At 52.0% G+C, this 132258-nt stretch overlaps 1 protein-coding gene across 2 annotated transcripts; it reads left to right on the top strand.

Moving 5' to 3' along the window:
• Nucleotides 1–60818: 60818 nt before the first annotated feature.
• LOC115652952 (class I histocompatibility antigen, F10 alpha chain-like) lies at nt 60819–109314 on the top strand. 2 transcript variants are annotated; one of them, XM_030565613.1, is made up of 8 exons: nt 60819–60958; nt 84275–84538; nt 98703–98978; nt 99626–99901; nt 102210–102311; nt 102673–102705; nt 108181–108222; nt 109025–109314. In XM_030565613.1, exons 1-8 carry the CDS (start codon nt 60859–60861, stop codon nt 109027–109029), a joined length of 1098 nt encoding a protein of 365 aa, XP_030421473.1. In that variant the 5' UTR covers nt 60819–60858; the 3' UTR covers nt 109030–109314. The 2 variants fall into 2 exon arrangements, with proteins under 2 accessions (XP_030421473.1, XP_030421472.1); XM_030565612.1 differs by lacking the exons at nt 60819–60958; nt 108181–108222 and adding an exon at nt 80079–80190.
• The last annotated feature ends 22944 nt before the right edge of the window (nt 109315–132258 follow it).

Here is a 132258-nt window from a genome sequence, read left to right as displayed (position 1 = left end):
TCTGTTGGTCAGGTTGCCATTCAAGAGGATCGGGATGGACCTGGTGAGAATCATGGAGAAGGCAACGACTGACTATGGATACATACTGGCGATACAGGATTATGTCATCCGATACCCTGAAGCCATACCTCTCCGGTTGACGACTGCTGCCCACATCGCACCCAGGTTGCTGAAGGTGCTTGAGAAGATGCTTAAAGAGATGCTGATGGAGCAGGGGACCAATAGTGACAGAACCATGTGCCCCTTTAAAAATAAAAAAATACGAAAGACGTCTTTCACTTGAGCGGAGTTACCTTGTTTCCTTCCTGTTTATATTTATTACCACACGGGGAGGGTTCTTACGCTGAAAGTGAAGGATGCTGTGTTTCAAGTTAAGGAGTTGGCATAGACTCTTCAGCATTTATGGGATATTTTGCCAGTAGTTTATCTTGTAGATAAGCCCAAATTCAGTACATCAGTGAAAACTGTACTTTCTATTATTTGGATTCCCTATAGATCTTTTGTAAGTGTTTTGCTTTCATTTGTAAATGGTGTTTTTTACTGGATCCGCTATTTAAATTAAACAAAAATTCTTGTTTTGAGAGTAAGATAGCCGAGGTTCAAATCCCAGAGAAGCCCTTCCAAAGTGAGTCTTTACCAATGGCTGGCAGGGCGAGCCTGAACAGCAACATTGGCCACCCTTGGGAAACGTGGCTTGAGGTGATGACCCGTGAAGTCAGTTGCAGTGCCACCAGGTTGACCCATTAGGATGTCCCCCAAATGTAGCCCAGTGCAGATCATGCTCCCGAGCACAATTGATAGAGGAAGCACAAGTTGAGCTGTAACAGAGGGTGGGGAGAGTTTTTTCTGAGCACCCCATTGAAGAGAAGAGACTTAATATTTGGCCTCAGGAGGGTGAGGTTGAGGTCCCTAGACCATATCCACCCACCAGGCAGAGGCAGACTCCCCTCCCACTACCAAAGAAGCAAATGGAGCATCCAGAAAGGAGCAATAGAAGCTGGGGGTGCCTGGGCCTGCTCTGACCTGCTCTGGGGATGCCTGGACCTGCACCCTGTTCAGCCAGAAAGGAGAACTCTTGAAGCTTTCCTGGAGTTGTCTTTTACACATTCTTCCCCTAATTGGCATGGGATCAAAGTATCCCTCCCTGGGAAGCAAAAACACAGGCATGGAATTCTACCTATCAGTAGCCATCTGTGCACACATACACAGATTGTTTCCTATTTTATTGTGGCACTGTGGAAGCTCCATTTATAAATGGTTAAATTTTACAGTTAGATTTGTCTGTTGTATTTTAGACAACAAAAAATAATAAAATAAATAAAATCAGGGGCCTGACAATGGCAGGAATAGCAAAACCTGGCTTTTTGGTTTAAGGGTACGATATTCCCTTCAGATGTGACCTGTTCTGGGTTCAACTGCCCTACAAGCCCTCCCCAAGGTGAAGTTTGCTGCTCTACCTTCAAATTCCTGGGCTCATTTTGCCTCTGTTTGTGGCTTTGTTCCTTTGTTTTTGGAAATTTCTGAGGAATGCTGGTTTTCTTATAGTTCTAAGAGGGCACAAGAGATCATGGATTCCAATTTTATCTAAGCCTTTGTCAAGGCTGGCTTTGCTGCTGTCCCTTTCAGGTTTTTTTCCCTATGTTTTTCTCCAACATCCTGTAGACCAGGCGTGAGCAAACTTTTTGGCCTAAGAGCCACATCAGGGTTGCAGAACAGTATGGAGGGCCGAGTAGGGAAGGCTGTGCCGCCCCAAACAGCCTGGCCTCCACCCCCTACCCGCCCCCTCCCATTTCCCATCCCCTGACTGCCCCCCTCAGAATCCCAACCCATCCAACCCCCCTGCTCCTTGTCCCCTGACTGCCCCCCCCTGGGATCCCCTGCCCCTTATCCAACCCTCCTCCACTCCCTGTCCCCTGACTACCCCAACCCCTATCTGCATCGTCGCCACCTGACAGGCCCCCAGGACTCTCATGCTTATCCAATCACCCCCTGCTCCCTGTCCCTGACTGCTCCCTGGGACTCCCTGCCCCTTATCCAAGCTCCCCTGCTCCTTGTCCCCTGCCCACCCCCTCCCAGGACCCCCTGCCCCTCCAGGACTTGACCTCCTATCCAACCCCTCTTGTTCCTTGTCCCCTGACTGCCCACCCTCGTGACCCCACACCTTATCCAATCACCCCTGCTCCCTGTCCCCTGTCCCCCCCCCCCAGAACCTCCACCCCATCCATCTACACCCTGTCCCTTGACTGCCTCCCAGGACCTCCTGCCCCTTATCCAACCCCCCCTTCTCCCCACTCCCTGCCCTCTTACCATGCTGCTCAGAGCAGCAGGACTGGTTTATTGGAAAGTCTGGGAGGTGGGCAGATGCAAGCCGTGCTGCCCATGCAGTGGCGTGGCTGCAAGGGAGGGGGGATAGCCGGAGAGGGGCCAGGGGCTAAACTCCCTGGTCTGGAGCTCAAGGGCCGGGCAGGACAGTTGGCCCATGGGCCGTAGCTTGCCCACCTCTGCTTTAGAGTGAGAGCTGCATTAGGGTCTCAGTTCATTGGTCTAGGAGTATGACTCTCACTTGGCACATGAGAGACGGTGGGGAAGACTTTGGAAACATGAAGTCAGGTGCAGTATTTTTTCATTCTATGCCTAGCTCTGCCCTGCCTGTTGCGGAGTTTGTTTGTTTGTTTGGTTTGTTTCTTTTCTTTTTGACAAAGTTTTGAGAAATTATGTTCACTTTTGCTATATCTCATGATCCTTGTGTTTGTATTCTTCATGGAATTGAGCCATCACTGCCAGTGCCTCCTTTTTTATCATTGAGTACTTGGTCTCTCATAGGAATAATGTCTGACTCAGATATAGGATGGGATGTTCTTCACTATCCAGTGCCTGGGATGACACTGTCCTGAGACCCACCTTGGAGGCATCCATTTGGTAGATAGTTGGTTTCATGAAGTCCAGGTGGAATAGGACTGATCCCTGGCTTAGTCACTCCTTTAAGGTCTGAAAGATCTTTTCACATTCTTCCATTATACCCTCTGAGGTCAGGAGCCCATCTTGAGGTCTATTTAAGGGGCGGCTCTTGTTGCAAACTCAAGTACAAAGGGCCTGTAACAGTCTGAGGAATTATCTCACTCGTGAAATGCCAGGAGGGGCATTTCAAATGGGAAAGCTCCTACATGGATTTTAGTTATGGCCAAGTGTGGATGGCAATCCCCTGGGCTCTGAAGCGAGGCCTAGCCAAACTCCTGGTCCTAGTGTGAGTCAATGGTACGCCAATGATGGGCTTCATGTTGACTCCAGCTGCAGTCAGATGATCATTTGGGCCAACCTCCATACCTATCATGGGCCTCCCATCTACCTCCAGTGCATTCATTATGATGTATGAACTTACCTGGCTACCAGGCTGTGGCTGGAGGTAGGGGTCTGCGAGGAGATGTGCTGGGTCAGCTTAGCAGTGGCTCTATCATATCCAAAAATATTGGGGCAAGACTGGAGGTGGTTCTACAAGGCTGGAGTAACAGTCACGCTGCCAGAACCAACCCAGAACCAAATCAGAGGGGGCAACTAGGCCAGAAGGGGCCAGAGGACCTGGGTGAATGCCCTTCAAGACAGGTGGAGATCTTGGTCTTGTGCCCCACAGAGGTGGAAGTATCGGATGAGACTGGCCATGATTGGCTGAAGGACAATGGAGATTTCATAAGGGAATAATAGGAGGACCAGACTTTAAGTCACACCTGGGAATAAGTGGTTGACCCTGAGGAGAAGAGAGAGGGAGAACAGTGGGTACTGCAGAGCCTCATTCTGAGATCCACAATGAGTGTCTCTACAGCATAACCAGGGACCTCCAAACACAGAAGGTGTTGCGACAACTGCTGGTTCCTTTGAGGTTCTGGTGCAGCTTACTATGGTTAGCCTAGTCAGTGCCCTGGGCCAGACACCTGAGGCAGGAGAAAACACTCCAACGAGTGGTCCTCAGGTTCTTCTGGCCTGGCATTCATAGGGAGGTATAGGACTTCTGCGCCTTCTGCCCTGAATGCCAGCTTCACTGATCCCCCTAATGGTTGTCGGGGTGCCATTTGAGTGGATTGGAGTCAACTTGGTGGAATCTTAGAGAAAAGCACACTGGGATTCCATCATATCCTAATGGTTGTGGACTATGCAATGTGATGCCCGAAGTCTGTCCCATTATGGACCACCAATGCACTTACCATAGTGGCAGAACCTATGAAAATCTTTACTAGGGTTGGAATCCCGAAGGAGATCTTCACCAACAGAGGATCCAACTTTTCATCTTAACTAATGAGGAAATGAGCCAGTTATTGGGGATATGGGACCTCAAAACATCTGTTTACCATCCACAGACTGAAGGCCTCATGGAATAATTTAATGGTACCCTGAAGGCGATGCTAAGTAAGTTAGACACTGACCAATGGACTTGTAAAAATCATTACCCACAGTGCTGTTTGCAGTAAGGGAAGTGCCCCAGGCCTCTACGGGGTTCTCCCCCTTCAAACTTATTTATGAGAGACAGGGCCAGAGTATCCTGGACCTCCTTCAGGAGACATGGGAGGAACAAGAGCCCCAAGACATGGGCACAATGCCCTATATCATACAGCTCTGGGAGTGCTCAAGATCCTTGGAGATTTTGCCAAGGAAAAACTTATGTGAGCCCAACAAAACCAGGCATGTTTATTGAATCCGGGAGCCCACCTATGAATGTTTGAACCAGGGGATTGAGTTCTGCTGTTATTACTATCAGCTGAGTCAACGCTATTCGCAAGGTGGCAAGGACCCTTTGAGATGGTTCAGAGAGTGGAACCCATGGATTACAAGATACAATGGCAATAGAGCCAAACATTCTACGTCAACCTCCTAAAAGCCTAGAAAGCCCCAGAGATCTTGTTGATAGCTCCATGCCTCTCTGAACCAGAACTGGGGTCTCAAGCAGTGGTCCCACCAGGTCCAACTCCAATAGCAGTAGGACAGGACCTCAACCTGGAACCAGAGCAGCTGAATCAGCTGGCCCAGACATTTCAAGCAGTACCAGGAAGGAGGGGCCTCATCTACCACTTATAGCCACCCAGGGGAGAGAATTTAGGGAAATTGCTCCAGCATGACTACCTCAGCTACCTGTGCCCCAAACAGTACCCACAAGATGTTAACTACTGTGAGGGTGTTTCCACCTTGACTGGCTACCGCTCACAAATACCTGATGTGTGAGGAAAACCCCCAACCAGGTTCCAGTCCCACCCTCAGGCCCCATCAACCTCTCAGGGTTGAGCCAGCACCAGCAGTAGTCCCAGAGGTGTTGAGTGACTGCCGGCGATTGGCTCCACGGGGATCTCTCCCTCTACAGAACTGCTGGTAAAACATCTCAGGGTTGATGCCTGTGGGGTCCACCTTCACCTCTGTGTAGCCCATCGCATCAGGGGGGTAGAGCTGCCTGTTCTGGGCCAGTCAAATACAGGGACACTGAGGCAGCCCAGTGGGCCACAGTGGCTACCTGCTTGAAGGTGATCAGAAAGGTGTCACAATTGCCACAGGGCCCAATGTTTGCCAGGCACACAAGCATTGCCAAAACTGGGTTGTCACCTCCTGGCCTAGTTGCAGTGGCATTGGATATTCCGGGTCAGCTATAAAATAACCACCATTCACTAGATTAGATACTCTTGTTGCATCTGATGTTGGACTGCCAGCTCACAGATTAGCTGCTTGTGCTGTTTGTCTTCCTGGGCCAACTGCTGCTGCTGGGCAGCCATTTGCTCCAGCAGCTGTGCCTGTTGCTGTTGGGTTGCCTGTTGCTCTTGGCTTCCCAGCATCCACTTCAGAGCTTCTCCACGTCCATGGTGACTGTGTAGCCTAGTCACACTCACTCTCTCTCTCGAAGGACTGAGTGGCTGCCCTAATTCTCCAACATGTGTCAGGAGGCCAGCGCAGGTCTGAGGTGCGGCTTCATTTCAGAGCCTCAACTGCCCATTTCACCTCTTAACTGCGGGGCTGTAGCAGCAGGTGGCGGGACTTTAAGATGGCACCTCCTCTGGTGAGAGTAAGTGGGGACAGTCCAAGGGGCTGCTCTCTCACTGGTGGCAGCAGCATCAAGTGGCCAAAATCCAAAGGGACCACCACTCTCCGGCAGCAGCAGTGCCTGATGGGCCATATCGATATGGGGCAGCCCTGCTCTCTGGTGGCAGAAGCACATATCGGTCTGTGCAGCAGTGGCTAGAGTTTAAAGAGCTGCCCTCCCATGTGGCAACAGTGATTAAGGGCAAACACAGGGAGGATAGGGGAACTAGGATGCACCCTGCGCCACCGCTTTCTGACCCAGGGCCCTATGACAACCAAATACTGTAGCACAGGGTTCCAGTCGCAGAATGCCCAAATACATCGCTGGGTCACTTCCTACCATTAGTCCTGACTCTGGTAGCTCCGTGGCCAGTAGTGGCCAGTCGGTCTCCGCAATCGACTGGGCTCCGTGGCATAGCTCTTTGGAAATCCAGTTTAGCTCTTTGGAGATCCACGAGCTTCTAAAAAGAAACTGCAACACACATCACTCTAAGACAGAGCCAGCCTTGACTGAAGCAAAATACTTCTTTATATATGCTCCCTTCTTTAGGAGCATGCCAAAAAAGAGTGCAGGGGTGTGGCCTCTTGGTCAAAAACCAGGGGATAAACTATTGAATTGCCAGTGTGGGATTGATACACCAATAACAAGATAAGAATCTCATTTTGAGTGCAAAAGCATGAGTTCAAATCCTGGACAAACCCCACCTGTGGCTTTTATTTCAACTGTAGTTTCAATTTGAGAGCTGTTTTTTCCTATAGCTGCCTGTTCTTTCTGCCATAATTCTGAGGCGTGCAAATTGCCTCCATTGTAGGCGTGGTTTGTTGGTCTAAGACTAGGATTCTTCCTAAGGGAGCGAGTGGTCATGCGTTCATATCACGGACAAGCTCTGGCTGTGTGTTCTGTTTCTGCTGTACCTTAAACGTCAAGGCTCGTTTTTCGTGGTGGTGTAGGTGGTATTTTCATTTGGCTCGTATTTTCTTGAGCTCATTCTGAGGAATGATGATTGGAGGGCAGCTTTCACATTGGGCTTATTTGTCCAGAAACGGGGTTCTTTCTTCAGGTGTGAGAGGTTGTGAGTTTGACTCCCAGCCAAGCCATGCCCCTGGCAGTGTTTATTGCTGGCCTTGTTGTGGCTGTTTCTTGGTTTAGGGGAACTCCGGACTAGTGGAGTGAGTGTTTCATTAGAGTCTCGGTTTGGTTCATTGGTCTAGGTGTATGAATCTCACTTATTACGTGAGAGAGCATGGGGAAGATCTTGGAAAGGTGAAGTCAGGCGCAGTACTTCTTCATTGTATGGCTAGGTCTGTGTGTTGTTCTGGGGGGTGGGGCGGTTCTTTTCTTTTCTTTTGGGGGTGGAGTTGCTTCTATTCTCTTCTTTTGTTTTTGCTCAAATTGCAAGAAACAATGTTTGCTTTTGCTCCGAAGCTTGGTTTGTTGAGTTTAGAAGTCTGAGTGTCGCTTAGGGTGCGAGAGGTTCCGGGGTCAAATGCCAAGAGAAGCCCGGGCAAAAGGGTGCCTCTGCAGCTGTCTGTCTCTTTCTTTTCCCTGTTTTGGCCTGTGTTTTTTCCCCACACTCTGTGGTATGAGAGCCTCTTGGGCTCTCAGTTTGGTTTGTTGCTCTAGGGCTGTGATTGCCGCCCCCCTTTGGGTGGGCTGGAGAGTGGAGACAACCTTGTCAACAAGGACAAGTGCAGAGTTCAGCAAGGACAAGTGCAGAGTCCTGCACTTAGGATGGAAGAATCCCATTCACTGTTACAGACTAGGGACCGAATGGCTGGGCAGCAGTTCTGCAGAAAAGGACCTAGGGGTTACAGTGGACGAGAAGCTGGATATGAGTCAACAATGTGCCCTTGTTGCCAAGAAGGCTAATGGCATTTTGACCTGTATAAGTAGGAGCGTTGCCAGCAGATCGAGGGATGTGATCATTCCCCTCTATTCGACATGGGTGAGGCCTCATCTGGAGTACTGTGTCCAGTTTTGGGACCCACAATACAAGAAGGATGCGGAAAAATTGGAAAGAGTCTAGCGGAGGGCAACAAAAATGACTAGGGGGCTGGAGCACATGACTTATGAGGAGAGGCTGAGGGAACTGAGATTGTTTAGTCTGCAGAAGAGAAGGATGAGAGGAGGATTTGATAGCTGCTTTCAACTACCTGAAGGGGGGTTCCAAAGAGGATGGATCTAGACTGTTCTCAGTGGAAGCAGATGACAGAACAAGGAGTAATGGTCTCAAGTTGCAGTGGGGGAGGTCTAGGTTGGATATTAGGAAACACTGTTTCACTAGGAAGGTGGTGAAGCACTGGAATGGGTTACCTAGGGAAGTGGTGGAATCTCCTTCCTTAGAGGTTTTTAAGGTCAGGTTCGACAAAGCCCTGGCTAGGATGATTTAGTTGGGAATTGGTCTTGCTTTGAGCAGGGGGTTGGACTAGATGACCTCCTGAAGTCCCTTCCAACCCTTATATTCTGTGATTCTATGATTCTAAGTCAGGCACTGTAGTTTTCAATTTTCTGGATACAGCCACCTGTTTTTTTCTGCCGCTATTCTGAGACATTCAAATTGCCTCCCTCCCTTGCATGGGTGGCTTATTGGTCTAAGAGCAGGATTGTCGCTTAAGGTGTGAATGGTCCTACATTCAAATTGCAGATGAGCTCTGGCTGTGTGTTTCATTTCTCCTGTACCTTGAATTTGGGGGCTCGTTTTTCCCCTTGGTGGTGGTGGTGGTGGTGATGTTTTCAGTTGGTTAGTGTTTCCTTGGGTTCATATAAACATATAAGCATAGAAACCCTGGCGGAAATCAAGGGCGGGGAAGTGACCCTGTGTGCTCCCTCACACATCACCTCTGCACACACACACATGCACCCCATACACCCCAGGTCCTTTGTTTTCAGATTTTATTTTGTTTAAATTTTCCTGGTAATGTATCAGTGTTTATTACAAAAAATTAAAAAATGGATGAAAACCAGTGCTGAATATTAACTTCCCAGTTATCTGGGTCAATATCAGGATGACACCTGGGGAACAGGAGGACACAAAAAAGCAACAAAGAGGGAAACCTCTGAGTACTGAAAGTCAAAGGATGTTAATGTTGTGGTTTGTATCAGGAACTGTATTTTAATGGTCTGCACATGGGTGTGTGTGTGTTTGTATCTTCCTCCCCACTGCCTTACGCTAACAGACAGCCTTGCACTTACACTAATTTATTAATAACATAAACACATCGACCGACTGTCACAGGTCAGATTTACTTACCACAATCAGTGTTTCTGTGTACCTGAGTGAGCCAAAATTGGGGTGAAAACCAGTAAACACCTAATAACGGCTTCTGTAAAACTCGGGAACTTTTCAGTAAAAAGTCAGTTAAAAAAGAAGGGCTTTACCCACACCACATGCACACCCCAACGTACACACACACACACACACACACACACTCTCACATGCACACAAGCAGACTTCACACACACTCATGTGCATACTTCCAACCCCTCCCCACATACTCACATGCAGACATCACATGCACACACCCCACATGCTCATCACACAACACAGACATGCACACAGGCCACAAACACTCCTAGTTCTGCAGTAAGCGCTCCTACCAGCCTCAGAGTATTTGCCCATGGAGGCGAGGACAGCTCTTTAGGGAGAATGAACCAGCTTTCAGAGGTGCAGGCTGAGAGATCATCCTTCCTGATTCCACCTCGGCTCCACACAGTATGAGTTACTGACAGATCCCAGCTCGTCCCTCACTCAGAATGGGGTTGAGGGCAGGGTGAGATGGCTGGGAGTGGGAGGTCTCTGTTAGTCCCCACTGAATAACCCTGTCCTCCCCCAAGCAAGGAAACAAGTCACTGCATAACTCAAGCTCTTTGCTGTTGTTACCCCTCCTACCTTGGTCAAGCTGAGGCTGCGACGTGGCCAATTTGCAGCATGATGACTTGGTCGCTTTTAGCCATAAGCCATAGTGGTTTCTGGCACTTCACTGGTTTGCTGACATCTCCCTGTACACTGTGGCTTTAGGGCACCACAGCCTGGCCATGCTGGTCACAGACATCATTGACAAAGAAGGGGCCCTTCACTGTTCCATGATTGCCCAGCTGGGTGATGTTAAGATCGTGCACGAGAGGTCAGGCCCTCCTTGGAGTGGGCAGCACAGGCTGTGAGCGCTGAGTATATCAAGGAAAAGACCCAGCAGTTCTGGGGCACAAGGAGGACTCTAAAGTCATTACTAGGTCGTGGATGCAGCTGCACAACGAGATGGGTGGTGAGTGTCTGAGAGCTATTGTTACTAATGGGCACGAGAGAGCTGCCCGCTCAGAATCACACCCATCGGGGATCGGGGCCTCGCTGTGCTAGGTGCTGCCCAAAGCAGAACTAGATGGGAAATGGAGTTTTCTCCCACACAAATCACATGCCCAGAAGTGGTTTTGTTGCAGGGAGGCAACAGTTGGGGTTTGTTTGCCCGGTGTGCATATCCCCAATGACCACACCGGAGTGGAGAAGCAAGTATCTTTATTTGAGTCAAATAAGGTGCAAGGAGATATAAAATCTCAGATCATACACGAATCACTATCCTTTTCCCCACCGTATATACCCCACTTGTTTACAAAGAGGCTCACAGGTGCCACAATTCATCATTTACAATTCATTAAGTACCGGATCCTTTAATTAAACTATATCCTTTACCCACACTACAGAGCCCCCCCTTTGCTCGATTACATTTTATACCATAAACAAAAGAAAATGATAAATGATTATATGTATTCATGCTAGTTTTAAAGGAACATATTGATTAATCTAAGGGTAATTCGAGGGCGATGGCAGGCCTGAGAATGTAAACTTTTAACCCCATGCCATATTGCCAGTTACCTGGAGCCCTGCACCCCCCAGCAGTTTCATTCCTAATTGGAGGGAAAGTCAGAAATGGGAGGTTTCCATGGGGAAAAAATATTCCAGAAATTTCATCTCGGGAGAATCCCAGGCAGGGAGCTGGGCAGCCCTGGGAGCTTCCCTTTTGATTTCCCCAACAGAAAATCAATTTGAAATTTTCCCACACAAAATAACAACTTTGTGGAAACAGCTTTTTCCAAGGCTAACGGAATGTCAGGAACCATTAGGAAAGGGATAGAAAATAAAACAGAAAATATCATAATGCCCCTATATAAATCTATGGTGCACCCTCACCTTGAATACCGCATGCAGATCTGGTCACTACATCTCAGAAAGGATAGAGTGGAACTGGAAAAGTTTCAGCCCCTCTGACCCTGCGCACCTACCCACCCACCACACCCATTTCCCAGTTCTCAGTGCACGGTCTGAGCTCTCTCCCTCCCCTGCACTCAGCAGGTTCACATGAGCTGTGCTCTGAGCAGCTAGGCCCATGTGGACCTGAGGTTCCAGTTCACCTACAACAGGAGGGATTTCATCAGCTTTGATGTCCAGATGAGGACGTGGGTTTCTGACACGCAGCCGCCCGTCCCCCAGAAGCAACGTGGGGAGACGGCCGGCAAAACCTGGATTCAGCACTGAGACATTCTGTACCTTAGGGGTGCTCCTGTAACCCTCATATTCGTTATTTTTGTATGATCATTGTGACGTTGCACCACATAATCCTTTATGGAAATATGCTTACGAATGTAAATATGACATAACTGGAATATGCTTTATGCTACATATGCCAGGTAACACATCTCTGCAAAGGTTATGATCTACTGAATATATTCATCCTATTTGTATGCATCATTTTTGTATTCAAAGTTATGAATATTGGCTGTGTACTTGTTTGATTTTAAGTAGTCTTAGTAAGGCATTTGGGCAGCTTCTTTAGAAAGGAATTTGCAAGTTAAGTGCCCAATCAAGAAACACTTAACGGACAATGGATCTTGGAAGGCTCCAATCCACATAAGAAGTCTACCTGAGGACATTCAAGACAGCATGTGAACCATGGCTGCTACCTGTAAGTTCTGAGTCATGCATGGACATGTAACTTACCCATGTGACTCCAAAACTCCATCTTGTAGCTGGGACTCTACACAGGGTAGGGAGGGAGAGGTGTCCACCCACAAGAGAAAGTCTATTTAAACCCCTAGGAGACCCCTCCATTTTGTCTTCAGCTGGCTCAAGAGATAGCCTCTCCACTCCCAAGGATACCTGAAAGAAACTGGAACAAAGGACAGTAACCATGGGGGTGTGAGTGATTCCTGGACCCAGACTAGAAAGAGGCTAGTCTGTAAAAGAGGCTTATTGGAACATCGCTGAGGGTGAGATTTTATCTGTATTCAGTTTCTTACCGCATTAGGCATAGGCTTGCATGTTTTATTTTATTTTGCTTGGTAATTCACTTTGTTCTGTCTGTTATTACTTGGAACCACTTAAATCCTACCTTCTGTATTTAATAAAATCATTTTTTACTTATCAATTAACCCACAGTGTGTATTAATACCTGGGAGGGAGGGGCAAATGGCTGTGCATATCTCTCTATCAGTGTTATAGAGGGTGAACAATTAATGAATTTACCCTGTATAAGCTTTATACAGGGTAAAACGTATTTATTTGGAGGTTTCGACCCCACTGGGAGCTGGGCATCTGAGTGTTGGAGACAGGAACACTTCTGAAGCTGTTTACAGTTAAGCCTGCAGGTTGTGTGGGATGTGATTCAGATCTGGGTCTGTGTCTGTAGCTGGCAAGTGTGTCTGGCACAACCAGGTAGGTGCTTGAGTCCCAAGCTGGCAGGGAAAGCAGGGGCAGAAGTCATCTTGGCACATCTGTTGGCATTCCCAAGGGGTTTTCTGTGATCCAACCTGTCACAATCATGATCTTACATATAAAGCATGCCTTGTAAGGTATCAGGGGAAAGGTTATGATCTTCTGAAAGTCAATTCCCTATCTGTATATTTATATCATTAATGCATATGAAGTTATGAGAATGTGCTGTATGATTGTCACTAAAATATGCTGTGGGTTTGGGAGGTGCCCCAGATACTGGCTCTGCAGAGACAATGACAAGGGAGGTAAACAACACTCAGGTGGATGCTGTTGAACAGACATCACCAGCCATTGTCCAGCAAGGGAGCTACAATGCAATGACTCACCTGCATGACAGAAGTTGCTCAATCTTGGCTAGAGACTCAGCAAGGCCCCCAGACATGCCTGGACTTGTGCTTCCCAAGCACATCAGTCTGAGGGTATACAACAGAAACTGTGGCCACATGTGGGGCCTTTCTCCTGCAAGCCACAAGAACACTGAGAAGACTTGAGAATCCAACTGAGGGAACTGGCCCATGGACTGCAATATCCAGTGGGGTGAGAAAAACTGCTTACTCTAGATGTTGCCCAGTCTAATAGGGTTGAGAGTTTAGACTGCGTGGTTATATTTTCTCTTCTGGTAACAACTCTGACTTTTGCCTATCACTTAATACCACTTAAAATCTATTTTTATAGACAATAAACTTGTTTGTTTATCTTTACCAGTGAGTTTGCCTGAAGTGTTTGGTAAATTTGTTCAGGGGTTTTACAAAGGCTGGTGCATGTCTACTTTCCATTGACTAAGTGATGAATCAGTTACTACATTCAATGGTCTAGCGCTGAGGTACAGTGCTGGGAGCCAGGGGGAGAGGGGATTTGGCTGGTGCCTTACTTGAAGAGATTCATGAGTGGCTCTGGACGCATTTATGCAACCTAGCAGCTGGGGGTGGGGCTCCATGTGCGGTTGTGCTGAGTGATAACAGTGCCTGGAGGGCGTTGCTGTTGGTCACTAGAAAGGTGTAGTGAGAGAAAGCCCAGGCTGGAGAGAGTTCAGGGGGCACAGCAGTCCCACAGTCCCAGGCTGCACCCTGGGGATCCCATCACAAGTATGTCCAGTGGATCTTGCAGTACGAGTGCCTGGAGAACCTGTGGCAACTGTTGCCGTGGGGAAGGGCAGTGGTTGAGCGGCAGTGTGACTGTGAGTGAGCAGCGGGGATCTCTCATGGGCTGGGGCGACGGGGTAGAGACTTCACTCCAGTGGAACTTGGGCATGTCCCAAAGGGGCTGTATGGCCTAGTGCAGCACTTCTCAACCTTTCTGACACTAGGGACCGGCCTGCTGCCTTCCTGAACTGTCAGGGACCACTGGAGGGAACAAACTGAACAATGGTTCATGGGAATTTCTTGTTCAGCAATAATTGAATGGATACAGTGATGGCAAATGCAAGTACAGAAAACCTTAACATTTTAAATATTCATATTCTGTGTCAGGGAAATCTCAGGGACCGGCAAGGAGGCTGTTGTTGCCGGCAGATAACTGCCTGAGGCCAAGCAATAGCGAGGGGGTCCGTCACCTGGTGTGCCGCGCCAATAAACACACCAGGGTGGAGAAGCAAACCAAGTTTATTTGAGATCTCAAAGCGGTGCAGGGAGATTGACTCAGATCAAGCACACCTAAAACAAGCAGTCTGTTCCTTTATATCCATGAGAACTTTTCTCACTGACTAGCAATCCCCCGTTTCCCCTCCCTCCTCCTCCTCCTTCCTCCCCCTGTAGCAATTACGTAAGCGCAGGTGCATTAAGTAATCTTGGCCGCGGCAACTCGTTAGTAAGTTTTCCTTCTGCAAGTTATCTTGTCCTTCTGCTAAAGGTGCACAGGCCTCGTTATTTCTGCTTTAGACCAGTTAGAACTGTTGCAACTGATAACGGCTGTTACACTTGGCCTTTTAGGTCGATTAAAGTTCAAACATGGAGGGACTCTTGTCTGCTGAGGCCTAAAAGCAGGAAGGCTCCATACTCTTGTGGCCTTCCACCCTCCCGAGTTACGTAGGGTTATGCTTAGTGACACCAACACTGTCATGGACCAGCCACAGACCAGTCATTGAGAAACACTGCCCTGTGGATAGTGCACTGGTCTGGGACTCAGGACATCTAGGTTCTATTCCCAGCTCTGCCACTGACCTGCTAGATGACTTTGGCCCTGTGCCTCAGTTTCCCCATCTGATAATGACACCCACCTCATTTATAAAGTGTTTTGAATCAATTGATTAAATAAACTAGACGGCGCTATGGGTTGTTATTGTGCAGACAGATTATTAGCCAGTTCTGGCTGCCTGGGCGTCTCCATTCTGAAGGGCCTTTCCCATTGGCTTCCAACAGCCTCAGGCTTCCCTTTTCAGGCTGAAACATTCCAGGCGTGTGCTGAGAGTTGATTAATTTTGGCAAGTTTGGGCTAGAAAAGGTCCAGCCATTTGTGTGTGTGAAGGAGACGGGAAAAGCCAAGGCAGGGGAGGGGAAGGCATGTTGTCATTATACAAAGAAAAAACTTGTGTTGAGCTTCTGGTGCCCAGGACTGGCACCTCCGCAGTCAAGGGCAGAGACATGGACTAGGACAGGGACTCAGGGCTGTGTGACAAAGGCATTTAAGCACCAGAAGATGCAGAGGGGCCAGCTGGGATTTCTGAATGGAGGCACCTGACTCCCTATGAAATCAGTGGGATTAGGCACCAAAGGGCATTTGGAAATCTGGCCTTTAGCTCCCTAAATAGCACGTGTGTGTTTGGACGGCCCAGTGACAACCTGCCTGGGTGTAGCTGTGTTATAGTGTGGGACAGCGCTCAGCGAAGGAGACCCGTGCCCAGACTTATGCTGATAACTACCCAGGTCAGCTCCACTGATGGGAGCAGTATGAGTGACTCTGCAGAGGGGATTTACACCAGATTAACCAGCTCCCCTTACACATCAGTGTAAATGGGTGCAGACCAGTCTCACACACAAGAGTACTCAGCATACTGCATGGCCTCTATCTCATGTTACATTGTCCCACTTCCTGGCATGTAGCTCATGTTCTGCGTCTCCCCCCAGTACTCCCCATGATCTCCATTTCCTGCAGAACCTCCCCCCGCCCCCCCAACAACCCCCACACTCTCCTGCCACACCGGGGTCTTTTACCCACATCCCATTCATGTCTCTTGGATGCAGGATGGAGAAGACATCCTGCTGGAGAAGGACTCCAGTGGGATCCTGTCCAATGGCAATAGCACCTACTGCACACAGTCATCCCTGGAGATGTCCCCGCAGCAGGAGGGTGCAGCTCAGCAGCCTGCCAGAGCCTGCACTTCCAGAAGGAAGGTCAATATCCCTTCCCATTGTCAGTGTGAACTCTTCTTGCTCTAGGTATTTGTGTGACCGACAGAAATGGCTGATCCATCAGTGAATCTCATTAAGTTCCTGAATATGGTCCATTCTTGTGGCAGTGAGTTCCACAGGCTGATGACATTATGAGGGAAGGGCTAGGTTGCTGTATTTGCTGCCAACCTGCATGTCTGGCAGTGCCTGGCAGACTGCCTGTCCTCTGCACCCATCCTGGCTCAGCCTTTACCCTCCCCTGGAGGCAGGGTCTCTGCAGAGGCCCTTGGGGAGCAGGTCATGGCAAAGGCCTGTGGCTACCCCAGGAGGATGCCCCAGAGGCTGCTCCCCTCAGTGACCTGGGCCCTTCTCCATCCCGCAGCCCCTGGGAAGAAGGGCCCCTCATCCCTTGGGATCCTGACTGCCATCATCTTGGCCATGTGCCTGTGCTCTGGCAGGTGCCTGTGGAGGAGAAAAATCAGCAGGTAAGAGCCAGTCCCCACAGAGCCGGGATGTGGGGAGGTCTGGGGGCTGCAGTGGCCCAACCCGCTCAAGGGGCGGGATGGGTCCTCCCACTGGCCCCCCCCCAAGGAGAGGAGAGGCAGGGCCGATCACCCTAACCTTGCCCTGCTGGGGGCAGAGTGGGCTCTGTCATTGGCTGGGTGCTGTGTGTCCTGCTGTAGGAGGGGGCACACTGGGATGGGACTGGCCTGGGCAAGGAGGAGTCAGAGTTGTGTGGAGCACTGAGGGGAATTGAGGTCACTGCGGGGGAGGGATTATCCTGCTCCCCTGCCCTGACCCTCATTCTCTGCTTGTGTTTCAGGCCCCTACCCTCTGGCAGCCAGTGAATAAATCCCGGGTACAGGGCCCAGACATCCCAGTGCACCACGAGTGGGCACAGGGTCTCCATAAGGGGAGAAAGGAGCCCAGCAGTGACTGGTGATGGGGGCCCATAGCTCGTTACTCTGTCTGTGGGAATCTGCAAGGTTGTGCCCAGCCATTGCCCTTCCCCAGCTGCCTGGGATTCTGTAACAGACGCGCTGCCTTCGCCCAAACCCAGGAAACCCCAAGGGGCCAGAACAGCATCCAAAAGTCACCCCTGAGAGCAGAGCTCAGCCAGCATCCCAGAATGCACTGGGGTCCCCAGAGTCATGCTATGGGGCAAGACTGCAGGCTGGTACCTGGGGATCCGGGAGGGTTGTTATGCTCTCGCCTGGAGGTTCTGTGCAAATAACAGTTTGGGGTCCATCAGAGGGCACAGTGGGAGAAGCCCAGAGCTGAATTCCCATTCCCCTTCTCTAGCTGGGATCCCCCACAGCTAAAGCCGCCTCTCAACAATTTTCTTCTTGCTCCACAGCATAGATGGGAGAAGATTCTGCCTCTAGCTCTTCATCGGGGCAGATACCTGGAGTGTAGGACCCTGGAGCTAGGGGCAGAGAGACCCTGCTGACCCAGCAATCTCTGTCCACTGACTCCCTTCTGCTATGGGGAGATTCTGTTGTATTACAGGGTTTCTTTCTCTCCAGCAGCTTATTCATTCCACTGGGAATTTGCCTCATCTTTTCTCCAAAGGGTCTGACACAATCAAGTCTCCTGCTGTGGAATTCTATACCTTGAGGAATATGGAGGTTATAGGGTGTTTCATTGCATCTGCATAGAATTGTGATATTGTATATAAAGCATGCCCATGTGAGGTATCAGGGAAAAGGTTATGATTGGCTGAAAGTGATGGTGCTATCTAAATATGTATAGCTTTAGTGCATATGAAGTTATGAGGTAGTCTTATGTAGTTGTCACTAAAATACGCTGTGGATATGGGAGGCGCCCAGATACTGGCTCTGCAGCGATAACGACAAGAGAAGTAACCAACACCCAGGTGGGTGCTGAACAGACATCACCAGCCAATGTCCAGCAAGAGAGTTACAATTCATGAGACCACAGCAGGGGAATTGCTCAGCCTGGCCTGGAGACTCGCAAGGCCCCCAGAAATGCCTGGACCTGTGCTCCCCAAGCACAGGGCTCTGAGGTAAGGTGACCAGACAGCAAGTATGAAAAATCAAGACAATAGGAGCCTATATAAGAAAAAGCAGCAAATATCAGGACTGTCCCTATAAATTCAGGACATCTGGTCACCCTAGTCTGAGGGTATAAAACAGACACAGACATAGTGGCCACACGCTGGACATTTCTCCTTCACTCACCTGCACTGCAAGCAACAAATATGGTGAAGACTTGAGACTCCAACTGAGGGGACTGGCCCAGATTTCAGGGGTGAAATCTGTATACTATGGACTGCAGGATCCGGTGGGGTGAGAAAAACTGCTTACTCTAGATGTTGCCCAGTCTAATAGGGTTGACAGTTTAGACTGTGTGGTTATATTTTCTTTCGGTAACTAAGTCTGACTTTTTGCCTATCACTTAATACCACTTAAAACCTACCGTAACAGAGCGCTCTGCTGATTGTGCCACAAATCAGCCAGAGACCGCTTAGTGTGCAAGCACCAGTGCCCTTTTATTCCTAGTGTCAGTCCCCACCACTGTTTATATAGTCCATGCCACCTACTTCACCGGGGGACAGCTAGTTTCTTCAGCTGGCAGGGACCTACAACCACACAGGCTCCACCCTTTCCTGTTCTCCCTCTGCTTCCTGCCTGCCAGCTTTATACAGCCTCCTGGCTAATAAGGCCTGCAGGTGTTTCTGCTCAAGCCCTTAGGCAAGCCACACCCAGCCAGCACCAATTAATACCCCTAACTGGAGCTAGGCTAACAGGGGCCTGGCCAGGATCTCCTGGTCAGCACCTTGTTAAATGCCTCCCCCCTTAAGAAGCGCAAGGTCTGGCCGACCTCAGCCCCTTTTGCCCTCTTGCCGGGGTGGGCCCTCCTGGGGAAAGCTCCCGGGGAAAGCTCCCCGGCCACCTCGGCTGGTCTGTTCTCCATCCCTTCCCTCAGATGTACACTCTTCAGGGAGTGGCTACCCCTATAGCTCTGCCTCTGCCTGCTGGTCATCACACCAGTCACACCTTAGCAGGCATCCCATCCCCTGTTCCTCCTGTACCTCTGGTAGGGGGGTCAGAATTTGTCCCAGCATCTGGGGGAACCTTCCACACTTCAGTTTCCCTCACACTACCCCATGGGTTCAGGGTCTTGTCCACAGGGAGCACTGTTATGGGGTGCTACCCTTGGCCCATCCCTTCTTTTGAAGGGCTCAGGCTGGCCAGCTCCCCCATATGCCCTTCCCCCAGGTCCACCCTCTCTGGGCTCTGTTTTCTAGGAATCTCTTTGCTATTGACGGGACTTTGCCCATCCTCCCACCTGGGGCCCTCGGGCTTGGGATATCCACACACTCCCTCGGGGTACGCCACCACTTCCTTTTAGGCAGCAGGCCCCAGTCCCTGCATAACACCACCGGGTCTGGTAGACCCTCCAGCACCCCCACCCACTTCCATCTGAAGCAGCCCTTCACTTCCAGCGGTACCTGGGCCACTGGGCAGGACTTCTTGTCCCCATGGATGCACCCAAGGACGATCCTTGCCCCCACGACCTGCCAGTGCAGTTTCACCAACACCCTCTGTATGAGCATATAGCCTGATGCCGTGTCTACCAGGCCCGTTTGGGGTTTTCTCCCAACCTTCATGAGGATGGTGGACAGGTTCAGCCCCCATTTTTGCCCTACCACTTGAGCCCATCCACAAAATTCCACCCACCTACACTCCATATCCGGGCAATCCCGTTTTGTGTGTCCCCGTCTCCCACACTGCCAACATGTTAGCTGGGTGGGCCTTTCGGGTGTTCTTCGGGGCCCCCCCTTTTCCTGGCCTCTTCCAGAAAAAGGTTTGGTCTCTTCCCCGGCTCCCTGTCCTTCTGGGGCTGGTCCTCAGCCTCTATGTACTCCTCCGTCAATCTGACGGCTGCCTTGACTGTGCCAGGCTGGGGACACGTCACCCAGATGTGTATGGTCTCAGGTTCTGCAGTAATTGTTCAAGGACCAAGGTATCCATGATTTCCCCCATGGTATGTGCCTCAGGCCTGAGTCAGCACGTGGCCCAGTCCATCAGCCTCTGGGTATATGCCTGGGGCCACACTGCTGCCATCCACTGGGCCATCTGTTGGTACTGCTCAGCTGACAGGCCCAGTCAGTCCATAATGGCTGCTTTTATTGCCTCATAACTCCAGGCCTGTTCCTTGCTCAACACCATATAGGCTACTTGAGCCTCATCTGTCAAAGTACAGAGCCAGTCGGAGAGCCCACATTGTCCTCTCCCACCCGGCACTACCTGCTTGAAGGTCCCAGGAAAGGCATCTGGATCATCCGCCAGGCTCGTTTTACAAAGTCCCCAGCCCAGCGCCGTCCCATATAATTATAGAATATCAGGGCTGGAAGGGACCTCAGGAGGTCATCTAGTCTAACCCACTGCTCAAAGCAGGACCAATCCCCAGACAGATTTTTACCCCAGTTCCCTAAATGGCCCCCTCAAGGATTGAACTCACAACTCTGTGTTTAGCAGGCCAATGCTCAAACCACAGAGCTATCCCTCCCATCCAACAGGACTCTCCACACATTGCTGGAGTTGCCCCTGTACACTGGTCTGCTCTGGGATAAATTCCTGCAGGATCTGCTGCTGTTCTGCCTGCCAGGCTAGGAAGGCCTGTCTCGACTGCTGGAAGTTTTGCAGGACCTGCTATGTCTGTTCCTGCTGCTTTACCAGCCACTGCAAGGTCTCTTCCAAATCCAGGTCACCAACCACATTTGCTGGCTTCTGATCCCAGACAAGCCCCAAAAAGCAACAGAGCACTTCACTGCTTGTGCCACAGATCAGCTGGAGACCACTTTGTGTGCAAGCACCAGTGGCCTTTTAGTCCTAGTGTCAGTCCCCACCACCATTTATATAGTCCATGCCACCCAGCAACCTGGGGGACACTAACTTCTTCAGCCAGCAGGGAACTTACAGCCAGCCCACTCCCTTGCTTCCTGCCTGCCAGCTTTATATAGCCTCCTGGTTAATAAGGCCCACAGGTGTTTCTCCTCAAGCCCTTAGGTGAGCCACACCCAGCCAGCACCAATTAATACCCCTTAATTGGAGCTAGGCTAACAGGGGCCTGGCCAGGATCTCCTGGCCAGCACCCTGTTACACCTACCTTTTGTAATCAGTGAACTTGTTTAACTTTACCAATGGGTTTGCCTGAAGTGAATGATAAATTGCTCAGGTATGGAAGGCTGGTGTATACCCACTTTGCACTGATGAAGTGGTGACCCAATTAATAAATCAGTGAGGTACAGTGCTGGGTGCTGGGGGGATTTGGTTCTCGTGCCTTTTTCAGTGTGATTCATGCTCTGGGAGCATTCACGCAGTCTAGCTGGGTGTGGGGTCTCCACATGCTGTTGTGCTGAGTGATAACAGCACCTGGAGGGGTTGCTGCTGGTCACTACTGAGGCATTGTGAGAAACAGCCCAGGAGAGAGTTCAGGGGGCACAGTGGACCCACCGTCCCAGGCTGCACCCTGGGGATCCTGTCACAACTCTCTCTGCCAGTGTCAGAAACAGGGAAGTTTCTTTTTTCCAGTCACAGGAGTTGGCACAGAATCAGACCAGCAGGCAAAGACCAGGGCAATGGGGTATTGTGGGATCCCACCCCCGTGTGTGAGGCGTATGGCACCATGGGACAGTCATTGAATATATTTGGCTGTGTTAAACTCAGTGGGAAGCGGGTGTTTAAATCCCTTGGGCTCCTATGAAAATCCCAGCCTGTGGGCCTGAGGTCAGTTGTACTTGGCTCATGTTCTCAACTGTGTCTGTGCAACCGGAAGGACTAGACATTGACGTCTTTGCTAAATGCCAGCTCAGCATCTGATGTAATAACCTGACTACAGGTGCCAGGCCCTAGGCACCACCCTATAGCATCTGCACCACAGTCCAGCCCTGTGCAGGGTCAGAGCTTGAGTGGAAGAAGAGCCAGGTGCAAAGAGAGAGAGAAGAATCTGCTTGTGTCATGAGGATAAAAACAGGGTTATTGCAGACAAGGCCCTGCAGAGCACGTGATAGGCAGAGTGGAAGTGCTGACAGGCCAGTTGGGGTGCTATGGACCTGGGGGGAAGGGGGCTGTTTCCCTGGCACTCCCATCCCTCGCCCCAGAGCTGTAATACTGACAACCAAATCATTCACAACTCTGGGTAGGAATCTCCAGTGAAAATCCTGCAGTGGGCGAAGGTCACAGCCTGGGTCACAGCTTCTGCATGTCTAGCGCTGCCTCCATCCAGAGATCTGGGTACAGTCGGTACTGGGGGGGTCCCAGCCCTGGAGGGAGAGGGAAAGTGCATTATCCCCATTGCACAGCAGGGGAGGGGACCTGGCTGTATGGTCACACAGTGACTCAGCAGCAAACCTGGGGATCAAACCCAGGAGTCCTGGCTCCCAGACCCTCAGCTCTAACCCACAAACCCCACCCTGTAGCTGCTGATACAAATCATGATCACAAATCTCCCCCCACCCTCCCATGGGACTGTTCCCATCTCAGTAGCTGCTTTCTGGCAGTGCTGCAGCCTGCTTTGTATCTCCCAGACTGTTTCTGGCCTGCCCGCCTTACCCAGGGAGGGAATGATGTCTCTGGCCAGACTCTCCGGCAAGAGGGGTAGGGAGTCTTGTGTCCCTGATCCCTGCCCAGCCATTGCATGGGGCCTGGTTCACCCACCATCACCCTGCTGTTGGCCAGCGTAGAATAGTGGGAAATGCTGACCCCATGGTGGGGCTGACTGGGGGGTGTTGATGTCTGGTACCACTGGCAGTACAAGGTGCCTGGCAGGCGGAACTCAGGCCTGTGGGGATAGAGAGCCACTGGCCTAGCTGCCCCTGGTATTCCTCACTGGCAGGGCCTGCCCTAGGGTGGGACAACATGGGGTGGAGGAGGCTGCCCCAGCAGCATGTCAGTGCTAAGCAGGAACATTCCCCCTTGGATCGCTAGACTCAGCCAGATGGGAACTGATGTCTGGGCTCAGACCCCAGGCTCCCCTCAGCCCAGCCCTGCATGACACCCTTTCAATTATCGGTCTTCCCAAATCCTTGTGTATTGCTCGCCCTTAATAATGTCTCTCCCTCTCCACAGCCCCCTCCAGGCTGACAGGGCTGCCATCTGTCTGAAAATGTAACGCAGGGGCAGTAACAGGATTCTCTGTGGTGAAGCTACTGGCCTGGGGCTCAGAACACCTTGGTTCAGTTCCTGGCTCTGTCTCCAACTCAGTGTGCAACTTTAGACAAGTCACTGAGCCACTTTTGTGCCTCAGTTTTCCCATTTGTACAATGGGGATAAGAATCCTTCCCCTGTCTATTTAGAATGTAAACTCGCTGGGGAAGAAAGCGTCCCTATGTGCATACAGCACACAGCTCATGGGGCCCTGATCTCAGAGGGAGTCTGTGCTGCAACAGGCACAATGCAGCTTTGATCTTGCTCAGGGTCTGTACAGTATGTGGCGCAATGGGACCTTGATTGCAGTCAGGGTCTGTGCAGCGCCCGGCACAACAGGTCCCCAGTCAGGGGCTCCAGGTGCTATTGTAAGACAAATAATAATGCCACAGGCAGTGAGCAGCTTTGTGGAGATTTAAAAGGTGCCTGGGAGCCCTGTGAAGCTCCAGGTTTGAGACAATGTCCCGGCGCTTCCCTCCCTCAGAGATGCCCCATTACAGGCGCTACTCAGATCTCCTGTTGGCTGGGCTCAGGCACTCCCAGGCTGCAGCCTGTCAGTGGTGGCTGGAGCTGCCAGTGCCTGGGGCAGGCGGCCAGTGGGTGGCAGTTGCTGGGTTGAGTGTTTTTCTCACAGAAGCAGGAATAGTTGAGCACTGTCCATGGTGCACAGATACCTTGATGTAAGGAAGGACATGAATGGACAGGGACGCAGGGGCTCATGGGAATAAAGGCCTGGCCTGTCAGGAACCACATGACTCTTAAATATGGAACAAGTCTTGTCAGTCGCCAACCTGCCAGTTGTTATTGCCATAAAAGGGGAAACTCTGTTAACCCCGGATGGGCTGAGTGTTACTGATGGTGAAAGGAAAAGGATCTGACACTGAGATCTGAGGGGAGATTGAGGATTGTGGGGCATGAACCACCCAGAGATCCCCCATCTCAGGCAAAGACTCAGGGCAACAGTTTTCCTTCTAAACCTAGGGAAATGGGCTGGGGTTTAAAACCATGGAAGGCCCCACATCTGAGGGGATTTTCTGTCTGTATTGGTGCATTAAAGGGGAAAGGGAAACTCCTGAGGGGATTTTAGCTCTAGAGCAGCCAGCTCCAAGACATTCCCAGATCCTGGGAAGGCCCCTGCCCCAGCTGGCTGGGCCATCAAGGGGAGTCAGGGCCCTGTCGCTTCTTTCGGGAGAACCAGCCCAGCTCAGCCAGCTGTCAGTACTTAAATCCAGGCTCAACCAAGGGTTTCAATGGACGTTAGGAGAATAAATCCCTTTGTGGAGCTGGGCCTGACTGCCTGAGTGGCAGCTAATTGGCTAATGAGCCCTGGCCCTGAGAAAAGGCTCCCAGTGCTCAGGTAGGAGCAAACAGGCCAGGGGGCAGAGCAGGGGAGTTCCAGGGGAAAGAGCTGAGGGGGATCTCCCAGCCAGCTGCAGGAGCTGCGTGTTACTGGGAGAGGTGCTGCAGTGGGTGCTGAGGGCCTGGTTCCAGGGAAGGTGGCTGTGCCTGGCCATGGGACTGACATACTCACATGCAGTCTGCCCCCCTGCAAAGGGGCTGGGTGAAGGGCTGCCTTGGGTCTGTTGAACTTTCCTTTATCTAATCAGACTTTGGAAGAGGGAACTGTCCAATGCATAAAGGCCTTGGTTAGCTTACTGATGACTCGGTAGGGCAGGGGGCACTTGCAGAGTTGTATCTGGGTGCTAGGGGTGTGCAGATGGCATGTGCCACTTATACCCTCCAAAAATCAGAACACTGATTCACAAATAATGAGACTTTGAACAACAGGGGGGAGTTTGTTTGCATTCTGGGTTTTGAGCCTCAGGCAATCACATTATCAAGATTCTTCCTCAGCTATGAGGGCTAGAAATTTACGTGTTTTTTTTTCCAAGCTGAAATTCTCACATCATCCCATGACTCCAGGAGCTGGGACTCTTAGGAAAATGCCAAATTTTGTGAGATTTGCTATACAATAGCCAGAGTTGGCAACACTGGATCTATATTTGAGAATTAGAGCTGGTCTAAAGAGTCTTTGCATCAATTTAACTAGGTGGGGGTTTTAAACTCATCTAGTTAAATCGATGTACCACCCTTTAAGGTGGGCCCAGGTATGTCAGTATGAAAGGGTTTCTGTTGGCATAGCTTGTTCTGACAAATGTACCAACTCAGCTGTGTTACTATAACTGCGCCCACACTAGGGGAGGCACCAATTAACTTTATAGGTTCAGAAACCCAGTTTTAAATTGGTGCCAAAACTGTGAGTAGAGCAGCCCTTACAGGACAAAAGGGCACAATGTGAGCGGAGGTTAGGTTGGAGGACTGGATAGGGGAAGGTACCTGGGAGAATCCTAGTCTAAATCCACAACCCCTGCAATACACCCTGTTCTGCTCACACATGTGCATCTCCCCTCGAACACACACGAACTCACACACACACACGAAAGCAGAGTCAGAATGAGCTCTCCCTTCCATCTGGTGGTGAGCTGTGGAAAAGGACTTCAGGGGCTGATCTTGTTCGCATGGGCCCACGCACCCTGCCTAGCATGAAGGGACTGCTGCCCAAATGGTCACTTTGGCTGCTGTGGGATCCCCAGTCTCTTTGTTATTGGGGCAGGAGTAATAAATGGTTGTTATCCTGGTTGTGTGAATCAAGGACAGCAGAACTGTACTTGGCCTTTTCTGACTGAGCCAGGCAAGGGACATGGGTGCCAAAGCCCCATGAATTGAGAGAGGCTGGTGACAGGTATTTGTACCTGTTGATGTTGCGCCCCTCCCCCGGTCCTGAACACCACTTTGGTCTTTCCTTTCTCTGTGTTTAATAACAGAGCTATTAGGCTCAAGTAAGAGTCTTGTTACATGCAGCAGAGCTGGCATCACTGATATGTGGGTCTGAGCATTAGACCTACTTTGGGCCAGGAGTTCTGATGCAAGAAGATTATCCCGTGTGCGCCAGCAGTGAGGCTCCCCCACTAACAGCTGAAATCACTGAGAGCTGTGTTAAGTGTGTGTGTGGTTGGGGGGTGAAGGCATCTTGGTGAATAGCTAGTGGAGAGGCATGGCCAACTCAGAGAGGTGTGGCCAGCGGGATGGTTGGTGCTGAGGACTGGAGCCCTGAAGAGAGGTGTGGCAATTGGCTGTGGGGGGCAGGGCCCAAGCAGTGGAGCGTGTAAGGTGTCTCCATACCTTCCTCCACCCAGGTTGGGAAGTGAACTCTGCTGATGGACTTCTGAACTCTGGGGCTCCACTGACCAAGGACAGCAAGTGTAAGTGGGGTGACTTCTGGGTTGCTGGACTTAAGAACCCAAAGGACAAGGACACAGCACAACCTGCTTGAGAGTGAGTCATCTGGCTCATGATTTATGTTTATGAACCTTGTTTGTGGTGTTTCCCCAACATAATGCTGCGTTGTTTCCCTCCTTCATCAAAAAGTTTTTCTACACTCAGACTCTGTGCTTGCGAGAGGGAAGGCGCTGAGGGGCAGTGTATAATTGTCCCAGGTCACTGGGTGGGGGCTTGAGTTGGTTTTGATTTGTGTTATTGAAAAGGAACCCTTAGATACTGAACCCGACCCTTATTGCTGCCAACTCTTATGGGCAGAAGGGTTAAACACACAAGCATGGCCCCTCCATTATTTGCTGGGCAGTGCTCCAGCAGCAGGTGACTTCACAACATGCATTGATTTGTGCTTGAAGATTGCTGCACAGTTCTGGGGGTGTCAGATAATAGCTGTAGGGTGGCTTTACAGGATCATCACACTGTCTGGGGGTGGAGAAGGTAAATCCCTTTATTTCCCAGTAATCAGAGGTTCAGTACAATTGATTATAACTTGTATCCTATACCGGCAAACAGTTAAATCCAGACTAGGTTAATATACAGACGTACTCAGATAACACACTGTCTACCGCACTGCAGACTAGATTATATTCAAACCCAGCTAATCTGCATCTGTGCAGGGTAAAGATATCACAGACCAGCTAATCCTAATCAGAGTTCACTCTGGGATGGCTAATCCCCATTAAATTAGGGAAGAGAGACACAGCTGTGGTTATTGTGGCTCATATTATGCTATACATATAAAATATCATTCTCTGCTGCAGTGGCTAATACCAGTTTAAACAGTGGCATTAAACCCCAGCAGGGTGTGTGTGTAAATGCACTAATGCTGCATGTCTCAGGTGCAGCGTGGAATTGATAAATTCAAAGAAACATGCAGGGTTGGTCACTTTGCAAATTCCTTTAGGGACAGGCATGACCAGCAGTTTAGCCCCAGCTGCCTGCATGTGACCCGCTCTGTGCCAGGCTGCCATGTGAGATCTTTGGCTGGGCTACAGGGGGTGCCCAGCTCTGACAGCTAACACACTCCACTGTTTAATTCCAGCCCCAGTGAGTCAGATGCTGCCGCTTCTGAGAAATCATGTGAGGAGGGAGAAATGTTCCCATCCTCGTCTAAGGAGGGTAATGCTACCTCAACACAACCTCGCCCTGAGGTTAGCTCCTGTTGGGGACGGGGCTGGGATCCAGGGTTGAGAGGGAGAGAAAATCCCCTGATTGTGTGACCCAGCCTAGGACCCCTCTGTCCCATGAGTGGTGCTGGGAAGCTGACCATGGAATGGGGACAGGAGCACTAATGTTTTCAGTGTGGTCCCAGGATCATTAACGGCACACAGAGGAGAAACCCACCCTAGCCAGGCATGGGGAAGCCAAGAGCAAAGACAGAGACTGAGCTGGGGAGGTTCAGTTCGGTGTCCAGGCTAAAGTTACCCATAACCACAGAGTGATCCCCTGGAGGGTGGAGGACGGTATCCCCCAGTCCAGAGACAGACATGTTCTCCCAACTGCATTGAAGGGTAGGGGGATCTGAGCCCAGACCTATAGAGAAATGCCCAAGAGAATGAGCCAATGAGAGAAACTAGAATGAAATCCCCCCTGGCCCTGGCTCAGCCTGTATCTTTGCTCCTGGATTCCCGGTTCAGCCCTGCAGACAGCCTGCTGAAAAAGGGTCAGCTGTTTAAATGGCTGCTGGGCAGATGCTGGACTCAGGCAGTGCTTTCACCTCACAGCAGCCTGGGGGGATGACTTGGGGCTGTGAGCATCAGGGTGACACACTGGAACTGCAGGGGGGAATCCCAGCTTTTTCCCCCTTGGACTGGACTCCCAGCAGGTCATGGTGTGCTTGTGTGTGTAGCTTGGGCAGTGGGCCTTCAACCCCAAGGCCTTTCAGACCTCCTGGGGCACTTTCCATAAGAGCAGGAGTTTGCCCCATAAGCCTTGACGGAGCTTTCCCCTGTGTGTGGCTGATGTGCTCTTCCTCAGAGGTGGCTGCATATTCTGGGGGCTGTGCATAGTCAATAAGGCACTTAGGGGTTAAAGGGACTATAGAAAGGGCAGGAAAGCAATGAACCTCTGTGTAGGGAGCAGTCACCCTGCTAATAGAGAGCTGGGAATACAGGTCACCTCCTCCCTGGCTCCGTGCTTTGCCGCTAGGGCCCTGGTGCTCTCAGGGGCTCTCTGTGATCACAGCCCCCACCCTGGCGTGGCTCAGAGGCAGATGAGGAGCCCGCGTTCCCAGCTTATAACTGTCAATTACTGGCCTGGCTGGGTGAACCTAGGACCATCCTGAATCCACTGCCCCCTCTTGCCTAAGTCTCGGCCCAGGGAGGGTTTTTCCCACTCCACATTCCCAAAGAAGCAGGGAAAGGGAGAAGAGATCCCTGAGGGCGGAGGGTGCACCTTGGAGAGCGGGTGTGACGGGTGTGACGATGCTGTAGAAGTGCCAGGAGTTACTGTGGTCTCACTCACTGCAAAGGGAGAGGGGCAGGAAGTGCTGAAGTTCCTCCTGCAACAGACAAGTTCCCAGCAGTCAGGGCTGGCTCTAGGCTCTCCCCCCGGCATCTGCACCCCCTGCCTCCCCAGCTCTGGGCCTCCCCCTCCCCACACCCCTTTCGGGGGTGCAGGGAAGGGGGACCTGGCTGTCGGGGGGCAGCCAGGCCAGGAGTGTGTGGGGAGGGGGGAGCTGGGTATTGGGGGGCAGCCGGGTCAGGGGACTCGTGAGGGGGGAGCTGGGTGTTGGGGGGGAGCTGGGCCGGGGGTGAGTGGGGAGCTGGGTGTTGGGGGCAGCCAGGCCGGAAGGGGTGCAGGGAGGGGGAGCTGGATATGGGGGGCGGCTGGGCCAGGGGGATGCAGGGAGCTGGGTGTCGGGGGCAGTTCTGGGCTCTGCGTTCAGAAGTGTCGAGATAACCACAACATGCTCCCCCCAGCACTGAGCGGTCACTGACATCGAACACTGATGTTGCTATAGTGATGGGAGAGGTGGGTCCTGGCCCCCTTGTGCCAGGAACTGCCAGGGGCCCTGCTGGGACAATGTGTGTAGGGGGCACTGACCCAAAATGTAACCCCTTCATCTAATGCCAACCACTCCCAGCCAGAGGGTGCGGCACCACTAGACCAGCACCTATGGGTGCTGCACACACTGACAAGCCCGTCACAACCCTGTGAGGCTCCCAGGCTGCAGGGAAATCCCTGGTTCTAGGCCAGGGGTAGCCAACCTACGACACACCTGCCAAAGGCGGCATGTGAGCTGATTTTGAGTGGCATTCACACTGCCAGGGTCCTGGCCACCAGTCCGGGGGGCTCTGCATTTTAATTTAATTTTAAATGAAACTTCTTAAACATTTTAAAAACCTTATTTACTTTACATACAACAATAGTTCAGTTATATGTTATAGACTTACAGGAAACCTTCTAAAAACATTAAAATGTATTACCAGCATGCGAAACCTTAAATCAGAGTGAATAAATGAAGACTCGGCACAGCACTTCTGAAAGGTTGCCGATCCCTGATCTAGGCACTGTCCAGGCTATTTTATTCCCAGCCTCTCAGGGCAAGGTGAGGATTTCAAAGACGATTCCTGTTCGCAGAGCTCTGGATGATGGTTAGTGAGAAGGAGTAAATTACCTTCCCCACCCCAGATAGACCAGGGTTAAATGAAGGGAAAAAGGTTCTTGGATCTCTGATCTTTAATGGCTCCCAGAAGGTTCTTCACGCTGGGTTTCACCCCAGTGCCTGGAACTCCTGAGTGTGGCTTGTCCTTGGCTACATACAGCTGGGCTCTGTCAGCACCAGTCCAGTCACCCCAGGGTCAGTGATGGGACATGTCTGTAATGGAGACAAGTCTAATTAGAGGTGTCTGCTTAGGGAGGGGATGTGTCCAGTCTCTGGCTGTGCATCCAGGGCAAGGGGAGAGGTTAGAGCCCCAGGATCTTTGCATTGATCAGGTCTCAGTTTGGGTGCAGTTCCAGTTGCAGAGTGTGGAACAACTGCTGTGTTTGTGCTGTTGGGATCTCCTGTGACTGCTGGATAAAGTGCTTCAGGTGTCAGTAAGGTGGGGAGGGGCAGGCACAGGCACATCCTGCTTTTTCTAGCATGGACTTGAATCTTCCATGGCCCCAATCTTGGCCCAGAGTTCTCCCTGCAGCAGCAGCAGCTCAGACCCCAGGGAGCTCAGCAGCCCTTATCTAGCTGGGTGAGGCTGTGGGTTGGCCTAGGGGAGTTGTGTGAAATGGCCTCAGGCACATTGTTGCCCTCCCATCACCTAAGTAGCAGGCTTGGTTTGACATAAACAGGGTTAGGCCCTGTCATAGGTTTCACCCCCACTTTGAACTTTAGGGTACAGATGTGGAGACCTGCCTGAGAACCTCTAAGGTTAATTACCAGCTTAGATCAGTATGCTGGCACCACTCAAATCATTTAAAACAGCTGTTTGAGTCATTTGGGAAACTCTGTCTTCCCCCTTCCCCCCAAATCTCTCCCTCCCAAGTACTGTAACCCTTCCCCGGGTAACCTTCAGAGACTTCCCCACCAATTTCCTGCTGAACACTGATCCAAACCCCTTGGATCTCAAAACAAGGAAAAAATCACTCAGGTTCTTAAAAAGAAGGCTTTTAATTAAAGAAAAGGGGTAAAAGAAATACCTCTGGGAGAGACTAGCATAAAAGCTACTCACAGACAACAGATTCCAAACACAGAGGATGTTCCCCTGGGCAAAACCTTAGTTACACAAAAGAAGCGGCAATCTGATTATCCCTCTAATGCACAAGACAAGTCACAAAATAAACACAAACTAATTTATTCCTTCTTTAATACTCACACCCTGTTTGGTTCCTGGGTCTTCTCACTCCAGCACAAACCTGAAACTAACGCTGAGACAAAGAAAACTTCCCTCCTTCCTTTTGAAACATCTTGTTCCCCCATTGGTTCCTCTGGTCAGGTGTCAGCTAGGCTAGGTCAACTTCTTAACCCTTTACAGGTAACAGAGGCATTAACCCTTAACTGTCTGTTTATGACAGGCCCAGTGCAGCCTGCCCCTGTGGGGCTGAGTCGGGCCAGGGACAAAAACAGGGAAGGTGGTGATGGGGGGTGTCAGGTTATCCCTGCAGCAACGAGACAGGAGGCCCTCATCTCAGGGGTCACTCCCAGTCCCGGTGTAACTCCAGTGGTGCAGAGCTTTGGCCTGGGACCTGCAGGACTGTGTGCGTGTGGACAGAGGTGGATGTTGATGCTGATCAGAGAAGGTCTGGGCCAAGCTCACATTCTCACTGGTTGGTTTGGCTTTTTTAATGTGTTACATCCAGCACCAGCTCCCGTCCATGCCTGGCTGGGCCTTTGTTGAAAGAAAAATCCTCTGTGCTCATTATATTACAGGTGACCTGAGAAGGGGGAAATAGGGTGTCCATTTCTGTTGCTTCCTAAGGGATTGCAAAGACCTGAAAAGGTTTTTTCCCCTCCTTGTTTTATTCTCATCTCTGTTTTACACAATTTGAAACCATCATAGTGAAGGGCTTGTCTACACTGGCAGTTCACAGCACAGTAACTTGCTGGCTCAGGGGTGTGAAAAATCACCCCCCAGAGTGCAGCAAGTTTCAGCGCTGTAAAGTGCCAATGTAGCCAGGCTCCCAGCGCTTGGAGCTACTCCCTTCGTCAGCCTGGTTTACCAGGAGCGCTGGGAGAGCTCTCTACCCCAGTGCTCGCGGGTATCCACACTGTCAGGTCAAAGCACGGCCGTGGGAGCGCTCCTACTGTCTAGTGTAGACTTAGCCTAAATCGCCGCTTGGGCTACGTCTCCACCGCTCACCTGACAGCTACAAGGCACTCAGTGTAGCCGCTCTTTCTCGGCAGGAGAGAGAGACATGCTGACAAAATAAAACCTCCCCCAGCGAGGGGTGATAGTTGTGTCAACAAAGCGCTGTCCGCACCAACACTTTGCATTGGTAACACTTTTGTTGGTCAGGGTGTTTTTTTCACACTTCTGTGTGTCAAAAATGTTACCAACTAAAGTGCAGTGTGGACATAGCCTTAGTGTGGACACAGTTATCCTCAAGGCTTAAATTGCCATCGAGTATTTCCTGGAATCCTCCATGGTTTCCCCCTTCTGTCCGTCTTCCCCGCCCCCATCCACCCATTCAGCAGCAGCAGGTTGGAGTCAAGATCTGAAAATATTTACCTGTGCTCCGCTTTGGACAGCTCCGGCTGAATTTAAGCCCTGGTTATACTCATACAGATTGTTCCCCTTCATTTACAGCAATAAGCTACGCTGGTGTAGCTGGTGTGGCTGTACCGATAGAACTGCACTCGCACTAGGGGGTTATTTAACTATTTTGGTAAAAACAAACAAACAAGAAAACTTAAATAGTTAAAAGCAGAATAAAAACCGGGTAGAGGTGGCATCAGCATAGGGTTGCCAACCTTCCAGGATTGTCCTGGAGTCTCTAGGAATTAAAGATTATGTCATGTGATGAAACATCCAAGAATACGTCCAACCAAAACTGGCAATTAGAATGATGTAATTGGTTCGGTGCAGGGACTGTGACTTGCTGTGTCTGTACAACACCCAGTACAATGGAGCCCCAGCATGATTAAAGCTAGAATGTGCTACCAAGACATGAAATAATAATTCCTTCCCCTCTCATTTTCTCGGGTTACACGTCCGCCTCTCAAGTTCTCCAACTGGCCATAGAGTCTTTCACGAAAAACAGAGCCAACAAGACGGATGTCTCATGGGAAGAGCAAACCAATTTAAAAAGCAAAGCTCCCTGCCCTGCTCTCGTCATCTTCATTATTTATTATTGTTTTATGGCAGCACCCAGGCGCCTCAGTCCTGGTCCTGGACCCCCGTGTGTCAGGTGCTGTACAGGTGCAAAACAAAATAAGGTCCCATCTGCGTATAAGACAGGCGACAACAGATGGATACAGACAGATGGGGATTATAAGGAGACAGCACTGGCCAGAATGACAGGCTGTGGTCAGAGCACCAATGGCCTAATGGTTAGCCAAGTTTTTAGGCACCCTGGCAAATTAGGGCATTGAGGAGGGTTTTGGAGCATGAGGTAGTTTTGCAGAGCACTTGACTGCAGATCAAGAGGTCCCTGGTTCAAATCCAGGTGCTCTCTTAAAAGCTTGGGGGGAAGGATAGCTCAGTGGTTTGAGCATTGGCCTGCTAAACACTGGGTTGTGAGTTTACTCCTTGAGGGGGGCATTTAGGGAACTGGGGTTAAAATCTGTCTGGGTATTGGTCCTGCTTTGAGCAGGGGGTTGGACTAGATGGTCTCCTGAGGTCCCTTCCAACCCTGATATTCTATGAGTCTATATTTACCAGCAGCTCCTCCCAGGCATGAGGGGCAAGATAGGACAAAAAGGGGCTTTTTGGAAAACATAAAAAGTAGGTGATGGAGGCTAGGATCATGTGCAGAGTCGACATTTTGGTAGCAAATGAGAGTTGACAGGTCAGGTGGGGTTAGGCTTGAAGGGCCTCACAGCTGAAATCAGGCAGTTTATATTTGATGCAGTGGAGAAGGAGGAGCCAGTGGAGGGAGGCAAAGAGAGAGGTGACATGGTCAGATCAATGGGCTGGGAAATGATCTTTTCAGCATCTTCCGAATGACTAAATCTAAGCAGGATGAGCCTGTGTTTGTCAAGGTGTGACGTTATTGATATAATCTGGGACCATATAGAACAGGGCTGCCACCGAGGTCCTGTGTTGGAACCAAATCTTATGTAAAGGGGTCATATAAGGTGTCTAAGACCAGGTTATGGGTTGCTGGTTATGATTATGCTATATGTATGTATCATTTTGTAACTGAAGTTATGAGTATTGGCTCTATACTGTCTGTATTTCAAATTTGTGCTGTGCTTCTGGGTGACATCCCAGACAAGTTGGTGTTAGCTCTGCCTGGCTTGCTTGATGGCCCATTAAGGACCATCAGTGATACAAGTGACCCATTGAGAGAAGGCAGATAATGCCTTGTAACTCAGCAAAGTATGTAGGAACTTGCCCATGTGACTCCAGACTCCATTTTGCTATAATTTTCCACAGTAAGGACAAAGAGGTGTTCTTACACTTGGAAAAGACTATATAAGGCTGATGCCTCATCTCCATCTTGTCTTCAGTCCTGCTTCTTACCTCTGGAGGGACCTTGCTACACACTGAAGCTCTGAACAAAGGACTGAATGACCCATCCCAGTGGAGGATGTTCCAGAGACTTGATTTGAACCTGCAGTTTGTTCTATCACTGCTACAAGGCTGAACTAAGAACTTTGCCATTACTGTATGTAATTGATTCCATCTAACCAATTCTAACTCTCATCTATATTTTTTTCCTTTTATGAATAAACCTTTAGATTTTAGATTCTAAAGGATTGGCATCAGCGTGATTTGTGGGTAAAATCTGATTTGTATATTGACCTGGGTCTGGGGCTTGATTCTTTGGGATCAAGGGAACCGTTTTCTTTTCTTAGGGTGTTGGTTTTCATAACGATTCATCCCCAGGACGAGTGGCACTGGTGGTGATACTGGGAAACTGGAGTGTCTAAGGGAATTGCCTGTCTGACTTGTGGTTAGCCAGTGGAATGAGACCAAAGTCCTCTCTGTCAGGATTGTTTGGTTTGCCTTAGAGGTGGAAAAACCCCAGCCTTGGGCTGTAACTGCCCTGTTTGAGCAATTGGTCCTGAATTTTCACCTCAGTTGGGTCCCGCCAGAACAGCATCGTCACAGAAGGCCAGAGAAGAGGATGTTGCAGCAGTCAAGACACGAGATGCTGAGAGCGTGGAGCAGAGTTTTAGCGTTGGGGTGGACAGGAAAGGCCACATCTTAGAGAGGTTCTGCAGAAAGAGCCAGCAAGATTTAGACAAAACCTGGATGTGAGGCCCTGGGGAGAGGTCCGAGTCAAAGATGGTGCCCAGGTTATGGACCTGAGTGACAGGCAGGATGGTGGCATTATCCACAGTGACTGACAAAGGAGGTAGCAGGGAGGTCTTGGGGGGAAGACTGGGAACTCTGTTTTAACCACACAGGGCTCGAGCTGATGATGAGACGGCCACAAGGAGACATCAGAGAGACAGGCCAAGATTGTCGTTTGGGCAGAAAGAGACAAGTCTGGAGTAGATAGGTAGATCTGTGAGTCATCAGCACAGAGATGCTGGTTGAATTTGTGTTTGCAGATGACTTTGCCCAGAGATAAGGTGTAGAGGGAGAAGAGAAAGGGACCAAAGACAGAGCCCTCGTGGGGACAGAACCCCACTGAGGGCTGGAGGGGGAATGAGGAAGATCCTCTGATGGACATGGTGAAGGAGTGATTAGAGAGGTCAGAGGGGACAGAGTTAAGGAAGCCAAGGAGGACAAGATTTTAAGAAAAGTGGTGAATGGTGTCAGGTGGCTGGCAAGCCAACGAGGGTGAGGATGGAGCGCTGAGTCTGAGTGCTAGCTAGGAAAAGGCATTGCAGACTTTGGCAGGAGCAATTTCTGTGGAGCACAAGGTGTGGAAGTCAGTGTAGGTAGGGTCTAGGATGGAACCGGAGGACAGGAACTCCAGGCAGTGATTGCAGAGGCACATTCAATGAGCTGAGAGATGAAATGGAGAAAGGGCGGTAGCTGGGGAGGCAAATGGAGTCAAAGGTCTTTCTGATGGAAGACTCTAAAATGTGTTTGTGTTGTGAGGGGGAAAGAGCCAGAGGAGAGTGAGAGGTTAAAGAGAAGAATGAGGGAGGGAGGAGAGTGAGTGTGAGGGAGATCAGGAGATGGGGTGGGGTGAGTGGAGGGCTTAGGAGGAGAGCAGATGAGAAATGTCTGCATCTGTGAAGGAGAGGGAGGTGGGAATTGAAGGAGGGGAAGGAAAGGCAGGGGGGAGAGGGGGGGGGAAAGGTCACGTTTCATTGTCAGGAATCCACCTGACCAACTGGTGCAGTCACACAGCTCTAACCCCCTTAGGGCCACACTCTCTCGCTTGGCTTCAACATCTCCTGGGACAGAACTTCAGAGCCTTCAGCACCCCCACTTCCTGCTATGAGTTCCCCTCAGTGGCTCCACTGGAACCAGACACCTGGGCAGACCTGCACCCCCAAAGGGGACAATATGCTCCCAACTTCCAGACTCTGGGGTGACTCTCAGCCAGCACTGAACAAAAAGGAGGGTTTACTGGGTGTCTGGAACACAGTGTAGAAAATCTTTAATTAACACAGAGAATGGAAAGTTACAGCAAAGACCTGGGTCAGTCCAGAACTGTAGATAAATGCAAAGTAATGCACATTGGAAAACATTGTCCCAGCTATACATATAAAATGATGGGTCTAAATTAGCTGTTATCACTCAAGAGAGATCTTGGAGTCATTGTGGATAGTTCTCTGAAAACACCCACTCAGTGTGCAGTTTCAGAGGGGTAGACGTGTTAATTTGTTTCAGCAAAAACAAAAAGTAGTCCTGTAGCACCTTAAAGACTAACAAATTTATTTGGGCATAAGCTTTCATCAGCTGGAACCCACTTCGTCAGATGCATACACAAAAGCTTATGCTCAAATAAATGCATTAGTCTTTAGGGTGCCACAGGATTCTTCATTTTTTCAATGCACAGTGGCCATCAAACAAGCTGACAGAATGTTGGGAATCATTAGGAAAGAGATTGATAATAAGACAGAAAATATTATATTGCCTCTATATAAATCCATGGTACGCCCACATCTTGAATACTGCATGCGACGTGGTCATTCCACTGGAAAAAGGATATACTGGAATTGGAAAAGGTACAGAAAAGGGGAACAAAAATGATTAGGGGTATGGAATGGCTTCTGAATGAGGAGAGATTAATAAGACTGGAACTTTTCAACTTGGAAAAGAGCCGACTAAGGGGGATATGATGAAAGTCTATAAAATCAAGACTAAGGTTATGGTATTTTTTCACAGAGGTCACAGAAGTCATGGAATCTGTGACTTCCAGCAAAATCCATGACTTCAGCCCGCAGTGGCCGGAAGCTGTGTGGTCCTCCGCCACCTGTAGCACCCAGGAGTAGTGAGGAGACCTCCATGGGCTGTGGAGGAAGCAACCGCTCCCAGTTGCCGTGGGCGGCAGGGGGACCCCGGAGCTCTGAGTGGCCCATAGTTACCTAGCCCCTGCAGGTGGTGTGTGGGTCACGCAGCTGAGCTCCCCATTTTGTCATGGATATTTTTAGTAAAAGTCAGGGATAGATCACAGGCTTCTGTGAGCTTTTCTTTGTTGCCAGTGACCTGTCCAGGATTTCTACTAAAAATATCCATGACAAAATCATAGTCTTAATCATGACCAGTATGGAGAAAGTGAATACCGAAGTGTTATTTACCCCTTCACGTAACACAAGATCTGTGGGTCACCCAAGGAAATTAATAGACAGAAGGTCTAAAACAAACAAAAGTAAGTATTTCTGCACACAATGCACAGTCAACCTGTGGAACTCCTTGCCAGAGGATGTTGTGAAGGCCAAGACAATAACAGGGTTCAGAAAAGAACTAGCTAAGTTCATGGAGGCTATTAGTCAGGATGAGCAGGGATGGCATCCCTAGCCTCTGTTTGCCAGAAACTGGGAATGGGCGACAGGGAATGGATCACTTGATGATTCCCTGTTCCATTTATTCCCTGTGGGGCACCTAGCATTGGCCATTGTCGGCAGACAGGACACTGGGCTAGATGGACCTTTTATCTGACCCAGTAAGTCCGTTCTTATGTTATGTTCTTATGACACTGTCCAAAATGGGACTGTCATGCTGTTCCCTCCCCAAACACCCAGATTTCTGCTACCAGTTCCACTTGTAGCTGCCTCTGCGGCTCTTCGAGGGACCCCTCGCCTCTCATGTGTGGTCATTTCCTGGGCAGAATGGCAGAGGAATGAAAGCCAGAAGTTCCCATCAGATCCGGCTAGTCTGACCTCCTGGTCACCCAGGTGAGAGAATTGCACCCAGCAATTCCTGCACGGAGAGGTTTCTTCCTCCCAGCTACAACAGTGACACTGTGAGACCCTATAGCTAGAACAGGGCTCTGAGACGTCCTGTCTCAATTCCCAGACACCGATTAATGGGGAATCTCAATATCAACGACCCCAAGTGTTCAGACATCACAAGTCAGGCCCCAAAAATTCTGAGTTGGCTGAGATGTCATGAGCATTTTGGGAATAATATTGGAGCTTATTTTTATTTGCCCTCTGCTTTGAGCCTTTAGGGGACACATTTCCAGGGTTTTCCCTGCTCCTAGAAGGACTAGAAGTTACTGCTGTAAGAAAAGAGATCTGAGACTCTCCTCTAATCCCATGAATCTAGGAACTGGGGATTTAATAAAACCACCTGCTGTCATGAGATGCACAGTAAAGTCACAGGAGCAGGCAGTGTTGCATTCACCCCAGTCCTGGGGAGAAGCTGCTCACTGGTAAGCCTCCTTCATTGTTCATGTTGTCTTATTTCCAGAGTGAGTTTATTGAAGTCAGATTCCTCTTCACTCCACAGGAGGAGGGTCTGACATCGACTTGGGCTGGAGAGTTAGTTAGATAATCAGCCCTTGCAACATGCAGAGACTCCAGGGCTTCCTTACTCTTGGCAGCAGAACCCCAGCACGTGTCCCTGGTTGGAGCCCCCGGGTCAGGCAGGTTCCCCTGCACACTATCGATGGATGTGTCCAGAGCCGTTCTTCCTGCTCAGTCCTTGATGTGAGGGCTGTAGCCACCTGGCCAGGCCCCCGATTGTGCTGTCTGACTTAACTCAGTGATGATCCACAAGCGTTCAGTGCCTGGCACTGCTGAACTGTCCCAGGCAGGGGAGGTCTCTCTGATGTAATTTCTCTGCCCTTCCTGACGGGACTGGCGAGTGAAAATTCCTGATTCCCCCATGTCAGTGATACTGGCCTGTCACATTGTTCAGAACCCAGGAATGTCCCCGGTCCCACCCCAATCCCTCCTGGCTCCCAGCACTGAGACAGCAGCAATGAGAACTAATTCCCATCCTGCCCTGGACACCTGGGTTCCTGGTGGCCCTGCCCCAGGACTAAGGGACAGGGCGGAGGGTTGCCAGATGTCTGCCCCCCAGCCCGCCCCCTCTGTAGCTACTTTAACCCTCTCCTGACTAGTCTCACCCATTGGTCCCCGGCTGCTGAGGCCATGCAACCTGACCTGCTCACACGGACACCAGCCTCCCCAGTGCTGAGAGAGGGGCTCTGCTTGCCCGCCCCTAAGCCTGCACGGGGAGCTGCTGTTCTGTCCCAAGTGCCCCCTCCTAGCCCCTTCCCCCCATTTACCCCCTCCTCGCAGTCCTGGAGCTGCCTGCTCGCCAGAGACCGTCCTGAGTCCTGCATTTTGGCCACCAACAGTGTTCCCCGCTCCAGCTGTGTCTGCCCCCAACACGCACATGGGGGAATCTGGGATCTGAGACCCCATCAGTGCCCCCACCCTGCTCATCCCTGTGGAGTGCAGTATGGAGGAGAAGAGGGGTGGGTGGGGAGGCCTGACTCACTCCACTCCTCTTGGGTGCCTGGCTTGGGATCTCTGTGTGCTCTGTGACCAGCTGCCCTGCATCTCTCAAGAGTCTCAGTGATTCTCTCGTTACTCCATCCCTTTTCCCTGCAGTTGTTTTCTCACTTTTTGAGTTTAGTTGATTGGTATGAATAGTTAGTTGGACTTTTCTAGCAGAGATTCTTCTGCTCCTGGAACTGGGCATGCCTCGGTCTCCGGGCTTGAAATGCAGTGCTTCCTGTGGCAAGCCCGTGCCTTTGAGTGACCTGCACTCCAGCTGTCTAAAGTGCTTGGGTGAGACTCCTATTGTTGATCTCTGTCAGCTCTGCCACCAGTTCAGTGCACATATGAAACAGGACAGGGAGGCCAGGCTGAAGTCCCTCCTGATGGAAGTGGCGCTCAGACCTTCTTCAGAGCCGAGCCAGTCAGACTTGGCACCGTGTACCTCAATGTTGGTATGAAGAATTGCTGCAGAGAGAGTCCATACGGGACTCCCGGCACCGTTCCCCATGCCCGGGGCCAAGAAGGAAACCTAAGAAGCAGCTGTCTGAGAGGTTCCCCATCTCTAAGAATGGACAATCATGAGGAGTGCAGGGGAGTGCGACCTGTGTCTGGCCACTCCTCTGCCCCTGCTCCGCAGGCAATACTGTCGACTCCACCCTGTTCACAGGCTCTATTGAGTCCAATACCCGACCAACCGCTAGCACCAGAGGGGCAGTGAGGCGCCAGCAGGGTTAAGGTACCATCCATTCCTGAGAGGTTTGTGGTGGCCAGGGACTTGCTGGTGTGTTCACCACCACTATTGCTGGCAGTACAACGGTTGGTGCCAGCAGTGTGGACAAGCAGAAGGGAGCATGATGCCCCAAGCTCCTGTTTTGTACCAGTCCCTTACTCTCTACTTATGTCGAAGCAGCTTCCCCACCTCGGCACCGATCCCTGGATCCTCAGCACCATCCCTTGGAGCTGACAGGCGCCACACACCCCTCGTTCCCACAAGATGACTCATCATCCAAGTTGAAGTTTGAATCTTGCACCCAGCCGAGGGACTGGTACCAGTATCCCACCAATCAGCCCTATGCAATGGTGCATCCTGGGGTGGGGATTCCTCCAAGCACCTGGCCCAGTGGGCAATGGCCCATGCAGATGCAATGGCCTTTTTGGAACTCCTGGAGTTTTCCTCCACTGCCTGGCCTCCCGCCTATACACTCCTACTCAGTGGTGTCTGAGAGGATTCCTCTGTCACATCAAACAGCACCCAACCCTGGCTACGATACTGAGCCAGGTATCGACTTTCAGAACCTGGAGCTATGGGATCCGGTTGGTGCAGAAGGAGAGGAGGAAGGTCCCATGCTGGTGCAGGCTGTCCCTTCCTCCTCTCCAGAAGAGGCAGGGATGGGTGTTTTGCTGCCCCAGGACAATTCAAGACTCACCAGGAGTTATGGAAGAAGGTGGCCTTGAACTTAGGGCTGAAAGTGGAGGTAGTTAAAAAATCCTCCAGCAGCCTGGTCAACATCTGGGCTGCAGTGGGCCCGTCGAAGGTAGCTCTGCCTCTCAATGACGCCATCATGGGTCCAGTTAAAACCTGTGGCAAACCCCTTCCTCACTGCCCTCCACATCAAAGGCTGATAGGAAATACTGTGTCTTCACCAAAGGGTAGGAGAACTTATACTCCCATCCCTTTCCCGGATCCTTGGTGGCCTCAGGATTCAGTGAGAGGGAAAGACCAGGGAAAGACCAGGGTTGTGAGACCCAAGGCAAAAGACTCAAAAAAGCAAGACAATTTTTGTAGGAAAACGTATTCTGCCAATGGACTATAGCTCCAGTCAACAGGCACTGCTGGGCAGATATGACTTTCACTCCATGTTGAAATGTAAAGACTCGCTTCCCCAGGAGTCCAGGCAGGAGATTGTTGCTCTGGTGGAAGGGACGGTGGTGGCCAAGGCTTCCTTACAAGCCACCCTTGACACAGCGGATGAGGTGGCCGGGGCTATGGTGTCACCAGTGGCCACACAAAGGGGCTCCTGGCTTCAGTCCTCTGGCCCACAGACAGATTCAGCAGTCTATTCAAGACCTTCCGTTTGAAAGGACTTCACTCTTTTCAGAGCAAACAGATGCCAAACTGCACAGCCTGAAGGACTCCAGAGTCACCAGTCCCAGGTGCTCTGCTGCCATTCTGGAGTTCTGGACGTTGGCCCTGCTCAGCCCACTGCCAGCCCTGGGTCCCAGCCACCAGTCCCGGGGGCTCTGCTGCCAGCTTGAGGTCCTACCAACAGCCCCCTGCCAACCAGGGTCCCGTCCACCTGCCTCGCTTAGCCCACTGCCAGTCCCAGACTCTGGTTCTAGGAACTCTGCTGTCACCTTGGGGTCCTGGCCGCTGGTCCGGGGCTCTGCTCCTGGCCTCACCCTGCGGCTCTGCAGCCGTCCACAACTGTGGACCACTGGCCCCAGCCTGTGGCAGTGAGGGGTTCAGACAGGGACAAGAGGGGCCACAGCTCAGCACCCCACCTTAAAAATTGTTCCAGCGCCACTGTACTGGGATATTTTTAAGCCTCGATTTGCTGCTTACATCACTATCATGTCACGTGGAACAGCACGCTGTGTTTGACATTGCGTATGTCGTCTGTCATGATTTTTTTTCCACTGTAAGTTATGGGGTACTGTAGCAGGATGGTCCCCTGCTCCTGCCCTGAAGGGCTTAAAACAGCCCAGGAGAGGGCTGGGGGTGGGGCTGGGGCAAGAAGCCTGGGCTGATTGGGGAAAGTAGGCTCAGCTGTGTGTGAGCCAGAAGGCCAGTCTCCCTCTGCCTGTAGAAGGGCCTGTCTGCAGGGAGCTGGACACAGGGTACCTGAGTGGAGCAGGGCTGAGGAAAGGCAGAGGAGCTGGGGAGCTCCAGCCTGGACAGCCTCAGGCTGCAGCCTAGCAGAAGGCCAAGAGGTACTGGGGGTTGCAGAGGGCAGCCCAAGAGTAGGCCAACGCAGCAGGTCCAAACCCAACCTTGCCAGTGATAAGTGGCTGATACTGCAGTCTGCCCCAGGGCATGGGGCTAGACAATGACTGGCAGTAGCCATCTACTGAGGCGAGGTGGGGATAGTGGATGGGGTTTCCCTGGGGAGAGGGAGACTCTGAGAGAAAGGGGTTACTGCTCGGGGCAGCACTCCAGGTAAAAAGGGCACTGGGTCCAAGGGGGGACATGGGAGCCAGAGGACAGGTGGATCACTGGCCTACAGAGCGTGCTCCGGAGCTGGAAGAGCTAATTCCCAGAACAGACCAGCAGAAGGTGCCGCAGGAGTGAGTCCGCACGTCTACAGGTACCTTTGACAAAGTGGCAGCTCCTAAGAAAGCAAAGTTAGATGTCCATTCATTTCAGCCTTCCTGGACAGATATGTAAGCAGAGTCAGGATAAGCTCTACCCTGACATCTGGTGGAAAGAATTTCAGAGAGTGTATTTGCATAGGCACGCCTGCCCCATCCCAGGCTGCCGAGCTGTGGGACTGCTTGGTGACAAATGACTCACCCTCAGTTGGGTGGTACTTGCTAGACAAGGGACATGGGTTCCAAAACCCAGAGAATTGAGAGAGGCTGGGGACAGGTATCTGTGTCTGGTGGGGCAGTTTCCTTGTGGAGCCAGAAGCACCAGTTCTAGCCCCTCCTCTCTCCACTGTGGAATGTCAGAGTTGATTTTTTTATTCCCTTAAGAATCTAAATGCAGGTTACTGAGCTGAACTCACTTTGGGCTAATGGTGCACTAGCACTGGGGCTCCCCCACTAAGAGCTGAGATCACTGAGAGTTGAAATCACTAAAGAGCTGAAATTACTGAGCTGAGAGCACTGAGTACTGTGCTAACTAGTGGGGAGCCTGAAGCTATACTGTGGAACAGAGCGGCTGGCGGAGTGGAGCAGTTGTGGGGACGGCTGGAGTGGGTCACGGGACAGCTGGTGGCAGCGGAGCGGCTAGCAGAGGGGAGTAGCTGTGGGATGGGTGGAGCGGCCCACAGAGTGAGCGGAGCCGAGCAGTTTGCACAGAGAACTGGAGCAGCTCATGGAGCAGAGCAGCTGGTGGAGCGGAGCAGTTTCTGAGGACGGCTGGAGGAGCAGCGTGGTGTGGCTGGTAAAGCGGAGCAGTTCGTGGAGAAGGCGGAAGCAGGACAGTTGGCCCCGGACCATGTAAGGTGCCTCTTTCTACCCAGGCTGGGGGGAGGGACCTCTACAGATAAACTCTCGAACTCTGGGGTGGCATTGACCAGAGACTTTTGGTTTGTTGGACTTTGGGGTGATTGGACTTAGAACCCTAAGGGGAAAAAGGACAATGCCAAACGTACTTGGAGGTGGGTTTTTGTTTATGATTTGTGTTATAACCCTGTTTGTGGTGTTTCTCCAATGGGATGTCACATTGATGCCTTCCTTTATTAAAAAGATTTTGCTACACTCAGACTCCGTGCTTGCGAGAGGGGAAGTATTGCCTCCTAGAGGCACCCAGGGGGGTGTGGTATGTGAGTGTCCCAGGTCACTGGGTGGGGGCTCGAGTCGGTTATGCATTGTGTTACTGAAACGGAACCCCTGGATACTGAACCCGGCCCTTGTTGCTGCCAACTCAGAGGAGCAGAAGGGTTACAGATACATTTGGATTTATTCAAAAGAAGGACTGTGCTGTTTGTGCTTTCTGTTGTGAAAGTGTTGTTTGTTGCACATCAAGTGTTCGACATTTTCAAACAAAGCATGAGAAAACCTCTCTTGACAAAGCAGACAAGACTGACTCAATCAAAAAGGCAGTAGCAGGATATGAGAAGCAAAGCAGTGTTTTTAAATGCTCAAGTGTACGTAAAAATCAAGCCACAGAAGGAAGTTACAAAATTGCACAGTGCATTGCCAAAAAAAAGAGTCATTTACAGATGGGGAATATATAAAAGAAGTTTTTCTAAGCAGTTTGGCGGTTTTGTTCAATGATTTGCCAAATAAAGATGTGTATCTAGAATAAAAGAACTGCCCATCTCTGCCAGAACAGTTGAGAGACGCGTAAGCGAAATGGCAGAAAACATTAAGGAAAAGCAGACGATTGCATTAAAAGACACAGCAGTGTTTAGCGTTGCAGTTGATGTGAGCGTGGATATAAACAACGTTCCATGTTTGGCAGTTTTTATAAGATATTTTGCTTCTGATGAAATCCGAGAAGAACTTTGTTGCCTAAACCCCTGCATAGCACAACAAAGGGGGAAGATATACTGGAAAGTTTTGTAAACCATTTTGAAGAACAAGGAGTTGAAATCAGAAAAATATTTTGCATGACAACAGATGGTGCTCCTGCCGTGGTCGGAAAACAGAAGGGATGTAAAGTTACTTGAAGATCAGATTGGCCGCCAGACAGTCAAATTTCACCGTATCATCCATTAAGAAAACCTGTGTGCTAAAATTTCTAATTCAGAGCTTAATAATGTGATGAATACAGTGGTGCAAATTGTGAATGACCTTATTGCTTGATCTGCTTTGACTCACAGACAGTTTCAAGCACTGCTAGACAAGATGGACAGTGCCTATAATGACATTCCACTTCACATCAACATGTGGTGCCTAAATTGTTCCAAGGTTTTGGTGAGCTTTGTACACTGTTTTGATGCAGTCAAGGCCTTTTTATCCGAAAAGGGACAAAACTACCCCAAACTGGATGATGACAAATGGCTATGTAAGCTCATGTTTCTAACTGACATCACCACTCACTTAAATTAACTCAACTTCTGTCTCCAGGGTGCAGGGCAAACGGTGAAGGAAATGCGCCTGTGTCTGTCAGGGGTATTGACTTGCCTATGGAGGAAGCTACCTCAGTCTCCAAGCAGTTGTCTGTGAACAGCCCTATGTACTGGGACAAGGGAAATGAGATCACAAGCTGTGTGTCTGGTGAAGCAGAAGGTGTCTCCAGCTTCTCTGTGTCTGCGGAGCAGACAGAAGGTGCCTTTCAGCCTGTGATGGTTGAGAATAGTGCAGTTGTTTCAGAGTTGGTTGTAAATACAGCTAAAGCCAAGGAAGGGAATGGTCCTAAGTTTGTGTCTGGTGGGAAGAATGGCCCTGTAACTAGGTTGCATCGAGTTAGTGTCATAGCAAAATCCCAGAGACCAGACAATTCTGGTGCTTGTAGTTTGCCTGTTGCTAATGTGTGGTTGGAAAAGGGTGTAGCAGCTCTGTCTAATCAGGGTAATACCCTAGCCAGGGCACAAGGAGAGCAAAAAGGTGATTTAATTGTAAGTGTTACCTACTGACAGTCTGACAACTTGTAGCAAGAAGGAAAAGATTCCTGAACTTAAGTATCAGAGGGGTAGCCGTGTTAGTCTGGATCTGCAAAAGCAGCAAAGAGTCCTGTGGCACCTTATAGACTAACAGACGTTTTGGAGCATGAGCTTTCGTGGGTGAATACCCACTTCGTCAGATGCATGTAGTGGAAATTTCCAGGGGCAGGTATATATATGCAGGCAAGCTAGAGGGAGGATGAGGCCCTGTGCTAGCAGTTGAGGTGTGAAAACCAAGGAGGAGAAACTGGTTCTGTAATTGGCAAGCCATTCACAGTCTTTGTTTAATCCTGAGCTGATAGTGTCAAATTTGCAGATGAACTGAAGCTCAGCAGTTTCTCTTTGAAGTCTGGTCCTGAAGTTTTTTTGCTGCAGGATGGCCACCTTAAGGTCTGCTACAGTGTGGCCAGGGAGTTTGAAGTGTTCTCCTACAGGTTTTTGTATATTGCCATTCCTAATATCTGATTTGTGTCCATTTATCCTTTTCCGTAGCGACTGTCCAGTTTGGCCGATGTACATAGCAGAGGGGCATTGCTGGCATATGATGGCGTATATTACATTGGTGGACGTGCAGGTGAATGAACCGGTGATGGTGTGGCTGATCTGGTTAGGTCCTGTGATGGTGTCACTGGTGTAGATATGTGGGCAGAGTTGGCATCGAGGTTTGTTGCATGGATTGGTTCCTGAGCTAGAGTTACTATGGTGCGGTGTGCAGTTACTGGTGAACTTGTTCATGGCCAAGGAAAGAAAAATGCTTCTAATCTGTTATCTAGAAAGTCTATAAGTTTGCCTGAAAGGGAGTTGTGTAAAAATCTGCCTGGTGGGCCAAAGGTGATTCTGAATGTAAATGAGACCCAGAAAGAGTCTGTGGTTGCTCAGGAAAGTGTTCCTTTAGAGCAAGCCCTAGATGAAGAGGATGAGGGCAGAATTTCTGAGAGGCGTGAATTGCTGCTTAGAAAAGCTCCTGGGGAAAGAAATCCTCATGGTAGCCTGTGCAAGCAATTTACTGCAACTGAAGGGTATGAAAGTGATTTAATCAAGGAAGTTTCAGTTCCTAACAGCCAGAAATTTTCTATTGTAAATGAATCCACTGACTTTCCTTTTGAAAGATCCAGCGTGGGTAGCTTTAAAAAGGTCTTAAATGGAGTAAAAGCTGTTAAGAAAATTAAGCAGCCCTATAACCGCGTGGCTGTGTGTGGCTAGATTGTTGGGAAGACAATGGTGTTGGGACAGGAATGTCTCCATGCTGATTCTGTGAGTAAGCAGTCTGTGCTTCAGGATCTAAGAACAGATTTGGTTACTGGTGTTTCGGAGCTAAACGGTTTTATGTATAAACGCTTGAGGATGCAGGGAAGAGCAAACAAACTCTCACCCTCAAACCCTTTGGATTTGTGTGATATCTCTGTAAGACAGAGTCCAACATTGGAATTGGTGGCAGCTAAGAAGTTAAAAGCTGGTGTTTGTGTTAATGCAAGCTACCTGGCTGGCAGGGAGAAGAAAGAGTTGCTAATAGCTGTTAGCACAGAGAGCCCACCCCATCAGTCAGTGAATTTGGTTAAGCAAGAGAAATCAGGGTTTAATCCTGCAGAACAAGGAGAAAAGAGAAAACTAAATTTTGCAAAGAGAAGCCAAAAGTTAACCCTAAAATTCCCAAACTCCAATGGTATTAATCCAAAGGTGTGGCATAACAAACATGATTGTAGATGGACACTTGCAATGAATTTGTTGTTATTGCTAACGGTGATTTTGGTAACTAATGTGTTGCTATTACCAAGAACTGTAAGAATGTACAATGTGCCCAATCCTTTGGAAAGTCCCTTGAACGTGTTGAAAGCAGTACATGAGAACACACTTTATGTTAAAAGGCCTTGTTATACTAATATTTCACAGTTAATGCCTGTAAACAGTATTGAAACTTTTCACAGGGAAAAGACAATCCAGACCTAATGTGCACTAGGAAAGGGGAAACTGAGGCACACTACCATATTGATTGCATGGCTAAATGCCAAGATTCCTCCACTGTGAACAACATTAATATCTATGTTGATTTAATGTTAATTGGGTTTCAAACATTTGCCAGAGCTTGTATAGATAAAATAGCTAATTTCTTTAGCTCTTGGCAGGATAAGACATACAGGAATCCTGCTGCAAGAGCAGATCCAATCCACTGTTGTTCAAACTAAGTTTTACCTTGAGTTTGTAAAAAGATTCAATCATGTTATTGAACATGACTTTGATAAACCATTTCTGTTATACACTGATATGGCTTCTAACCCAACACTAGCTGTAGTGAGACAGACCCAAGAATGGGGAGTTCTTGGGATGCAGTCAGTGATGTCTGTGTCATCCCTTCCTGCATCAATTTTGCCCTGGGGGTGTGACGTTATTGATATAAACTGGGACCATATAGAACATGGGTTGCAACCAAGTTCCTATAGTGGCACCAAATCGTATGTAAAGGGGGTCATATAAGGTGTCTAAGACCAGGTTATGAGTTGCTGGTTATGATTATGCTGTCTGTATATCTGTATCATTTTGTAGTTGAAGTTATAAGTATTGGCTCTATACTGTCTGTATTTCAAATTGGTGCTGCAGTTCTGGGAAACACCCCAGACAAGTTGGTGTTAGCTCTGCTTAGCCTGCTTGATGGCCCATTAAGGACCATCAGCTACACAATTGACCCATTGAAAGAAGGCAGATATGCCTTGTAACTCAGCAAAGTATGCAGGGACTTGCCCATGCGACTCCAAACTCCATTTTGCTGTAATTTTCCACAGTAAGAAAAAAGAAGTGTTCTTACACCTGGAAGTGCCTATATAAGGCTGATGCCTCATCTCCATCTTGTCTTCAATCCTGCTTCCTACCTCTGGAGGGACTTTGCTACAAGCTGAAGCTCTGCACAAGGAACTGATGACCATCCCAGCGGGGGATGTTCCAGAGACTGATTTGAACCTGCAGTTTATTCCATCACTGCTACAAGCTTGAACTAAGAACTTTGCCATCACCTTATGTAATTGATTCCATTTAACCAATTCTAACTCTCATCTTTATTTTTTTCCCTTTATGACTGAACCTTTAGATTTTAGATTCTAAAGGATTGGCAACAGCATGATTTGTGGGTAAGATCTGATGTGTATATTGACCTGGGTCTGGGGCTTGGTTCTTTGGGATTGAGAGAACCTTTTTCTTTTACTGGGGTGTTGGTTTTCATAACCATTCATCCCCAGGACGAGTGGCACTGGTGGTAATACTGGGAGACTGGAGTGTCTAAGAAAATTGCTTGTGTGACTTGTGGTTAGCCAGTGGGGTAAAACCGAAGTCCTTTTTGTCTGGCTGGTTTGGTTTGCCTTAGAGGTGGAAAAACCCCAGCCTAGGGCTGTAACTGCCCTGTTTAAGCAATTGGTCCTGAATTGGCACTCTCAGTTGGGTCTCGCCAGAACCACATCGTCACAGCAGTCAAGGCCTTTTTATCCGAAAAGGGACAAAACTACCCCAAATTGGATGATGACAAATGGCTGTGTAAGCTTATGTTTCTAACTGACATCACCACTCACCTAAATTAAATCAACTTCTGTCTCCAGGGTGCAGGGCAAACAGTTCTGGATTTTTATGAAGCCTGGAAAGCATTTGTTATAAAACTAGCAGTTTTTTCCAGGGATATTCAAACTTCTACTTTTCTGCTACTTCCTCAACACATAAAAGAGCTATGGACACGTTGCACTGTCAATGTCGATGAGATTGGAAAGTACATGCAAGAGCTGGAATCAGAATTTTCTGACAGATTTCAAGATTTCCAGCGATTAGGCCCAATGCTTTCTTTTCTAATTAAACCTGAAAAGTTCATTGAAAGCGACTTGGATTTGTCTGTATTTCAGTGGATGGGTGTTGAAGATTTTGAAATGCAGCTCATTCAGTTAAAAAGCTCAGAATTGTGGACATCAAAGTTTGTGGATCTGCAGAGCGCACTTAAAGCTACTGAGAGAGACCATGGGGCCTCTATTCTGACCTGCTGGATGTCCCTGCCAGTGAAATTTAACTGTTTGAAGAAAGTTGCGTTTGCAATGCTTTCAGCATTTGGATCCACATACCTGTGTGAACAGGCATTTTCACACATCAAATCTATCCTCTGTCCCTCTCCAAGCCAGTTAACAACTGATCACTCAGAAGCCTGTGTGTAGCTTAAAGTATCCAGATATGTGCCAGACATTAGAAAAAACATCAAGGAAAAGCAAGGGCAAGAATCAGACTAAACTGATAAGATCTGCATTTTAATTTAATTTTAAATGAAACTTAAACGTTTTAAAAATCTTATTTACTTTACATACAACAATAGTTTAGTTATATATTATAGAGAGAGACATTCTAAAAATGTTAAAATGTATTACTGGCACGCAAAACCTTAAATTAAAGTGAGTAAATGAAGACTTGGCGCGTCACTTCTGAAAGGTTGCCGACCCCTGCCTCAGACCATTGGGTGCTGAGTGCAATGGAGGTGGGTTATATGCTTCAGTGGGTTCTATGCCTCCCCCCATCCCCATCTCTCTTCAGGGATCCTTCTCATGAGCAAGTTTTAGCCCAGGAGGTGCAAGACCTTCTCCATGGAGGAAGTGCCTTGGAACTTAAGAGGGAAAGGGTTTTACCCCCGTTATTTCCTAATCCAGAAGGCCAAAGGGCATTTCCAACTCATTCTCGACCTGCAATGCCTCAGCTGTTACCTCAAAAGGTTGAAGTTACGCATGGTCTCCCTGGCCTCCATCATTCCTTCCCTGGATGCAGAGGTCTGGTACGCCGCCCTTGATTTGAAAGATGCCTATTTACACATTTCCATTTTCCAAGCACAGAAGGTTTCTCAGGATCATTGTGAAACAGCTTCATTACCGGTTTACTGTCCTCCCGTTCGTCCTGTCAGCAGTCAAATGGGTCTTTATGAAATGCCTGGTAGTAGTGGCAGCGTTCCTGAAAAGGTGAGGGGTGCAGGTGTATCTGTATCTCAGTGACTGGCTGGTCAAGGGCCAGTCCAATCCCAGGTGAGAGCCAGCATCCACCTCATCCAAACAACCTTTCGAGCACTGGGCCTGCTGACAAATGACCAGAAGTCGACTCTCATCCCAGCTCAGAGGATAGAGTTTATCAGAGTGTTGCTCGATTCTACCCAGGCCAGGGCCTTCCTCCCAGAAGCCCAATTCCAATCAGTGTTGTCACAGGTCAAAGCCCACTCAGGCTGTTGGGTCACATGGCCTCATGCATATATGTGGTGCGGTATGTGGGGTTGCACCTCAGACCCCTTTAGGCTTGGCTGGCCTCTGCGTACCGGCCAAACAGCCATCACATGAACTCAGCGCTCACAGTACCTGCCCATCTCAGGCACCTCAGGACATGAGGTAGAGGTCCCAGCAGGAACTCTTGCTAAGGATAAATATCAGAAAGCTCAGAGTGGTCCCCCTAGCACGTCAGGTGTCCTTACCCCACATCGCAAGCAAGGTGGTGTGAGTTCTTACAGACAACATGGCAACCATGTTTTACATCAACAGGCAGGGAGCGTCCCACTCTTCTCCCCCTGTGTCAGGAGGCCATTTGCTTGTGGGAGCTCTGCATAAAGCACTCGATCCACCTTGAAGCTTCTCGCCTTTCGGGAGCCCAGAAGGAGCTGGCAGATCAGCTCTTCTTACCGCAAATGGTCCCTATGCCCCGACATAGCAAGGACCGTTTTCCAGAGGTGGGGTGTTCCCCTCGTAGACCTGTTCGCAACCAGACAGAACAGGAAGTGTCAGCAGTTCTGCTATCTGCGTGACTGCGATCCAGGCTCGCTCACAGATGCCTTCTTACTCCCTTGGAGAAAGCATCTGTTCTGCGCCTTTCCCTCCATTCCTTTTGTGTACAAGGTCTTGCTGAAGGCTAAGGATGAAGGTTATTCTCGTAGCCTCAGCCTGGCCAGGTCAGCACTAGTTTGGCTTATTTCTAGACCTGTCGGTAGCAACTTCAATGCCACTCCCTCTCATTCCAGACTGGATGGCATAAGATCATGGCAGAATGCTCCATCTGCCTGACAGCTCCATGGGTAAACCTGCAGAGCTGGCCTGTTCGGAGCAGGTCTACTAGGTTTTGCTAGGCAGCAGGAAAACATTTACCAGAGCTATTTACCTCGCCAAGTGGAAGCGTTTCTCCATTTGGTCTCCCCAGCAGAGCCTCTCACTGGGGTGCCAGAACCTTCCTATGAGTGGGGAGGCCACTGGTGCTGAAACTGTGACTCTGCCTCTTCCCCTGACCCCCCCACCACTCCACCTCTTCTCCTGAGGCTCCGCCTCCTCCATCCCCCACCCCCCGCTCCCACCTGCTGCTAAAGTGGCAGGGCCATGGCTCCTCGTTCCCCCTGTTCCAGCACCCCTGCCTTTCGCCCACTGAGTTATCTCTCAGATGAAGCAGATACTCCAGAGCAGTCTGGAAACAGCCAGGTCTAGCGATTCATCTGTTCAGGCACACCTAGCCTCGATCTCCGCATTCTACCCCCTGCTGGGTGGTCGATCAGTTTTTTCCCATGAAACCTCCATTCACTTCCTCAAGGGCTTTGAAAGGCTGTACCCACAAATCTGGGAACCCACCCCCCTGGGGGACTTAAACCTGTCAGAGCTCACAGGGCCTCCCTTACGCCATTGGCATTGTGCCCTCTATTGTACCTTTCCTGGAAGGTCGGCTTTCTAGTAGCAATTACCTCAGCCAAGAGAGTCTCGGAGATTAGAGCTCTTATGTCAAAACCTCCGTATACAGTGTATTAATGACAAGGCACAACGTCACCCCCACCCCGTGTTCCTCCCAAAGGTAGTCTCTCAGTTTCATAGTAATCAAGCTATTTTCCTGCCCATTTTCTTCCCAAAGCTGCACAAGAATGGGGAGAAATGGCATCTCCACACTTTGTATGTTAGGTGTGCCCTAATGTTCTGTATAGAAAGTCGATCCATAAATCCACGCAGCTCTTTGTGGCAGTAGCTGTTAGGATGAAAGGCTCAGAGAATTTCATCGTGGATCACATTATGTGTTCACATGTGCTAGGAGCAGGCAGATGTCCTGTCACCTACCTTCCTGATGGACCATTCTTTTAGAGCATAAGCTTCCTCAGTGGTGTTCATGGCCCAGGCCTGATCCAGGACATTTGCAGAGCAGTGACCTGGGTGTCGGGATATACTTTTTATTCCAACTACGCCATTGCTCAACAAGCTGGAGATGATGCTGGGTTTGGTTGGGCACTGTTGCAATCCATGTGTCCATGAACTCCGAGTCCACCTCTTACAGTGCTGCTTGAGGGTCACCGAACGTGGAATGGGTATGTGCAAGCATCTGAAGAAGAAAAAAAGGTTACTAACCTTTCTGTAACTGTTGTTGTTTGAAATGTGTTGCACACCTCCATTCCACGAGCCACCCTCTTACCCCTCTGTTGGAGTCGCTGGCAAGAAGGAACTGAGAAAGTGCGAGGTCAACTGGTCCCCTCGCACTGCGCCATGAGAGCTCTGCACTAGGGGGCGCTAGAGCTGACCTGATGGGTCCCACCAAGGGAGAAATTTCCGACGACTGTGCGGGGCACACACACCTAGCGTGGAATGGACGTGTGCAACACACCTCCTAAGAACAACCATTACAGGAAGGTTAGTAACTGGTTTTTGTCCAAACCTGCGGCATAGTTCAGGGACACAACTTAGCGGGCTTGGCTCTCACCTGTGGCTGTGGCACTAAATTGTGTATTAATCCCTTGACCTACATTTTTCCAAATGTGATTAGTGATTTTTAGGTGTCTGATATTCAGAAGCCCGGTGCTCCCAAGGATGCGCCCAAGATACCAGAAGTCTTCCAAGGCTCCAGCAGCGGGCTGGAAGAGTGTGACTTCCTCAGCAACTCCGGCTCAACTGAGCTGCAGGACCTGCGTCTTATATGTCCAGTTCCTGTCCCGCCCTTCCGCTTCCAGCGTGGCAGCTGAGGTTTGGCCCTCCCTCACTCTCCGTCTCTGAGGGAGGCCACGCCCCTTTGGTACAGTGTGTTTAATTCCCAGAAGTCATAGGTGGCAAACGCGGATATGCAGAGGTAGATGATGCTTCCCACACAACACGAACTCTGCCCCAGTGGGTCTGGGAATAGGAACAGGAAGTAGAACAGCACCAGGCCAAACCAAACTTGCCATTGTCTGTGTGCCCAGCACCTCCCCAAATCAGCATTCCTCTTCATACCGTCCACACTACTCTGTGCAGTGCATTGATTCAGGCGGGAATTGCTGTTCATTGGCAGGGGGTGAGGGTGAGGGACCCCTCTGGGCATAGGCTGAAGGGTGCAGAGTTGAGGTTGTTTGGCAGGAGTGTCCTTAGCCCAGCATCTCCTACTTTGCTAACCTTTAAATTTTGGGCATTCAATGCTCCCATTCTGAAGAGGCATGAGAAGCACAAAGCAGTGCTGACCCTCTACAGTGGTAATGTTTTTTGCATGTGAATAATAGAAATTCAGGACAGCTGATCTGTGCACCAACCACCTCACTGCTAGGGAAGAGTCAGGTGATGACTGTTCCCTTGGGATAAGAGTCCCCCGTATCTACTAACTACGCTGAAACCTGCCTTGTGAGAGATGCTAAAATACTCTCTGTTCTCCTCCTCTGCACAGCCAGGGTATGTCTATGCTATGAAATTAGGTCAATTTTAGAGAAGTTGATTTTTTAGAAATTAATTTTATACATTCGATTGTGTATAACCCCATATTCTTGGGTGTCTGGGTGAAGAGGCTATGGAACATGGGGAGGAGGGCAGGTGGTTATACAGTGAATGCAGCGGGGGTCTGTGCTCTTGTCCGCTTTCCTACAGCTGCATCAGATGCTTCATCATGTCCGTTTGCTCCCCATTAGCCTCAGCATCGCAACCTGCCTCTGCTCTTCACACTCACTTAATTCTTTCCTGGCCTCTGCCACTGAATGCCTTCATGCATTAAGCTGTGCCCTATTAGTGCGAGAGGACTGCATGAGCTCAGAAAACACGTCATCATGAGTGCGTTTTTTTCACCTTCTAATCTGCTATAACCTCAGGGACGGAGATGATAGGGAGAGGTTAGAAACACTCTATGCTCTACGATTCTGGGGGGACTGCATGGTCACTTGTGCTGCTGAGTTCACCATTTTGCCAAACAGGAAATGAAATTCAAAAGTTCCCGGGTAAACTTTTCCTGTGTACCTGGCTAGTGCATCTGAGTTGAGAGTGCTGTCCAGAGCAGTCACATTGGAGCACACTGAGATAGCTCCTGGAGGCTAATACAGTCACTTTGCGTCCGCACTACCCCAAATTTGACCCAGCAAGGTCGATTTTAGTGCTACTGTCTTCATTGAGGAGGAGTGCAGAAGTCGATTTTAAGAGCCCTTTAGGTCAATGGAATGGGATTGGTTGTGTGGACGCAGTCATTTTTAAATTGACCTAACACGGCTAAATTCAACCTAACCCCGTAGTGTAGACCAGGGCCAAATGACCAAGGATCTAGTGGCTCTGACATATCAGCCAAGGGTAAGTGGTTCCCAATCCTGCTGGAAAGGTATAATAAGTGGGGTTCTGCCGGGGTCTGTTTTGGGACCGGCTCTGTTCAATATCTTCATCAACAACTTAGATATTGGCATAGAAAGTACGCTTATTAAGTTTGCTGTTGATACCAAACTGGGAGGGATTGCAACTGCTTTGGAGGACAGGGTCATAATTCAAAATGATCTGGACAAATTGGAGAAATGGTATGAGGTAACCAGGATGAAGTTTAATAAAGACAAATGCAAAGTGCTCCATTTAGGAAGGAACAATCAGTTTCACACATACAGAATGGGAAGAGACTGTCTAGGAAGGAGTATGGCAGAAAGGGATCTAGGGGTTATAGTGGACCACAAACTAAATATGAGTCAACAGTGTGATACTGTTGCAAAAAAAAGCAAACGTGATTCTGGGATGCATTAACAGGTGTGTTGTAAACAAGACACGAGAAGTCATTCTTCCGCTTTACTCTGCGCTGGTTAGGCCTCAACTGGAGTATTGTGTTCAGTTCTGGGCACCACATTTCAAGAAAGATGTGGAGAAATTGGAGAGGGTCCAGAGAAGAGCAACAAGAATGATTAAAGGTCTTGAGAACATGACCTATGAAGGAAGGCTGAAGGAATTGGGTTTGTTTAGTTTGGAAAAGAGAAGACTGAGAGGGGACATGATAGCAGTTTTCAGGTATCTAAAAGGGTGTCATCAGGAGGAGGGAGAAAACTTGTTCACCTTAGCCTCTAAGGATAGAACAAGAAGCAATGGGCTTAAACTGCAGCAAGGGAGGTTTAGATTGGACATTAGGAAAAAGTTCCTAACTGTCAGGGTGGTTAAACACTGGAATAAATTGCCTAGGGAGATTGCGGAATCTCCATCTCTGGAGATATTTAAGAGTAGGTTAGATAAATGTCTATCGGAGATGATCTAGACAGTATTTGGTCCTGCCATGAGGGCAGGGGACTGGACTCGATGACCACTCGATGTCTCTTCCAGTCCTAGAGTCTATGAATCTATGAAAACAGGCACTAGGACCTGGGAGGTTGCATCCAGCTGCACAGGTATGAGAGAGGTTGTGCACCGGGAGGATAGAGCCCCCCTCCCCAGTGCTTGCAGGAATGGGGAGGGGGGCAGTGGCATGCAGCTCTTTTGCCCCCCACCCTCACTCCCTTTAGGGGGTAATGGCTCCCTGCCCCCCCAAAACTGTGCCCATGGGTAGGACAGCTCTATGGGGTTACAGTGTAATCACTCCCTACAGAGGGGGTGTGGCCTGAGAAGCCTAATTCATAAAATGCTTGGAGATCCTCACATGACAGACAAGTCACTGAGCTCCATAAAGGCATCACTGGAAGGTCTCAGGCCTGCGTTCAGCAGGAGGTCAGAGTGGATGAGATAACAGTGTCGGGATGCTGGCCATGGGCAGTGGGTGAACAGCTGGCCTGGCCCCAGCCCTTTCTGCGCCAACTGGAGCCCAGCCTCGATTGTGGCTATTGGCCTTTGTCCTACACCCCCAGCCCACCCACTTCATTATGGTCGCTGACATCTTCCCAAGGCTAGAGCCTCTTCCCCAGCACCAGATAGCCGCTTGGCCCCAGCTCCACCCCACCGCATCCTCGGAGCGCCAGGAAACCCCAGCTACTTTCCCCCTGGCTCTCTCCAACCATGCCACCTCCCCTTGCCTTCCTGGAGCAGAGGCACGCAGCTGTCAGGTGGCCGGTCTGGGAGAGGATCTGAGACTGCCCAGCTGCTCCAGGGTGGGGTGGGGAGATGGGTCTGCCTGGCTGCTCCAGGGGCCAGGGGAGGGAAGGGGGGAGATGGGGTTGCCTGGTGCTGGCAGGGCATGCGCTAGGCTTGGGCGGGGAGAGGGGGATCCAGCAGCCAAACAGAAGGGACTGGGGGCACAGGGCAGGGGCCAGGAGTCCGATGGCCATGAAAGAGGCGGGGCCTTGGGGGAAAGGGGCGGGTCTGGGGCTTGCCTCCCCAACCCAAGCCTTCACCCACTGCACATGGTGGGACTCCGGTCTCTACCTGTCTGCTGCAGTCCCTTTACTCCTAAAGGAATTTAAAATTGGTGATGCTTCCACTTGGCTGGGCCCCTGTACACACAAACTCCAGGAATAAACCTATTCTAACACTAATCTGTGGCTTTGGTCTAACTCAGAAATACCAATTATAAATAATATACATCCAATGTACTTGAATTAGACAACACACCTTTATTTAATTTAAAGAAATGGAATAACAGACTAAGATTAAATGTCACTAATTTAAATCCACAGGAGGCAGTTGAATAAAATCAATTCACAAATACAGGATACAACAGTAAATGAAATGTATAACTGGCATTTACACTGCTATCATTTACCCCACCCGGAGCGCACACTCCTCTGGATTTCAGAGTCCTAGACACTTGCATGGGAGCGCTTGGAGATCTGCAGCTGGAGCCAGCACTCTGTAGGTTCTGTGTACCCGTCCAGCCAAGGCAGCAAGCTGCACACCCCTCTGCCGACGGGAGCTGGCCCCACCAAATGTCAGCAGCTCTGGGTCTCGGTTCGATGGAGGGATGCGTTTCCCTCCATTTGGCTGCTGGATCCCACCTGCCCAAGGCTAATGCATCCCTCCCAGAGCCTCTGATGCCTCTCCTCAGACTCAGTTTCTCTGCTGTGCCCCTTCCCTTGTCAGCACTTTCCCAAGCCAGAAGGGGGGTTACTCCCCATTCCTCCCTGCAGGCTCCAAGCACAGCAACAGTCTCTGCTCTGACTGCAGTGAAGCCATCAACAGCCTTTGAGGCAGGGCCGTCCTTAGGATTTATGGGGCCCTGCGCAGTATTATTAAACTGGTGCCCCTATGCCGGATGGCAGCCCAAGCTCACAGCCTGGTGGGGGAGGGGGAGGAGGGACTTGACAGCAAAGGATAATGAGATGCCCAGCCTGCCTCATGGTGGCGGAGAGTCACAGTTCCCCGCAGAGACTTCCATGCCCTCTCCCTCATGCAGAATGGACATGAAGAAAGTACCTAATTAAAAGCACTAAAATTTGGGAATAAAAAATGTCAATCACAGGTTTTTTTATATGCCCTGAAGTTTGTCAGAGATTTATTTGCAAAAACTTCATAGTAAGGGTGAGTCAGCTGTCCTGCTGAATACAACATTACATATAATGGAATACATGATGCAGCTCTTCTCTGTTTTACATTTTCTTCATCAGTATTTCTAAATTGAATTTATATTTTAAATGTACTCAAATCTTAAACCAGCATTCCAGATTACTACATATTTAACTCACTGAAACAAAGACATTCTTTTAAATTAATCAGAGAGGTTTAGTGTGTTCATAACAATGTTCATTGCTTTTAGAAAAAGGGAACAGTAATTTACTTTGTGTGATCTCCATAACAAGAGACGTGGTTATGAAATTTCACCAACTTTAAAAAAAATGTTTCCAAAGATTTTAGGTATAACAAGGATTTTGTCTTACTAAGGTACTGATTTTGCTGGAGGGTTCTTTTAAAACTAGTTTGTCGGATAGTCAGAAGTAAAGAAAGGGAACTCTTTGTCCAGCTATCTGGAAGGGAAGGACTGTTGTCCCTTTAAGGGCTCTCTTCACTGGGGAGTGGGAGGAGAGGTGGTGAAGGGATGGACAGAAAGGACAGGAAGACTTGGAAGCAATTTTTTTTTAACTATGGTAATTAAAATGTGTATTTTAGATAAGGGAGGTCTTTTGAAGGATTTATTTAAAAAACTCTCTGAAGATCCACTCATTTAAGGCTAAAGATAATCGTGCATCTAAAACTCTATGCCAGCATTTTTTAGAAATGTGATTTTATAATCTTCACCAGCTCACTAATGAAATATTTTTAAAGCAAATTTTAAACTAAGGTCCTGTAGACCGACATGTTCTGTGTAAATATTACATTAATGCACAACTGTTTTTGTCAGTAAAGTCAGAAACTGACAGTATAAAAATTTATTTGGGCATAAGCTTTCATGGACATCTGATGAAATGGGTTCTAGTCCACAAAAGCTTATGCCCAAATAATTTGTTAGTCTTTGAGGTGACACAAGGACTCTCCTTGTTTTTGCTGATACAGAGTAACAGGACTACCACTCTGAAACCTGTCAGTATATACCTTGGGGTTGGCAAATGCCTGTTAAATGGCTTTATTACCCCTTGAATGTCTCTTTAACAGTTTCAATGTTGTGCTAATAGGTCTGGCAGGCTGGAGGTTTTTTCACTTTTAACTACTAGATTCCCTCCCAAGGAAGACTCACCAGGCTAGAGCAGCCATCTGTGGGAGCCTGCAGGAAGGGTCAGAACAGGGATAGGAAAACAAGCGGGTGGACACTAAGACCCAGTGATGCCCCAAATTTTCAGGTGACCTACGCAGCTGCCTATGTTGCCTATGCCTAAGGACGGCCCTGCTTTGAGGCTCCCTGCAGCTCAAAGCCCTGGCAGGCTCCAGCAGCAGCTGGCCTGGGGGGTAATAGGCGCCTATATTAGACAAAGCCCCAAATGTCGGGACTGTCCCTGCAATAGCAGGACATCTGGTCAGCCCAGCAGCAGCTCCCGGCAAGACAGAGCTCAACACCAGCCGTGTGGCTCCTCTGTCCCCCCGTCCGAGCACTGCTCGCCCGGGGCATCCTGGGAGTTGTAGTCTCTAGGGCTAGAGTGCAGCACAGCGTCTCCCCAGCTGGGACACTCCCAGCAAAGGTCAGACTGGCCCCTCTAGCAAAGCGGGGGGAGGGGCTACAGGTAATCGCTGCTCTGGTCGTTACAGCCCCGGGGACAAGTTCTCCGCGGCGCCAAACCGCCTCAGAGTTTCGCTTCCCCTGCCCGGCCGGGTCTGCCCAGCGACCGGTGATGCTGGCGGGTCTGCGCGCCGCTATTGGCGGGAGGTTCCCTGGCCTGACTCGGGCGCTGGCAGCGCGCAGGGAAGTTCCCGGGCCGGGTCCATGGGCCGAGTCCTGCCGCGCTGCGGGGCGGCGATGGGCCTGGCGCTGCGCCTACTGCTGCTGCTGCTGGGGGCTGTAGCCCTGCGGGGGGGCCACTCGCGTGAGTATCGGGGTGAGACCCCCGGGGGGGCGGCCGGGCCGGGGGGGGCGGGGAGGGGGGAGCTGGGGGCCGGGGGGGCAGCCGGGCCGGGGGCTGCGGGGAGGGGGGAGCTGGGTGTGGGGGGGGGCGGCCGGGCCGGGGGGGGGCGGGAAGGGGGGAGCTGGGTGTGGGGGGGGCAGCCTGGCCGGGGGGTGCGAGGAGGGGGGAGCTGGGGGCCAGTTCTGGGCTCTGCGTTGAGAGGTGTCGGGATAACCACCCCGCGCTCCCCCCAGCACTGAGCGGTCACTGACAGCGAACACTGACGTTGCCATAGTGACTGGGGGTCCCGCCCCCCTTGTGCCAGGTGCTGTCAGCGGCGCTGCTGGGACAATGTGTGTAGTGGGGGGAGGGGCTGAGAGCCACTGACCCGAACTGTGACCCCTTCATCTAATGCCAACCGCTCCCAGCCGGGGGGTGCGGCACCGTGGGGGCCAGCATGTGTGGGTGCTGCACACACTGACAAGCCCCTCGCAGCCCCGTGAGGTGCTCAGGCTGTGGGGAAATTCCTGGTTCCAGGCTAGGGTGACCTGGTTTTATAGGAATAGTCCTGCTATTTGGGGCTTTTTCTTATACAGGGTCCTGTTACCCCCCACCCCCGTCCTGATTATTCACACTTGGTGTCTGGTCACCTTATTCCAAGTGCTGCCCAGGCTGTTTCATTCCCAGTGTCTCCAAGCAGGGCAGGGCTTTCAGACAGGATTCCTGATTTGCTGGTGGTTAGTGAGAGGGAGTAAATCACCCTCCCCCATAGACCATGGTTAAATGAGGGGAAAAGGCTTCTTGAATCTCTGACCTTTAATGGCTCCCAGAAGGCTCTTCACGCTGGGTTTCACCCCAGTGCCTGGAACTCCTGAGTGTGGCTTGTTCTTGGCTACATACACCAGTCCAGTCACCCCAGGGTCAGTGATGGGACATGTCTGTAATGGAGACAAGTCTAATCAGAAGTGTCAGTTTAGGGAGGGGATGTGTCTGGTCTCTAGCAATGTGGCCAAGGCAAGGGAAGAGGTTAGAGCCCCAGGATCTTTGCATTGATCAGGTCTCAGGCCATGTCTACACTTACAGTTTTGCAGCGCTGGTAGTTACAGCTGTGTTTGTACAGCTGTGTAGGGCCAGCGCTGCAGTGTGGCCACACTGACAGCTACGAGCGCTGCATTGTGGCCACGTTTGCTGCACTTGCAGCGCTGTTGGGAGTGGTGCATTGTGGGCAGCTATCCCACAGAGCACCTCGTCCCATTTTGGCGCTGTGGCTTGTGGGAAGGGGAAGGAAGTGTGCAGGTCTTTCCGCTTCCTGTTCCAACGCCCCGTGGTGCTTTGCTACACATTCCGAGCAGTTTGGCGGCATTGTGAGTCTGCAGCGCGATTTATGCGATTTTTGTTACAAATGGAGCCTGAGCTGCTGAGGACCTTGCTGATGAATGCTACCAGCACATCACACATGGCAGTGGAGCTATTCCTTCAGCTGCAAAGTGACAGTGAGGAGTCAGACGATGATATTGAAAAGCCTGACGCTCAAGACACTCAATTGCTTGTGGCAGTAACAGACGTGCTTAGCACCATGGACCGGCGCCTTTGGGCTCGGGAAACCAGCACTCAGTGGTGGGATCACATCGTCCTGCAAGCATGGGATGATGAGCAGTGGCTGCAGAACTTTCAGATGAGAAAAGCCACTTTCATGGGACTGTGTGCTGAGCTCGCCCCTACCCTGCGGCGCAGGGACACGAGATTGAGAGCTGCCCTGCCAGTGGAGAAGCGGGTGGCTATTGCAATCTGGAAGCTGGCAACTCCAGACAGCTACCGATCGGTGGCGAACCAGTTTGGAGTGGGAAAGTCCACCATTGGAATGGTGCTGATGCAAGTTTGCACAGCCATTAATCGCACCCTGCTAAGAAGAACTGTGACTTTGGGGAACGTGCAGGACATTGTGGATGGCTTTGCACAAATGCGTTTCCCTAACTGTGGAGGGGCAATAGATGGGATGCATATTCCTATTCTGTCCCCACCCCACCTTGCATCAGAGTACGTTAATCGCAAGGGGTATTTCTCCATGGTTCTGCAAGCGCTTGTGGATCACCATGGGCGTTTCACTGACATTTACTCAGGATGGCCTGGAAAGGTGCATGATGCACGCATCTTTCGGAACAGTGCCCTGTTCAGGAAGCTGAGGGCCGAGACTTTTTTCCCAGACCGCAAGATCACAGTAGGGGACGTCGAAATGCCCACTGTGATCCTTGGAGACCCCGCTTACCCCTTAATGCCATGGCTCATGAAACCGTATACAGGGAAGCTTGACAGGAGCAAGGACCGATTCAACTACAGGCTGAGCCGGTGCAGAATGACTGTGGAGTGTGCTTTTGGCAGTTTGAAAGGGCGCTGGAGGTGTCTTTATGGGAAGCTAGATTTGGGAGAAAGCAGCATATCCGCTATTATATCCGCGTGTTGTACCCTCCATAATATTTGTGAAGGGAAGAGTGAGAGATTCAGTGAGGAATGGACCTCCGAGGTTCGACGCCTAGAGGATGAATTTGCGCAGCCAGAGAGCAGGGCTACTAGAGAGGCCCAGGAAAGGGCTTCAAGGATTAGGGATGCCTTAAGGGAGCAATTTGATGCTGAGAGCCAACAGTAATATTTGGTGCCTTTGCTTTGCTCCTTTCTACCTTGGGGTACAATATTTACCACTTCCTGCAATAATAAACGTATTGTAAAAGCCATAAAATCCTTTATTCAAAGTACAGTACATAAAAGGCCAGGGGGGTTAGGGTGGTGGACTGTACATTCAGAGGTTTGAATATGTCCTGTTTGGATTACTGTTCAATGTCTGCTGCACTTCAGGATTATTATGCTGCAGAGTAATGGGGGTGGAGTGCACGGGGTAAGAATTGTAGTTATCAGGGCTGGTAGGTGATCGTACAGGTGTTGGGGGCAGCTGGGGGTAATAAGAAACTGGCTGCTGGAGAAAGGTGTTTTGTGCAAATACTGGGGAACAAGAAAGAGAGCTTTGGGAGAGGTGTGGGTTACCACGGTACAGATCTGCCTGCATGGCTACGAGAGACTCGAAAGAGTCAGTTTGGCGAGCCAGGAGGCTTATCAGGTGCTTTGAGGTTTTTTTGATAGCCAATTCCTTTCTCCTGCTTTCTGTTTGCCTCCACTCATACATTTTCTCTCTCCATTCCTGCGTCTTCCTACTTTCTCTGTTGTAGTGACTCATAACTGCTTTGATCAATTCTTTTGATTTTCGCGGATTTTTTTCTCAAGTTCTGCAAGCGACGTGAGGCCGGTGATCCGGCTAAGGTCACTAAAAAAACCATAGATAGAAACATGTAATACACAGAGGCTACATTGTTTATTATCACACAGTGAAGGAGTTTTTAGACTTTTTGTAGCATCCTTCCCACATACCTAACATAACACAGAGAGGCCAGGGAAGTGAAGGCATGGCGAGCAATGGGGTGAGTGTTTCTGCCCCGACTGCACTTGGGAGGAGGAATTGACCGATGGGTCACTGGGGTTTATCTGCACTGGGTACAGGAGGTAGCTGGTGTCCTGCACAGGGGACAGTAGTGAGCAGGAAGGTGGTGAGCTGCTGGCGGGGGCGGTCCGCGTAAATGCCGGTCTGCTGGTGGGGGGGGGGAAAACGCACCGCGGGGCTGGCTGCCTGCTGGAAAGGAGGGGGGGGAACCGTAGCTCACCGCGGGACTGGCTGCCTGCTGGAAAGGGGGGGTGGAGACCGGAGCGCGCCGCGGGGCTGGCTGCCTCCTGGAAAGGGGGGTGGAGACCGTAGCTCACCGCGGGACTGGCTGCCTGCTGGAAAGGAGGGGTGGAGACCGGAGCGTGCCGCGGGGCTGGCTGCCTGCTGGAAAGTGGGGGTGGAGACCGGAGCGCGCCGCGGGGCTGGCTGCCTGCTGGAAAAGGGGGGTGGAGACCGTAGCTCACCGCGGGGCTGGCTGCCTGCTGGAAAGGGGGGGTGGAGACCGGAGCGCGCCGCGGGGCTGGCTGCCTGCTGGAAAGGAGGGGGGGAGACCGGGGCGCACCGCGGGGTTGGCTACATGCTGGAAGGGGATGGGGAGACCGGAACGCACCGCGGGGCTGGGGGGGGACCGCGAACCTGGCTCCCTGCACTCAAGTATCCCTAAATTCTCAACAGGGTTTCCTACTGCCAGATATATCACTGCTGCGTGTTACCTGGGAAGAGAGGGAGGGTCTTCTACAGCAATGTGGATTCCGCCCTGGCCCGTATGCAGCTTGCCTGTGTGCAGCCATGGTCCCCCCACCCCTCGCTGCACAGTGGATCGGACGAGTTAGCCTGACCGGGACAAGGACCACGGTGGCTCTCCCTATAAACTTGCGAAAGCACATTGCCCACGCTCTGGCTGCAACTTTTCAAGAGATTACCGAGGCAGATTACAGAGACGTGATAGAGCAAATCAATGGGCTATTCCACGTTTAGGCATGCATGCAGGCAGCCATAACCCCAACCGTCCTCTCCCAAAACATAAAAATCTGCTTACCCGGAACACGCTCCTTTGCTTCTTCCTCACCAGCAACTTCCAGCTGCTGTGACTGGCTAGCCTCCTCCTGGCTTGAGAAGAGCTCCTGGCTGCATGCCTCCTGGGACTCTGGGGTGTCTCCCTCCACCCCAGTAGGCTCACTCTCCGCTTCCTCTACACCCTCCCCCACTTCTCCCTGCTCTGAACTCTCCATCGTGCTCCTAGGATTGGCAGTGGGGTCACACCCAAGTATGGCATCCAGCTCCTTGTAAAAACGGCAGGTTGTGGGGGCAGCTCCTGAGCGGCGATTTCACTCACGGGCTTTGCAGTAAGCACTCCTCAGCTCTTTTATTTTGACCCTGCACTGCAACGCGTCCCGTTCATGGCCCCTTCTCAGCAAGGACTGTGATATCTGCCCATAGGTATCATAATTTCTCTGGCTGGAGCGCAGCTGTGCTTGCACAGCTTCCTCACCCCAAACACTGATGAGGTCCTGCAGCTCGGAACTGTTCCATGCTGGGGCTCACCTGGGGTGTGGAGGCATGGTCGCTGATTGATTGAATGATTGATTGCACTCCACACCTGGCTGAGCAAACAGGAAGGGGATTTTTAAAATTCCCGGGGCATTTAAAGGTGGAGTCAGCTGAGCCCAGGGCAGTGGAATGTGCATGATTACCAGAGAGGCTTCTAAGGTATGCTGGGATACCTCCTTATACCCCGGAGGTCAATAAAAGCGCTGGTGGGCGTCCACACTTGCTGACCCAGCGCTGGAATTCCTACACCCGAGGCTCGACCGGGTGTACAGCCAGCGCTGCAACCAGGGAGTTGCAGCACTGGCCGTGCTTGGCAAGTGTGGACACATCCTAAGTTGCAGCGCTGTAACCCCCTCACCAGCGCTGCAACTTTCTAGTGTAGCCATGGCCTTAGTTTGGGTGCAGCTCCGGTTGCAGAGTGTGGAACAACTGCTGTGTTTGTGCTGTTGGGACCTCCTGTGACTGCCGGATAAAGAGCTTCAGGTGCCAGTAAGGTGGGGAGGGGCAGGCACATCAGGCTTTTCCTAGCATGGACTTGAATCTTCCATGGCCCCAGTCTTGGCCCAGAGTTCTCCCTGCAGCAGCAGCTCAGACCCCAGGGAGCTCAGCAGCCCTTATCCAGCTGGGTGAGGCTGTGGGTTGGCTTGGTTTGACATAAACAGGGTTAGGCCCAGTGCAGCCTAGCCCTGCGGGGTTGAGTCAGGGGCCAGGAACGAAAGCAGGGAAGTGAGGGGGGTGCATGTGTCAGATTATCCTTGCAGCAGTGAGACAGGAGGCCCCCATCTCGGGTTCACTCCCAGTCCCAGTGTAACTCCAGTGGTGCAGAGCTTTGGCCTAGGGCCTGCAGTGTGTGTGGGGGCAGAGAAGGATGGTGATGATGATCAGAGAAGGTCTGGGCCAAGCTCACATTCTCACTGGTTGGTTTGGCTTTTTTAATGTGTTACATCCAGCACCAGCTCCCGTCCGTGCCTGGCTGGGCCTTTGTTGAAAGAAAAATCCTCTGTGCTCATTATATTACAGGTGACCTGAGAAGGGGGAAATAGCGTGTCCATTTCTGTTGCTTCCTACGGGATAGCAAAAAGGCCCAAAAAGGTTTTTTCCCCTCCTTGTTTTATTTTGTCTCATCTGCCCTGTTTTGCTGGTGTTCTCCTTGGAGTACCAGAGACTTGCAGTGGGAATTCTCAGTCCTCAAATGAAGGGCCACAGGGTATTGAGTCTTTACCAAGGACAGCTTTTCTTTCTTCTGCTCGGCAGGTGCTTGGTTTAAACAGGCCTTTGCTACACACAAATTTGCTCTGGTTTAGTTAAAAAAATGTAGTTAAATGAGTGCAAACCCCTTGGTAGACCCTTGTATATTGGCATAATCTTTTTTCAGTTTACCTTAAACTGATTTCCCAGTAACGTAACCTGAACTGAAAAAAACTTCTCTTACATCGGAATACAAATGTCCAATTTAACTGAATCACTTATGTTTAGTTATACTGGTGCAACTCTCCATGTGGACAAGGCCTAACAGACTTAAGGTAAACAGAAAAAAGCCATTCTCAAACTGGAAAAGGAGTGTCCACAGAACAACTTGCACTGGTTTAACTAAGCCAGTTTAACTCACACCGTAATTTAAACTGGTGTGAATTTGCATGTTGAGAAGGCCAAGGTGTTAACAATGAAGTTCAAACAGGTGGAATAAACGTTTTTGGGCTGGTCTACGTGCAGTGTTTGTACCACTTTTGTACAGTTTGAAACAATCCTAGCTAAGGACTTGTCTACACTGGCAATTCACAGTGCAGTAACTTGCTGGCTCAGGAGGGTGAAAAATCACCCCCTGAGCGCAGCAAGTTTCAGCATTGTAAAGCACCAGCGTAGACAGGCTTCAGCCTGGTTTACCAGGAGCTCTGGGAGAGCTCTCTCCCCAGTGCTCGCAGGTGACCACACTGTCAGGTCAAAGCACGGCCGTGGGAATGCTCCTGCGGCAGCACTTTGAACTGTCTAGTGTAGACTTAGCATAATTCACCACTTGGGCTACATCTCCACTGCTCACCTGACAGCTACAAGGCACTCAGTGTAGCTGCTCTTCTTCAGCAGGAGAGAGGGACACGCTGACAAAATAAAACCACCCTCAACGAGAGGTGACGGTTGTGTTGACAAAGCGCTGTCCACACCAGCACTTTTCATTGGTAACACTTTTGTTGGTCAGGGTGTTTTTTTCACACTCCTGTGTATCAAAAATTTTACCGATGAAAGTGCAGTTCAGATATAGCCTTAGTGTGGACACAGTTATACTCAAGGCTTAAATTGCTATCGACTATTTCCTGGATTCCCCCATGTTTCCCCTCTCTGTTCCCCCATTCTACAGCATCAGGCTGGAGTCAAGATCTGAAAATATTTACCTGTGCTCCGCTTTGAACAGCTCCGGCTGAATTTAAGCCCTGGTTATACTCATACAGATTGTTCCCCTTCATTTACAGCAATAAGCTACGCTGGTGTAAAGCATGGCTGTACCGATAGAACTGCACTCGCACTAGGGGGTTATTTAACTATTTTGGTAAAAAGAAACAAACAAGAAAACTTAAATAGTTAAAAGCAGAATAAAAACCGGGTAGAGGTGGCATCAGCATAGGGTTGCCAACCTTCCAGGATTGTCCTGGAGTCTCTAGGAATTAAAGATTATGTCATGTGATGAAACATCCGAGAATACGTCCAACCAAAACTGGCAATTAGAATGATGTAATTGGTTCGGGGCAGGGACTGTGACTTGCTGTGTCTGTACAACACCCAGTACAATGGAGCCCCAGCATGATTAAAGCTAGAATGTGCTACCAAGACATGAAATAATAATTCCTTCCCCTCTCATTTTCTCGGGTTACACGTCCGCCTCTCAAGTTCTCCAGCTACAGAGTTCTCATTCTCAGGTTGGGTGCAGCAAATCAGATACTTTATCTCTAGCAATTGCATGGAGGAAGAGAGCTAAACAGGTCTCTCTCCAGGTAAACAATTACAGCAAGCATTTATATTTTTGTTACAGACAATAATGAGCAGCAAAGAGTCCTGTGGCATCTTATAGACTAACAGACATTTTGGAGCATGAGCTTTCGTGGGTGAATACCCACTTCGTCAGATGCATGTAGTGGAAATATCCAGGGGCAGGTATATATATTCAGGCAAGCTAGAGATAATGAGGTAGTTCAATCAGGGAGGATGAGGCCCTGTTCTAGCAGTTGAGGTGTGAAAACGAAGGGAGGAGAAGCTGGTTCTGTAATTGGCAAGCCATTCACAGTCTTTGTTTAATCCAGACTAACACAGCTACCCCTCTGATACTTGACAATAATGAGCAACAGCTGCATTTTTTTTTATACGTAGGTCGTCCTGATATCTTATTTTTCTCACCTCTATTTAGACCAGGGGTAGGCAACATATGGCACGGGTGCCAAAGGCGGCACACGAGCTAGTTTTCAGTGGCACTTGCATTGCCCAGGTCCTGGCCACCGGTCCGGGGGGCTCTACATCTTAATTTAATTTTAAATCAAGCTTCTTAAACATTTAAAAACCCTTATTTACTTTACATACAACAATCATTTAGTTATATATTATAGACATAGAAAGAGACCTTCTAAAAGTATTAAAATATGTTACTGGCACACAAAACTTTAAATTAGAGTGAATAAATGAAGACCCGGCACACCACTTCAGAAAGGTTTCCAACCCCTGATTTAGACTATAGTCTACATTCCATACTTATCTAACACAAGGTCACAATTTCTCACACAGTTCTTTCCCATTCGCCTCAGACAATCCTTGCTTCTACAAGTCTCACGTTATTAGGGTTACAGCTAGCCTGACTCTTGCTCGTAGAAGGGACTGTATGCATTGAAATTCCCTTCACATCCCTGTCAATTCTTTCTCTGCTTCCACACCATAGAGTCTTTCACGCAAAACAGAGCCAACAAGGTAGGGATTTCTAGTGGGGAAGAGCAGGCCAAAAAAAGTAAAGCTACCAGCCTTGTTATCGTCGCATTGTTATTTATTATTATTTCATAGCAGCACGCAGGTGCCTCAGTCCTGGTCCTGGACCTCACATTGCCACATGCTGTACAGGTACAAAACAAAATACAGTCCCATCGAAGTATAAGACAGGAGACAACAGATGGATGTAGACGGATGGGGGATTATAAGGAGCCAGCACTGGACAGCGTGACAGGCTATGGTCTCAGAGTACCAATGGCCTAACGGTTATCTAAGTTTCTACGCACCCTGGCAAAGGAGGACATTGAGGAGGGTTTTGGAGGATGAGGTAGTTTTGCAGCCATTTACCAGGAGCTCCTCCCAGGCATGAGGGGCAAGATGGGACAAAAGGGGGCTTTTTTGAAAATGTAAAAAGTGGATGATGAAGACCGGGATCGTGTGCAGATCAGAGGTGAGAGTCGACATTTTGGTAGCAAATGAGAGTTGACAGGTCAGGTGGGGTTAGGCTGTGAAAGGCCTCACAGCTGAAATCAGGCAGTTTATATTTGATGCAGTGGAGAAGGAGGAGCCAGTGGAGGGAGGCAAAGAGAGAGGTGATGTGATCAGATCAGTGGGCTAGGAAGTGATCTTTTCAGCATCTTCTGAATGGATCTAAGCAGGATGAGCCTGCATTTGTCAAGACCAGAGAAAAGGATGTTGCAGCAGTCGAGACATGAGATGCTGAGAGCGTGGAGCAGAGTTTTAGCAGTGGGGGTGGACAGGAAAGGCCACATCTTAGAGAGGTTCTGCAGAAAGAGTCAGCAAAATTTAGAAATAACCTGGATGCAGGGCCATCCTTACCTATATGCAAAATATGCAGCTGCATAGGGCATCAGGAAATTTGGGGCACTACATTGCCTGGTGCCCTGCACAGGTGTGTGCTGCTCCAGCCCCAGCCCTTCCTCTTCCCGCCCCTGCTCCCCTGAGCTGTGCAGCAGGGCTGGGCCTGCACCCACCGGTGGTGGGAGATGCAGCGACTTGGCCCCAGCCGCGCCACCGGTGAGCGCTGGGGTGTGGTTCCTCACCTTCCCCCCAAGCCAGCTGTTCCCCACAGAGGCCTGGATCTAGCCTCCTCACTTCCTCCCCCCACAGAAGCCTGGAGCCCCCCACGCACACCCTGTAGAGCCCCAGAATAGCTGGGGACGTTCCTGCCTGGATATGAGGACCTAGAGAGAGATGTCAAAGATGACACCCAGGTTACGGACCTAAGTGACAGGCAGGATGGTGGCATTATCCATAGTGACTGACAAAGGAGGTAGCAAGGAGGTCTTGTGGGGAAGATTGAGAACTCTATTTTCACCACATGGAGCTTGAGCTGATGACGAGAGAGCCACAAGATGACGTCAGAGAGACAGGCCAAGATTGTAGTTTGGACAGAAAGAGACAAGTCTGGAGTGGATAGGTAAATCTGTGAGATGGTAGTTGAATTTGTCTTTGCAGATGACTTTGCCCAGAGATAAGTGTTACCTGAAATTGGGTCAGCTAGTAAGCTTAGAGAGGACTAATGACCCACTGGAGTTTAGCACGTTTATTATATTGATAGCTAAGCTCAAAAGAAGGTGGAGGGCGGGTGTCACACTCATACTCGCATACTCATGCTCCCAGGACAGCCATGGCACTGGAGATGTCAGAATCCTTCAAGGTAAGTGTCCCACATCGTTGCGATGGATGGTGCATTGAAGGTAAGTCTTCCCAAGGCACGATGAAATGCAGCGTAGCGAACCACTGGCCAGGCAGTCCAGGCGAAGGGCCTCGATGGGAAGTACAAGCTTGTGAGTGCGCTGCCGAGCACATGGCCCCTTTCCCTTTTAAGGGCCTGCACCTCATGGCCTGTGACTAGAGATGACTTGGCTGCATCTGGTTGGTCACACTCCACCTCAGCCAGTGTCCATGCATTGGGTGTGTGAGTGCTGCCTAATTGGAGTCCCAGACATCTTGTCTATCTAGGAGCTCTTCTGATCTTTCAGCTGTTTAAGCAGCCCATTCATCCTACAAGCATTCCAGGAGGGAGAGGTGGGGGAAAACCACTTCACAGGTGTTCAAAGAGGGAGAGGAGACAAGGGAGGAGGGGGGTGTAACAGACCTTTTGAGCATACAGGTTATACAGAGCATATGGATCACTGCTGCTCCTACAACAATAAGATGTAGACGGAGAAGAGAAGGGGACCAAGGACGGAACCCTGGTGGGGACAGAGCCCCACTGAGGACTGGAGGGGGGATGAGGAAGATCCTCTGATGAACATGGTGAAGGACTGATTAGAGAGGTCAGAGGGGACAGAGTTAAGGAAGCCAAGGAGGACAAGATTTTAAGAAGATCGGTGAATGGTGTCAGGCGGCTGGCAAGCCAAGAAGGGTGAGGGTGGAGCGCTGAGTCTGAGTGCTAGCTAGGAAAAAGCATTACAGACTTTGACAGGAGCAATTTCTGTGGAGCGCAAGGCATGAAAGTCTAGCCTGGTCTACACTACGCGTTTAAACCAATTTTAGCAGCGTTAAACTGATTTAACGCTGTACCCGTCCACACTACGAGGCCTTTTATATCGAAATAAAGGGCTCTTTAAATTGGTTTCTCTACTCCTCCCCAACAAGAGGAGTAGCGCTAAAATTGGTATTACCATATCGGATTAGGGTTAGTGTGGCTGCAAATCGACGGTATTGGCCTCTGGGTGGTATCCCACGGTGCACCACTGTGACTGCTCTGGACAGCAATCTGAACTCGGATGCAGTGGCCAAGTAGACAGGAAAAGCCCTGCGAACTTTTTAATTTCATTTCCTGTTTGGCCAGCGTGGAGCTCTGATCAGCACAGGTGACCACGCAGAGCTCATCAGCACAGGTAGCAATGCTGTCTCCTGAGAATCGAAAAAAAGCTCCAGCATGGACCGACACGGGAGGTACTGGATCTGATCGCTATATGGGGAGAGGATTCAGTGCTAACAGAACTCCGTTCCAAAAGATGAAATGAAAAAATATTTGAAAAAATTTCCAAAGCTGTGATGGAAAAAGGCCACAGCAGGGACTCAGTGCAGTGCAGAGTGAAATTTAAGGAGCTCAGACACACCTACCAGAAAACCAAAGCAGCAAACGGAAGGTCCGGGTCAGGGCTGAAAACATGCCACTTCTACACTGAGCTGCATGCAATTCTAGGGGGCTGCGCCACCACTACCCCTCCTTGTCCGTGGATTCCGAGGTGGGGGTTATAATCTCAACCATGGCTGAGGATTCTGCGGAGGGGGAAGATGAGGAGGAGGAGGCGGAGGAGGAGGAGGAAGAGAAGGACGACCTTGCAGAGAGCACACAGCACTCCGTTAGCCCCAACAGCCAGGAGCTTTTTGTGACCCAGACGGAATTACCCTCCCAGTCCTCCCAAGCCACTAGCCCAGACAGTGAAGCCATGGAAGCGACCTCTGGTGAGTGTACCTTTGTAAATATAAAACATGGTTTAAAAGCAAGCGTTTTTTAATGACTGATTTGCCATGAAGGCTTGGGATGCATTCGCGGCCAGTAAAGTTACTGGAAAAGTTTAACATGTCTGGGGATGGAGCGGAAATCCTCCAGGGACATCTCTATGAAACGCTCCTGGAGGTATTCCAAAAACCTTTGCAGAAGGTTTCTGGGCAAGGCAGCCTTGTTCCATCCACCATGGGGGAGGGATAGCTCAGGGGTTTGAGCATTGGCCTACTAAACCCAGGGTTGTGAGTTCAATCCCTGAGGGGGCCATTAAGGGAACTGGGGTAAAAATCTGGGGATGGTCCTGCTTGGAGCAGGGGGTTGGACTAGATGACCTCCTGAGGTCCCTTCTAACCCTAATATTCTATGATTCTATGGTAGGACACTTTGCCACGCCATGCATGTAGGAAGTAATCGGGTATCATTGCATGACAAAGCCTAGCTGCGTATGGTCCCGGTGACTGCTGGCATTCAAGAAACATCTGTTCTTTATCTCGCTCTGTTATCCTCAGCAGAGTGATATCGTTCATGGTAACCTGGTTGAAATTCAGGAATTTAATTAAGGGGACAGAGATGGCCATTTTCCTACTGGGCTGTTGCTTAAAAGAAATCCTTCCTTGCATGTAGCCAAGCCGGGGGAGGGGAGGAAGGATAGCGCTGAGCTTAATTGCGTTTGGCTAGCAGGAATCGTCCCAGCTACCGGCCACGCAGTGGGGGAGGGGGTGATTAGCAGTGATCTTCCATGATACCAGCCATGCAGTGGGGGGAGGTGTAAAGCAATCATCCTAGAGATTTGGATGGGGGCGGTTGGCTTCTACTGCTGCATGTTAACAGGAAAGAATCGTCAGAGGGCACTGTGTATATGAAGGCTGGAGAAGCCGAAAGACAATGGCTTACCATGGCCGCATGCAAGCTGAATTCTGATGCCCAGACCTGTGTCTGTGAGATCTGTAACACCAGAGCCGCAGGCACTCAATATTAAGATGCAAAATGCGACCTTGTAGTGAAATCACATGCGCTATGTAAGGTGAATAGTGCTGTTCACTATGAAAGAGTATAACCATTGTTCTGTAAAATGGATCTTTTAAAATACTTCTCTCCCTTTTTTCCCTCCCTCATGCAGCTGCACATTTTTCAAGTCTCCCTACTCCATCCCGAAGGCTATCTCAGATAAGGCGGAGGAAAAAGAAGACGCGAGACGAAATGTTCTCAGAAATCATGGAAGTAACCTGCAATGAAAGAGCTCATCTGAATGAGTGGAAGGACGTGGTAGCAAAGTACAGGAAAGATGCCAGTGAACGTGAGGATAGGAGGGGCCAACGTGAGGATAGGAGAGATGCTCGAGATTAGAGGTGGCGGCAGGAAAATCAGAGGTGTAGGCAGGAATATCAGCGGTGGCGGGATGCAACGCTGGAGCTGCTGTGTGATCAAACTGATATCCTCCGACATCTGGTGGATCTTCAGGAAGAGCAGCGGGGTCACAGAGTGCCACTGCAGCCCCTGTGTAACCACCCTCACCACTCACCATGTTCCATATCTTCCTCACCCAGACATGTAAGAACGCGTGGGGGAAGGCTTCATGCGCCCACCCACTCCACCCCTGTGGATAGCCCAACCATTTGCTGTCATTACATTGAAATGTGTTTAATGGCCTTTTCCTTCCCTCCTATACTCCTCCCAAACCACACCCGGGATACCTTGTCAGTTCTCTGCCTCTTTTTATAATTACTTTTTAATAATGAAAACATGATTTTTAAACGATAGTGACTTTATTTCCTTAAGCAAGTTGTAATGGAAGGGGGAGGGTGGGTTGCTTACAGGGAAGGAGTCAATAAAGGTGGGAGGGTTCTTGAAGGGGGAACAAACACAGCAGTCACACCGTACCCTGGCCCGTGATGAAACTCGTTTTCAAAGCTTCTCTGATGTGCAGCGCTTCCTGGTGTGCTCATCTAATCGCCCTGGTGTCTGGTTGCACATAATCAGTGGCCAGTTGATTTGCCTCAGCCTCCCATGCTGCCATAAAGGTCTCTCCCTTACTCTCACAGAGACTGTGGAGCACACAGCAAGCAGCAATAACAAAGGGGACATTGGTTTGGCTGAGGTTTGAGCGAGTCAGTAATGTGCGCCAGCGCGCCTTTAAACTGCCAAATGCTCATTCTACCACCCACCTGCACTTGCTCAGCCTGTAGTTGAACAGCTCCTGCACTGTCCAGGCTGCCTGTGTATGGCTTCATGAGCCATGGCATCAAGGGGTAGGCTGGGTCCCCCAGGATAATTATAGGCATTTCAACATCCCCAGCTGTTATTTTCTGGTCTGGGAAGTAAGTCCCTTGCTGCAGCCATTTAAACAGAGCAGTGCTTCTGAAGACGCGAGCGTCATGAACCCTTCCTGGCCATCCCATGTTGATGTTGGTGAAACGTCCCTTGTGATCCACCAGTGCTTGCAGCACCATGGAAAAGTACCCCTTGCGGTTTATGTACTGGGTGCCCTGGTGCTCCAGTGCCAAGATAGGGATATGTGTTCCATCTATCGCTCCCCCACAGTTAAGGAATCCCATTGCAGCAAAGCCATCCACTATGACCTGCACGTTTCCCAGAGTCACAACCTTTTGTAGCAGCAACTTAATGATTGCTTTGGCTACTTGCATCACAGCAGCCCCCAGAGTAGATTTTTCCACTCCAAATTGATTCCTGACTGACCGGTAGCTGTCTGGCATAGCAAGCTTCCAGAGGGCTATTGCCACTCACTTCTCCACTGTGAGGGCTGCTCTCATCTTGGTATTATGGCGTTTCGGGGCAGGGGAAAGCAAGTCACAAAGTTCCATGACAGTGCCCTTATGCATGCGAAATTTTTGCAGCCACTGGGAATCGTCTCACACCTGCAAAACTATGCGGTCCCACCAGTCTGTGCTTGTTTCCTGGGCCCAAAATCGGCGTTCAATGGCTAGAACCTGCCCCATTACCAGCAGGATCTCCAAAGCGCAGGGGCCCGCGGTTTGAGAAAAATCTGTGTCAATGTCCTCATCAGTCTCGTCGCCGCGCTGCCGTAGCCGCCGCAGCTGCCGCCTCCTCGCCTGGCTTTGCAGGTCCCGGTTCAGCATAGACTGCACGAGAATGCACGAGGTGTTTACAACGTCCACGATTGCGGTATTGATCTGAGCAGGATCCATGCTTGCTGTGCTATGGCGTTTGCACAGTTCACCCAGGAAAAAAGGCGCGAAATGGTTGCCTGCTGCTTTCACAAAAGGAGGGGTGAGGCTGTACCCAGAACCACCCGCAACAATGATTTTTGCCCCATCGGGCACTGGGTTCTCAACCCAGAATTCCAAGGGATGGGGGAGACTGCGGGAACTATGGGATAGCTACAGGATAGCTACCCACAGTGCAACGCTCCAGAAATCGACGCTAGCCTCGGACCATGGACGCACACCGTCGAATTAATGTGCTTAGTGTGGCTGCGTGCACTCGACTTTATACAATCTGTTTTAAAAAACCGGTTTATGTAAAATTGGAATAATCCCGTAGTGTAGACGTACCCGTGGTGTAGGTAGGGCCTAGGATGGAACCGAAGAACAGGAACTCCAGACACTGATTGTAGAGCACACATTCAATGAGCTGAGAGATGAAAGGGAGAAGGGGCTGTAGCTGGGGAGGCAAAACAAAGTCAAGGGTTTTCTGATGGAAGACGCTAATGTGTGTTTGTGTTGTGAGGGGAAAAAGCTGGAGGAGAGTGAGAGGTTAAAGAGAAGAGGGAGAGAGGGAGGAGAGTGGATGTGAGGGAGAGCGGGAGATGGGGTGGGGTGAATGGAAGGTTTAGGAGGAGAGCAGATGCAGAAATTTCTTATCTGTGAAGGAGAGGGAGGTGGAAATTGAAGGAGGGGAGGAGAAGGGAAGGTCACGTTATGTTTCATTGTCATGAATCCACATGAGCAACCGGTGCAGTCACACAGCTCTAATCCCCTTAAGGTCACACACACTTACTGGAGTGAGCCACGGGGCTTCATCACCTCCTGGGACAGAACTTCAGAGCCTTCAGCACCCCCGCTTCCTGCCATGAGTTCCCCTCAGTGGCGCCACCAGAATCAGACACATGGGGAGATTTGCACCCCAAGGGAACAATGTGCTTCTGACTTCTGGACTCGGGTGACTCCCAGCCAGCACTATACAAACACGAGGGTTTGCTGGGTGTCTGGAACAGAGCGTAGAAAATCTTTAGTTAATGTAGAGAATGGAAAGTTTCGGCAAAGACCTGGGTCAGTCTAGAACACAGAGCTCTCTCTAGTCCCAGTCCAGATGTTTCTCCTCCTTCCAAAAGCCCACACTTAACCCCAAGGACCCCCACCTGCCCTGTCCTTTGTTCTTGTTCTTGACAAACAGTGTCCCCTGGCCTCCTCAGCCCTTTGTTTTCCAGCTGGTCACAATCGGCTTCCTGCAGAGGATGAGTCTCATTAGTTGCTAGGTTCCAAATGTCCGGGGAGTCCCCATAGGCATGGGGCCGGACCCTAGATATCTGCAGAAGAAACAACCTTTTCCCCCACCTCTTTAACCATGCAGCTCATTGGGGAAACTGAGGCACAGACATTACAAATCATGGGGAGAGGTGATTGGTAGGTGATGCTGAGAAAGACCAGGTGATGGTCGGAGCTGGGGAATCCACACCAGGGAGCTCAGAGAGCAGGGCTTGGTGAACCCAAGTCCAGTGCATGGCCCTTTTGGAGAGTGGGGGAGCTGAAGCATTTAGAGGAGAGGAAAATGATCAGGAACAGTCAGCATGGATTCACCAAGGGCAAGTCATGCCTGACTAACCTAATTGCCTTCTATGAGGAGATAACTGGCTCTGTGGATGAGGGGAAAGCAGTGGATGTGTTATTCCTTGACTTTAGCAAAGCTTTTGATATGGTCTCCCACAGTATTCTTGCCGGCAAGTTAAAGAAGTATGGGCTGGATGAATGGGCTATAAGGTGAATAGAAAGCTGGCTAGATTGTCGGGCTCCATGTCTAGTTGGCAGCTGGTTTTAAGCGGAGTGCCCCAAGGGTCGGTCCTGGGGCTGATTTTGTTCAATATCTTTATTAATGATCTGGAGGATGACGTGGACTGCACTCTTAGCAAGTTTGCAGATGACACTAAACTGGAAGGAGTGATAGATACGCTGGAGGGTAGGGATAGGATACAGAGGGACCTAGACAAATTAGAGGACTGGGCCAAAAGAAACCTCATGAGGTTCAGTAAGGACAAGTGCAGAGTCCTGCACTTAGGACGGAAGAATCCCATTCACTGTTACAGACTAGGGACCGAATGGCTAGGAAACAGTTCTGCAGAAAAGGACCTAGGGGTTACAGTGGACGAGAAGCTGAATATGAGTCAACAGTGTGCCCTTGTTACCAAGAAAGCTAATGGCATTTTGGGGTGTATAAGTAGGGGCATTGCTAGCAGATCGAGGGAAGTGATCATTCCCCTCTATTCGACATTGGTGAGGCCTCATCTGGAGTACTGTGTCCAGTTTTGGGCCCCACACTACAAGAAGGATGTGGAAAAATTGGAAAGAGTCCAGCGGAGGGCAACAGAAATGATTAGGGGGCTGGAGCACATGACTTATGAGGAGAGACTGAGGGAACTGGGATTGTTTAGTCTGCAGAAGAGAAGAATGAGGGGGGATTTGATAGCCGCTTTCAACTACCTGAAAGGGGGTTCCAAAGAGGACGGATCTAGACTGTTCTCAGTGGTAGCAGATGACAGAACAAGGAGTAATGGTCTCAAGTTGCAGTGAGGGAAGTTTAGGTTGGATATTAGGAAACACTGTTTCACTAGGAGGGTGGTGAAGCACTGGAATGGGTTCCCTAGGGAGGTGGTGGACTCTCCTTCCTTAGAGGTTTTTAAGGTCAGGCTTGACAAAGCGCCGGCTGGGATGATTTGGTTGGTGTTGGTCCTGCTTTGAGCAGGGGGTTGGACTAGATACCTCCTGAGGTCCCTTCGAACCTTGATATTCTATGACCCAGGGCATCTGGGTGAATGCAGAGGGGAGGGCGAGGAGATGGGGAGCAGAGGGTTGGATGGAGCAGAGGGTTGGAAGTTGAAGTTACTGAGGATGAGTGTGGGAAGTGGCGAAAATGAAGGGAGAGCTGGGGTTGGGGTCAGAGAGGGTGACTGAGGGAAGGAGCAGGGTCAATGGCAGATGGCAGCAGCGTGGAGAGAAGAAAGGAGAGAAGTTAGGTGCAGGGCTGTGCAAAAAAAGAGATGGAGGAAGAGGGAGGAGCTGGAGGCAGCACGCAAGTGGGGAGCAGAGGTTGCTGCAGGGCAGTGTCAGAGGGAGGGAGCCAGGTCTCTGAGAGGCAGGAGCGGGATCAGACTGTGATCTATGGTGTCCCTGTTGCTCCCGTCACTGCAGTGTCCAAGGGCTAGAGCCATAAAGGGGCGAAGGTGCCTAAATCCTAGAATCAGGCCCCTTGGCTGCTGCTGAGCCCTTTAGGTGCCTGAACTCGGCACCTTTGTGCAGTAACAGGTCCCTCGGGATCTATGTTCTCGCCTCAGCCTGTGCCCTGCAGCTTCCCGCCAGGTGTCCGGACCTCTGAGCCCCAGAGCGATGCATGGACCAAGGGACGACTGGTGTCCTCCACCTAACTCGTCTGGGGGCCCAATGCGGTGGGTGTGCTCAGGCCACTTGCTGGATCGGACCCTCACACGAGCTCACACAACAGTGTGTGAGGAGCTGAGTGGTTTGGGCATCACCTGGGGTGAGGGAGACTCCTAGTTCCAGGCCCCCTTTGCCTGCCGGGGAGACAGGATTTGAGCAGGGCTCTGCCACCTCCCAGGGTGTCCTAGCCCCTGAGCTGTGGGGACCTCTGCTGTTGGGCTCCCTCCGTCACTCCTGTGGGAGCTGTTCCTCTGGGGAGAACTAGAACTGGGCCAGAGAGCAAGGGCGTGAGAATGGCTCCAACCACCTGGCTACAGAGCCATTCACCCGGGAGGTGGAGACCCCGGGTCCAGTTCCTCTGCTCCACTGACTCTTTAATTAGTTAGCCAGGGAGGAGCAGTGTCAGCAGCCCTGCTCTCCGGATCAGGCCGTCTGACTGTGACTGAAGGGAGTGAAATGGACAGTGGCTGGTGCTGGCAGGAGGGACACAGGGTGTTCGGCAGCCGGAGTAGCTGGGGGAAGAAAAGGAGAGAGCTCTGTCCCCATTAGATCCGTCTGTTCTTCAGCTCATACATAAGCCAAGGCATTGCTGTGCCTGTTGTGTGTGTCCAGCACCCAGCACAGAGGAGGGGGGCTCTGCTCTGTAACTGACAGTTATGAACTAGGGAACAAGATCCCAATCCTGCAAACGCTATGTGTCATGTTACTGAGGTGAGGGACGGCTCCAGGGGGCTGTGTGAGTGAGTGAGGGTCCACACTGCGAATCTGCAGGGTCTGAGACTAAATAACCCCTGAGACATGGAGGAACTAATGGGACCAAATAAGTCACCAGCCTGCATCAGCCTGACTCCTCCCCCACCCCAGGTCCTGACCCCCCAGATGTGTAACTCCTGTGAGCCGTGTCTGACGTCAGTGGGACACTCATATGGGTGAAGGGATCAGGGACTCAGTCTCTGCAGCATCAGGCCCTTCGGGAGCTGTTGTCATTCCCATCTCCTTTGGCCCTGATCCTGCCTGTGGATCTGTGGGGATGGGGGATCAGCCTGTGAACTCTGTGGGGCAGGGCCTGTGCAGTGACTGGCACAACAGGGCCCGATCCCTACAGGGAACCTGGGGTGCAGCCACAGCATGCCTAAGTCAAGTCCAAAGCAGACTGTGAAGAGTTACAAAGGGGATTACAGTGGACAAGAAGCTGGATATGAGTCAAGTGTATGCCCTTGTTGCCAAGAAGGCCAACAGCATATTGGGCTGTATTAGTAGGAGCATTCCCCTCTGTTCAGCTCTGATGAGGCCACATCTGGAGTATTGCATCCGGTTTTGGACACCACAGTACAGAAAGGATATGCACAAATTGGGAAGAGTCCAGTGGAGGGCAATGAAAATGACCAGGGGGCTGGGGCACATGACTTCTGAGGAGAGGCTGAGGGAACTGGGATTGTTTAGTCTGCAGAAGAGATGAGTGAGGGAGGATTTTATAGCAGCCTTCAACTAACTGAAGGGGGGTTCCAAAGAGAAGGGAGCTCGGCTGTTCTCAGTGGTGGCACATGACAGAACAAGGAGCAATGGTCTTAAGTTGCGGTGGGGAGGTCTAGGTTGGGTATTAGAAAACACTGTTTCACTGGGAGGGTGGTGAAGCACTGGAATGTGATACCTAGAGGGCTGGTGGAATCTCCTTCCTTAGAGATTTTTAAGCCCATCCTGACAAAGCCCTGGCTGAGATGATTTAGTTGGGGTTGGTCCTTCTTTGAGCAGGGGGTTGGCCTAGATGACCTCCTGAGGTCTCTTCCAACTTTAATCTTCTATGATTCTGTGATCTTACAAAACTGGCTGGCTGGGCAACAAAATGGTATGTGAAATTCAGTGTGGATAAACGCAAAGTAATGCACATTGGAAAACGTAATCCCAGCTATGCATAAAGTGATGGGGTCTAAATTAGCTGTTACCACTCGAGAGATCTTGGAGTCATTATAGAGAGTTCTCTGAAAACATGCACTCAGTGTGCAGTTTCAGAGGGGCAGCCATGTTAGTTTGTTTTAGCAAAAATAATGAGGAGTCCTATAGCACCTTAAAGACTAAACTTTATTTGAGCATAAGCTTTCATGGGCTGGAACCCACTTCAGCAGATGCATACACAAAAGCTTATACTCAAATAAATGCATTTGTCTTTAAGGTGCCACAGGACTCCTTGTTTTTTCAGTATGCAGTGGCAATCAAACAAGCTAACAGAATGTTGAGAATCATTAGGAAAGGGATTGATAATAAGACAGAAAATATATTGCCTCTATATAAATCCATGGGGTGGTCACATCTTGAATACTGCATGCAGATGTAGTCATTCCATTGGGAAAAGGATATATTGGATTTGGAAAAGGTACAGAAAAGGGGAACAAAAATGATTAGAGCAGGGGTAGGCAACCCCTGGCACAGGTGCCAAAGGTGGCATGCGAGGTGATTTTCAGTGGTATTCACACTGCCCGGGTCCTGGCCACCGGTCCGGGGGGCTCTGCATTTTAGTTTAATTTTAAATGAAACTTCTTAAACATTTTAAAATCCTTATTTATTTTACATACAACAATAGTTTAGTTATATATTATAGACTTATAGAAAGAGACCTTCTAAAAACATTAAAATGTATGACTGGCACACGAAACCTTAAATCAGAGTGAATAAAGGAAGACTCGGCACAGCACTGCTGAAAGGTTGCCGACCCCTGGGTTAGAGGTATGGAATGGGTGCTGCATGAGAAGAGATTAATAACGCTGGAACATTTCAGCTTGGAAAAGAGATGACTAAGGAGGGAAATGATGAAAGTCTATAAAATCAAGACTAAGGCTTTGTTTTTTTCACAGAGGTCATGGAAGTCACAGATTTTGTGACTTCCAGCAAACTCCGTGACTTCAGCACACAGCAGCCGGAAGCTTTGCGGTCCCTCTGCCACTTGTAGCAGCTGGGAGTGTCTGTGGGGGGGCGGGGGGGCCTCTGTGGGCTGTGGGGGGACCAACCGCTCCCAGTTGCCATGGGCGGCAGGGGGACCCAGGAGCTCAGAGTGGCCCACAGTTGCCTCGCCCCTGCAGGTGGTGTGTGGGTCATGCAGCTGAGCTCCCCATTTTGCCATGGATATTTTTAGTAAAAGTCACGAATCGGTCACAGGCTTCCGTGAGCTTTTCTTTGTTGCCCGTGACCTGTCCAGGTCTGACACTAAAAATATCCATGACAAAATCATAGTCTTAATCGTAACTGGTCTGGAGAAAGTGAATACCAAAGTGTTATTTACCCCTTCACGTAACACAAGAACTAGCAGTCACCCAAGGAAATTATTAGGCAGCAGTTCTAAAACAAACAAAAGGAAGTATTTCTTCACACAACACACAGTCAACCAGTGTAACTCTTTACCAGAGGATGTTGTGAAGGTCAAGACTGTAACACGATTTAAAAAAGAACTAGCTAAGTTCATGTAGGACAGGTCCATCAGTGGCTATTAGTCAGGATGAGGCAGGGATGGTGCCTGTAGCCTCTGTTTGCCAAAAACTGGGAATTGAGCAACAAGGAATGGATCACTTGATGATTCCCTGCTCTGTTCATTCCCTCTGGGGCACCTGGCATTGGCCACTATCAGAAGACAGGAGACTGGATTAGATGAACCTTTGGTCTGACCCACTATGGCCAATCTTACGTACTGAATAAATTGTAGTAAATTGTATGCACAGCTGGTGTCCTGGCTCCCACCTGTAGCTTGGACACATCCCCCTGCCTACCTTGCCTTCCCCAGCTTCAGCTCCTCCATCTCCTATCCCCAGTCCTCCTGCCCGACCCTCTCCCATAACAACACCTTCCTTTTCCCCACACCGCACTCCAGCCCTGCCCCTCCTCCTGGGCCCCCTTTCCTTATTCACACTCCCCTGTACCCCCAGTATACTCTTTCCATATGGTTCCCTACTCCTCACATGTGCTCCATCCCCCTGTACCTCCTCACCCCTTCCCCTTCTCACTCCCGCTCCAGCCCTGCCTCCCTTTCTCCTTCTACCCCATTATCTCTTTCTCCCCACTCAGGCTGTTCTGTGAGCTGTTTCCCAGGTCTCGCTCCCACAGGAGCGGTGCTGAGGGCCGGCACTGCCTCTCTCACATTGCTAGGGGCTCCCTGACAGGGTTTAGTGGGGTCTGACTCCTCCCTCCCCCTCCCACAGGCCTGCACTCCAGGCGCATATTGGACACCGTGGTGTCGGAGCCCGGCTCGGGGCTGCCCTGGTACAGACGTGTTGTGTTCGTGGACGATCAGGTCAACTACATCTACACCAGCGATACGCAGAGGGCACAGCCCGGCCCAGTGTGGATGGCGCAGAAGGAGGGTCCGGAGTTCTGGGACGAGATGACCTGGTGGGCACAGCGCTACCAGAAATGGTACAACGCGAGTCTGAACACTCTGAGTCAGCTCTACAACCAGAGCAAGGGTGAGTGAAGGACCCGACCCAACCTAGGGATGCAGGGACATGGGATGGGGGTCACGGTTGCTGTAAACAGGGTGAAGGGACACAGGAAAGCGTGTTAGGGATTCGGAGAGAGGACAGAGCCTGAAGGGGTATTTTCTTGCTGGAGTCAGTGTGAATGTGGGGGACAATGGGACATGGGGTGAGGAAGAGGGGCTGCAGGGTGGAGGATCCATGTGAAAGACATTTTTTGACACCCTCCAAAGTGGGACTATCATACTGTCCCCTCCCCAAACACCCCAGATTTCTGCTACTAGTCCCACTTTCAGCTGCCTCTGCTGCCCTTCGGGGCACCCTCCCCCACCCCTCATGTGTCGTTATTTCCCTAGCAGAGGTGCAAAAGCCAGAAGTTCCCATCAGAGCTGGCTAGTCTGACCTCTTGGTCACCGAGGCCAGAGAATCGCACGCAGTGATTCCTGCACGGAGGGGTTTGTTCCTCCCAGCTCCGAGTGAGGCTGTCAGACTCTATACCTAGAACAGGACTCTGAGCTGTCTTGTCACAATTCTCAGACACCAAGTGATCGGGAATCCCAAGAGTTCAGACATCACAAGTCAGGCCCCAAAAATGCTGAGTTTGGCTTAAATGTCATAAGTATTTTGGGAATAATACTGGAGCTTATTTTTATTTGCCTTCTGGTTTGAGCCTTTAAGGGACTGTAAATGTGCAGAACTCACCTCATGGCGCCTCCTGCTGGTAGTCTCCGGGAATTAGCTCATCCAGCCTCCAGGGCTCCCTCTGCAGGCTGGTGTCATAAGAACATAAGAACGGCCGTAGCAGGTCAGACCAAAGGTCCATCTAGCCCAGTATCTGTCTACCGACAGTGTCCAATGCCAGGTGCCCCAGAGGGAGTGAACCTAACTGGCAATGATCAAGTGATCTCTCTCCTGCCATCCATCTCCATCCTCTGATGAACAGAGGCTAGGGACACCATTCCTTATCCATCCTGGCTAATAGCCATTAATGGACTTAACCACCATGAATTTATCCAGTTCTCTTTTAAACGCTGTTATAGTCCAGCCTTCACAACCTCCTCAGATAAGGAGTTCCACAAGTTGACTGTGCTCTGTGTGAAGAAGAACTTCTTTTATTTGTTTTAAACCTGCTGCCTATTAATTTCTTTTGGTGACCCCTAGTTCTTGTATTATGGAAATAAGTAAATAACTTTTCCTTATCCACTTTCTCCACATCACTCATGATTTTATATACCTCTATCATATCCCCCCTTTGTCTCTTCTTTTCCAAGCTGAAGAGGCCTAGCCTCTTTAATCTTTCCTCATGTGGGACCCTCTCCAAACCCCTAATCATTTTAGTTGCCCTTTTCTGAACCTTTTCTAGTGCCAATATATCTTTTTTGAGGTGAGGAGACCACATTTGTACACAGTATTCGAGATGTGGGCATACCATGGATTTATATAAGGGCAATAATATATTCTCAGTCTTATTCTTTGTCCCCTTTTTAATGATTCCTAACATCCTGTTTGCTTTTTTGACCGTCTCTGCACACTGTGTGGACATCTTCAGAGAACTATCCATGATGACTCCAAGATCTTTTTCCTGACTCGTTGTACCTAAATTAGCCCCCATCATATTGTATGTATAGTTTGGCTTATTTTTTCCAATGTGCATTACTTTACATTTATCCACATGAAATTTCATTTGCCATTTTGTTGCCCCATCCCTTAGCTTTGTGAGATCTTTTTGAAGTTCTTCACAATCTGCTTTGGTCTTAACTATCTTGAGCAGTTTAGTATCATCTGCAGACTTTGCCACATCACTGTTTACCCCTTTCTCCAGATCATTTATGAATAAGTTGAATAGAATTGGTCCTAGGACTGACCCTTGGGGAACACCACTAGTTACCCCTCTCCATTCTGAGAATTTACCATTAATTCCTACCCTTTGTTCCCTGTCTTTTAACCATTTCTCAGTCCATGAAAGGACCTTCCCTTTTATCCCATGACAGCTTAATTTATGTAAGAGCCTTTGATGAGCGACCTTGTCAAAGGCTTTCTGGAAATCTAAGTACACTATGTCCACTGGATCCCCCTTGTCCACATGTTTGTTAACCCCTTCAAAGAACTCTAATAGATTAGTAAGACAGGATTTCCCTTTACAGAAACCATGTTGACTATTGCTCAACAGTTTATTTTTCTATGGGTCTGACAATTTTATTCTTAACTATTGTTTCGACTAATTTTCCCAGTACTGACGTTAGATTTACTGGTCTGTAATTGCTGGGATCACCTCTAGAGCCCTTTTTAAATACTGGCGTTACATTAGCTGACTTCCAGTCACTGGGTACAGAAGCCGATTTAAAGGACAGGTTACAAACCTTAGTTAATAGTTCTGCAACTTCACATTTGAGTTCTTTCAGAACTCTTGGGTGAATGCCATCTGGTCCCGGAGACTTGTTCATGTTGAGTTTATCAATTAGTTCCAAAACCTCCTCTAGTGACACTTCAGTCTGTGACAGTTCCTCAGATTTGTCACCTACAAAAACCAGCTCAGGTTTGGGAATCTCCCTAACACCCTCAACCATGAAGACTGAAGCAAAGAATCCATTTAGTTTCTCCGCAATGATCTTATCGTCTTTAAGCGCTCCTTTTGTATTTCGATAGTCAAGGGCCCCACTGGTTGTTTAGCTGGCTTCCTGCTTTTGATGTACTTAAAAAACATTTTGTTATTAGCTTCTGAGTTTTTGGGCTAGCCGTTCCTCAAACTCCTCTTTGGCTTTTCTTATTACACTCCTGTGCTTAATTTGGCAGCAAGTATCAGAGGGGTAGCCTTGTTAGTCTGGATCTGTAAAAGCAGCAAAGAATCCTGTGGCACCTTACAGACTAACAGATGCATCCGACGAAGTGGGTATTCACCCACGAAAGCTCATGCTCCAAAACGTCTGTTAGTCTATAAGGTGCCACAGGATTCTTTGCTGCTTTTAATTTGGCAGCGTTTATGCTCTTTTCTATTTGCCTCACTAGGACTGGACTTCCACTTTTTAAAGGAAGTGTTTATCTCTCACTGCTTTTACATGGTTGTTAAGCCACGGTGGCTCTTTTTTAGTTCTTTTACTGTGTTTCTTAATTTGGGGTTATTGCGAATTATACCTGTAGGCCACGCACCGTTCGTTTCTAGGCTGAGGCACAAAACCCAAAGATTTACAGAGTGTCCAAATAAAGTTTTATTGTGCAAGGTTCATACAACATTCGAACGTGGTGTCCCCCTGCTAATCAGGGAGAGACCCAGGCTGCAGATTACATAGAAGTTATATACCTTTTAGGAGTGCATGCTACCCTTGTGAATTGGAAGCCTTAGCCAATAAGCCATTTTCTTATCTTTAGCCTATTACAGTCAATCACTGTCCTCATGCTGGCTAGTGCACAGTCCAGCTGTTACCTTGCATACTAGAATTTTTCCTTAATTGTGTTGCTACAGCTGTGTTCCTATCGTCTTTCCTGTTTCTGACTTTATCTTTCTTTAATGCTGCCCTTGGGAGCTGTGTATGTGATGTGCTCGCTTTTAGTTAATGATGGATACAAAATAGGGAAACATACAAAATGGAATTGCTCATGCTAACTACCCTTAACAGGGTGTACATTGAAGTTGGGCCTCTATTATGGTGTCTTTAAAAAGCACCCGTGCAGCTTGCAGGGATTTCACTTTAGTCACTGTACTTTTTAACTTCTGTTTAACTAACCTGCTCATTTTTGCATGGTTCCCCCTTTTGAAATTAAATGCCACAGTGTTGGGCTGTTGAGATGTTCTTCCCACCACAGGGAGGTTGAATGCTATTGTATTATGGTCACTATTTCCAAGTGGTCCTGCTATAGTTTCCTCTTGGATCAGCTCCTGCACTCCACTCAGGATTAAATATAGAGTTGCCTCTCCCCTTGTGGGTTCCCATAGCAGCTGCTCCATGAAGCAGTCATTTAAAGTATCGAGAAATTTTATCTCTGCATTTCATCCTGAAGTGAAATGTTCCTGCTTGTTTCTGGCTCTGTGTCCCTCCCAGACCCCTGTGCCCTTTTATTGGGGTGCTGCCCCCTGGCAATACTCCTACACTCTGCCTCCAGGTCTCCCCTCTCTTGGGAACCTCCAACCTTCTACTCCTCACCTTGCCTCAGTCTGGGCTACGGCCAGTCATCACTAAGCCCCCGCTCCCTGGGGCAGACTGCAGTGTAAAAGCCACTCATCATAGGCGAGGGGGTTCAGACCTGCTGTCTTCCAATAACTCTGTGGGCCTTGGACTAGGCCCTGCAGTCTGGGAAGTTGCCAGCCTTCAGATCCCCTGGCTTTTCCCAGCCCTGCTTCACTCCCAGTAATCTTTCTGCAGGCAGCCAGGCTCTGCTCTCTCCCAGCCTGAAGAGAGACTTCTCTTTTGCTTCTGGCTCACAGTCTTTTTATAGAGGCCAGCTGTGGCCTGATTGGGGTGTGGCCCAGCTGCAGCCACTTCCCCAATCAGCCCATCCTAGCAGCTTTCAACTGCAAACTTCTCCCAGGGCTGACTTTAACCCCTTTTCCGCTGGAGTGGGGAACCGCCCCACCACAGGGACACATTTCCAGAAGGACTAGAAGTTACTGCTGTAAGAAAAGAGATCTAAGACTCTCCTCTAATCCCATGAATCCAGGAACTGGGGATTTAATAAAATCATCTGCTATCATGAGGCGCACAGCAAAGTCACAGGAGCAGTCAGTGCTGCATTCACTCCAGCCCTGGGGAGAAGCTGCTCACTGGTGAGCCTCCTTCATTGTTCGCTTTGTCTTATTTCCAGAGTGAGTTTATCGAAGATCAGACTCCAGAGAGCGAGGGTCTGACATTGACTTGGGCTGGAGAGTTAGTTAGATAATCAGCCCCTGCAATGTGCTGAGACTCTCAGTCTTCCTTACTCCTGGGAGCAAAATCCCAGCACATGTCCCCCAGTTGGAGCCCCCAGGGTCATGCAGGTTCCCCTGTACACGATCGACAGATGTGTATAGAGCCGTTCTTCCTGCTCAGTCTCTGATGTGGGGGGCTGTAGCCACATGGCCAGGCCCCCAATTGTGCTATCTCACTTAGCACTGTGACGATCCATAAGCGTTCAGTGCCTGGCACTGCTGAACAGTCCCTGGCAGGTGAGGGTCTCTCTAATGTAATTGCTCTGCCCTTCCTGACAGGGGACTGGTGAGTGACAATCCCTGATTCCCCCGTGTCAGTGGTACTGGTCTGTCTCATTGGTCCTCACCCAGGAGTGTCCCCAGCCCCTTATTGTAGCATCCCCCCCCCCCATCCCTCCTGGCTCCTAGTGCTGAGAGAGCAGCAATGAGAACTAATTCCTGTCCTGCCCTGGACACCTGGGTTCCTGGTGGCCCTGCCCCAGGACTAAGCGACAGGGCGGAGGGTTGCCAGATGTTTGCCCCCTAGCCCGCCCCCTCTCTAGTTAGTTTAACCCTCTCCTGACTAGTCTCACCCATTGGTTCCCTGCTGCTGAGTCTGTCCAACCTGACCTGCTCACATGGACACTGGCCTCCCCAGTGCTGAAAGGGGAGCTCTGCTCGCCTGCCCCTAACCCTGTGCTGGGGAGCTGCTGTTCTGTCCTCACTGCCCCATCCGTAATCACTTTCCCGATTGCCCCCTCCTCCCCCCATTTACCCGCTCCTCACAATCCTGGGGCCGCCAACTCACCAGAGACTGTCCTGAGTCCTGCATCTTGGCCACCAACAGTGTTCCCCTCTGTCAAGGTTCCTTGCCGACTCTGAACTTTAAGGTGCAGATGTGGGGACCTGCATGGACACTTCTAAGCTTAGTTACCAGCTTAGATCTGGTATTCCTGCCACCACCCCCAAGCACTACTTTTCTTCCCTGCGTAGTCTTGAGAGACTTCACCAATTTCCTGGTAAAGCTAGATCTAGACCCCTTGGATCTTAAAACAAGGAGAAATTAACCATCCCACCTCCTTTCTCCCACCAGCTCCTGGTGGATCCAGATCCAACCCCCTTGGATATAAAAACAAGGAAAAATCAATCAGGGATTTAAAAAGAAGGCTTTTAATTAAAGAAAAGAAAGGTAAAAGAAAACCCTCTGGGAGAGATTAGCATACCAGCTACTCTCACAGACAACAGATTCAGAACACAGAGGATGCTCCCCTGGGCAATAACTTTAATACACACAAGAATACCCAAATTTGATAATTCCCTTAATGGTACCAAGACAAGTTACAAAGAAAATAAACATAAACCTATTTATCCCTTTCTAAAACTTACTACTCTGATAAGAGGCTGATTCCTTGATCTTTTTCACTCCGGCTGAAAACTGAGACTCTAAACAAAGGAAACTTCCTTCCTTCCTTTTGAAACATCTTGTTCCCCCATTAGTTCTTCTAGTCAGGTGTCAGCTAGGCTTGTCATAAACAGATAGATAAGGGTTAACACAGGGAACCTGAAACACCTGACCAGAGGACCAATCAGGAAACAAGACTTTTTCAAATCTGGGTGGAGGGAAGTTTGGATGTAAGTTCTTTGTTCTTTGTCTTGGGTCTGGCCCTCTCGGCTCTGAGAGTGATTTTTCTATCTCCAGGCTTTCTAATCTTCTGTTTCCAAGTTGTAAGTACAAGAATAGTAAGACAATAGGTTTATATTGTTTTTTTTTTTACATGTGTGTAGTTGCTGGAGTGTATTCTTTTTGGATAAGGCTGTTTATTCATTTTTCTTTTAAGCAATTGACCCTGTATATTGTCACCTGGATACAGAGACTATGTTTAATGTCTTTTTTTCTTTCTTTTTTATATAAAGCTTTCTTTTTAAGACCTGTTGGAGTTTTTCTTTAGTGGGGACTCCAGGGAATTGAGTCTGCAGCTCACCAGGGAATTGGTGGGAGGAAGAAGTCAAGGGGAAAATCTCTTTGTGTTAGATTTACTAAGCCTGACTTTGCATACCCTCTGGGTGAGGGGGGGAGATAGATTAGCTCTCTCGGTACTTGTGTTTCCAGGACTGGAAGCAGGGAATCTCCTAGGGTCGTCCAGGGAGGGGAGCCTGGGAGGAAGTAACAAGGAAACAAGGGGAGGGGGTTATTTCCCTTTGTTGTGAGACTCAAGGAATCTGAGTCTAGGGGTCCCCCAAGGAAGGTTTTGGGAGACCACAGTGAGCTAGGCACTGTATAATTCCTGGCTGGTGGCAGCTTTACCAGGTCCAAGGTGGTAACTAAGCTTGGAGGTTTTCATGCTAACACCCATATTTTGGACGCTAAGGTCCAGATCTGGGAAAAAATGTTATGACAAGGCTAGGTGAACTTCTTAACCCTTTACAGGTAAAAGAGGCATTAACCCTTAACTGTCTGTTTATGACACCCTCTCTAGCTGCGTCTGCCCCCAACACGCACATGGGGGAATTCGGGGTCTGGTCCCTCTGAGACCCCATCGGTGCCCCCACCCTGCTCATCCCTGTGGAGTGCAACACGAAGGAGAAGAGGGTTGGATAGGGCAACCTGACCCACCCCACTGCTCTTGGGCTCCTGGCTTGGGATATCTGCGTGTTCAGTGACTAGCTGCCATGCTTCTCTCCAGATTCTCAGTGGTTCTCTCGTTACTCCATCCCTTTTCCCCTCAGTTGTTTTCTCACTTTCTGACTTTAGTTGATCAGTATAAATAGTTAGTTGGACTCTCGTAGCAGAGTTTCTTCTGCTCCTGGGCATGCCTCGGTCTCCAGGCTTCAAATGAGGTGCCTTCTGCAGCATGCCCGTGCCTTTGAGTGACCTGCACTCCAGTTGTCTAAAGTGCTTGGGTGAGACTCCTATTGCAGATCACTGTCAGCTCTGCCACCAGCTCAATCCACATATGAAACAGGACAGGGAGGCCAGGCCGAAGTCCCTTCTGATGGAAGTGGCACTCAGACCTTCTTTGGAACAAAGCCAGTCAGACTTGGCACCATATACCTCAATGTTGGTATGAAGAAGCTGCTGCAGAGAGAGTCCATACGGGACTCTTGGCACCGTTCCCCATGCCCAGGGCCAAGAAGGAAACCTAAGAAGCAGCTGTCTGAGAGGTTCCCCATCTCTAAGAATGGACAATCATGAGGAGTGCAGGAGAGTGCGACCTGTTTCTGGCTACTCCTCTGCCCCTGCTCCGCAGGCGATACTGTCGACTCCGCCCTGTTCACAGGCTCTATTGAGTCCAGTACCAGACCAGCTGCCGGCACCAGAGGGGCAGTGAGGCGCCAGCAGGGTTGCGGTGCCATCCATCCCGGAGGCATTTGTTGTGGCCAAGGACTTATCGGCACTTCCAGTACCACCATTGCCGGCAGTATAAGAACAGTGATGGAAACAAGAAGGGAGCATGTTTCCCTGAGCTCCCGTTTGGTACCAGGCCCCTAGGCACTGTCTAGAGGGAAACCCTCTCTGCTTATGTTGAAGCAGGCTTCCCCATCTCGGCACCGATCCCTGGATCCTCAGCACCATCTCTTGGAGCCAACAGGTACCACAGCACTGTGGTCCCCACAATACTGAATCTTGCATCCAGCCAAAGGACTGGTTATCAGTATCCCACCAATCAGTCCCATGCAATGGTGGATCCCAGGGTGGGAGGTCCTCCAAGCCCCTGCCCAATGGGCAATGGCCATGCGATGCAATGACTTTTTTGGACCCCATGGGGTTTTCCTCTGCTGCCTGTCCCCCTGTCTACACACTCCTACTCAGTGGTGTCTGAGAGAAGGATTCCTCTGTCACATCAAACAGCTCCCAACCCGGACTATGATACCAAACCAGATACCTACTCTCAGAATCCAGAGCTATGTGATCCGGTTGGTGCAGAAAGAGAGCAGGAAGGTCCCATGCTGGTGCAGGCTGCCTCCTGCCCAGAAGAGACAGGGATGGGTGTTTTGGCACTCCAGGACACTTTAAGGCTCACCAGAAGTTATGGAAGAAAGTGGCTTCAAACATGGGGCTGGAAGTGGAGGTAGTTAAAAAGTCCTTGAGCAGCCTGGTCAACATCTGGGCTGCAATGGCCCCATCAGAGATAGCTCTGCCTCTCAATCTCAGGCAGGAGATAGTTGCTCTGGTGGAAGGGAAGGCAGTGGCCAGGGCTTCCCTACAAGCCACCCTTGACACCCTTTGCATGGCTACTGTTGAGCCCATCAGCAGTAGCCGTGCAAAGGGGCTCCTGGCTTCAGTCCTCTGGCCTACAGGCAAAGGTCCAGCAGTCTCTTCAAGCCCTTCGGTTGGAAGGGGCTTCGCTCTTCTCAGAGCTAACAGATGCCAAACTGCACAGCCTTAAAGGCCTCCAGAGCCACCCTCAAGTTTCTGAATCTCTGTGCCCCAGTGCCTTTGAGGAAACATTTCAAGCCCCAACAACCTACCCACTTCCCAGGCCCACCGCCTTGTCAGGACCTGTTCAAAAAACAGAACAGAAGTTATAGGTGCAGACAGCTGCCCCCCCCCCCGCCTCAGCCTCACTGCCTGGCCCTCATGGATACTCAGGGGGCTCCAAGCAGAACTTTTGACTCGGCATTTGAAGGCATTACACCAGTCCGCATACCAGATCCTGCCCCCATGTTGTTTTTGGACCATCTCTCTGGCTTCAGCTCGGTAGGTCCCTTATCATCACAGACCATTGTGTGCTGAGTACGGTGGAGGAGGGTTATATGCTTCAGTGGGTTCCATGCCTCCCTCCTACCCCCCATCCCTGTCCATCTTCAGGGACCCTTCTCATGAGCAACTTTTAGCCCAGGAGGTGCAAGTCTTTCTCTGTGGAGGAGCCCTGGAGGAAGTGCCTTGAAACTTAAAAGGGAAACGGTTTTACTCCCCTTATTTCTTAATCCTGAAAGCCAAAGGGCATCTCCAACCCATTCTAGACCTCCAGTGCCTCAACTGTTACCTCCAAAAAGTTGAACTTCCGCATGGTCTCCCTGGCCTCCATCATTCCTTCCCTGGCTGTCAGGGACTGGTATGCCACCCTTGATTTGAAGGATGCCTATTTCCACATCTCTATTTTCCGAGGCCACAGAAGGTTTCTCAGGATTGTTGTGAACCAGGCTCTTTTCCAGTTTACCGTCTTCCCATTCAGCCTGTCAGCAGCCAAATGGGTCTTTATGAAATGCCTGGTAATAGTGGCAGCCTTCCTGAGAAGGTGAGGGGTGCAGGTGTATGCGTATCCAGTGACTGGCTGGTCAAGGACCAGTCCAATCCCAGATGAAAGCCAGAACCACCTCGTCCAACCAACCTTTCGAGCACTGAGTCTGCTGATAAAGGAGCAAAAGTCAACGCTCCTCCCGGCTCAGAGGATAGGGTTTATCAGAGCAGTGCTTGCTTGTACCCAGGCCAGGGCCTTCCTTCCGGAAGCCCACTTCCAGTCAGTGTCATCATAGGTCAAGGCCCACGCAGGCTGTTGGGTCACATGGCCTCGTGCATATACGTGGTGTGGTATGCGAGGCTGCACCTCAGACTTGGCTGGCCTCAGTGTACTGGTCAAACAGCCATCATTTGGACTCGGTGCTCACAGAGTCTGCCCATCTCAGGCACCTCACGACACAAGGTCAGTGGTCCGAGCAGGAACTCTTGCTACAGATAAACGTCAGAGAGCTCAGGGCGGTCTGCCTAGCATGTCTGGTGTTGTTACCTCCCATCACAAGCAAGGTGGTGCGAGTTCTTACAGACAGTATGGCAGCCATGTCTTACATCAACAGGCAGAGAGTGGCCCACTCCTCTCCCCCCTGTGTCAGGAGGCCATTTGCTTGTGGGAGCTCTGCATAAAGCACTCGATCCACCTTGAAGCTTCTCGCCTTTCGGGAGCTCAGAACGAGCTGGCAGATCAGCTCTTCTCACCGCGAATGGTCCCTATGCCCCGACATAGCAAGGACCGTTTTCCAGTGGTGGGGTGTTCCCCTTGTAGACCAGACAGAACAGGAAATGTCAGCAGTTCTGGTGTCTATGTGACTGCAACCCAGGTTCACTCACAGATGCTTTCTTACTCCCTTGGAGAAATCACCTGTTCTGTGCCTTTTCCCACCATTCCTTTTGTGCACAAGGTCTTGCTGAAGGTCAACGGCGAAGGTTATTCTCATAGCCTCAGCCTGGCCAGGTCAGCACTAGTTTGGGTTATTTCTAGACCTGTAGGTAGCAACTCCAATGCCACTCCCTCCCCTTCCGGACCTGATCTTGCAAGATCATGGCCAAATACTCCATCTGCCTGACAGCTCCATGGTTAAACCTGCAGAACTGGCCTGTTTGGAGCAGGTCTGCTAGGTCTTGCTAGGCAGTAGGAAACCATCTACCAAAGTTACTTACCTCGCCACATGGAAGCATTTCTCCATTTTGTCTACCTAGCAAGGCCTCTCACCAGGGTGCCAGAATCTCCCTGAGTGGGGGGCCACCGGTGCTGAAACTATGACTCCGCCTCTTCCCCGATGCCCCTCTCCCCGCTCCACCTCGTCTCCTCAAGCTCTGCCCCCTCACCCCCTGCTCTCACCTGCTGCTAAAGTGGCAGGGCCATGGCTCCTCGTTCCCCCTGTTCCAGCACCCCTGCCTTTTGCCCACTGAGTTATCTCTCAGATGAAGCAGATACTCCAGAACAGTCTGGAAACAGCCAGGTCTAGCGATTCATCTGTTCAGGCACACCTAGCTGCAATCTCCGCATTCTACCCCCTGCTGGGTGGTCAATCAGTTTTTTCACATGAAACGTCCATTCACTTCCTCAAGGGCTTTGAAAGGCTGTACCCACAAATCTGGGAACCCACCCCCCTGGGAGACTTAAACCTGTCAGAGGTCACAGGGCCTCCCTTTGAGCCGCAGGCATTGTGCCCTCTGTTGTACCTTTCCTGGAAGGTCGGCTTTCTGGTAGCAATTACCTCAGTCAGGAGGGTCTCCGAGATTAGAGCTCTTATGTCAAAACCTCCGTATACAGTGTCCTTTAACGACAAGGTACAACGTCACCCCCACCCTGTGATCCTCCCAAAGGTAGTCTTGGAGTTTCATTGCAGTCAGGGTATTTTCTGCCCATTTTCTTCCCAAAGCCGCACAAGAATAGGGAGAAATGAGATCTCCATACTCTGGATGTTAGGCACACCCTAGTGTTCTATATAGAAAGGACTGTATAGAAAGTCGATCCATAAATCCACACAGCTCTTTGTGGCAGTAGCTGATAGGGTGAAAGGCTCAGAGAATTTCATTGTGGATCACATTGTGCATTCACATGTGCTGTGAGCAGGCAGGTGTCCCACCATCTGCCTTCCTCAGAGACCATTCTATGAGAGCACAAGGTTCCTCAGTGGTGTTCATGGCCCAGGCCCGATCAAGGGACATTTGCAGAGTAGTGACCTGGGCACCAGTACATACTTTTTCTACCAACTACGCTATCACCCAGAAAGCTAGAGATGCACTGGGTTTGGTTGGGCAGTGTTGTCATCCATGTGTCCATGAACTCCAAGCCCACCTCTTACGGTGCTGCTTGGGAGTCATCGAACTTGGAATGAATATGTGCAAGCATTTGAAGAAGAAAAAATGGTTACTAACCTTTCTGTAACTCTCTTGTTCTTTGAGACATGTTGCACATGTCGATTCTATGAGCCACTGTCGTCCTCCTCCGTTGGAGTTGCTGGCAAGAAAGAACTGAGAAAGTGCGGGGTCAACCTGTCCCCTCACACTGCGACATAAGCACATGGGACCAGAGGGCAGTAGAGCAAGCCTGTTGGGTATCACTGAGGGAAAAATTTATGGTGACTGTGTGCAGTGCACGCACACCTAGCGTGGAATGGACGTGTGCAACATGTCTCTAAGAACAACCATTACAGGAAGGTTAGTAACTGTTTTTTGTCCAAACCTGTGGCATTGTTCAGGGACACAACTTAGTGGGCTTGGCTCTCACCTATGACTGTGACACCAAATTGTATTTTAATACTTGGCCTACATTTTTCCAAATGTGATTAGTGATATTTGGGTGTCTGATATTCAGAGGCCGGGAGCTCCCATTTTCTGATCAGGCCCCTTTAAAAGGTCTCAGTTGGGCACCCAAAATCACTAGTCATTGCTGAAAATCTAGGCATTTACCTTGATGTATTTAATGCGGGGGGTGGTGGTGAAAATATTTGGGACCGTGTGTGGGTTATTTTTGTGCCCCCACATTCTAGCCTGTTTGCCAAGCTAGGGGTCTGATCCGTTCCCCACACGTTTCAGTCTTCCTCATGATCCCCACAGTGTTCTCTGTTCACCAAAGCCTCCCTCCCTCTCCACTAAACTCTCCTTCCTATCCCCAACCCCACATCTCCCGCCCTTCCCCACCCTGAGTCTCCCTCCCTGCCTCCTATCAGCCCAGGAGTGGCTGTATTAACTGAGTCTGCTCTTGGCTGTGTGTGAGATGGGGGCCGTTGTTGTGAAGATTAGCCTGGCTGTAGGAAAATGGTGGCCAGCTGAACTAAGGGCTGTCAGTGGCCTGATCCTTACAGGGAATCACCTTGAGACAGTGGTCACGTGAAGAAGAGGCCGAGCATCCGAAGTTGGTTCTTTGCCATTCCTAGACTGAGTTGGGGGCACAGGGAAGATGGGGCAGGGAAACAGAGTGAGCCTGGGGATTCTGTGAGGTCATTAAACCAGAGCAGAGGTTAGTGTGGGGGACAGAGCTGTACCCCCTCCCCACAGGGACACGGGGTACTGTGAATGGAGGAGGTGGGGGACCAAGTCACCCTGAGGACCCTGCAAAATTAGTACAACCAGAGCAGGAGATAGTGCAGAGGGTCTGTACCCCACTCTCTCTCTTGTCCAGAATGACCCTGACTACCAGAACTGGAGGAATCCTCAGAGAGCAGAAGAGAGCTGGAGGGGACAGACCCCTGCAATATCTGGAGTGCTCCCTTTGGGGTCATGCCACCCTGCACCCCCTGCAGGGAGCATACAAGAACAACAGCAGTGAGGTACTGCTTGAAGGTGGTGAGCTCTCTGCAGTGGGGGGTCTTTAGTGTACAAGACCCAGCAGATGGAGAGGGCGCCCCCTGCGTGTTTGGGTTCACACCTGAAAGGAGCTGGGAGGGGTAGGACCCAACAACATAAGTGGGAACCCCATTTCTCAGGGGAAGGAGAGCCCTGTAGCAAGGAGAAGAACTACTGGGCTCCCTGCAGTGCGGCCTTGCTGAGATTTTCAGAGAGGCTGCTGCTGACCCTCAGCTGTGTTTCAGGGTTTCACATTATCCAGACGATGTTTGGATGTGATCTCCGGGAAGACGGCATCATTCAGGGGTTTTACCAGGATTCATATGATGGACGAGACTTTCTTACCTTCGATAAGGAGACCATGACATGGGTAGCAGCAGATATTGGGGCTCAGATCACCAAGAGGAGATGGCATGCTGAGGTAGATGACAACCAAGGATGGACACACTTCCTGGAGGAGACATGTATTTCCTGGCTAAGGAGTGCTCTAGAGTTCGGGAAGGAGACTCTACAGAGGAAAGGTAAGGCAGTGGGACAAGTCCCACCCAGGAGGTCATTACAAGTTACATCTCCATTCCCTAGCCCCAGTTCCAAAATGAAACGGGGTGTAGGGGGCCGTTCAGCTAACCTTGCACCGGTAATGGTTGGGAAACAACTCCCCTATATTAGCTTGTTTGAGGGGCAGTTTATAATCATGTGTCATTTTTTTGTTTAATGGTCTTTTCCATTCCTAATTGGTTAGTTTATCTAGTTCATTTTTTTGAGCCCCGGCCAGGGCAAGATTCTTCGCTCTTATCCGGGGACTGATGGGAGATGAGCACAAACGTAGCGTGTGATTAAGGGCTAACATCTGTGACACCTGTATCTGGAACTTAATGAAGCCTTTTAAGGTACTTGTGTCACTGTGGCTGGGAGCAGGGGCTTCTGGTTACCACACTCATAGAATCTGGTGAGGGACCTGGATTGGGGGTTCAGCATTGCTGATGCTGTGAATTCGGCACAGAAATCCTCTAACATGGTGGCTCTCTCTCATCGGAGGGATTCTGTCTCATGAACTTTCACCCTCCCCCGCTGCTGGGGTCTCAGAATTTCATGCTGCAAAGCTCTAGAAAAGGCTGCCTGGATTAGAGCTTGAAAACAGCTAACTTCAGTTTCTTCTTTTTCCCAGTGCGCCCAACAGCTAGAGTGAGTGACAGGTCATCTCATGACGGCCTCACCACCCTCTCCTGTAAGGTCAGTGGGTTCTACCCCCAGGACATCACCGTGACCTGGCTGAGAAATGGGGAGAACAGACAGCAAGAGACCTACTCTGAAGGCATCCTGCCCAGTGGGGATGGGACCTACCAGACCTGGGTGACAATGGAGATTGATCCCACGATCAGAGCCCATTATTCATGTTGGGTGGAGCATGAAAGCCTGTTAGAGCCACTCTCTGTCTCCTGGGGTAAGGAGTTTGTGTGTTTGTCTATTTTCCTAGTGGGAGAGGGGGAATCCATTAAACTCAAACCCTGAAAAATTCTCATTGGGATTTATTGGCTGAAGCTGGAATTTCCTGAGGGTCTGTGAGGCCCTGTCCCCTTTGGCCCTGTCCCTCGCAGTCAAGTTCTTGTGCTAGAGTTATGACCCACAGTGCCTGGGGCTCATGTCTTGTTCTCCAGTTTGCTGCTTCTGGGGCTGTTGGATACATCCCAGCAATGCAGTGTCTCTGAAGGGAGAAGATTAACAATGAGACATTAAGGCTGGAAGAGAGCAGTCTGAGCTCCTGCATAGCCCAGGGCGGGGAATCACACCAGGGACCAACCTGGTAGCCTGTGGGCAAACTAGAGCTGATCCTTCAGAAAGAGATGCCTGTTCCAGATGTAAAGTCTCCAAGGGATGGAGAATTTCTCCCAAGGAAAGCTCAAATCTGCCCCTTATTTACAGTCAGAATTTGCCTTGCTTCAGCTTCCAGCCCATTCTCAACTTCAGCCGGTTCTCAGAAACATGGCTCTACAGGCCCTTCTTTCTTGCCTTTGTGGCCAGAGATAGAGGTTTAATTTTGGGAGCAGCTTGTTTCTGTGCACAGTGATGCTGGAAGGGAGGGAATGGCCTTGGAATGGAGCGAGGAGGCAGATTAGTGCCCTGCGTCATGGGGGAGAGTCTCCTATGCCCCTAGCACAAAAAAGTCTTGGAAGTATTTTTTTACACATGGAGCTGCCTTCCAGCCCTCTTTTTGCTTGGTAAATTGGGATGTGGAAAAATGCAGCATTTGGAAGTGCAAACCATTTCTAAAAGGGCAGCCTGCACTGGAAATCTAGTCATCAGATGGTTTCACATCAAAATCCTGCACGTCCCCTGCCAATTTTTGTGTCATAAACCACATTTCCTTATTCTCATATAAATATTTTTCTTTTTGCTGTATTATTATTTGCCTCTTTCAGAAAACAGGAGAAGCTGATTAGTGAAATTGAATGTGTATAGAGAACTTGGGGTTAAACCACGAACAGTATTAAAATATCTCTGTCCTCTCCTGTTCAATTCCTGCCTCCTCAGAAAACACGCATTGTGTCTGTAACTCCATTATCATAGAATCATAGAATATCAGGGTTGGAAGGGACCTTAGGAGGTCATCTAGTCCAACCCCCTGCTCTAAGCAGGACCAATCCCCAACTGAATCATCCCAAACAAGGTTTTGTCAAGCCTGACCTTAAAAACCTCTAAGGAAGGAGATTCCACCATCTCCCTAGGTAACCTGTTCAAGTGCTTCAGCACCCTCCTAGTGAAAAAGTTTTTCCTAATATGCAACCTAAACCTCTCCCACTGGAACTGGAGACCATCACTCCTTATTCTGTCATCTGCTACCACTGAGAACAGTCTATATCCATCTGTTTGGAACCCCCTTGCAGGTAGTTGAAAGCAGCTATCAAATCCCCCCTCACTCTTCTCTTCTGCAGACTAACCAATCCCAGTTCTCTCAGCCTCTCCTCATAAGTCATATGCTCCAGCCCCCTAATCATTTTTGTTGCCCTCCACTGGACTCTTTCCAATTTTTCCACATCCTTTCTATAGTGTGGGGCCCAAAACTTGACACAGTACTCCAAATGAGGCCTCATCAATGTTGAATAGAGGGGAGTGATCACTTCCCTCGATCTGCTGGCAGTGCCCCTTCTAATACAGCCCAAAATGTCGTTAGCCTTCTTGGCAACAAAGGCACACTGTTGACTCATATCCAGCGTCTCGTCCACTAATGGCAGAGAAATCCAAAGCTTTGAGGTCAGTTTCCAGTTTGTCACCAGAATCACACAATGAGACTGTGTTCCGTTAGTCATGAAAGTCTGTATGCTCAAAGTGGGGGAGTGGGTTGGAAGTTTAAGGGCTGGGAACCAGGACTCCTGGGTTCAGTTCTTGGCTCTTGCACTGACTCGCTGTGTGACCTTCAGCAAGTCTTTTCTCCCTTCCAATTTCAATATGATAGTGACATCCATCCTTCCCCACACAGAGGTTTATGAGGATTGATTAATGTTACAAAAGTCTTCTATTTTATGTGCTACATAGTTATTGTGAATTGAAGTGGTAGAGGCTGTGTCCAGAACTTCCTATGGTGGGATGTAGTGCATGGTGGCTGCGTGGAGCTCCCTAGAAGGGGTGGAGGGTTGCAAGACCCAGCCCTAACCTGGAGAGCTGACTGACTGATCCCTGCAGTGGGATGAAAGGGTGGTGTTAGTGGGGGATAGAATTTTTTCCCATTGATTATTCTCACCATTCCATTTCAGCCCCAAAGAACAGTCTGATTCCCATTGTGGCTGGAGTTATCACTGCAGTTATCCTGGTTGGTGTTATAATTGGAGTAGTCATCTGGAAAAAGAAACGCCCAGGTAAAGAGGCTGGGATGGGGGATTCCCTGGACTTGCCGGGCCTTACCCCACTGTGGGACTGAGCTAATGATCCCCATGGGAGCTGCTGGAGGGTCAGATCCAGAAACTAGGTGCAGGTTACAGTTTATATTAGGCTAGGTTTTCCAAAGAGCTCAGCAGCCAGTGGGCTGAGCTTTTTGGAAACTCTGCCTCTTTGTGTCTTTCTTTCCTGCCGATCAAGAGCACCTGGGACCTTGAGTCCATTACTGAGTGCCAGGGGGCTGTGCTGGGCCAGGCGCCTTGTTTCTGAGCTGTGTACAAAGATCGGAGTTGGTTCCTACCTTGGGAGTTGAATTCACTGAAATTTGCCTTTTCTCTGCAGGGAGGAAGGGAGATGGCTACGCTGTAGCTCAGGGTAAGTGACAAGAGACCCATTGCTTCTTTTCAAGTGGCCATCCCTGAACAACCATCAGTATTTACTTGTGGATTTTAGCCTGAAGCCACTGACAGGAGATCCTCACTCCCGCTCATAGGCCTTGTTTACAATGTAGATTTTAGGGAAATCTCCAACTATTGCTCTAGTACCATACAATCATAGGACTGGAAGGGACTTTGAGAGGTCATCTAGTCCAGTCCCTTGCACTCAGGGCAGGACTAAGTTTCATCTCTAGACCATCCCTGACAGATGTTTGTCTAACCTGCTCTTCAAATCCTCCAATGATGGGGATTCCACAACCTCTCTAAGCAATTTGTTCCAGTGCCTAACTACCCAACCTAAACCTTCCTTGCTGCAATTTAAGCCCATTGCTTCTTGTCCTAACCTCAGAGATTGACGAAAACAATTTTTCTCCCTCCTCTCTGTAACAACCTTTTATGCACTTGAAAACTATTATCATGTCCCCTCAGTCTTCTCTTCTGGAGACTAAACTAACCCAGTTCTTTCAATCTTCTCTCATGTTTTTAGACCATTAATCATTTTTGTTGCTCTTCTCTGGACTTTCTCCCATTTGTCCACTATCCTTCCTGAAATGTGGTGCCCAGAACTGGACACAGTACTCCAGCTGAGGCCTTATCAGCACAGAGTAGAGTGAAAGAATTACTTCTTGTGTCTTGCTTTCAACATTCCTGCTGATACGTCCCAGAATTATGCTTGCTTTTTTTGCAGCAGCGTTACACTGTTGACTCATATTTAGCTTGTGATCCACTATGACCCCCAGATCCCTTTCCGCAGTGCTCCTTCCTGGACAGTCATTTCCCATTTTGTATGTATGCAGCTGATTTTTCCTTCCTGAGTGGAGTCCTTTGTATTTGTCCTTATTGAATTTCATCCTATTTACTTCAGACCTTTTCTCCAGTTTATTCAAATAATTTTGAATTAGAATCCTGTCCTCCAAAGCACTTGGAACCCCTTCCTGCTAAGTATCTTCAGAAACTTTATAAGTGTACTCTCTATGCCATCATCTAAATCATTGATGAAGATATTGAATAGAACTGGATCCAGAACTGATCTCTGTGGGACTCCACTCATTATGCCCTTCCAGGCTGACACTGAACCACTGATAACTACTCTCTGGGAGCTGTTTTCCAACCAGTTCTGCAACCACCTTTATCGTAGCTCCACCTAGGCTGTATTTCCCTAGTTTATGAGACAGTCATGTGAGTCAGTTTTAAAAGTCACAGGCTTTGTCTGCATTAGCAACGTTAAAGCGCTGCCATGGCACCAGCGTGTAATCGCGGCACCAGCGCTAGGAGAGAGCTCTCCCAGGGCTCTAAAAAAGCCACCCCATGAGGGGCACTGGGAGCACGGCTCCCTGCACTGGTTTTGTGACTGCACTGGCACTTTACAGCACTGAAACTTGCATCACTCAGGAGGGTGTTTTTTCCCACCCCTGAGCAAGAAAATGTCAGCACTCTAAAGTGCCAGTGTAGACAGGACCATACTAAGGTCAAGATATACCACATCTACTGCCTCTCCCCCATCCACAAGGTTTTCCTGTCACAGAAAGCTGTCAGGTTGGTTTGACGCAATTTGATCTTGACAAATCCATGTTCCTTATCACCTTATTATCTTCTAGGTGTTTGCAAACGAATTGCTTAATTATTTGCTCCATTATCTTTCTGGGAACTGAAGTGAAGCTGACAGGTCTGCAATTCCCCAGGCTGTCCTTATCTGTAGACTGGCACTATATTTGCCCTCTTACAGTCCTCTGGAATCTCCCCTGACTGTTCAAAGATAATCGCTAATGGCTCAGATATCTCCACAGTCAGCTCTTTGAGTATTCTAGCATGCATTTCATCAGGTCCTGGCAACTTGAAGCTATCTAATTTGTCTAAATCATGTTTAACTTGTTCTTTCCCTATCTTAGCCCTAGATTCTACCTCATTTTAATTGGCATTCACTACATTAGATGTCCAATCACTATGAAATCTTTTGGTGAAAACCGAAACAGAAAAGTCATTTAGCACTTCTGCCATTTCCACATTTTCTGTTATTGTCTGGGGTGGAGTGGGGATTGTCCCGGGCCCTGCACCCCCTTAGGGCCGTACAGCCCTGTTACTATGGGATCTTACCTATCAACTTCCTGAGTTTGCTAAAGTCTGCCTTCTTGAAATCCATTGGCTTTATTGTGCTGTTCTCCCTCCTACCATTTCTTGGATCATGAACTCTATGATTTCATGATCACTTTCACCCAAGCTGCCTTCCACTTTCAAATTCTCAGCCAGTTCCTCTCTATTTGTCAAAATCAAATCTAGAACAGTCTCTCCTCTAGTAGCTTTCTCCACCTTCTGGAATAAAAATTTTTCCTATTAGATTCCCAGAATTTGTTGGATAATCTGTGCCCTGCTGTATTATTTTCCCAACAGATGTCTTCTCCAGTAGTGTAGGGTGGCTGTTGACACATTGTCTAACGTTGCTCAGAGCAACTCTAGATGATACAGTGATTAAACCCACCTGAACCCCATCTCCTCAATTGCTCCATCAGTCTGATCTCTGGTGGAATTGCATTGCTTGCGGGTATGGGTTCCAGTTTTGCTGGTACCGACAAGGCGCTGGTCAGGAATGTATACAGTGGTTTTGTACTGAATTATCCCCCTAAAGCTGTGCTGTGTGTGGCTGAGTGTGACTCTGAAGGTGTCTGACCTGCTTTCAATGTTACACTTCTTTTGACTCATCTGAAAGTTGGGTTTTGGTGCTTGTGAAGTCTGGGCCTGATCCAAAGCCTGTTAAAGCCAATGAGAGTCTTTCCATTGATGTCAGATCAGCACCACTCTGTCACCTCGATGACCATGAGTTCAAATCCCCTCCTCAGCTGTCTCCTTTAGGAACAAGACCAAGACTAACAACTATGGGAAATATTCACATAAATGATGGACTGTGTCTGAGGCCATCTAATGCCAAGCACCAAGAGTTGGTATAAAATGTGCAGAACTGCTGGGCCCTGCTAGGATGTGGTCATCTGGATCTCTCTCTACCCTCTCAGGGGTGCCTCCGGCAGGTAACGGAGGGGGTTTGAGACGTGCCAACACAACCTCCTGAGACCACCACCCTTCCTCCTACAGTTGGCCCTCAGTCGTGCCTCCCTCACTCCTCCTTGTTACTCCAGAACAACGGAAATTCACTTGCAAGAACTTTTGTTATGTGAAGTTAAGGTTGCGGGTGCTCAGCCCTGCCCTGGGCTCCCTCAGAATGAGAGTATGTAAGCGTGTAGGTTGGTGTGGCTTTCCCTCGGTGTCAGTCTCTGAGGGAGGCCATGCCCCTTTGCTGATACACTCCTGGAACAACAGTCTAAGCAAGGGGGAGTCAGCAGTCTAGGGCTCTGTCAGGGTTCCCTCCCCACTCTGAATGCTGTGGTACAGATGTGGGGACCTGCGTGAAAGACCCCATAATCTTATTTCTACCAGCTTAGGTTAAAACGTCCCCAAGGCACCAATCCTTTCCTTGTCCTTGGATGGTATTGCTGCCACCACCAAGTGATTTAGACAAAAATCCAGGAAAAAGGGCCACTTGGAATCCCCGTTTCCCCAAAGTATCCCCCCAAGTCCCTTCACCCCCTTTCCTGGGGAGGCTTGAGAATAATATCCTCACCAATTGGTACAATGCGAGCACAGACAAAACCCCTTGGTTTTTAGGACACTAAAAACCAATAAGGTTCTTAAAAGAAGAATTTTATTTTTTTTTAAAAAGTTAAAGAATCACACCTGCAAAAATCAGGATGGAAGGTAGCTTTATAGGGTAATAAAAAGATTTAAAACACAGAAGATTCCCCTCTAGGCTCAGCTTTAAAGTTACAAAAAACAGGAATAAAACTCCTCTTAGCATAGGGAAAATTCACAAGCTAAAACAGAAGATAATCTAAAGCATTTCCTTGCCTTTACTTACAATTTCTGTAATTTTAGATGTATTATTTCAGGTATGTTTTCAGGAAATGCTTTACTTGCTTGGTCTGTCTCTCTTCGTCCAGACAGGGAACAAATAAAAAGAGCAGAAACAAAACCTCTCTTTCCCCCCGCCCCTGGATTTGAAAGTATCTTCTTTCCCCATTGGTCCTTCTGGTCAGGTGCCAGCTAAGTTAATTGAACTGATTAACCCCTTACAGGTAAGGCAATTCAGTTCAGCTGCCCTGTGTATATTTATGACAGGCTCCAACCCTCAGGCAGGGAAGAGCAAGAAACAGTATAGGGCTCAGGCAGGGGCTATCGACTTGCTCAGGCCTCCTGGCCTAAGGTGGGGAGGCTGCCAACCCCGGGGTTAGGGTGGCCAGATGACATGTGCCCACCCGACTCCACCGTGTCCCAGCCCGTGGCTCTAAGAGTGGCAGAACAGTCTGCCACTGGATCAGTGGGGATCCAGCCGCAGCACACTGACCTAGTGCCAGCCAGCAACATAGCTGGACAGTAGTCGCTGCCCCTGGGCTACTTCCTTCCCTCCCCTCTTGGTGTAGCTGAACCCCGGGATCATCCTCCATCTCCCCGCAGTGCACACTGCCAGTGGCAATCCCAGCAGGTCCTCAGCATCGGGCATGTCTGGCAGTTCTGCTGTCCCAACGACGCCCCCAAGATACCAGAAGTCTTCCAAGGACTCCAGCAGCAGGCTGGAAGCATGTGACTTCCTCAGCAACTCCGGCTCAACTGAGCTGCAGGGCTCACCTCTTATATGTCCAGTTCCTGTCCTGCCCTTCCACTTCCAGTGTGGCAGCCGAGGTCTGGCCCTCCCTCACTCTCCATCTCTGAGGGTGGCCACGCCCCTTTGGTACAGTGTGTTTAATTCCCAGAAGTCAAAGATTGGCAATCCAGGATATGCAGAGGTAGAATGATGCTTCCTGCACAACTCAAACTCTGCCCCAGTGGGTCTGGGAAGAACAGCACCAGGCCAAACCAAACTTGCCCTTGTCTGTGTGCCCAGCACCTCCCCAAATCAGCATTCCTCTTCATACCGTCCACGCTGCTCTGTGCAGTGTCATTGATTAAGGCAGGAATTGCTGTCGGTAGGCAGGGGGGGAGGGTGAAGTCTGTGGTCTGCTTGAGGGACCCCTCTGGGCACAGACCGAAGGGAGCAGAGTTGAGGTTGTTTGGCAGGAGTATCCTTAGCCCAGCATCTCCTACTTTGCTAGCCATTGAATGTTGAGTATTCAGTGCTCCTGTTCTGAAGAGGCATGAAGAGCACAAAGCAGTGCTCACCCCCTACAAGGGTAACGTTTTTGGCATGTGAATAATGGAAATCCAGGGCAGCTGCACTGTAGAGCGATCTGTGCACCCACCACCTCACTGCTAGGGCAGAGTCAGGTGATGACTGTTCCCTTGGGATAAGAGTCCCCCGTATCTACTAACTGCGCTGAAACTTGCCTTGTGAGAGATGCTAATATACTTTCTCTTCTCCTCCTCTGCACAGCAGATGACCAAGGATCTAGTGGCTCTGACGTGGCTGCCAAGGGTAAGTGAGGGGGGCTCTAGCCAAGGGTGTCAAATATCAGAGGGGTAGCCGTGTTAGTCTGGATCTGTAAAAGCAGCAAAGAATCCTGTGGCACCTTATAGACTAACAGACGTATTGAAGCATGAGCTTTCGTGGGTGAATACCCACTTCGTCAGATGCATGTGTATGTGTATCCGACGAAGTGAGTATTCACCCACAAAAGCTCATGCTCCAAAACGTCTATTAGTCTGTAAGGTGCCACAGGACTCTTTGCTGCTTCTAGCCTCGAGGTTCACTGCTCTCACTGAGGCCTCTGGAGTGGGACACCTCGTCCAAGTCATTGGACCCTGAGTCTCACTGGCCCATCCCCTCTAGCAAACCAGCCGCAAGGAACAGAACAGAGAAGTTCTGGCTCTCTTATTTCCCTTTTATTCACACTGGGGGTGCAGGAACAGGTTTGCAGCCAAATCCCCCTTGTTTTCTCGGAGGTTAATTTAGGTGTGAAAGACTCTAGTGAGAGGGATTTCTCTGTGGCTGCTGATACAGCCTGGGCTGAGATTTGTAATGATAAATCCAGCTGCTTCAGAGAACAGTCTCCAGTGAAACTGCAGGGAGGAAGCAGCAGGGACAGAGCCCAGCACCTCATCTTCAGGAACACAGGATCTCTGACACTGGAGCTAAAAGCTTTGTCAGCAGGGTTAGAGATTCTGTCCAATGAACACTGCAGCCACTAGGCTGACCATCCCACAGCAGTGTGCACTGTCATTGCAAAACATTATGGCAGGTTCCCTTTCATAGACGTTGCCTGTGTTTAATTCTGCAGCTTAACCGAGCCTGTTGGAGTCTGTGCCACAACCTGAGGGGATCCCAGAGAGGAAGATTGAGGAGCTCTACTCTGTCTCCCTACAAGAACCAATCAGCCCCTCCCAAGCTTTTCTCTGGCACTTGGAGTCTCCAGTGTGGGATTTCTGGCCTCATCTATCTGCTCACTGGACCACAAAACTATTGCTTTTCAGATGTAATAGTTTTCTGTAAAAATGTTTTATTTACACAAAATAATTTCCATAATTTTAATCGATAAAAACTCTTAATAAGATTTTAGTATTTGCTAGATTTAGTGTGTGTACTCAGTGTGCTCTGTGCTGTGCAGTGCTGTTTGCACACCCTGTACTGTACGCTAGATATATGAGCAAAAAGAACAGGAGTACTTGTGACACCTTAGAGACTAACAAATTTATTTCAGCATGAGCTTTCTACGCATCCAAAGATGTGAGCTGTAGCTCACGAAAGCTCATGCTGAAATAAATTTGTTAGTCTCTAAGGTGCCACAAGTACCCCTGTTCTTTTTGCGGATACAGACTAACACGGCTGCCACTCCGAAAGATATCTGAGCAGTAACTGCTTGTGTGTATATGGTGAGGGATGTATTTTTTTTCTGTAGAATTTCGTGTTTATAACATATAATCATATACTCACAGCTGGTAGTGCTGTTGCCATCCTCAGCTGAGGAAGTTTGTTGGACAGGAATAAGTGTCTGCGTTTAGTTTATAAGTGTATCTGATGTTCTTTTCACCATTCATAGAGCCATAGAAATGCTGGGTTAGTAGGGTCCTCAAGAGGTCATCAAGTCCAGCCCCTGAGCTCAGGCAGCACCAGATAAACCTAGACCATCCCTGACAGGTGTTTGTCCAATCTGTTCTTAAAAACCTCCACAATGGGGATTCCATATCTTCTCTTGGTAACCTGTGTGACGAAGTGGGGTATTTTCCTAATGTTGCGTGTGTATCCTGTGTGTGCCTCAGTTTCCATTATGTGCTGCAAGTCTAACCAAGATGGTGGGGGGGGGTTATTATTGTAGAGGACTAGGTATAACTATAGGCGCTGACTTTCAGATTTCCCGGGGTGGGTGCTCGACCCTCTGCTCTGTTGTAGGCCATGCCCCCACCCCACCTCTTCCTGCCCCTGCTCTGCCCCCTCTCATGAGGGTGCCCCATATTCAGCTGGTGCTTCCCTATAGTGGGGTGGCACAAGCAAAAGGGCAGGTCACATGTATGTCCCCCCGTGCCCAGCCCCGGGGCCAGCACACTCTTCCGGCCCCATGTTACCTGCAGGGTTTGGGGAGGGGGGCGTTTTGTCTGCTGCGCCTGCTGTCCTGGCATGTTCTGCTGCTCTCCCTGCTCTCTGGGAGCCCCTTTTAAGGCCGGCCCCTCCCAGTCACTTCTTTGCAGCCCTACCCCGTAGCTGCCTGAAAGAGCCTGGCTGGGGAGGAGGTGACTTCTGCTCCCCGCCTGGCTCGGCCACCAGGGACCCCAATACCCAAGCCCAGGCAGGCAGTGGGAGTCATCTTCCCAGCCATATTCTCTCAGGCAATGGCCATGCAGGGCTGCAGAACGTCTCAGTGGCTGGTTCCACCCCTTCTACTCCCTGCATCTGGACCATGCTTTGCCCAGGCCTGCCCCCCGTTCCTCACCCAGCACACTGCCACAGAGCTGATGGCAACCGCTGGGAGGCACTGTGGGGGACAGGGGTGAGTTGATTGGCAGGGCTTGAGGCAGGGGGCCCTGCTGGTGGGTGCTCAGCACCCACTATTTTTTTTCCGTGGGTACTCCAGCCCCAGAGCATCCTCGGAGTCTAAACCTATGGGTGTGACCCAGTCTAGCAGCTGGGACCCCAGACCATGGCCTGGACACTTTGTAACTTAGCAAATGATGACCTGAAGGCCCATCCCAACTTGGAGCCAGCCAGTTAGGGGCAGTGGAGAGAACAAAGAGGTGCAGGAGAGTCCTCTGGAGATCTGTTTGCCTGGGGAAGATGGAGGAGGGGCCTGGGAGGTTATATAGGGTAGAGGACACAGGTAGGAGGAGTCACTGCTGGACTGGGAACAAAGAATGGCCTGAACCCACCTGGATGGGGACAAGCCTAGCAGGACGGTGCTGAGAGTTTCTTGCTCAAGGCCCCTGAGAACTACCTGTGCTAGGTTCAGACGTACAATAAACCCTTCTGTTTTGCATGGGTAGGGAGTCATTGCAGTCCAGAGATGGGGGTTGCATTGCTTCCTCTGGGTGTGAAGCCTTCCCCAGGAGTCCAGTCCAAGTAGACACACTGAGGCGAGGTCACAGAGAGGAAGGCAGGCTGAATGCTCAGAGGTGTGGTACTGGGAGGTGGAGGAGCCTACGACTTAAACCCCAAGCAGCGAGTATAGTCAATACGCTAAAGAGCAGTTCCTCCCACGGGCTGTCGAAGCTGAGAGAGCATTCGCCTGTGGGTCTGCAGCAACCTGTTCCACAGATTAACTATCTTCATAGAAGGTTTTTCCGAATGCCTAACCTACATCTCCCTCATGGCAAAGTAAGCTGATTTCCCTTTCTCCTACTTTAATGCACCTGGAGAACAGTTGTTCACCATCCTGTCCCTAACAGCCCTTAACCTAACTTACATGAAGCCTGTTATCAGGATGGTGCTGAGAGTTTCTTGCTTGAGGCCCCTTGCTGGGTTCAGAGGTGCAATAAACCCTTCTGTTTTGCACGGGCTGGGAGTCACTGCAGTCCAGAGGTGGGGGTTGCATTGCTTCCTCTGGGTGTGAAGCCTTCTCCATGAGTCCAGTCCAAGTAGACTCACTGAGGCGAGGTCACAGAGAGGAAGGCCGGCTGAAGTCTCAGAGGTGTGATAAGGGGGCGGTGGAGGAGCCTACGGCTTAAATCCCAAGCAGTGAGTACAGTCAATATGCTAAAGAGCGGTTCCTCCCATGGGCCGTCGAAGCTGAGAGAGCATGCGCCTGTTGCACAGATTAACTATCCTCATAGAAGGTTTTTCCTAATGCCTAACCTAAATCTCCCTCACGGCAAAGTAAGCTGATTCCCCCTTCTCCTATCTTCAGTGCACCTGGAGAACAGTTGTTCACCATCCTGTCCCTAACATCCCTTAACCTAACTTATATGAAGCCTATTATCCGGTCCCCCCCTCCCCCAGTATTCATTTCTCAACAGCTGATGGTGTCAAATTTGCAGATGAACTGAAGCTCAGCAGTTTCTCTTTGAAGTCTGGTCCTGAAGTTTTTTTGCTGCAGGATGGCCACCTTAAGGTCTGCTATAGCGTGGCCAGGGAGGTTGAAGTGTTCTCCTGCAGGTTTTTGTATATTGCCATTCCTAATATCTGATTTGTGTCCATTTATCCTTTTCCGTAGCGACTGTCCAGTTTGGCCGATGTACATAGCAGAGGGGCATTGCTGGCATATGATGGCATATATTACATTGGTGGACGTGCAGGTGAATGAACCGGTGATGGTGTGGCTGATCTGGTTAGGTCCTGTGATGGTGTCGCTGGTGTAGATATATGGGCAGAGTTGGCATCGAGGTTTGTTGCATGGATTGGTTCCTGAGCTAGAGTTACTATGGTGCGGTGTGCAGTTACTGGTGAGAATATGCTTCAGGTTGGCAGGTTGGCTGTGGGCGAGGACTGGCCTGCCACCCAAGGCCTGTGAAAGTGTGGGATCATTGTCCAGGATGGGTTGTAGATCCCTGATGATGCGTTGGAGGGGTTTTAGCTGGGGACTGTATGTGATGGCCAGTGGAGTCCTGTTGGTTTCTTTATTGGGTTTGTCTTGCAGTAGGAGGCTTCTGGGTGAATGTCTGGCTCTGTTGATCTGGCCTTGGGTGGCAGGCCAGTCCTCTATGGAAAAGGATAAATGGACACAAATCAGACATTAGGAATGGCAATATACAAAAACCTGTAGGAGAGCACTTCAACCTCCCTGACCACACTATAGCAGACCTTAAGGTGGCCATCCTGCAGCAAAAACACTTCAGGACCAGACTTCAAAGAGAAACTGCTGAGCTTCAGTTCATCTGCAAATTTGACACCATCAGCTCAGGATTAAACAAAGACTGTGAATGGCTTGCCAACTACAAAACCAGCTTCTCCTCCCTTGGCTTTCACACCTCAACTGCTAGAACAGGGCCTCATCCTCCCTGATTGAACTAACTTCGTTATCTCTAGCTTGCCTGCTTATATATACCTGCCCCTGGAAATTTCCATTACATGCATCCGACGAAGTGGGTATTCACCCACGAAAGCTCATGCTCCAAAACGTCTGTTAATCTATAAGGTGCCACAGGATTCTTTGCTGCTTTTACAGATCCAGACTAACACGGTTACCCCTCTGATACAGCGACAGGGTTGTGTCACTAAAAGCTGGGGAGTGTAGACAAAACCTTAAGAGTCCCCTGTCCATAGACATGCCCCTACAAGTCCTGCTGAGTCATAAGGTGTAGCCCCTGGCCTTTCAATGGTTCATTGTACAGCTGATGATCTTTGATGGGCCATTGAACAGGCCAGACAGTGCTGATGCCAGTCTGCGTGGGGGTGTCACCCAGAAACAGCACAAGTTTGGAAACACAGATATACCCTACCTATCTATAACTCATGCTACAAAGGTGATACAAACATATAAATAAGATGATCATACTTGGCAAATCATAACAATTTCACAGATACCTCACAAGACATATCTAGCACAATTCATCGCAATTTAATAATACCGGTATCAGTATGATAAAGTGTCTCTCACATTCCACAGCATCACAGTGCTCCCCACCCACCAGGCTAGCCCTAAAGGAGGTAATCTCCTTACAGGCTTTGGTGGACAGGCCTGGGTTCTTCTGGATCCTGCCTCCAGCTCAGCAGGGTGTAACCTACTTATTTTCTTCCCATATGAATTTATTTGGCAGTGCCTCCACACCCCGTGCCCCTTCCTGGCAGGATCATCAGGGCAGCTTAGGAGGGAAATTCTAACACCAGTGTAACCCCCATTTACCTGCCAGATATTTGGAGGTTCCCAAGAAATACATAAACAATTCAACACAGTAATTATATTAAACAGGAGGTAAATATAATGTAACCAGTTTGCAAAAGTTCCTCCTCTACCTGGTTGGGTCCTGTGCTTATTGGCAGACTTGCTCACCTCAGTGATCTTCCCCACAGTCTGGATCAACTCCTCCTGTGTCTGATCAGGAGTTGGGAGGTCTGGGGGGAACCCGGGCCCGTCCTCTACTCTGGGTTCCAGCCCAGGGCCCTGTGGATTGCAGCTGTCAATAGTGCCTCTTGTAACAGCTGCATGACAGCTACAGCTCCCTGGGCTACTTCCCCATGGCCTCCTCCAAAAACACCTTCCTTATCCTCACCACAGGACCTTCCTCCTGGTGTCTGATAACACTTGTACTCCTTAGTTCTCCAGCAGCACACCCTCTCACTCTCAGCTCCTTGTGCCTCTTGCTCCCAGCTCCTCACACGCACTTCCTCTCCTCTAGCTCCTCCCCGCCTGACTGGAGTGAGCTCCTTTTTAAGCCCAGGTGCCCTGATTAGCCTGCCTTGATTGGCTGCAGGTGTTCTAATCAGCCTGTCTGCCTTAATTGGTTCTAGCAGGTTCCTGATTACTCTAGTGCAGCCCCTGCTCTGGTCCCTCAGAGAACAGAAGCCTGCTTCTCCTGGGGCCAGTACTGATTCTTCCTTCAACTGCTCTGCTGTAGAGGAAGGAGAGAGAGGGCTGCTGCTGCTGCTGCTGTTCCTGCTGGGCGCTGGGCCCTCACTGCTGCTGTTTCTGCTGCTGTTCCTGCTCCTGCTGCTTCCCTGGCTGGGCTAGACACCACCTCCTACCCCTCTCTCTGCTGTCTGTTTGCTGGCTGGCTGGTGGTTCCCCCCCCACCTCAGTTACTGCTGTTATTCCACCTACAGCCCCTGGGGGGGGGCTGCTGGCCTGCTTCCCAGAGAAGAGGGGAGTAAGGGACCCCAGCTCTTGTTGCTGAGACCATCACCCTCTGAGCGGGGTCCCTCCTGCCTGGATGCCAGACCACCACCACCTGGAGCTGCTGGGCCTACTGTGGCTGTTGCTGGGGAGCTGTTGGTGCCCGGAGGAGGAGAGGAAGGAGAAGAGGATCACCCGCTGCTGGAGACAGTAGGCAGACCACTGTGGAGGGGGCTTTTCTGGACTGAGTCTTTTTCGAACTGTGCTCTTGTGGTGGGGGTTTGGACTGTGTCCGCTGGGGCACCGGGGGTGTGGCGTGGAGCCTGTCCCCAGTCCATCCGTGTCCCCCTTCGCCCCCACCACCATCGTTGCCCCCTCCACCACCCCCGCTGGCTGTTTTCCTTCTGCTTTGGACTCCTGCCTCTGGGACTGAGCTGCTCGCCTGGCTCACCACGCCCACTTCCACCATTTGGGCCTGCAGCAGCAGCAGCCAACCATTGACTTTTTGGCACAAGTGCCTGTGGGTGCACCACCTCCCCCCTCATACTTGACTGACCCCCTGCCCTTTGCCACATTTGTCCACCCCACCTATTTCCCTCTGCTGCCTGATAGTTCTGCCCCGGCCCTGTAGCTGTCCCCGTGTTCCCTCTACCCCAATCTCAGCTCGCCCTTTCCCCCCACCCTGTGCTCCCCCAGCCCTGATCGGTTCCCCCCCAATGCGCCCACGCCCCCCCTCAGGCGCTTGTGCCCTTCCCCATTTGGTTTCCCCTTGTTCACTGCACCCCCCCCTCTGCCGTTGCCCCCCCGCTCCCCTAGTGCAACTGGAGGAGCCGGAACCCCCCTCTGCGTTGGTGCCCTGCACCAATCCCACCCGTAGTCCTTGCTTGCTCCCTATGCCCCTTTAGCCTTCCCCTTCTGGCGCCCTCCTCCCCTGCCTGCAGCCTAGCGGGGAAGGGTGGCCGCCTCCTCTCCTTCCCCTCCCCTCGCTGTTTGTCCCCCTCCCCGCTCTCGTTATGGCGGGGGACGCGGCGGGGGAGACCCCTCGCGATGCTCCCACTACCCCTCCTCCACCTGCCCCCGTGTCCACTGCCCAAGCCTCTACCTCGACCGCCGCTACCGATCCACCTACCACCGCCCCTGCTGGGGCACCGGCGGCGGCGAGTACTGGGGAGACCTCCGTTGCTGCCACGTCTCTCGCCCCTTCAGATTCGGGGGGAGCCCCCCCAGCCGGTGGGAAGGGTCGGGGTGGGAAGAAGGGTAAGGGCCCCGCTAGAAAGGCCAGGCCCTCCATGGCGGAGACTGCCCCCGCTGCCGCAGCCCCGCTACCGGCTGCGGCGTCCCTCCCCGCTGTTCCCTCCACCAGCTCTGCAGGTGTCCCTCCCCCGGCCCCCAGGGCGTACGCCCAGGTGGCGGCGGCCCCCCCGCCTGCCGCTGCTCCTCTGCCCGCTGCTTCCGCTAACATCTACAGCGGCCGGGGCCCCTTTCCCACTTTGACCAGGAAGCACGGCGTCCGTTGCCTCCTGGTGCCCGCCTCGCCCCACGTGGAGACCTACGTGCGGGCGTTGGCCAGGGTAGTGGGGCCCACGGCCATCGTGGCGGCCTCCAAAATGTACGGGAAGGTGGTCTTCTTCCTGGCATCGGAGGCTGCCGCCCAGGAGGCGGTAGAGACGGGCCTGGCGGTGGGGGGCGTGTTCGTCCCCCTGGAGCCGTTAGAAGACCTGGGGGTCCGCTTGATCTTGACCTCCGTCCCTCCCTTCCTGCCCAATGCCGCCCTGCTGCCCGCCCTTTCTGCCCTGGGACGCCCCATCTCTGTCATCAGCCCTCTCCCCTTGGGCTGCAAGGACCCCGCCCTCCGTCATGTTCTCTCCTTCCGCCGGCAAGTGCAGCTTCAACTGCTGCCGGCGGCGCGTGGCGGAGAGGCGCTCGAGGGGTCCTTTCTGGTCCCTTACCAGGGAGCCCACTACCGGGTGCATTACTCGACGGGGGAGGCCCGGTGCTACCTCTGCCGGGCGATGGGGCACGTCCGGAGGGACTGTCCCTTGGCCCAGCACGGAGGAGCGTCCGGGACCCCCGAGCCCCGGCAAGGTGCCGGCCCTGTCCTCGCCGGTGCCCCTGGCTGCCTAGCACCCGAAGCTGCCCCTCCTCCTTCTTCTCGGTCCACCTCTGTGGAGGAGGGTGTGGCGGGGCTATCGCCGGCCGTGGGAGAGGGCTCGTCCCAGGGGGAATCCTCCCCGGTTTCTGCTGTCCCACCACTGCCTCCTCGAGTCCCCGAGCCATTGCCCTTGCCCCCCGAGCCGACCCCTGTTAGCCAGCCCCCGGATGATGCCATGGAGGGCTGGTCCTTAGTGCAGGGGAAGCGGGGCAAGCGGAAGGCTCGAGTTTCTTTACATGCTTCGGATTCGGAGGCCCCCCGGAAGAGCAGGAAGGGGGGCGCCGATGTCGAGTCTTCCGCCTTGTCCCCTGATGACTCCCAGTTTGTGGTGCCGGCTGGGGATGCCGTGGCAGCACCGGAAGGTGACACCGCCCCTCCTCCGGGGTCCCTTCCCGTGGAAGCCCCCGAGGGAGCCTCTCTCGCCCCCTTCTCACTTGGCGCCTCTGAGAGCGCTGCGGTGGGTATCGCCTCGGGTGCTGGCAGGGAGGGCCCTGGGGTGGTGGACTGTGATCTCCCTCCCATCTACGCAGAAATCGAGGCCCTGGGTTTGACCCCGGTCACGCAGGGGGAGGACGACCCTCTGCCGGCGGGCCTCGATCTGGGTGACCTCACTCCATCCCCCCTGTCCCTGGGTTCCCTTCCCCTACCCGCTGGTTCTGCTCCCACCTCTGAGGGTCCCCTGGAATCTTCCCTCGACTCGGCTGTGGGTGGCACTCTGTTGGCAGCTGCCGAGCCCCTCGGGGCGCCGGCCAGTGCCCCGCTGCTGAGACCCGCTTCCCAGGGGGTGTCCCTCTTTGGTGTGGAGGACCCGCCCTCCTTCCCCAGGGGGGACCCCATTGACCACCATCTCTCTCTGGGTGCCGAGGCTGCCGCACGTGCCACAGTGGCTGAGCCCGGCATCGTTAGGGGTCCCCTGCCAGCTTCCCAGATCCTTGACCCTGGCCAGGAGGAGCCACCTTCTGGCGTTTCACCTGTGGAGGCTCCGGATCCTGCCTCTACCTCCTTCCCGGATTCTCTCCCTGATCCCCGCCCTACTCCTGTCGGCCCTGTCCTTGTCCCCCCCGCTTCCTGTGATGCCAGTGCCGCCCCTGGCAATACCTCCCAGGGAGCGGGTTCACTAGTTCTTTCCTGTCCTGACCCCCCGGGGGCTGCTGTTCTCCTTCCACCACCCCTTCTTGAATCTGAGAGCGGGGCGGGTCGTGTGGCGTCGGTCCATCTCCTGCCACGTTGCGGCTCTGCCCCCTGCCTACCCGCCTTGGTGGGCCACGGGGCTGTGACGGGGGCCCCACTGGGGGCCAGTCATCGATCAGTGACCCCACCCCCCCATGTGCTGCGGGAGGAGCTGCGGGAGTTCCTTGAGGACGTCTGTGGCTCCCGGAACAAAGTCCATCTTGCGCTCCAGCGGTGGGGGGATTTCCATCAGGTCCTCCGGGCCGCAAGGGCCCTCATGGGGGAGGGTAGGAGGACCGGGAAGCAGGCCGCCGTGGTTTACCGGCGGGTCCGTGCCTTCCGTGACTCCTTGCTCACCTTCGGGGTTGGTCACGGATTGCTGCGCGGCCTGCCGGAGGCCGTGGGCGTGTCTGCCAGCGAGGATCCCCCCCAGCCCTCCTCATGGCGCCGATCGTCCTTGCCACCTTGAACACCCGAGGCTGTAGGATGGGTCTCCGCAGGAGCCAGGTGCTCTCCTTCCTCCGGGAGGGGGGGTACTCTGTGGTTTTCCTGCAGGAGACCCATACGGATCCGGCCGCTGAAGCTAGCTGGCGGCTGGAGTGGGGGGATGGGGCCTACTTTAGCCATTTCTCTGTCTGCGCGGCTGGAGTGGCGACCCTGTTCTCCCCCGACCTACGGCACGAGGTGCTAGGGGTCGCCGAGGCTGTGCCGGGTCGCCTGCTGCACATCCGGGTCCGCATGGAGGGGCTTGTGGTTCATCTCGTCAACGTTTATGCCCCGACATCGGGCCCGGAGAGACTACGTTTTTATCAGCAGGCATCCGCCTTCCTTGGCTCCCTGGACCCTCGTGAGTGCCTGGTCCTGGGAGGGGATTTTAACACCACCCTCGAGGACCGGGACCGCTCGGGGACCGAGCAGTGCCCGGCAGCTGCGGACGTCCTCCGGGAGATTGTCGACCGCCACTCCCTGGTGGACGTCTGGCGCGACCACCACCCAGACGACGTCTCGACGTTCACCTTCGTCCGGGTGGAGGCCCATCGGTCGTGCCACTCCCGGCTGGACCGTATTTACCTGTCACGTTTCCACCTTTCACGGGCCCACTCCTCCAGCGTTCGGCCGGCCCCCTTTTCGGATCACCATCTTGCCACCGTGACGGCCTCTCTCTGCGCGGAGAAGCCGGGGCCGGCCTATTGGCACTTTAATAATAGTTTGCTGGAGGATGCGGGCTTTGTGGCGTCCTTCCGGGAGTTCTGGCTGGCCTGGCGAGGGCAGAGGCGCGCCTTTTCCTCGGCGCGGCGGTGGTGGGATCTGGGGAAGGTGCGCGCCCGGCTCTTCTGCCGTGACTACACTCGGGGTGCCAGCCGACGGAGGGATGCGGCGATAGGGCAGTTGGAGCGGGAGGTCTTGGAGCTGGAGAGGCGCCTGGCCGCCAGCCCCGAGGATCCATCCCTCTGCGGAGCGTGCCGGGAGAAGCGGGAGGAGCTCCGGGCCCTCGAAGACCATCGGGCCCGGGGTGCTTTTGTTCGATCCCGCATCCACCTCCTTCGGGAGATGGATCGCGGCTCCCGCTTCTTCTACGCCCTGGAGAAAAGGAGGGGGGCCGAGAAGCACGTCACCTGCCTCCTGGCGGAGGACGGCACCCCCCTCACGGATCCGGCGGAGATGTGCCAGAGGGCCAGGGCCTTCTACGCCACTCTTTTCTCCCCGGATCCGACCGATCCTAACGCTTGCAGAGTGCTCTGGGACGGGCTCCCGACGGTCAGCACGGGCGACCGGGACCGGCTAGAGCTGCCTCTCACTCTGGCCGAGTTCTCGGAGGCCCTCCGTCGCATGCCCACCAATAAATCTCCGGGCTTGGACGGGCTGACCGTGGAGTTCTACCGCGTGTTCTGGGACGTCCTCGGCCCAGACCTGGTCACTGTCTGGGCTGAGGCTTTGCATAGCGGGGTCCTCCCTCTCTCGTGCAGGCGAGCCGTGCTGGCCTTATTGCCGAAGAGGGGAGACCTCCGCGACTTACGGAATTGGCGTCCCGTCTCGCTCCTCAGCACGGACTACAAAATTGTTGCGAAGGCCATCTCGATGCGGCTAGGGTCCGTGCTGGCGGACGTGGTCCATCCAGACCAGACCTACACCGTCCCGGGCCGCACCATCTTTGATAACTTGTATCTGGTCCGGGACCTTCTGGAATTGGGGTGTAGGGATGGTCTGTCATTCGCCCTCCTGTCCCTGGATCAGGAGAAGGCGTTCGACCGGATGGATCACGGGTATCTCCTGGGCACTCTGCGAGCGTTCGGCTTCGGACCCCTGTTTGTGGGTTTTCTGCAGGTGCTGTACGCTTCCGCGGAGTGTCTGGTCAGGCTCAACTGGACCCTGACCGAGCCGGTCAGCTTCGGGCGGGGAGTGCGGCAGGGGTGCCCCCTCTCGGGCCAGCTGTACGCTCTGGCGATCGAGCCCTTCCTCTGTCTCCTCCGCAAGAGGTTGACGGGGTTGGTGCTTCGGGAGCTGGGGCTGCGGCTGGTCCTGTCGGCATACGCCGACGATGTGCTCCTCGTGGTCCAGGACCCGGGCGACTTGGCGCGGGTGGAGGCTTGCCAGGCTGTGTACTCGGCGGCCTCCTCTGCCCGGGTCAACTGGGTCAAGAGCTCTGGCCTGGTGGTCGGGGACGGGTGGCAGGCGAGCTCCCTTCCACCTGCGCTTCAGGCCATCAGGTGGAGCGCGGGTCCGCTGCTCTATCTCGGCGTTTACCTTTCTGCCACGCATCCGTCTCCGCCGGAGAACTGGCAGGATTTGCAGGGCAGGGTGACGGAGCGGCTCCGGAAATGGACAGGACTACTCCGGTGCCTCTCCCTTCGGGGGAGGGCACTGGTGCTTAATCAACTGGTCCTGTCCATGCTCTGGTACCGACTCAACACCCTGGTCCCGGCCCCGGGTTTCCTGGCCAACCTCCGGACAGTGATTCTGGAGTTCTTTTGGCCAGGGACGCACTGGGTCTCTGCAGGGGTCCTCCACCTGCCCCTGGAGGAGGGGGGGCAGGGCCTGAAGTGCTTACGCGCTCAGGTCCATGTCTTCCGCCTCCAGGCCCTGCAGAGGCTCCTGTTTGGTGCGGGTAGTCCGGCGTGGAGCGTATTGGCGCACGCCTTCCTCCGCCGCTTTCGAGGGCTCCGATACGACCGGCAGCTCTTTTACCTCCATCCGAGAGGTCTTCCGCGAGACCTCTCTGGGCTGCCGGTCTTCTACCAAGACCTCCTCCGGACCTGGAAGCTCTTTTCACCGACCAGGTCCGTGGCGGCCACCGTGGGGGTCGACCTCCTCGCGGAGCCCCTGCTACACAATCCCCAGCTTCGTGTGCAGGTGGCGGAGTCCCCCACGGTGTGCCAGAGGTTGGTCTCGGCGGGAGTCACCAGGGTCGGAGACCTCCTGGACTACGACCGGGGAGACTGGCTGGATCCCCTGACGCTCGCTCAACGCATGGGGCTCTCCAGACCTCGTACTCCCCAGCGCGTACTTCAGGAGGTGAAGGCCGCTTTACTGCCCGCTGCTCGGACTTACCTCGACCGGGTCCTGCGAGAGGGCACGCCCCGCCCACCCTCCACCCCAGGCCCCGTGGACATTTTTATCGGGCCCCTGCCCCGTGGACCCAATCGGCCCCCTCACCCTTTCACTGCCAGCCGGCTGCATGATCTGCAGCCGGTTTTGTTCCAGACCGCGCCACGAAAACATCTGTACTCGCTCGTGCTCCATACCCTTCACTACCTCACCCTCGCATCCCGCCCCGATACCAAATGGCGAGACCTCCTGCCGCCTCTCGAGGGTGAGGAGCCCCGGTGGGCCAGCTTGTACTCTGCCCTGGTCCCGAGGCCTGCCGGGGATATCAGTTGGAGGCTCCTTCACGGAGCCGTGAGCACGGGCGTGTACCTGGCGCGGTTCACATCTGTCCCTAGCACCTGCCCTTTCTGTGGTGAGAAGGAGACCTTGGCGCACGTTTATTTGGAGTGCGCCAGGTTGCAGCCCCTGTTCCGGCTCCTCCTGAATATTTTCCTGCGTTTTTGGTTGCACTTTTCCCCTCACCTTTTTATCTACACGCTCCCCATCCGTGGCCCCACGAAGTCGCGGGATCTCCTTCTCAACCTCCTCTTGGCCCTGGCCAAACTGGCCATTTACAACACCAGGGAGAGGAGGTTGGCTGACGGGATTTCCTGCGACTGTAGGGCGTATTTCCGTTCCTCCGTCTGCTCACGCATCCGGGCAGAGTTCCTCTGGGCGGCGTCCACTGGCTCCCTTGACGCCTTCGAGGAGCAGTGGGCGTTGTCCGGGGTTCTCTGCTCGGTGTCCCCATCGGGTTCCCTTCGTTTAGCCCTATGACCTCACTCCCGATCCTGTTTTTTTCATTAGTTGTCCCCCGTAATTATTTGGTGTCCCAGACCTGTGGGTCCTCCCCTTAGGCTAGGGGGAGGCCCTTTAGAAGTGGGCGGGCTTTGCCCGCCCACCCCCACTGGATACCAATAGGCCAGTACTGATTCTTCCTTCAACTGCTCTGCTGTAGAGGAAGGAGAGAGAGGGCTGCTGCTGCTGCTGCTGTTCCTGCTGGGCGCTGGGCCCTCACTGCTGCTGTTTCTGCTGCTGTTCCTGCTCCTGCTGCTTCCCTGGCTGGGCTAGACACCACCTCCTACCCCTCTCTCTGCTGTCTGTTTGCTGGCTGGCTGGTGGTTCCCCCCCCACCTCAGTTACTGCTGTTATTCCACCTACAGCCCCTGGGGGGGGGCTGCTGGCCTGCTTCCCAGAGAAGAGGGGAGTAAGGGACCCCAGCTCTTGTTGCTGAGACCATCACCCTCTGAGCGGGGTCCCTCCTGCCTGGATGCCAGACCACCACCACCTGGAGCTGCTGGGCCTACTGTGGCTGTTGCTGGGGAGCTGTTGGTGCCCGGAGGAGGAGAGGAAGGAGAAGAGGATCACCCGCTGCTGGAGACAGTAGGCAGACCACTGTGGAGGGGGCTTTTCTGGACTGAGTCTTTTTCGAACTGTGCTCTTGTGGTGGGGGTTTGGACTGTGTCCGCTGGGGCACCGGGGGTGTGGCGTGGAGCCTGTCCCCAGTCCATCCGTGTCCCCCTTCGCCCCCACCACCATCGTTGCCCCCTCCACCACCCCCGCTGGCTGTTTTCCTTCTGCTTTGGACTCCTGCCTCTGGGACTGAGCTGCTCGCCTGGCTCACCACGCCCACTTCCACCATTTGGGCCTGCAGCAGCAGCAGCCAACCATTGACTTTTTGGCACAAGTGCCTGTGGGTGCACCACCTCCCCCCTCATACTTGACTGACCCCCTGCCCTTTGCCACATTTGTCCACCCCACCTATTTCCCTCTGCTGCCTGATAGTTCTGCCCCGGCCCTGTAGCTGTCCCCGTGTTCCCTCTACCCCAATCTCAGCTCGCCCTTTCCCCCCACCCTGTGCTCCCCCAGCCCTGATCGGTTCCCCCCCAATGCGCCCACGCCCCCCCTCAGGCGCTTGTGCCCTTCCCCATTTGGTTTCCCCTTGTTGACTGCACCCCCCCCTCTGCCGTTGCCCCCCCGCTCCCCTAGTGCAACTGGAGGAGCCGGAACCCCCCTCTGCGTTGGTGCCCTGCACCAATCCCACCCGTAGTCCTTGCTTGCTCCCTACGCCCCTTTAGCCTTCCCCTTCTGGCGCCCTCCTCCCCTGCCTGTAGCCTAGCGGGGAGGGGTGGCCGCCTCCTCTCCTTCCCCTCCCCTCGCTGTTTGTCCCCCTCCCCGCTCTCGTTATGGCGGGGGACGCGGCGGGGGAGACCCCTCGCGATGCTCCCACTACCCCTCCTCCACCTGCCCCCGTGTCCACTGCCCAAGCCTCTACCTCGACCGCCGCTGCCGATCCACCTACCACCGCCCCTGCTGGGGCACCGGCGGCGGCGAGTACTGGGGAGACCTCCGTTGCTGCCACGTCTCTCGCCCCTTCTGATTCGGGGGGAGCCCCCCCAGCCGGTGGGAAGGGTCGGGGTGGGAAGAAGGGTAAGGGCCCCGCTAGAAAGGCCAGGCCCTCCATGGCGGAGACTGCCCCCGCTGCCGCAGCCCCGCTACCGGCTGCGGCATCCCTCCCCGCTGTTCCCTCCACCAGCTCTGCAGGTGTCCCTCCCCCGGCCCCCAGGGCTTACGCCCAGGTGGCGGCGGCCCCCCCGCCTGCCGCTGCTCCTCCGCCCGCTGCTTCTGCCACCATCTACAGCGGCCGGGGCCCCTTTCCCACTTTGACCAGGAAGCACGGCGTCCGTTGCCTCCTGGTGCCCGCCTCGCCCCACGTGGAGACCTATGTGCGGGCGTTGGCCAGGGTAGTGGGGCCCACGGCCATCGTGGCGGCCTCCAAAATGTACGGGAAGGTGGTCTTCTTCCTGGCATCGGAGGCTGCCGCCCAGGAGGCGGTAGAGACGGGCCTGGCGGTGGGGGGCGTGTTCGTCCCCCTGGAGCCGTTAGAAGACCTGGGGGTCCGCTTGATCTTGACCTCCGTCCCTCCCTTCCTGCCCAATGCCGCCCTGCTGCCCGCCCTTTCTGCCCTGGGACGCCCCATCTCTGTCATCAGCCCTCTCCCCTTGGGCTGCAAGGACCCCGCCCTCCGTCATGTTCTCTCGTTCCGCCGGCAAGTGCAGCTTCACCTGCCGCCGGCGGCGCGTGGCGGAGAGGCGCTCGAGGGGTCCTTTCTGGTCCCTTACCAGGGAGCCCACTACCGGGTGCATTACTCGACGGGGGAGGCCCGGTGCTACCTCTGCCGGGCGATGGGGCACGTCCGGAGGGACTGTCCCTTGGCCCAGCACGGAGGAGCGTCCGGGACCCCCGAGCCCCGGCAAGGCGCCGGCCCTGTCATCGCCGGTGCCCCTGGCTGCCTAGCACCCGAAGCTGCCCCTCCTCCTTCTTCTCGGTCCACCTCTGTGGAGGAGGGTGTGGCGGGGCTATCGCCGGCCGTGGGAGAGGGCTCGTCCCAGGGGGAATCCTCCCCGGTTTCTGCTGTCCCACCACTGCCTCCTCGAGTCCCCGAGCCATTGCCCTTGCCCCCCGAGCCGACCCCTGTTAGCCAGCCCCCGGATGATGCCATGGAGGGCTGGTCCTTAGTGGAGGGGAAGCGGGGCAAGCGGAAGGCTCGAGTTTCTTTCCATGCTTCGGATTCGGAGGCCCCCCGGAAGAGCAGGAAGGGGGGCGCCGATGTCGAGTCTTCCGCCTTGCCCCCTGATGACTCCCGTTGTGTGGAGCTGGCTGGGGATGCTGTGGCAGCACCGGACGGTAACACCGCCCCTCCTCCGGGGTCCCTTCCCGTGGAAGGCCCCGAGGGGGCCTCTCTCGCCCCCTTCCCACTTGACGCCTCTGAGAGTGCAGCGGTGGGTATCACCTTGGGTGCTGGCAGGGAGGGCCCTGGGGTGGTGGACTGTGATCTCCCTCCCATCTACGCAGAAATCGAGGCCCTGGGCTTGACCCCGGTCACGCAGGGGGAGGACGACCCTCTGCCGGCGGGCCTCGATCTGGGTGACCTCACTACATCCCCCCTGTCCCTGGGTTCCCTTCCCCTACCCGCTGTTTCTGCTCCCACCTCTGAGGGTCCCCTGGACTCTTCCCTCAACTCGGCTGTGGGTGGCACTCTGTTGGCAGCTGCCGAGCCCCTCGGGGCGACGGCCAGTGCCCCGCTGCCGAGACGCGCTTCCCAGGGGGTGTCCCTCTTTGGTGTGGAGGACCCGCCCTCCTTCCCCAGCGGGGACCCCATTGACCACCATCTCTCTCTGGGTGCCGAGGCTGCCGCACGTGCCACAGTGGCTGAGCCCGGCATCGTTCGGGGTCCCCTGCCAGCTTCCCAGATCCTTGAGCCTGGCCAGGAGGAGCCACTGTCCGGCGTCTCACCTGTGGAGGCTCCAGATCCTGCCTCTACCTCCTTCCCGGATTCTCTCCCTGATCCCCGCCCTACTCCTGTTGGCCCTGTCCTTGTCCCCCCCACTTCCTGTGATGCCAGTGCCGCCCCTGGCAATACCTCCCAGGGAGCGGGTTCACTAGCTCTTTCCTGTCCCGACCCCCCAGGGGCTGCTGTTCTCCTTCCACCACCCCTTCTTGAATCTGAGAGCGGGGCGGGTCGTGTGGCGTCGGTCCATCTGCTGCCACGTTGGGGATCTGCCCCCTGCCTGCCCGCCTTGGTGGGCCACGGGGCTGTGACGGGGGCCCCACTGGGGGCCAGTCCTCGATCAGTGACCCCACCCCCCCATGTGCTGAGGGAGGAGCTGCGGGAGTTCCTTGAGGACGTCCGTGGCTCCCGGAACAAAGTCCATCTTGCGCTCCAGCGGTGGGGGGATTTCCATCAGGTCCTCCGGGCCGCAAGGGCCCTCATGGGGGAGGGTAGGAGGACCGGGAAGCAGGCCGCCGTGGTCTACCGGCGGGTCCGTGCCTTCCGTGACTCCTTGCTCACCTTCGGGGTTGGTCACGGATTGCTGCGCGGCCTGCCGGAGGCCGTGGGCGTGTCTGCCAGCGAGGATCACCCCCAGCCCTCCTCATGGCGCCGATCATCCTTGCCACCTTGAACACCCGAGGCTGTAGGATGGGTCTCCGCAGGAGCCAGGTGCTCTCCTTCCTCCGGGAGGGGGGGTACTCTGTGGTTTTCCTGCAGGAGACCCATACGGATCCGGCCGCTGAAGCTAGCTGGCGGCTGGAGTGGGGGGATGGGGCCTACTTTAGCCATTTCTCTGTCTGTGCGGCTGGAGTGGCGACCCTGTTCTCCCCCGACCTACGGCACGAGGTGCTAGGGGTCGCTGAGGCTGTGCCGGGTCGCCTGCTGCACCTCCGGGTCCGCATGGAGGGGCTTGTGGTTCATCTCGTCAACGTTTACGCCCCGACATCGGGCCCGGACAGACTGCGTTTTTATCGGCAGGCATCCGCCTTCCTTGGCTCCCTGGACCCTCGTGAGTGCCTGGTCCTGGGAGGGGATTTTAACACCACCCTTGAGGAACGGGACCGCTCGGGGACCGAGCAGTGCCCAGCAGCTGCGGACGTCCTCCGGGAGATTGTCGACCGCCACTCCCTGGTGGACGTCTGGCGCGACCACCACCCAGACGATGTCTCGACGTTCACCTTCGTCCGGGTGGAGGCCCATCGGTCGTGCCGCTCCCGGCTGGACCGTATTTACCTGTCACGTTTCCACCTTTCACGGGCCCACTCCTCCAGCGTTCGGCCGGCCCCCTTTTCGGATCACCATCTTGCCACCGTGACGGCCTCTCTCTGCGCGGAGAGGCCGGGGCCGGCCTATTGGCACTTTAATAATAGTTTGCTGGAGGATGCGGGCTTTGTGGCGTCCTTCCGGGAGTTCTGGCTGGTCTGGCGAGGGCAGAGGCGCGCCTTTTCCTCGGCGCGGCGGTGGTGGGATCTGGGGAAGGTGCGCGCCCGGCTCTTCTGCCGTGACTACACTCGGGGTGCCAGCCGACGGAGGGATGCGGCGATAGGGCAGTTGGAGCGGGAGGTCTTGGAGCTGGAGAGGCGTCTGGCCGCCAGCCCCGAGGATCCATCCCTCTGCGGAGCGTGCCGGGAGAAGCGGGAGGAGCTCCGGGCTCTCGAAGACCATCGGGCCCGGGGTGCTTTTGTTCGATCCCGCATCCACCTCCTTCGGAAGATGGATCGCGGCTCCCGCTTCTTCTACGCCCTGGAGAAAAGGAGGGGGGCCGAGAAGCACGTCACCTGCCTCCTGGCGGAGGACGGCACCCCCCTCACGGATCCGGCGGAGATGTACCAGAGGGCCAGGGCCTTCTACGCCACTCTTTTCTCCCCGGATCCGACCGATCCTAACGCTTGCAGAGTGCTCTGGGACGGGCTCCCGACGGTCAGCACGGGCGACCGGGACCGGCTAGAGCTGCCTCTCACTCTGGCCGAGTTCTCGGAGGCCCTCCGTCGCATGCCCACCAATAAATCTCCGGGCTTGGACGGGCTGACCGTGGAGTTCTACCGCGTGTTCTGGGACGTCCTCGGCCCAGATCTGGTCACTGTCTGGGCCGAGGCTTTGCAGAGCGGGGTCCTCCCTCTCTCGTGCAGGCGAGCCGTGCTGGCCTTATTGCCGAAGAGGGGAGACCTCCGCGACTTACGGAATTGGCGTCCCGTCTCGCTCCTCAGCACGGACTACAAAATTGTTGCGAAGGCCATCTCGATGCGGCTAGGGTCCGTGCTGGCGGACGTGGTCCATCCAGACCAGACCTACACCGTCCCGGGCCGCACCATCTTTGATAACTTGTATCTAATCCGGGACCTTCTGGAATTGGGGTGTAGGGATGGTCTGTCGTTCGCCCTCCTGTCCCTGGATCAGGAGAAGGCGTTCGACCGGATGGATCACGGGTATCTCCTGGGCACTCTGCGAGCGTTCGGCTTCGGACCCCTGTTTGTGGGTTTTCTGCAGGTGCTGTACGCTTCCGTGGAGTGTCTGGTCAGGCTCAACTGGACCCTGACCGAGCCGGTCAGCTTCGGGCGGGGAGTGCGGCAGGGGTGCCCCCTCTCGGGCCAGCTGTACACTCTGGCGATCGAGCCCTTCCTCTGTCTCCTCCGCAAGAGGTTGACGGGGTTGGTGCTTCGGGAGCTGGGGCTGCGGCTGGTCCTGTCGGCATACGCCGACGATGTGCTCCTCGTGGTCCAGGACCCGGGCGACTTGGCGCGGGTGGAGGCTTGCCAGGCTGTGTACTCGGCGGCCTCCTCTGCCCGGGTCAACTGGGTCGAGAGCTCTGGCCTGGTGGTCGGGGACGGGTGGCAGGCGAGCTCCCTCCCACCTGCGCTTCAGGCCATCAGGTGGAGCGCGGGTCCGCTGCTCTATCTCGGCGTTTACCTTTCTGCCACGCATCCGTCTCCGCCGGAGAACTGGCAGGATTTGCAGGGCAGGGTGACGGAGCGGCTCCGGAAATGGACAGGACTACTCCGGTGCCTCTCCCTTCGGGGGAGGGCACTGGTGCTTAATCAACTGGTCCTGTCCATGCTCTGGTACCGACTCAACACCCTGGTCCCGGCCCCGGGTTTCCTGGCCAACCTCCGGACTGTGATTCTGGAGTTCTTTTGGCCAGGGACGCACTGGGTCTCTGCAGGGGTCCTCCACCTGCCCCTGGAGGAGGGGGGGCAGGGCCTGAAGTGCTTACGCGCTCAGGTCCATGTCTTCCGCCTCCAGGCCCTGCAGCGGCTCCTGTTTGGTGCGGGTAGTCCGGCGTGGAGCGTATTGGCGCATGCCTTCCTCCGCCGCTTTCGAGGGCTCCGATACGACCGGCAGCTCTTTTACCTCCATCCGAGAGGTCTTCCGCGAGACCTCTCCGGGCTGCCGGTCTTCTACCAAGACCTCCTCCGGACCTGGAAGCTCTTTTCAACGACCAGGTCCGTGGCGGCCACCGTGGGGGTCGACCTCCTCGCGGAGCCCCTGCTACACAATCCCCAGCTTCGTGTGCAGGTGGCGGAGTCCCCCACGGTGTGCCAGAGGTTGGTCTCGGCGGGAGTCACCAGGGTCGGAGACCTCCTGGACTACGACCGGGGAGACTGGCTGGATCCCCTGACGCTCGCTCAGCGCATGGGGCTCTCCAGACCTCGTACTCCCCAGCGCGTACTTCAGGAGGTGAAGGCCGCTTTACTGCCCGCTGCTCGGGCTTACCTCGACCGGGTCCTGCGAGAGGGCACGCCCCGCCCACCCTCCACCCCAGGCCCCGTGGACATTTTTATCGGGCCCCTGCCCCGTGGACCCAATCGGCCCCCTCACCCTTTCACTGCCAGCCGGCTGCATGATCTGCAGCCGGTTTTGTTCCAGACCGCGCCACGGAAACATCTGTACTCGCTCGTGCTCCATACCCTTCACTACCTCACCCTCGCATCCCGCCCCGATACCAAATGGCGGGACCTCCTGCCGCCTCTCGAGGGTGAGGAGCCCCGGTGGGCCAGCTTGTACTCTGCCCTGGTCCCGAGGCCCGCCGGGGATATCAGTTGGAGGCTCCTTCACGGAGCCGTGAGCACGGGCGTGTACCTGGCGCGGTTCACATCTGTCCCTAGCACCTGCCCTTTCTGTGGTGAGAAGGAGACCTTGGCGCACGTTTATTTGGAGTGCGCCAGGTTGCAGCCCCTGTTCCGGCTCCTCCTGAATATTTTCCTGCGTTTTTGGTTGCACTTTTCCCCTCACCTTTTTATCTACACGCTCCCCATCCGTGGCCCCACGAAGTCGCGGGATCTCCTTCTCAACCTCCTCTTGGCCCTGGCCAAACTGGCCATCTACAACACCAGGGAGAGGAGGTTGGCCGACGGGATTTCCTGCGACTGTAGGGCCTATTTCCGTTCCTCCGTCTGCTCACGCATCCGGGCAGAGTTCCTCTGGGCGGCGTCCACTGGCTCCCTTGCCGCCTTCGAGGAGCAGTGGGCGTTGTCCGGGGTTCTCTGCTCGGTGTCCCCATCGGGTTCCCTTCGTTTAGCCCTATGACCTCACTCCCGATCCTGTTTTTTTCATTAGTTGTCCCCCGTAATTATTTGGTGTCCCAGACCTGTGGGTCCTCCCTTTAGGCTAGGGGGAGGCCCTTTAGAAGTGGGCGGGCTTTGCCCGCCCACCCCACTGGATGCCAATAGGCCAGTACTGATTCTTCCTTCAACTGCTCTGCTGTAGAGGAAGGAGAGAGAGGGCTGCTGCTGCTGCTGTTCCTGCTGGGCGCTGGGCCCTCACTGCTGCTGTTTCTGCTGCTGTTCCTGCTCCTGCTGCTTCCCTGGCTGGGCTAGACACCACCACCTACCCCTCTCTCTGCTGTCTGTTTGCTGGCTGGCTGGTGGTTCCCCCCCCACCTCAGTTACTGCTGTTATTCCACCTACAGCCCCTTGGGGGGGGGCTGCTGGCCTGCTTCCCAGAGAAGAGGGGAGTAAGGGACCCCAGCTCTTGTTGCTGAGACCACCACCCTCTGAGCGGGGTCCCTCCTGCCTGGACGCCAGACCACCACCACCTGGAGCTGCTGGGCCTACTGTGGCTGTTGCTGGGGAGCTGTTGGTGCCCGGAGGAGGAGAGGAAGGAGAAGAGGACCACCCGCTGCTGGAGACAGTATGCAGACCACTGTGGAGGGGGCTTTTCTGGACTGAGTCTTTTTCGAAACTGTGCTCTTGTGGTGGGGGTTTGGACTGTGTCCGCTGGGGCACCGGGGGTGTGGCGTGGAGCCTGTCCCCAGTCCATCCGTGTCCCCCTTCGCCCCCACCACCATCGTTGCCCCCTCCACCACCCCCGCTGGCTGTTTTCCTTCTGCTTTGGACTCCTGCCTCTGGGACTGAGCTGCTCGCCTGGCTCACCACGCCCACTTCCACCATTTGGGCCTGCAGCAGCAGCAGCCAACCATTGACTTTTTGGCACAAGTGCCTGTGGGTGCACCACCTCCCCCCTCATACTTGACTGACCCCCTGCCCTTTGCCACATTTGTCCACCCCACCTATTTCCCTCTGCTGCCTGATAGTTCTGCCCCGGCCCTGTAGCTGTCCCCGTGTTCCCTCTACCCCAATCTCAGCTCGCCCTTTCCCCTCACCCTGTGCTCCCCCAGCCCTGATCGGTTCCCCCCCAATGCGCCCACGCCCCCCCTCAGGCGCTTGTGCCCTTCCCCATTTGGTTTCCCCTTGTTGACTGCACTCCCCCCTCTGCCGTTGCCCCCCCGCTCCCCTAGTGCAACTGGAGGAGCCGGAACCCCCCTCTGCGTTGGTGCCCTGCACCAATCCCACCCGTAGTCCTTGCTTGCTCCCTACGCCCCTTTAGCCTTCCCCTTCTGGCGCCCTCCTCCCCTGCCTGTAGCCTAGCGGGGAGGGTGGCCGCCTCCTCTCCTTCCCCTCCCCTCGCTGTTTGTCCCCCTCCCCGCTCTCGTTATGGCGGGGGACGCGGCGGGGGAGACCCCTCGCGATGCTCCCACTACCCCTCCTCCACCTGCCCCCGTGTCCACTGCCCAAGCCTCTACCTCGACCGCCGCTGCCGATCCACCTACCACCGCCCCTGCTGGGGCACCGGCGGCGGCGA

The sequence above is a fragment of the Gopherus evgoodei genome, chromosome 5 (assembly GCF_007399415.2).
Source record: "Gopherus evgoodei ecotype Sinaloan lineage chromosome 5, rGopEvg1_v1.p, whole genome shotgun sequence".
NCBI classification, from domain to species: domain Eukaryota; kingdom Metazoa; phylum Chordata; order Testudines; family Testudinidae; genus Gopherus; species Gopherus evgoodei.
The sequence above is the reverse complement of the archived record's forward strand: the minus strand, read 5'-3'. Positions and strand labels throughout refer to the sequence as shown.

What these genes read in the sequence shown, in the direction of transcription:
- LOC115652952 (XM_030565613.1), top strand. Translation starts at nt 60,859, where the DNA reads ATGGGCCGAGTCCTGCCGCGCTGCGGGGCGGCGATGGGCCTGGCGCTG. An exon ending in GCCACTCTCTGTCTCCTGGG is followed by an intron (nt 99,902 to 102,209) that starts GTAAGGAGTTTG and finishes ATTCCATTTCAG; the next exon opens with CCCCAAAGAACAGTCTGATT. An exon ending in CTGGAAAAAGAAACGCCCAG is followed by an intron (nt 102,312 to 102,672) that starts GTAAAGAGGCTG and finishes TTTTCTCTGCAG; the next exon opens with GGAGGAAGGGAGATGGCTAC.